Source organism: Pinus tabuliformis, chromosome 2_2, assembly GCF_031772625.1.
Source record: "Pinus tabuliformis cultivar Carrire ecotype Pingquan chromosome 2_2, CPIR1, whole genome shotgun sequence".
Lineage (NCBI taxonomy): Eukaryota > Viridiplantae > Streptophyta > Pinopsida > Pinales > Pinaceae > Pinus > Pinus tabuliformis.
Window position 1 is genome coordinate 549,767,114 of NC_142300.1, and position 144,179 is coordinate 549,911,292.

The 144,179-nt window shown below is 38.8% G+C and overlaps 2 protein-coding genes across 2 annotated transcripts; both read right to left on the reverse strand.

Moving 5' to 3' along the window:
- Nucleotides 1–23,985: 23,985 nt before the first annotated feature.
- On the reverse strand, nt 23,986–112,826 carry LOC149193816 (protein NUCLEAR FUSION DEFECTIVE 4-like). Its single transcript, XM_089404949.1, has 3 exons — nt 112,361–112,826; nt 25,227–26,167; nt 23,986–24,862 (listed from the first exon to the last, which is right to left on the reverse strand). The coding sequence occupies exons 1-3, from the start codon at nt 112,706–112,708 to the stop codon at nt 24,349–24,351; spliced, it is 1,803 nt and encodes a 600-aa protein (XP_089261075.1). The 5' UTR covers nt 112,709–112,826; the 3' UTR covers nt 23,986–24,348.
- Nucleotides 102,531–104,958, reverse strand: LOC149193817 (uncharacterized). Its single transcript, XM_089404950.1, has 2 exons — nt 102,761–104,958; nt 102,531–102,636 (listed from the first exon to the last, which is right to left on the reverse strand). Exon 1 carries the CDS (start codon nt 104,497–104,499, stop codon nt 103,006–103,008), a length of 1,494 nt encoding a protein of 497 aa, XP_089261076.1. The 5' UTR covers nt 104,500–104,958; the 3' UTR covers nt 102,531–102,636; nt 102,761–103,005.
- Nucleotides 112,827–144,179: the final 31,353 nt, after the last annotated feature.

Below are 144,179 nucleotides of genomic sequence, written 5' to 3' on the forward strand. Positions count from 1 at the left end.
AATATATGATATTTTATACACAAATACCTTTCAATGACACAATAATCGCCTCAATCAGATCTCATATAAGAAAGTTATGGTTATCACAAGTTGACCTACCTAGTTGACCACCATGATACAAGTGGATGTCATGCCAGCCTCGTTATTCACAAATGTGGGGCTAGCCACATATGGAAATTCAAGAGGAATATATACGGTCCAAAACTGTAACTCTAGTGAAGGGTTGAGGGAGTCAAACCTTAGCCCTAATTGGTTATCAAGATACATTAAATACCAGGTTGTTAGGAGGAGTAAGGGTTTCGTTATCTACTATTGTATTTTGTTCCATATTTGAGTAGAGAAACTAGGACTGGGAGGTTAAAGAGAATAATAGAGGAGGTTAATATTTTACATCATCGTTATAGGCCACAGGTCTTAGATAACTCCATAAAGAGTATCTCTTCCTTTGTACTTCAATATTTCCAAACTAGAGAAAAGAGAGAAAAATGACTTCACCTTCTAGCTAGGTTTTCTCTCATAAGGGTTTTCTAGCGTAAAACTTTGTGTCTATTGTAGATTATGTGTGTGAGTATTTCTTTTTGTTTTCTTACATTTTAGTTATTTCATTCATTTAAGCTAAAAATCAATTGTTAAAGAATATAAGATCTAAATGAAAATTAACCTTCATAGTATAGATTTCATTTATTAGATATGTTATGATGACCTATTTGAGTGGAACATCCATGGTAGTTTATTAACCAATGTAGCATTGGAAAATATTGTGTTTTGGGTCTTCAATGTGGTAAATATTCATAATTTTCATGTTATCCCTCTCTCTATATATGTTTTATATAGTATTCTATGATGCTTTAGAATGTTGGGATTCATTTGTAGGTAAGGGTTCATCTAAGAAATGTACATAGTTAGGATTAAAGGAGATACCAATGGATTACAATACTAGTATGCACAAGGGTTAAATTGAGGGTTTTTTTCCTTTACCATCCCTTTGTGGTTCTACTTTTCTTGGATTTTTAATGGGATGGAAAAGTAATTTTGAAAGGGGTCAAAGGGTGGTAAAAAATAGTGATAACCATTATATGTAATTAATGTAGCTCATTTCTTTTAACTCATATGGAATCTAATCATTTCCTATGAGTTAGCCACCATCCCATTCATGGAAAATGTGGATATCAACAATTTTTATTGAAGATGTTGCGAGTAGGTGTGTGAGATTCAAATAATTTGAACTTGATCAATAGAAATTTCACATTGGATGAGGATGGTGCTCATCCTAATTTCGTAAAAAATATCATAATTTTATGATAGAAAAGGTTGCTTGATAGGAAATTGTTACTCATATTTTCTTATTCTTTTGGGTCATTTTCATGTGCCCTTGATCTTCTTCTTTTTTCCTCAAAAAGAAAAGAATTCATATATTCTATTCCAAGAAAGAAGAGATACACATCTTGTTCATACCAAATGCATTGCATGAAACATTGATGACATTATTCTCAAGTAAGCATTCAAAAAAAGTACTCTTATACCTTCACATGGTGGGTCTCAAACATGAGTATATACATCCTCCATAATAAGCCAAAAATTATAATCAAATTATGTTACATAAAAAATTCAATGGTAGGTGATTCTCCAATGATCAATCAATCAAATTCGGATGTAATGAAAAATACTTAAAAATTACAATGCCAATTACTTGACTTCATAGGATGAACAATTAGAGTAAAATTTTTCCTTTTATCACAGTCATCCATGCTTTCTAAACATCCTAGGTAGGTGTAATTAAACCTTCTAAATTCACTTTGTCTTGATCCAATAGTTCAAGCTATCAATCCTGAGCTTTTTGAGTTGCTTCTACTTCCATTGCTAGGGTCGCCCAGCTCATCTAGGCCTACCACTAGACCAGGGAATGTATTTGGTCTCACAAATTTGAGGCTTGTGATAAAGAGAGTTCCATTGGAAAAAGGAACTCAAATGAGATAGCTACCACCACATATAGATTAGAAACCTCTTTAAAAAGTTTCAATTCCAAGAGAAAGTCCTTACTACTTAGACAATGCTCATCCTCTGCTCCATCCACTGAGTAGCATTCATATGGTATTTTATTTTATTTAGTTTTATATTTTATTGTTTATCCCACATTAACAAAAGTTAATCTAAACCTATAATATTAACGATATGTTATTTTTTTTAATTTTAATTTTAATCCCACATTCAGCAAACGTTAAAGTAATCCCACAATCTTTGCTATATAATAATTTTCATTATTTCTATTCCTCACATCACATCAAATCCTCTGGAACATTCGTTAAAAATCTTTGAGTGATTTACGAAGGAGCTACAGTGTCATCAAGAATACATTCAACGAGAGACCTTCGCATTTAAAAGGTTAGTTTTCTTTCTATTTTGACCATTTAAAGAGGAATTTGGTAAAATATGTTGTTTCATTATGTTTATGCTGAAAAAATAAACTTTTTTTTTACTATTTTACTTATTTTTCGAATATTTTGTTTTAATATAATATTTTAGGGGGTAAACCACAAAAAAATCATGTTTTAAAGATCTTTATAGGAAAAGATACAATAAAAAACCCATATTTGTAGGATTTTTTTGAGGGGGTATCATATTTTTAAGGCTTTGAAATGTGAAAACCAATTTTCAAATTTTTTTTGAATAAACATTTTTTGGTATTTCTTTCTTATTCTAGTTTTTTTTCTTTTTCGATCAAAACATTTTATTTATATTACCATGAGGAAAACAAGTACATTTAGATGTTCATTTTCTTGTCTTGCCTCATTCAAACCAAATTTATTGGCAAGGAGAGCTGGAATATGAAGCAAAATATTTGGCAATTGACATCTTACTTCTAGAGGGCTATGAAGCCATACTAGCCAAAAAATTGACAAGATAAGCAAACAACCTTTCAAAGGCATATCAAGGTGGCAGACGCAGATGGTGCATGGTTGCAAAAGCTAGCTGACCTTGTTGCTCATGCATATGGTAGTCAATGTGCTCCAGGCGAGCCTCTAGCTCTCGCAAGCATTCACTTGTTCGTCGTTGGCTTCTACGAACATTCTCCAATTGTTCCATAATTTTAGAATGAGATGAATGTATGTCATTCTAGTACGCCACCATTTAATTTCGATCCTCATATCTATGATCACGGAGGATATTCAGGTTGTCCTAGATTCCTTGTAATTTAGCAGCAATAGATTCCAAGCAAGGGACCTGAACCACACGACCAGGAGAAGGAGTAGGGTTCTGCGCTATCTCCTCTTCTTTGTCCATACTAGCTAAGAATTCCTCACTAGAGGATGAGGCATCGCCCACACGAGCTACTGCATGACTATGGTGTCCACCCCCTCTACGGGGTCTTCCTCTCTGACGCGACATACCTGCAGGCAAAGGAAGTTCCTTAGACAGAACAAGACCCCAGACCAACTGACCTGCCAAATCTCCACTACAAAACAATATCCAAAATTCCCTCCACAAGACAACACAGCGGCAAGGAGTCAATTTTACTAAGCCAACACACCAAGACCAGACTCCCTTGAACCCTCTAACTCTATAGAAATGAACCAACCCTGAGAATGGAAGCAGGCTCCAAGAATTAACACAGCATAACCCACGGAACGGCACTGAGACCCTCCGAGACTGCCGGAGTCAAACCAAACTAGATTTCAAGACCTCATGAAACATGAAGACAGACTCTCGATTCTGCCCTAGTACATGCCCAAGCTTGAACCCAATATGAACTGGGACCTCAACCATGAAGGGAGGGCATAATTCACAAAAATTCCACAGATGAAAGCCCAGATTACTCTTCACAGGAACCCGAGGCCCCTAGCTAAGAACAACAACAAACTCACACCCCCAGAACCCCAAAGGCACACTGAAATAAGTCCCAGCCTCTCAGGACAACTAAGTTGAACCGCTTAGTGCCACCCTTTCACAAGAGCAATAGCCACAACAAGACTACTAGAAAGAGTATTAAAGACAACCAACAAATACCAGCATGAGAGGAAGCACATTACCCACACTCGCAGACCCAGGTGACACCACCAACTCTGAAAGAGGTAGAAGGAGGAGAAGCGACCCAAACGAGAGCCAACCACCCACCAAAGCAAAATCTCTAGTCACGGACACTCCTGGGTCCCAAATGAAGCCCTAATAACAATACCAAACACAGGGGTTGACTTTGTTGTTAAATCCCTCACCACCCTAGCCTTTCGAATTTCACCGTAGGCCTGAACAACAAGCATAATTGTCACCACCTTACATGACGACTCTTCTCATCGCTTACCACAACCAAACATTAACATTCCTCAACCAAAGTATACTGCTTAAGATTACATTCTCCAGAAGCGTCCTTCGTCGGGTTGAGTACCCAAGACCTACCCGCATTATCAATCGCATGGGATATAGGTGGCTGGGGGTGGGGATCCCAAGGCCCCCTCAACCAAGGGTCGGTCACTTCTATCAAGGGAATTTTTTCTTATTATTTTAAAAGAACATTTTTTTTTTACTTTTATTTTTAAAAAATAGAGAATAGAATTTTAAAAAACAAAAATTAAATAATAAAAATAACAAAAAAATTTGAATTTTTTAATTGTTGCTCCCCTGGTCGTGCCATAGTCTTTCGTCCCTGGGATGGCAGAGGATGGATTATAACATGCTACTTCGCTGATTGTGCCACGCCCCTTGGCCCCTAGCTAGCGGATTTTATTTTATTTTGTTTTATTTTGTTTTCTTGTTTTTTTAATTACATTTGAATTTATATATTTAATTTTGTTATGTTTTGTTTTTTTTGTTATTTAATATTTTATTCAAATTTTAATATTTTTTTTATTTTAGATTTTATTTATTTGTTTTTAATTTTTAAATTTATATTTATAGTTTAATTGATAATTAAATCCAAAAGGATCAACTATGATAATTTCATTTATGATAACAATTACCTAGAGAAGGTTTCCTCATACAAATATTTAGGTATTAACATTCACCATCAACTCAACTGGAACCATAACATTGGGAAAATGTTTATTGGATGTTGGAAAGCTTACTATGAGCTTGAAAACAATTGTAAGTTGACAGATCTTTGGGTTTGGAGTAAAAAATGTTCCTCTTTGAGACTCTCATCACCCATGTTATTTTATATGGATTTTAGTTTTATGGCTACAATATATCTAGAGAATCATGGAAAAATATTGAGATGATCCAAAAGAAATTTATAGTTACTTACAACCTCATGATTAAAGGAAACACTCTCTACCCTATTCTCCTGATTGAAACTATCATTTCCCCAATTGAAAGCATGGCTATGTTTAGATATCCAATGTATAAGAAAAAGTTGTACAACATGGAAGCCAAGGGACTCTCCAAAATTGCTTCCAACTCTGGTCAAAACCCCCACCTCTATCTCAAGAGAGGTTGGCATAAGGATGTCCAGTCCTAGCTCGACCATTGGGGAATAAATGTGGATATCATCTTGGAGAATAAGGATAACATTAAAAACACTATTACTTCCAAATTTAAGGATAAGTTGTGGGGTGATAAGGAGTTAAGAGGGGAAAATGAAGCTAAGGTGTTATAAGGAGGTGATCAACCCCACTTTTGCTAACTAGAATTGTCTTTCTACCTTGACCAGTGCTAAGAAGAAAATGAGCATTGAAAAGATAAAAATTAATTCTCATGAGCTTCACAGTGAAACCGAGCATTGGTCTATTCTCAAAACACCTTGGGACAAAAGAATTTCCCCCCTTGCGATACTAAGAGAGTTGAAGATGAAAAGCACTTTCTCTTGGATTGTCTGACCTTTCTCCTTTTCAAAGCATTTGCCACACTACCAACCTTCTTGATGTGTTAAGTTAGCAAAACTATAGTGATCTTGAAACTCTTCTCTCCCTTTTTTTTTATCATAGAAATAAAATATTAAAAAAATCTGGTTAACCATTTTTTTCTTAAGGTCTGATAGACCATATTGGTCTTAGTGGACATTGATCACCATCATCATCATCATTTTCATTTTTTTAATTTATATTTATTTATGTCTTTTTAAATTAATTTTTTATTTTAAATTTATATATTTTTTTAAAATTAAATTGATTAGTTTAAAATTTTAATAATTTTTCAATATTTGTATTTTTAATATTTGCTATTTAATTTTTATTGGTTAGCTTTTAATTTATTTTTTTTCAATTTTTTAAATGTTCTTTTAAAACAATGTTATTAAAAAATTTATATAAACAATGTTATTAAAAAATTTATATATATATATATATATATATATATATATATATATATATATATATATATATATAGTTTTAATGTTTTTTATGTTGTATTTATTTTTCGTTTACATTTTTATAATGTTTTTTCCTTGACGTTATAATCTTTTCTTATTAACTTTACTTTTTAAAAAATTACTAACATAATTTTTTTTTTTAATTCATGGTGTAAATGTGTTTTTTTTTTTTTTAATATAACAATAGTAGAATTTCCTATGAGAATAAAATATAAATTCTTTTTTTTATTATTATTAGGAAAATGGCATCAAAGAATGTATCTGCGAATGATTTTGGATCAAGGGCAACAAATACAACATCTAAAGTTGCAGTTGGACCCTCTATGAATGCTATTGAACGAAAATAAACTGAGACACATCGTAAAAATCAAGCAAATGGCCCAGGGATGCAGGGGAGTGCCTTCCCCCCAACCCCCTGAATCCGCTATTGAAGCAGCCTTCGAGCGGGAGCGCAATCGGGAGCGACTCGGAAGCGTGATCCCGAAAAGAAAAAACAAAAAACACAAAGCAAAAAAAATCACTCCCTAGCTTTCTTTTCAAAAAACAATTTTCAAAGATGTTCCAAATGCAAATTTTTTTCAAAGAAGTAAAAAATTTTGAGTGGGTCAACCTAATATTCAAGCCTATGGTCCTAGTATTGACATGAAATTCATAGTGATGTTAAATTATTAAAGTAAAAGTGGCATTCTCCTTTATCTTTCATTTTCATCCTTTTACTTAAATTTTTAACATTACCATGAAATGACTAAGGATGTTTGAGAGTGGTTCCAACCTCATTGGATTTCATATGGAGAAAGTAGAATTTTATAACTCACTCAAAATCCAGCAGAGTTATCAGTTTTTCAAGATTTCATGATTTGGGGGATTGCAATGTTTCCAATTGTTTTTTTGTCATGTACTAGGGTATGGAACTCATATTTAATCAATAGCACCAAGCCCTCTATGTACCTTGATGTTAGTGACATTGGTTTCCAAACTCCTCTATTATGACCCTACTAAAAATGTACACATCAATAAAACAAAATGACTTGACATGCTACGTTTTTTCTATCTTATGTTAATGCTTAGAGGGTGATGTTAATGACAAAGATCCCAAGATAGGAAATAATTTTGATGATATGTAGGTATTTTTTGTAGCATGATTATTTTGGATGCTAAAGGTCATCTAGAGCTTATTTGTTGATGTATTTTTGGTTCATAGATGGATTGCATTTGGTGCTGTTTTGGTTATATGCACCCTTACATGCTATATAAATGAGAACTTGCAATTTATGGGCCCTTGGTTGATGAACATTATAACTACTAGATAACTGGTGTTATATGGTTTAATCTATGGTTTTATGTTTTTTATCGCTAATTCATAATTCTACATTCTTTTGTTGACATATATGCATCAAAATATATAAAAATATATATTCTGTAAAATTCGCTCCCAAAATTGCTCTCGGCCTGAGAGCTATTGAAAATTGTCGCTCCCCACTCCTACTTCCTACTTCTACTCCCACTCTCACTTCATGCTTCATCTCTCGCTCCCAAATAGCCATGAACTAGGCCCTCAAAATCATTGAAGAATATTTCAGAATGGAAGATGGCATCAAAAATAAATAAAATGAAAGTTTCATGGTACATTAAAGATAGAAAAAGCAACGAAGGTGTACAAATATTTCTATATTGTGGTCGGATTCAATATGGTGAAAATTATGAGGTAGTTAGAAAAGTACGAGACATATGTTTTGTGCCGAATACAAATATTGTTTATGTTCTTGTAAAACTTCCCAATACACATGACAAGGTTAGATATTATTTTACAAAGATTAATTATGACAAGACAAAAGATTCTATAGAGATTTGTCATGAAGTCATATTGGACATTATGAATAAGTTTGTAAGTTTGCTTATTTATGTTTATGTGTTATTTATTATTGTAAGTATCATTATATTTTTTATAACTTATTTATCATTGACATGTTATATTTTGTTTGATATGATTTTTATAAGAGTATTTCAATTATGTTGGTGGGAATTTATTACACACAAACAGATATTGTGAATGCAATCAGTAGTTTCCACACAAATACAACAAAAGAAGAAAGGAGAAGGAAGCGAAAAATAATAGATCCTGGAACTACAAGAATAAATACAAGGAATAAGTTAAGAGTGGATAAAATGCATCAATCATGTTACTTTTGAAGATGTGGAAGTTGAACTTGAAGAAGATGTTTCCATTGGTGAAAATGAGATTAGACCTCATGTTGAAAAGAAGGCTCTATAAGAGACAAAAAAGAAGAATGCCCACAAATGTCTCTATTCCAGTTGATGATGAGGAGATTGCTTATTTAGAAGAAAATATGTTAAATGATATGAGGAAGAAATCAAAAGTTGGTCATTTTGAAAAAATCATGGGTGTTAGTGAAAATCATAGTGATATCTCTGAAGGCAACAGAGTAATCATAACACCATGCGTTGATTTAGAGGATTGCATTATTAACACAAAACAAAATTTCATTCGAAATCAATTGATGAAGAACTTGGTTGATGGAGGCCATACATTTTAGCTTAATGTCAAACAATTTTATAATTTAAATTAAGGACAATCTAAATATCAAATTAGAAAACCACACCACCTGCATGTTCATAACTTCGAAACATTGATTATATATAATATATATGCACATGTGGTTGGTTATGTGGTTCTTGTTGATTCAATTGAAGTTCCCAACAAAGAGGCATTTGATAGATCAAGATGTTTTGACTACAAATATTATGTAATTGGGGGAAACCATTCTACAGAGGCTAGAAGACAATTGATGCAAGAATATCCTAATAACCCGCCTTTTGAAACAGTGAAATGTACCATTTATGTTGGTTTGATGATGATGCAGGAGCATTCAGCTCAGAAGAATCATTGTATTTTAGTAGACATAGGGGGGTCTTGTGTTTTAAGGAAGTTGGTTTCCTAAGTGTTGAATTAATGTAATTATTAAGGTTTTGAGTGGTTTTAATTAGAGAAGCTAGAATAGGGATTTAATTAAGTATAGTGAGGCATATTTGTAAATGTTCTCAAATGTAGGAGAACATGAGAGATTTAGGATAGTTGAAAGATTTGAGAATCAGTTGTAAATCTTAGATTAGGAGTTGGTTTCATGATTTGTGGATTAAAGAGGATCCTTAGGGATAAAGATGAGATTTTAGGATTTTGTTGAGAAGTTTATGGATCTAAACCAGGAATTGGTTATAGAATCATTTTGTATAAATGTAAGCCTAAAAGGCATAGTCAAGTTAGATAGTTAGAGGTTGTGAATTAGAGGTTTGATTGTAAGCCTTCAGGAAGGTAGGAAAACAGAGGCCACTGATACAGAAGATCAGGCCAAGGAGAGAGTTCCTGTTATCACTCCAGAAAACTCTCCTAGGTTGCAGCTCAGAGATGCCTGGTAACATATAATCTTCAGTATTGTTCTCTGAACTACTGGAATGGATGATGGTTTGGATCAAGTCAGATAACCATTTCAGCTCTATTCTCACTCAAGACATGCATGAACACCCCCAACAACACAAGGCTTTAGACCACTAATGCTTAATAGTTTGTAGATTTAATAGATAGATGGAGAATACTGACTATACCAACAGATTGCATACATGAACATATGTGAATGGCTAGGTACAGGTAGCAAATGAGCTTGCTGACTGTACTGGAAGATGCATATATAATAACACATATAAATGGCTAACTACGGCAGCAAAGAAGCTTGCAACTCTAATATATCGAAGCAGAGATAAGATGACAGTTATCTGGCCTCAGACACACAAAAAAAATGAACAAAATGTTCAAATGCAAGCATAGAATAGCAAAGAGAATGGACATTGAACATATAATGGCAAAAGAAGCTTATATTGTTGGAATGAATATGAGAAGCTTGAATGAACAGAGGAGCAATAATCTCCAAAAGTTGAACCCTTGTTACATCTAGTTTTCTACCTTTTATAGGCCCTTTACAATGCTCCTGAGCTCTCTAGAAGGCTCAGAGTCTTAACCTTGTCTAATCTGTCCCTTAACCGTTTGATTCCCTCAATAGGCAGGCATGGCTCGAAGGTTTTTCTCTTTCTAACAGAGGAATAACTGCATTCAGATATTTTGGGTGCGCTAGCAGGGAGCTCTCTCTTGACAGAGATGCCCACAATCTCTTCTGTTGATTTCGGTTGTGTCGCGTTGTGCTGCTCCATGATGTATCTGATTCAGGCTGTGTTGTGTTGTAGATGCCCATGATATTTATGTTTCGGGCTAGTTGGGCATGCTTTGTTGCACTGTAGATGCCTCTCGGCCTTGGTTTCTCTTCAAGCTGTTTAATAATGAGTGTTTTCTGTTATCAACCGAAAGCATAGCCATACTGCAAAATCCTGCCATTCCCTATCCTTCTCAAACTTCAAAAAGTCCTCAAATATGGTTTATATCCTCTCGGGTCCGCCCTTGTTGTTGTCGCAAGTCGCAAAGAAGCCTGCCCTGTGTATTTTCCTCGCATTGTGAAATATGCATAAAACACTTAAAAACTATGAACAATCGGCCTTTTCAGACTTCAAAAATTATTAATTTCCCTTCCCAAACCCTTTGGTTTCACAGATGCGATATTGCGATGCGATTTGATCGCAATCACATATCGCTATATGTAAAGGCCCTGCCCCTTGGTCTCCCCGATCTACAATCCGCCGATGTGATTTGGGTCATCGATCCGCGTGCACGATCGACGATCCTCGTTTAATCGTCGATCACCATTGCCATCACCCCATGGTTTGCGCCGATTTGCCTTCGCCATTGCGACCCGCCGATCCGATCATCGGTGATCGCTGATCGGCGGTGTCCAGTGCTGATTGCCATTGCCCACCTGCGCCGATTAGATCCACCGATGCGATCCACCGATTAGATGTGGGCCGTTGATCGGCTAGATCTAACGGCTACTGTGCAACCATTGTTTAAGCCTGTGCCTGTGGGTTTTTTCATGGTTTTAGAGTGATTCAGGCCTCCCGATAGTGTATTTCTGCTCTTCTAAGGGCTTTCCTCTTACGCGGATTTTGATCGATGGATGACTTTAAGCACTTACAAAAACTCGAAGAGTATTAATGGATCCATTGGCATGATTTTTAAGCACACTTGGAGAATTTGGGGCATTTTTGGATCCATTTTTGGGCTATTTGCCTTCAAGCTGTCTAACAGTTCCTATGTAAATACCTATTTATAAATACAAACAACTCGATTCTAAGTTTATGTGTGTGTATGGAGTAATTTAGTTATAATCTATGTGTGAACTAGAGTAAGTTCTGTGTAACATAGGTTGCAGGTGGAATTCGAGCATAACACAGAGAAGAAGAATGATATGAAGGATCGTAATGGATCGCTTGAATCCATTCAAAGGATCACAGTCGAGATTCAGGAGTGACTGTGTTAAGAGCATGCGGAGTTAAGCTCAGGAGGGAGTTGTGTTGCAGAACAACCAAAAACCAGAAACCCTGGAGAAACTCGAAACCATAGAAGAACACTGAAGCAATCGCATAAAACCGAAGAAAGTAAAGGCATGAAGGAAGGAATTAAACGTGCATAGGAGTCGTTGGATCTATGAGATCAACGAACGAGGTTGAAGGAGATGGGCAATCAAGATTAAGTCGCGCATCATAAAGTAAAAGAAATGAACGGTGGAGATTAACTTAAGTGTTAGCGGAAGAAGAATGGCGGAGGAATAGATTTGGATCATCAGATCGACGGTGATCAGCAACTACGGGGGTAGGAGAGTACGGGTTTCCTTGGTCGTGGTTGAAGCCCCGCACTCACTCTTAGTCGTCGATCTCATTTTCAAACTTTTCGGTCACAGTCAACTGCGGGGGTTAAGCCATTTTTAATCTGTGTGCTGGTTGGAGTCCCGCAAGCCATAGATTTGATGGCCTCTTATATCCAACGAATATTGGGTCATAAAGTGATCGAACTTTAAGTTCAAAATCAAACCCAAACATTTATAGATCAAGGATTTATATTCCTTATCGGCTCCGTAAGGTCGGGTAAACATCGCGCAAGTGGTCTGTCTGATATTGCTGTTAACCGTTGGATCAAGTGTGCTTTGATCAACGGTTAGGGATCGCCGATTAGTTTCGCATCGCAATATTTCATGAGTGGATGAACCTTGGACTTAAGAAAATGAGATTTGTGATGTGCGATGCTCGAATGTATCATCAACTGTTGGATTGAAGGGTGAGATCAACGGCGGAGATTGAAGCCGATAAGGCTTAGGCCTGAGTGGACCCGAGAAATTTATCAACGCGAGTTAAGTGATTTGAGTTCCAGTAGATGACTGGGTTTAAGTGGCGATACGACGTGACAGTTGTTGATCTAATGGAGTGAAATCAATAGTGGAGGATGAATGCGATAAAGGTAGAGCGTTGGGAAATGTGCGAAGATCGTGGATTGGCGGAAAGGTAAGGTTTACGTATGCTTTGTGGAATATTTCTATTATATAAGAACTATAATAGAAATAAAGCGGATAAAGGTTTTATGGGTTAAGTTCGAATATAACCAAAGTTAAAGAGTGGGGTTTAGTTAATATGCACGCAGCATAAAGATTAACTAAAGTTTATGAGGGTGTATAAAGTCCCGATGGAAAGGATTAATTAAGGGTCAAACCGTGGTTAGTCAAATATAGCGTTTCAGCATAAAACTTAATTAAGAACATTAAACCTTGGTTAAATAAGGTTTTCACCTTGGATCAGGTGATTAAGGCCTGGGACTAATGACATGTAATTTGATTTGCAAAATGTGGGTATTGTCAGCTTAGCCCAACATCATTTTGGTATCAGAGCAGAATTATGGTTGAAACATCTGGTATCAAAGCAACACAAAGAAATTTTGTGTGAAAATTTATTTGAAAAGAATTTAGAACAGAGTTATGTTTTAAGGTGTGTATCAAGGCAAGAGGAGCTCAGATTCTAATCTAACAAACAGTAGGCACAAAGAGATAATGTGTAGCAGAACTTGCAGATCAAAAGAAACAGAGGACAATCCATTCAAAGTGTAGGTGAATGGTAGAACAAGATCATGCAGAGATCTTGAAGGTGAGATGATATGTTTTTATTTTAATTTGATTTGAAGATTGGAGAGTGTGTGGTCTTTATATTGATGCACAGGTAACAGCAAAAGAAGGTGATAAGATTGCAGCAACCTAGAGCAAGGAGTGCTCAATTGGTTCCAGAGGAAAGAACCAGAGAGATGCTAAAAGACTGAGCTCAGAGGAGAGAAGCTTAGTGAGGCATATGTAGCAAGAAGGAGACTTGTTACTGCAAAGGTATTGTTGCAGCTCACAAAGGCAATTCCACAGAGGATGTGGGTAGAATTGCTAAGTAATGAAGGAAGCTGATAAGACTTTCTAAGTGAAAGAAGAGGTGGTCAAAACCTAGTATTTCATTAGTGATTGAAATACAAGAGGACAGTTGTGTTCTTAAAAGGTGCAAATGAGTTGAAGCCTAGAAGGAGCAGAGAGAAGTGCTCAAAAGAGGTTCCAGAGATAGAGAACCAAGGGCTTGCCAAAAGACCAAGTACAGAGAAAATCTTGGTGAGGGAAGTGGCAGCAGGGAGAACTTGTTGTTGCAGAGGATTTAAGGCAGCTCATAGTGAGTGAGTGAAGAACTCGTAGAGATGGAGAAGAAGATGACTACTAATAGTCATACTAGAGGTTCTGAGGAAGACCATAGCAGAAGAAGTGAAGAAGGAGGGTGCCAAGGCAAATGGCAAGAGAATGAGTCAAGAGGAGCTTGACAAGGAAATTGCAGAGATAAAAGAACAATTCGATGCATTGAGAAGGATACTTTGGAAAAACAAAGACTAGGTTGGGTCTTGAGGAAAAAGGCAGTAAAGTGGCATAAGTTACAGAGAAGGCTACAACAGAGGCAAGTAAAGTGGCTGATGGAAAAACTCAGAGAAGCTGAGTTGGAAATGGAAGTGTCCATTTGTGAACCAGAGCAGGGTGAAGTTCTGGGTGAAGAAGAAGGAATTATTGATGATTTTCTGAACTGTTGGACAAATGCAAACACACAGGAGAATGTAAAACCTTATTGTTGAATCTAATAATTTTGATATGATTACAGGTTTCGTAGAGGATGAACAATATTTTGAAGCTGTCAAAAGTATGGAAGAGTATCTTTCATAAGATAAAAACTCTGAAGTAAAGAATGATGGAGAATGTCTCTTGAATGAGAAAAGCAGTGAATTATTGCAGCAGAAAGAATTTAGTAATACATTGATGTTTGAAGCCGTGACAACACAGGAAAAATTTCTTGTGAAAGGAGATGAAATTCAGTTTGAAGAACTGATATGTGAAGCAACAGTTGAGATTGTTGAACCTTGTAATTTTCAAACTGATAATTTGTGTATAAATGCATGAATCATAAATAATGATGAAGTACTTATGAAATGTCACAGAGAAATTGAATTGCTAGAGTATTTGCTGGGAAATTCAGAGTATGACAGTGTGATTGCAGAGGAAGGATTTCACTACAGTGGACAAGAGCAGAAAGACATCATTAGAGTAGATGATGTGGAAGGGAGACTAATTGATAGTCTTGAGAGTACATTAGAGAATTATTTAAAGAGGTTGAATCAGCATACTGATGTGTTGATAGAAGAGGAGAAATCAGAGCAGCATACTGAAGTGTTGCCAAAGGACGAAGAGGCACTAAGGCCTTATGTTTTTTATATTAATAATTGTTTTGTGAGTGTAGGTTTAGTTGCAGATGCTGGAGAAAATTTGGCACAGGTGAGCAGCCAAGTAAAGACGGTAGAAGAGGATTTTGTGGAAAATTTTAAACCATGGAACAGAGGTGTTCAATCGCTGGAGAGAATGTTGGGAAGTCAGGATTCAATGCAGAAAGAGATAACCATGAAAGAGGGTAAAGATGAAAGAGAGGCAGAAAAAGTAAGGGTAAGAGTAAGAATTCGACAACTTCAAAGAGAAGAACAGGAGTTTGAAGAGTTAGTGAACAGCAGCAACAACCTGAAACAAAGAGAAAGAGGTAACAGTAAGTGGCAGAGTACGGACTAGCCCAAGGATGTGCTGGAGATGGAGATTGAAGAATTATAGCAGTTGATGATGAAATAGTCCAGGATGAGGGAAATGACAGCGGGAAGTATGATCAATCAGAACTTGAACCTGATTGACAAGGAGAGGAAGATGAAACAGAAGACAGCAGACATATAGCAGCAGCAAAGGTGTAGAGCATTCAGCTTAGAAAAATCATTATATTTTAATAGACATAGTGGGGTCTTGTGTTTTAAGGAAGTTGGTTTCCTAGGTGTTGAATTAATGTAATTATTAAGGTTTTGAGTGGTTTTAATGAGAGAAGCTGGAATAGGGATTTAATTAAGTATAGTGAAGCATATTTGTAAATTTTCTCCAATGTAGGAGAACATGAGAGATTTAGGATAGTTGAAAGATTTGAGAATCAGTTGTAAATCTTAGATTAGGAGTTGGTTTCATGATTTGTGGATTAAAGAGGATCCTTAAGGATAAAGATGAGATTTTAGGATTTTGTTAAAAAGTTTATGGATCTAAATTAGGAATTGGTTATAGAATCCTTTTGTATAAATGTAAGCCTAAAAGGCATAGTCAAGTTAGATAGTTAGAGGTTGTGAGTTAGAGGTTTGATTGTAAGCCTACGGGCAGGTAGGAAAACAAAAGCCATTGATATAGAAGATCAAGCCAAGGAGAGAGTTCCTATGTAAATACCTATTTATAAATATAAACAACTCGATTCTGAGTTTATGTGTGTGTATGGAGTAATTTAGTTATAATCTGTGTGAACTAGAGTAAGTTCTGTGTAACATACGTTGTAGGTGGAATTCGAGCATAACACAGAGAAGAAGAATGATATGAAGGATCGTAATGGATTGCTTGAATCCATTCGAAGGATCACAGTGGAGATTCAGAAGTGACTGTGTTAAGAGCATGCGGAGTTAAGCTCAAGAGGGAGTTGTGTTGCAGAACAACCAAAAACCAGAAACCCTGGAGAAACCTGAAACCACAAAAGAACACTAAAGCAATGGCATAAAACCGAAGAAAGTAAAGGCATGAAGGAAGGAAGTAAACGTGCACAGGAGTCGTTGGATCTATGAGATCAACGAACGAGGTTGAAGGAGATGGGCGATCAAGATTAAGTCGCGTAGCATAAAGTAAAAGAAATGAACGGCGGAGATTAACTTAAGTGTTAGCGGAAGAAGAATGGCGGAGGAATAGATCTGGATCGTCAGATCGACAGATCTATTAGATCGACGGTGATCAACAACTGCGGGGGTAGGAGAGTACGGGTTTCCTTGATCGTGGTTGAAGTCCTGCACTCACTCTTAGCCGTCGATCTCATTTTCAAACTTTTCGGTCACAGTCAACTGCGAGGGTTAAGCCATTTTTAATCCGCGTGCTGGTTGGAGTCCCGCAAGCCATAGAATTGATGGCCTCTTATATCCAACAGATATCGGGTCATAAAGTGATCGAACTTTAAGTTCAAAATCGGACCCGAACATTTATAGATCAAGGATTTATATTCCTTATCAGCTCCGTAAGGCCGGGTAAACATCGCGCAAGTGGTCCGTCTGATATCGCTATTAACCGTTGGATCAAGTGTGCTTTGATCAACAGTGGGGGATCGCCAATTAGTTTCGCATCGCAATATTTCATGAGTGGATGAACCTTGGCCTTAAGAAAATGTGATTTGCGATGTGCGATGCTCGAGTGTATCATCAACCGTCAGATTGAAGGGTGAGATCAACGGCGAAGATTGAAGCCGATAAGGCTTGGGCCTGAGCGGACCTGAGAAGTTTATCAATGCAAGTTAAGTGATTTGAGTTCCGGTGGATGAATGGGTTTAAGTGGCGATACGACGCGACAACCGTTGATCTGATGGAGTGAAATCAACGGTGGAGGATGAATGCGATAAAGGTAGAGCATCGGGAAATGTGCAAAGACCATGGATTGGCGGAAAGGTAAGGTTTATGTATGCTTTGTGGAGTATTTCTATTATATAAGAATTATAATAGAAATAAAGCAAATAAAGGTTTTATGGGTTAAGTTCGAATATAACCAAAGTTAAAGAGTGGGGTTTGGTTAATATGCGTGGGGCATAAAGATTAACTAAAGTTTATGAGGGTGTATAAAGTCCTGATGGAAAGGATTAATTAAGGGTCAAACCGTGGTTAGTTAAATATAACGTTTCCGCATAAAACTTAATTAAGAACATTAAACCTTGGTTAAAGAAGGTTTTCACCTTGGATCAAGTGATTAAGGCTTGGGACCAATGACATGTAATTTGATTTGCAAAATGTGGGTATTGTTGGCTTAACCCGGCATCAGATGGATACAGAAACAAAGTTATCGGTATGGGATCATAATACAGGTAATGAATATAACATGTTTATGACTTTCATCCAAAGGGTCGAATTTATTCATAGTGAATTTGAAGAAAAATGTGGTGGGAATAAGGACAATGTTATTCAAAGCCTTCAAAAGCAATGTTACATGAAAATAGGTTATCAAATTGAAACAAAAATTAATGTAAAAGTTGGCAAAGTAAGTGATGTATTCAAAGGTATGGATAACATTTTCTAGTTGGCATTTAGAACTAGGGAGATCTGGGATTTGATTGATGAGATTTTCAACATGTGGGAGAATATTGGCATAAAAAATCAAAAGGTCAAAAATTCTAAACCCTTAATAAATATTAGCAGTAAGACAAGTCCTAAAATCAAGAATCTTCCAGGTAATATGACTATCACACCTTGGAGAGCAATGAAAAAAGTGAAGGATGATAGAGTTGTCAAATAAATATTATCTCATGTAAAGTCAAGTGAATTATCATTGAACGAAATGTGCCATGAATTTCAAAAGTAAGCTTGTTGAGTTATTTTTACTTATCTTTGTATTATAGTTTTCTTTTAAATATAACGTATTGTTGTTGGTAGTATTTATTTTACATATCATTATATTAACAGTTTTTACTTTATTTATTTAGTCATAAGGTTTATACGAAAATACAAGAGGAGATGGTTAAAATGTTGAATGAAGAGAGTTGGGATGATGTTGTAAACAACTACTCATATTCAAGTTCTACAACACTAAAAGATTTTTATCTTGCATTCAAAAAGGCATGATGATTTAATACATTCATTTTATTAATATGTAAACTATTTTTATTTTATTACTTATACATATATTTGTTTATTTCATTAAAGATGTCGACGAAAGATGCAGATGGAATACCATATACTTTCAAAAGCTTTATTAAAAAATTAAGTTGGAAAGGCAGAGAAAACATCTTCAGAATGTTGAACTTTATCTTAATTTTAATCACTACATTTGGAATGGGCTCAACATTGTCCAATATCAAATAATATTAAGTGATTGTGAAGACATTGCAAATCTCATACCTAAAAGGGAATATTCTCTAGTTATTGTAGATATCCCTTATTGTTTCAATTTCTCAAACATTGGATATGATAGTAAGTCTTATAGTTATTAAGTTTTTAATAAAGTGGTTATGGAATTTCAAGAAGTAACATCATCACCACTTTGGAGATTTGTGGCATTTTATTCAAACACGCAATTTGGATTGATATTATCAAGCTTCAAGGGAAAGCAAACTCAAAGATGTAGCTTACATGGTAAGACAATGAAATTGTATGTTTAATTAATGTTAAAAAAAAAAATTTATGTACAAGTTAATTGAATTTTACTATTTGAATTGATATTATCAAGCTTCAAGGGAAAGCAAACTCAAAGATGTAGCTTACATGGTAAGACAATGAAATTGTATGTTTAATTAATGTTAAAAAAAATAATTTATGTACAAGTTAATTGAATTTTACTATTTCATGTTATGGGCAAAAGTCAAATCTTATTAGTTACAAAAACCATCCAATTATAATTGATTGTGAGTTCATACATGTTGCATCTTGCACAAAAGATGATAGTTATAAGCCTATTTTTCTAAATCTAGTAGATGGAAAAAGTCGTAGCCAAACACTGGTTCATGATGATGTTGTAAGAAAATGAACATATGAAGATAAATATGCAAAAAGAGAGATAGTTAACATTTATCAAAAACCACAAGCATTGATTAATTATCTTATAGATTTATGTTCAAATGAAAGAAATTGAGTTTTGGATTTGTTCTCGGGTTCAAGTTTTATGATATAAAATTGAATTTCGATATTTTTTTATTAAATGTTTGTGTTTATACTAAGTTAATTATTTCTTTTGTGCTTGATGATAAAGTACAACACTAGCATGTTGCCTACAAAAAACAAGAAATTGCATGGCCATTGAAAAAAACTCACTATAATGCAATTTTATTCAACAAATAACTAATGCTCTTCAAATTCTTCAAAAATCCAATAGGAGAGGAAAATGACAAAATCGAAGCACAAAATACTGTGGAAGAAGACAACAATGAAGCTCTAGAAGATTATGAGCATGGATTATATGACATTGTTGATCAAATTTAAGTTCTACTTGAAAATCAAACTCAATTTTGAGAACTATTCATTAGTTATAGTTGTAGTGTTTTGCCTTTGAGATTTTATAATAAGAATAAATATTAAATTATTGTTATTATATATTTAATATTTTTATTATCTGAGTTTCATTCTAATTTTTATGTGAATCATTATTTTTGGAAAGAAAACAATAAAAAATATTATTTTGACATAAAATTCACAGAAAATGTTATTTAAAAAAAAAAAATTGTTAAAAATTTCTCATATAAATCATTTATTTGATATGTCATTTTTAGTTTAAAAAAAAGTCCCAAAATGTGTACTTTTATATTATATCTATATTCAAAATGTGTATTTTTTTGGTCAAATATTTAAAATTATTGTTTTTTTGGTTACAGTTATTTGATGTACATTGAAATATTAATTAACAATACATAAATATATAGAAAATCATAACTTCTAAAATATTTACCTTTCTTTTACAATGCATAAAAAAAACGAATATTTCAATACAAAAAAATTGAAACACCCACACACACAAAAACCTGAAAAACACTTATAAAACAAACATCTCAAGGAAAAAGAAGAAGAAAACGACTACTTCAAAAATTGTTAAATAACCAACATTTAAAAAATAATTATCCATACTAAATACATAAGAAAAATTAAAGAGTAAAAAAAAAGCCCCTCCAAAAAAAAAACATGTTGCATCAACATTTTTTAAAATCCGCATGAAAATCACTAACATTTTAAAAAATGTCTATACTTCATATATAAGAAAATTTGAAGTGTCAAAAATATGCTCCAAAAAAGACTGATTCTGAATAAACACTTTTCAAAATCGAAATTGTTTTTGCAACCTCTAAAAAAATCAGAACTCAATACAGTTCTGTTAAGTAAGTAACTTTGTTACTTTACAACTAATTAAATAAACATACCAAAAAAACAAAAAACAAAAACAGAAAAACAAAAACAAAACAAATGTAAAAACAACATTGAAAAACATCGAACTTATTACTTACTTAATGAAAGGCATATTATACACATTAATATCATGCTTTGAAAATAAAACATCCTTTGAGAAAGAGAACAAAACATTCTTTAAGGGAGAACAACTAATATATCAAGATAAACATTACATTTTTTTGAGGAATAACCATAAATTATTCACCAAAAGGCATAGTCGTTTGCCCCATGAGAACAATCAATGATATTTACACCATCACAAGAGGTCTATGAATCAGTGTTCAATCATTATTTGATAATTTATCATATTTGTAGAGATGTTTTTGTTTATGCTTATTACACGGATAAATCTACACCCTCATTCAAGTTATAGATGGAATGGAAACAATTTCTTCTATTTACATAATTTATTCCCTTACCTAAATGAAAAAAACAAGAACAATTTCTTCTATTTACATAATTTATTCCCTTACCTACATGAAAAAAACAAACCAAAGTGCAGTTACGTATGTGTATCAGCATAATTAAACTTGGTATAAGAGAAGCCATGAAAAAAACAAACCAATGTGCAGTTACGTATGTGTATCAGCATAATTAAACCTGGTATAAGAGAAGCCTTGTAGGAGTATTCCAAATCTAATTGTTATTGATACAAAATATGATTTGAAGGATATTTTTCAGAGGAAATCAATCTATATTATGTGATTTGTCTATCAAAACCTTCAAAGCTATCAACAAGCATGCATAATTAAACCTGGTATAAGAGAAGCCTCGTAGGATTCTTCCAAATCTAATTGTTATTGATACAAAATATGATTTGAAGGATATTTTTCAGAGGAAATCTATCTATATTATGTGTTTTGTCTATCAAATCCTTCAAAGCTATCAACAAGCATGCAGTATTGCACATGAGAAAGTAGCAGTAGTCAACCTAAGAACAACGTGCAACATCATATTACTGATTTGCATACAGTGAAACATAAAACCCCTTCTCATGCCCTAAAATGATTTGACAATTCACCTTCCAAACCCTAAAGTTATCATTTGCAATTTACGATGTCCATGAAAAGCCTTTTGAAACAAAGATGTGATCACTGCATGAATTACAACCCTCGCAACTTTTCCGAGTAAATTAATGGTCACAACTTTCATACTTGAATTAAATTTAATCGCAGTTTCCACTGTCTGAAATGTCCCCTATTCCTTCTTGGAATATGTTTGATCCTTGAAACTTCATTTGCTTTATCTACTTAAGAATTGTTTATATTTTCATTGTTTTCATCGACATCATTACGAATGCTATGCCCCCCACTAAGACCAATAGTCTGCAGTTTCCACTGTCTGAAACGTCCCCTATTCCTTCTTGGAATATGTTTGATCCTTGAAACTTCATTTGCTTTATCTACTTAATAATTGTTTATATTTTCGTTGTTTTCATCGACATCATTACGAATGCTATGCCCCCCACTAAGACCAATAGTCCTAGTCACAGCTCTAATTGAATAATACTCGTCTCTCTCTCTGTTATTTCTTTCTTGGCCCCCATAACGATGTCATGTTTCTTATATATCAGGGCCATGTCTCCCTTGCAACCCCTTTCATGTAGTGTAAAGAGTAATTTTTTCTCCTCCCACCCCAAAGTTGAATAAAGAATATCATTCTCACCTAAAATATAGAAATCATCAGGGAAAAAAATATTCTTGTGGATGCTAATTATTATGAAGTTAGTATTACAAGTCAGATCAGAGATATTGAGTATCTTATAATTTTGCTTTCTATGGAATCAATAAAGTACCATCCATAATTTTCAGACCAACTTTCATGTCAAAACCTTTGATAGTATTTAATATTGTATCATTCCAAAAAAGCTTCTTAAGGCATCATACAATGGAGTATACCAAGCCTTTAGATATGCTTCATCACATCAAATATTATGGCCAAGTACCATGGGCCTGTAAACTCCTACAATAAATCCATTAATGACGAAATCAAGTTCAATCCAAATATTCTTGATCAAGTCAAAACTAACCTAACAACTCTTTCATTTTCAACTTCATCACATCAAATATTATAGCCAAGTACCATGGGCCTGTAAACTACCTACAATAAACCCATTAATGACCAAATCAAGTTCAATCCAAATACTCTTGACCAAATCAAAACTAACCTAAAACCTCTTTCATTTTCAAATATCTTGCATGGCAGATAACTTGGGATTCCATGCCAGAATTATAGTTCTTTGGCACACTCTATGAATGGATGCCTCTACCTATATTGAAAGCAGAAACTTGAATATACTAATGAGATATTTCATATATTGTTCCAAGGACTTCAGCCTATTTTTATCATACAAATGAGGATAATAGTAAAGGTTTCTTTTTAAGTTGGTAAAGCCAAGAGTTTATTGAGAGAGGTATTTATGTGGTAGAAGCAATTCCAAGAGGCAAATATGTAACTTGTTCCTTATTAGGCAACCATTTTCTAATAATGGCTTAAGAGGCCCACACCAACTGTTTTTGAATATGTTGCCTTTGGCAATCAACTCAAAATTGTATCTGCCCATTCCTTAAAACCTGGAATGCATATCTTCATGTTCAGCCTAATCTCCCTTGTAATATCACCTGTTCATAGTGTGCTCTTGGTGATCCTAAGATCATTCACACTTGTTATTCACCTTCACGGAACACTTAATTTGCCTGAGAAACAACGTTCTTTATTAGACAACCATTTTCTAATAATGGCTTAAGAGGCCCACACCAACTGTTTTTGAATATGTTGCCTTTGGCAATCAACTCAAAATTGTATCTGCCCATTCCTTAAAACCTGAAATGCATATCTTCATGTTCAGCCTAATCTCCCTTGTAATATCACCTGTTCATAGTGTGCTCTTGGTGATCCTAAGATCATTCACACTTGTTATTCACCTTCACGGAACACTTAATTTGCTTGAGAAACAACGTTCTTCTTTTTGGTTTAGGAGTCGGTAAGAACCATTGTTGAGAATACCAAAAATCATTGTAAGAAGATCTAACGTATTCATTCTGACAGAACAAACAACCTGTGAAACGAAGTTACGAACAGAACTGCCTTTACATTGTATGAAACTTTGCAGGTGAAAGTTAGCAGCTAAACTGTCAGATTATCAAGTATATGTTTTTGATAGGTCCAGAAATTGCAACCCAGTGATGTAAAGTTAAAAGGTAGAGAGTAGCTTATAAGACTCCAATATCTTCTATTGTTTTCTTTCATTTCTCTAATAAATACAAGAGGGAGCTACTGAACTGAATGCTCAGTGCTGAACTTTTGTTTTTATTTTGTGAGAAAAAAAACATCAAGAAATAGAAAAACTGTGAACTGCAAATTACATGTTGACCCTCGTTGCTGCAAGCTAATAAGGTCCTTCCAAAACTGTGTACAGTTTGATCCTTGAATATAAAGCCATCAATACCTGGCAAGAATATAGAAGCTAGTATTTGCCTTGAGTTTTATTGTACGGTAATTTGTAACCAAACTCTTAATGAGCATAACATAAAGAGCATCCACAGACGTTAACATTGGAAATTATTATAGCCTACTTTTGCTGATGTGTTGAACCTGCAGTCCCAGGGATGCGAAAAGAACCTCCTGCATACAACATTTCATATACCGGCCTTATCCTGAATGTAAGAATCATGCTCAAAAGAGTACCCACAGCACACACCCCTGCCATAATCAGAAAAGTGAGCTTGAAGCAACTGGCACCCACACAATTAACATCTGAGCTTGTCAAAAACTCCGGATGGAACACACCACTTTGTTTTTCTGCTTCTTTATCATAGATATATGCCGCAAGGAGTCCAGAAAAGAAGAAAGCCCCCAAGGGATTACCTATGGTCAGGAAATTATAAATAATTCCAAAATGCTTCAGCCCAAAGAGCTCAGAAGCGGTGGGCACCATAACAGAGAACTGAACTCCATAACAGATGCCCAACAGAGCACAACCAACATAGAGGGATCCTGTAATAGCTGATGCAAAGAAAAGATGGACTGCAATCATGATCGTCTGGGTAACTGTCATCCAAACTGTTCGAGGTGTTGCCTTCAACCTGCACATTTAGCATCATATAAAGCCTAGGGACATCACGGAGAAAGAGAGATCTCAAAATCACTACACTGCTTAACCTTCACTGTGATTTCTTCTATTGCTTTTCCAAGTTGGATCAACTAGTACACGAATCTTAATTTTGAGACATGGTGAATAATTTTAGTTGGATCCTTAAGCTGAACAAGAACATTGTCAATGCAAATCTTTGGGTATTGGTTCATTTAAACACTCATAGATGCAACCAAAAGCATTCAATCATTCTTTATCGCGTTAAAAAGTGATTAAAAAGTGAAATCAAGCGCAGTGAGCTTCCTTTGCAACAATATTTGATAAAAGAAGATAAAAAATATAGAATGTTAGCAAACCTGACAAAGTGTTCTGATACTGCACCGCCCCCAATACGCCCAATGAAGTTGGAGACACTAAACAATGAGAGCAAAATTGTGACATCACTAAAGCCTTCAGCAAGTCCAATTTGTGCCAAATTATTCAGCACCGTAACACCAGAACCTACACCACAAAAGTAGACTATAAAGAGAAGCCAAAAGTCGGCCTTCACAAGAGCTTGGCGGAGTTTGAAGTCTTCTCCTCTTCTTGGTCTTCTCTTTTTCCTGACAGCTCCCTCTCCTTCAGCTAAAAGAATCTCCAGGTCCAAGTCATTATCGTAGTCAAAAGATGGGTGTGCTACACAAAGGTTTATGCCTTCAAGTTGAGTTCCATCCTTATCTTCCATATCAGATGGAGAATTTTGACCAGAAGGATTTTCCGTAGCTAGAAGTGGCTCCTCAACATTGTCAGGTTGAGATTTTTGAACATCCCCGTGATCATGTTTGATTGCATGAAATGCCAGTTTAAGTGGAATTCCAATTGGTGCGAGGAGGAGGAGGAACATCAACCCTACAAATATCTTGGATATAAGACCACCATCTACAGACAAAATATCATCTATAATAGCAGTTGCAAGAAGATAAATTGCCAAAACAATGCTGGAAGCTTGGATAAAGATAAAGTATCCATGCTCCCCTGTATCTTCTCCCATAGATGGTGTGCAAGGCCTAACAAAATACATCACAAGAAGACAGACAGCAGGAAGTCCCACAGTCAGAAAAAACAGTAGTTTCACTGAATTCTTGTCAAGCATTCCAATGTAGATTTCTGTATATACTGCAGCACTGATTCCAACATAACCTTTGAGGATGCCTGCCAATGTGCCCCTGCTGAGAGGGAAATTCCGCATGTTTGTGACAAGAACAGCAGTATTGAACCATGTCGAACTGTTTGTAGCAACACATAGTGCAAACCACACCTGGAGCAAAAATTAACAATTCAAATATAACACTCCACATATGATACCACATTTCACAAAACAATGAAATCAAACTGTAAAGAAATGCAGAGTTTGGGAGATACATAGATGATGGCCAAATCTTCAGTCCTTTCAAATAAAATTTTAAATTAGCAATAGATCCAGAAAACATGCACAAGTGTCTATGGTTCTCACAAAAAAACAAGACTTTTTAGAAATCAAGATCATTCAAAAAATAACACTACAGTGAGGAGCTAGGGTTCAAGTAAAAGGGTTTTGATGTGTGCATGCAATTTATTGCCTTTCCTGCCTTTCTTTCTAGCTTGCGCTGGCCCATCAGCCCTTCCATAAGGTCTCCAGGTGTCATTCATGGCTACCCTGAGCTCAAAGTTGGATCAGTTGATCTTGTTAGCTTCTGGAGATGTTAGCAAAATCCTGGTGCCTGTTCACAGTAAGCACAACAGTACTGCCCAAGGTTCCCAGGAAATCCATCCCAGAAGTTTACCATACCTTGAGGAAATTCCCATAGATATTCTTGTTACTGAATATAATAATGCTTGAAATTCTTATAAAGAGCTTTTGTTGCTCAAGTATTTTGTGGGTTATGTGCAATTGGATGGGACAATTAGTGCCTAGGTTAGGGAGGTTGGGGAACCTCATGGTTGGCATTGTATTAGCACCATTGCCTAACAAAGAGCCTTTATGTCTTTGTTTCTTGAGAAAGCACATATTGTTTCCATCACAGCTCGTAGACCCAGGTATGCAAAATATGCTAATTGTGTTTTAACCCTTGATGAAGGGGATTTTCTGCTACCCAGTTATCCTGTCTTCAGCAGCTTGAGATTCTTGGACTGCTTATATATAATTTTGGCCCTTTTTGGCATGTATCTTAGCACACATTGAAGGTTTTATTAAATTATTTGACATGGGCCCTCCAGTTTTATCAACTCTAGACCCTAGAAAAGGTTTTGCCTAAGAGTCATCTTGTCCAAGTATATCAAGATTGTCCACATTCAAGTAACAGATAGAATGATGAAACAACTCACGAGATATGTCAACTGAACTAATACTCGCTCTTATTGCCAAAGTTTGGATTAATCCATCATTGTCGCCTGGTGGTCTAAGCCAGATCCCTTAATTATTCTTTGCTTCACAGGCCATTAAGGCCTAGGCTAAATCTAACCCCAAAATTCAAATACAACAATGACACTGAAAGTGAATGATTCCAAGTAGTTCATGGGAATTCCTAGAACAATAAGATCATTTCTACCCTAAAAATGCATCCCCAAGCTTACATTCACTCTAGAGTTGTCCCTGAATAAGCCCATGACCTCTGCTGCTGGGAAGGAGGCAATGCACCCCTCTTAAGAGGAGACAGGAGGTTATGCTCCCCACCACCTCTTCTAAATCCCCAAGTGGCCTCATCTTCCAAAGAAGTACAAAAGAAACCTAAGGTATGTACCTTATAATATTGAATGTATTACATTCTGATAAAATCCCCAGTGATGTCCAATCCATATAATGTCTTGGTTGTGCTAGGTGAGAATGTTGATGACAATAATATGGACTTTCTTGTTACCAATGCCTAATGAATGTAGCATTGCCAGATGTCAAGGTCTGATATACCCCTACCAAAAAGCTTAAGTCCATAGAGCAATGATTTTGCTCAAAGGTACTAATGTGTTTTGTGTACAAGAAGTAAAAGTTACCACTGTTTTGCTTAAACTAATTTGAGTGTTGTCAAGGCTCACGCCACTACTTTCTCGACGAGTCAGGTCAAGGGAGATTTGTTGAAATTTGTAGCTCGGGCAGGTACTTCTACATAGGCCTTGTGTCTATGTCTACAAAAGATGCCCACATCTTCTTAGAACACTTGTTCTAGGTTGAGCAAGTTGCAAATGTAACTTAGCTTAAGTTTAACTTAGGAAAAAGCACATATTAATATGTTGGCTTATTGAGCTAAAATAAAACTTAGGAAAAGTAAAGTAATTTACTTTCGTAAATAAGTTTTAATCTTAGCCATCAATCTCAAGTGAGGAGACATGTGAGGAGAGATCTAATCTCGGTCATCAATCACTTTGAGATTAAGGTTAGGGTTAGGGTTAGGGTTTGGATTTTGGCTCAATGTAAATGAAAATTATAAAAGCAAGGTTGAGGAGAGGAGAAGACACACTACAATGACACTAGCCTCAGGGGGAATGTGATACTCCAGTGTGTTGGGTCCAAGGAAGGTGCAAGGAGCAGCAAGGGAGACAAATCCAAATCAGTCGAAGAAGATCGAAGGACAGATCTAGGGATTGATCAGCTGGATAACTCCAAGTTTATTGTTGTATATGTAACTCCTCAATGGAGCAATTATCCCAGGATGAGAGACCAAGTAGATTATGAGTTTCATTAATGATGAACTAATTTGTTGGGCAAAAATATGTGTTTCGTTGTGATTCAAATCATGTAATTTTGCTTCCGCTAAATATTTTTTATAGGAATCTAGTTGTGTGTTTATTCAGTTATTTGTTACTTGGAATTAAATACCAGGTGTTAGGTTCATATAAAAATCTAACATGGTATTAGAGTTGAAACTCTGAATTGGCCTCGGAATCACAGGTGTTGGGTTCATACCAAATCACTGGAGCCAGGTTCAGATACGATCATACAAACCAAAAAAAAAAAAAAAAAATTGTCAAACGACCGAGACATTTTTTTTTCCAAGGAGGAAATTTGTTTTTGTGGCACGATATTTAAAATAAATAAATAAAAGGTGAAAGGGATGACGAGAATGTTGCTCTTTCAACTCATATAAGAAAGGGCAAGGGAGTTGCCAAGATGACAAAGGAAAGGGAGGATCCTCTTAGGATGGGAAGAAGGACATGAGTAAAGTCAAGTGCTTTGCATGTCAGAAGATAGGACATTATGCAAGCTAGTGTCCAAACAAAAAGGACAAAGGGAAAGCACAAGTTGCAGCATTTGCCAAGGTTGAAGATTTTGCAACAAATTTTGAGGATGAGTTCTCATTAGTGGTTGTTTGTCTTTCTGGCACTAGTGTTAGAAGTGCTCGATTGTGGATAGTGATCAATGTTACTTGGGAGCGGGAGCGAAAACGCGAGCAGGAGCGACATTTTCAGAAGCTCCCGGTTTGGGAGCGAATCCCGGAGCGTTTTTTATATAATATATATATTTTTCATATTTTTTATATTTTGATACATATATGTCAACAAAAACATGTAGAATAATGAATTAGATATAAAAAAACATTAAAAAAACATAGATTGAACCATACAACAACAATCATCTAGAAATTATAATCTTCATCAACCACGTCCACAAGTTAGTAACACAGTAACATACAACATATTGAGTCTCATGATTCATCAATCTTAAAGTTTCAAGCTTTCAAAATTCAATATATAACATTTATCATCATTGATCACCAAAGTTGTACTTGTAAGCTAAATGTAACCATTACAACAAATAATATCTAACATGAAATGAAATGTTATAAAATGAAACAACTTTCAACTTTCATGAAGCATCATATTCATAATTCATTACTAATGAGTTATAATTGCCAACTTCAAACTTAAATTGTCATATATTGTTTAAAAAAATATCATAATAAATATGAAAGAGTCAATAGTTATAAAAGCTACTAGAAACTAGAAAAGAGAAGTAAATCTATTATCTATTTCTTATGCTTGGGCCTCTTGCCACCATGAGAAATGTCTAATTTTTTAGTCTTGTTGGAAAATCAAGATCTTTGTCATTAATATCACCCTCTAAGCATTAATATCCAGAGGTATCTTTGTCATTACCTCTGTATCTGTATAGGGATCTTTGTCATTAATATCACCCTCTAAGCATTAACATAAGATAGAACAAGCATAGCATGTCAAGTCAAGATTTTGTTTGAGTGATGCGTACATTTTTAGGAGGGTCATGATAGAGGAGTTCGACAACCAATGTCACTAACATCAAGGTACATAGAGGGATTGGTGCTCTTGATTAAATACGAGTTCCATACCCTAATACATGACAAAATTCAATGGAAACATTGCAATCCCGCAATCCTGAAATCCTGAAAAACTGATAAGTCTGCTGGATTTTGAATGAAATCTAAAATTCTACTTTCTCCATATGAAATCCAATGAGGCCGAAACCACTCTCAAACATCTTGGGTCATTTCATGGTAATGTTAAAAATTTAAGTAAAAGGATGAAAATGAATATTAAGGAGAATGTCATTTTTACTTTAAGAATTTAACATTACCATGAATAGCATATCAATACTAGGGCCTAGACTTGATCATTAAGCTGCTCCACTCAAAAATTATTTGTTTCTTTCAAAAAAAATTGCATTTCAAACATTACTACAAAAAAAAAAATTGCAAAAAAGGCAAAACGCTCCCGACCCGCTCCCGCCCGGAGCACGGATTGGGAGCGGGGTCGAGGGGGGGGGCGCTCCCCCGCAACACTGATAGTGATACATGGTTTGTAGAGAGTGGAGCATCTCGCCATATGACGAGAATGAGGGATGTGTTCCTTAGTGTTTTTAAGACAGATTTAGACACGCAGGTGAGAGTTGGTATGAGAACCATACTTCCAGTGAAAGGGGTTGGAATAGTGCTATTCCAGCTGGAATTAAGAGGATCTCTGGAGGTGGCAGTGGTGTTATATGTGGCAGGGTTGAAGACGAACTTGCTCTTAGTCTCAGCTCTAGAGGGCACAGTGTATGATGTGGAGTTCCATAAGGGACAAGTATCCATACATTCAGAGCTAAGTTGCACGAAACAGGGAAATGAGTACGAGTTTCCGAAACGGGCATGGGTATGAAACACGACCTCCCCAAATTTTGGAAACGGGGAAACGCGAATATATATATATATATATATATATATATTAGAATTTAGGACATTTAAGAAATGTTATGTGCAATCATAAAGCATACATGATACATTATAATTTATTACATTTAAACATTATGATTAAATTTACATCACATTTACTCATGAATGATCACATAATGAAAATAAAAATATCGGAATATCCAAAAGCAACCTTTATTATATATCCAAATCTCAAAATCAACCTTTATTATATATATGAGGCTGCAAGTACAATAAAGACTATAAGGCTGCAAGAACTATAGAGACAAAAGACTAATCCTCATCATCATAATCCTCATCAAAAATAGAAGCAGAACAATGCTCAACAGTGAATGGTGGTGCTAAAGAAGATGATGGGCCAATCCCACTTCCAGGCTGGACCTCAATATTCAGGGCAACAAGAGAGAGATCCAAATCAGGACTTTCTGCATCCACATCCCATTCTTTAGAAGGACCACTACTGTATTCTGGACCCCTACGAGAAGCAAGGCGAAGGTTGGAGTGCACATAAACAAGATCCTCTACCTTCTGTGAGGCCAACCTATTGTGCTTCACAGAATGAATAAAACCATAAGTGCTCCAATTCCTTTATGTTGATGAAGAGCTTGCCACTTGTGAAAGAATACGAATGGCAAGGTTTTGCGAATGTACACCATTTACTCCACGACAAATCCACCACCTAACTGGATTCATGGTGCTTCTCTCCTCCAAAGCTGATATATCTGCATAATCATCTATTCTTGCAGCAAAACTGGCAAATTCTTCCTTTACCTCCCTGTGTAGATGAGAAGGAAACATTCTCATAAGGGCTTTTTTCACCCCATTAGCCACCTCTCTATCCTTATGGGGTGCCTTCCTCTTCCCATTGCTTTGAGCAATAAGCTCCTCATCATAAAATTTGGGGTTCAAGGCATGTGCTAAAGTGTGCAATGGAGTGTTGAAATTGTTCCACCTATCAACAATGATTTTCTTGACTAAACCAGCAAAATGATCATCAACAAACAAAAGTTGTGGAGACTCTTGCGAAATTATTTCCATAGTTTTCTCAACCATGGAATCCATGCCATCATATACCTCTCCTAAGAAAGGTTGGTCAGTGTCAACACTTTGAAGAAGCTCAAATGCAGGGGTTGTGATTCGTGAACTTTAGCAAGAAATCTATCTTGCTCCACCAATCCTCATCAAGGCACAATCTACGCACCATATATCCCCGCTCTGAATCTGCTTGTCTCCACTCAATCCAAAGTTGACTCACCACCATAGAAACTAATGCATGCTTAACCTCAACAAGGCGGTGCAACATCAGGAAGTTTGAGGCATATCTTGTCTCAGCAACTTTTAACAACTCCAATTTGGAGTACTCTCGAAATATGGCCTGAGATTGGTGGTGGTTGGTGATGAATTTGACAATCTCCCTTGCTTCCCTTGTGATTTTCTTTATCCATGAAACTTTGTTGTCGATCTCCTCTAAGATCAGATTTAGATTATGGACAATGCATGGTGTCCAAAAGATGTGGTCATACCTCCCCTCAATAATTAAACCTGCAGCTTTGCAAACTGGTGCATTATCCGTGATAACTTGCACCACCTTGTTAGGCCCTATTTGTTCAATAGCTTTTATAATAACATCAGCAATGAACTGTGCATCTTTTACCTCTCCTGAGCAGTCTTCCACCTTGATAAACATTGCTCCTTTGGGGGAAGTGGCAATGATATTTATCAATGGTCTGCGCCTTGTATCTGTCCATCCATCTGAGACTATGGTAACCCCAGAGCTACTCCAAGAAGAACGAATTGGTGATAAAATATCCTCCACAAGCTCCTTCTCATTTTTGAGAAGTTGAGTTCTGACTTTCTCATAGTTGGGCCCCTTGTACCCTTGAGGAGATTTGTTAATTTCCCTTATCATATCTTGCCAGTAAGGAGAGCGAACAACATTGAATGGGATACCACATGCATAAATGCACCTAGCCACTCTGGAATCAATTTCTTCTCTCGCTTGCACATTCACCAATTTAGCAATTCTGCTATCCTGAACTGAAGGGGATGCCCCTCTGGTATTTTTGGGTGCTGGTTGTTCATGTTGTTGAGTGGCACCGGCTCTCCTCTTTCTTGCTTCAACTACAATCCTTGGCTCAATGTTAGATGGAGCTTGAAGAGTAGCTTGAGTAAGCTCATCATGCCTTCTCTTAATAACATCCGCCTCATCTTGCTCTCTTTGATATGCCCTCCTTGCCAATGGGTTTGTTGTTTTTGTGCAACCCACAACCCCCTGTCCTCCTCCATGCAAAAGATGTGCCTTCACTCTTGGGTAGGAGCCCTTGTACGAATTATTGCAAAGATTACATTGCCATTCCCATGAGCCACCACCTCCACATTTTTGAAGCTTCTGAACATGCCTCCAAAGAGGATAATATTCAGCCCTTGGGTTGGCCCTAGGGCTTGAACTTGCAGCTGCACTTTGGTTGGAAGCCATTGCTGCAAAAATAAATAAATAAAACAAATCTGTAAATAAAAAACGTTTTTCATATTTTTGGCAGCATAAACCCTTGAAAAATTGAAGAAATAGTAGGAAAAAACTAAGAAAATGAATGTTGCTTACCCAAATTAATTTTTTGTAGCTAAAGCTACCCCAAAATGCCAAAAAAGACAAGAGAAATATGGTTGTAGCTGAGCCAAAAGCCAAGAATGCCATAGTCAGAAACTCTGCACTCCAAATCTGCTGCTGAAATCTCTTTCTCTTGCTGTTGAAATCTCCTTTGCTCACTGTTGAAAACGCCCTAGCTGAAACCACTGCTCTCTTCCTCTCTTCTCCTTTGCTAAAATCGCCAGTCTCCAAGAGAAACGACTTGCTCAATTGTGTGATGAGAGAATGAGGCGAAGGTCACTTTTATAACTTGAGAGAGGCATCTAGAAGCAACTAGAAGCCACTTTAGTCGCCCAATAAAAAAATAGAAAACAAAATAATAAAAAAAACATAAGAAAAAGTCAATTTGCATGAGGAAACTCCGCCGTACGGCCCGGAAACTCGTTTCTGGCCGTACTGGCCACGTTTCCTCCTCGAGAAACAGGCCAACACGGCCGGAAACACGAGTTTCCGGGCCATACAGTACGAGTTTCCTCGTTTCCGTACGAAAACGAACCCTAGACCCACGTTTCCTACAACTTAGGTTTAGAGGGAGCTACCCAGGACACAACAATCAGACTTGGTGTCAAAAAGGGTAAGTTGTACATCTTGCAAGGTCAACCTGTAAGCAGATCCAAGGGGACCTTGGATCGTGGATCAATGTTAGTGATAGAGATTGAGAAGAAATCTCTGAAGACTGAGTTCATATCGAGGACTCAGCATTCTAATCTAGAAGATGGGCAAGAGGCCTCTTCCAAATCTGTCAGGACCAGTTGGTATGAGCTAACATTGATGGATGCTCAAGAGCAGGCTCCTAAGAGCATGGTTGGAAGGAACAAGTCTTCAAATCAGATTCTGAAGCAAGTAGCAGGGAGGTCTTCTCGTTTAGAGGGAGAAGCTATAGCAATGGATGACATGATGGGATTGGAGACAAATCCAAGTGGAGGAGGTTCTTCCAGAAGTACCTCCCTCACTAAGAGGGAGTGTTGAAGTTTGTAGCTCGAGCAAGTACTTCTGCATAGGCCTTGTGTCTAGGCGTGCAGAAGTCACCCACATCTCCTTAGAACACTTGCTCTAGGTTGAGCAAGTTGCTAATGTAACTTAGCCTAAGTTTAACTTAGGAAAAAACACATATTAATATGTTGGCTTATTGAGCTAAAATAAAACTTAGGAAAAGTAAAGTAATTTACTTTAGTGAATAAGTTTTAATCTTAGCCATCAATCTCAAGTGAGGCGAGATCTAATCTTGGCCGTTAATCACTTTGAGATTAGGGTTAGGGTTAGGGTTTTGGCTCAATGTAAAGTTATAAATGCAAGGCTGAGGAGAGAAGACACACTACAATGGTTGGAGGAGGAGGAGGAGGATACTCCAATGTGTCAAGTCTAAGGAAAGTGCAAGGAGCAATTAGATAGATCTAGATCAGCCGATGAAGATCAAAGGACGGATCTAGGGCTTGATCAACTAGATAACTCTAGGTTTTTTGTTTTATACGTAATTCCTCAGTTGGGCCATTAACACAAAACAGAAGCCCAAGTAGGTTCTGAGTTTTATTAATGATGAACTGATTTGTTGGGCAGAAATCTATGTGTCTTGTGATTCATATCATGTAATTTTGCTTCCCCTAAATATTTTTGTTAGGAATCTAGCTGTGTTTATTCAATAATTTGTTACTTGGAATTAAATACCTAGTTTCGAGTTCATGCAAAATCTAACAAGATCAGGAGTGGTAACGTTTTATCAAGCCTTGATGGTCATCTATTAGACCTAGCCAATATATATGCATATAACGACATGAAGTAAAGGGTTTCCTTTTGGAGATGGACAGTTGACAATTTGCTAGAGGCCCACTAGCTTGTCTATGGTGATTTTAACATGGTGGAAACTCAAGAAGAAGAGGAAGGCTCAAATTCCTTGGCTTAAGGATGTGCTAAAAGACAACCTTGGGTTGTACAATTCTGGCAAGAGTAGGCATTGAGACTCTTCAAAGTTGTTCACTTCGTCCAATTTTGAAAAGGGTGCAAAAAGCGTTCTTAGAACTTTGGGCTGAGTTATGATGTCTAAACAAAATTCTTTCTATTTTGATTGTTTTAGAGGAAAAAATTTTCAGGTATTGGAGGATGCCACTCTCTCAAACTATCAACCTATTTATTTTGCAATCCCGTAGTGGGATGACAACTTGAGGATTCACAACCAAATCTATTTTGAATGTATCTCACATGAAGAACAAAGTTATAACAATTGTATAAAAATGCTCTCGAACCTCCTTCCCAGACCAAGGGGTGATGAAGGTTGGATCACTTGGTGGGAGGTTTCCGTTGTATGCACTATTGTGTTTTTTAGAGGATATGGGTGATAAATCGCCATTGTATGATTGAATTATCATAAGGACCACAACAATGAACTATAGCATCATTATCAACTCTTGCAATCCAATTAATATGATGAGGAAAAGGAGGCCCTACACACTTTGTCATTGATGATGATATGCTAGTATCCTCTAACATTTGCACCAGTCATACACCCCTCACCATCTGGCATTCCTCTTGGATGAAGGTGGGCTACCACTCAGCAAGTACTTTGATCATTTTGCAATCAAATGCTTTTACTTAATGTTTTGGAAATTTAATATGGATAAAGGGGTGATCTGGATGATCGAATGATCTTGACTATATACTCGTTCTCTCACCTTACCATGGGGGTTAATTTTTAGCCCAGTCTAGTGGGACCTCCCCTAAGCCCTTAGGGTTGTAGGAGGGGCACGACTTGGAAAACTTGGATTGAAATAGTTTGTCCATTATCCTTTACCATACTTAACATTTTCTATGTCACATTAACTCCTTTCATAGCATCTCCATTCCCCAAATTAACTGTCATTGGTTCATTGCAATGTGGCACTCTCTTATCCACATCCTTGAGTCGGTCTGGAAAACATTTCCATGGAGGTTGATGTAGCTAAAAGAATAAAAAAAGCATAAGATGGCCACAATGAAAGAAACGAAAAAGCTAAAATGCAAAAGATGGTTGGTACATAAGTTAGCTCTACCCTCCTCATTAGCCATCACTCGATTTCTAAGCACTTGATGCTCCATCTTATAAAAAGGAACCATTGCATGTCCCAACCCTGATGAGCAAGAAACTGACTCATTTTGAAGGGGTAAAACAAATAGCTATATCATATATAGCAAGCTTTGATCCTTGAGTGATGCACCAAAATAAAAAGTATTATCAAAAAGAAGTAAAAGGTGCACCAGAGGGGTGGAAAAAGGTCGAGAAGGGTAACTCATGCCTCCACAATGTTCATGTTTGGAAAGCATCAAGTAGACATTCTCCCATGGAGTCACCCTGATTTGACTGGTGGGGGAATGGTACATTCACCCATGGGGCCATGCTGATTTGGCTAGGGGTTAATGGCCTAGGGGCAGACTTTCTCCCATGGGGTCATGCTTATTTGACTAGGGGAGATTGATACATTTACCCATGGGGCCATGCTGATTTGGCTAGGGGTAAATGACCCACGACGCTCACATTGTGCTTCAAGATGGAGTGATCTATTTTTTATAGAGTGTGTTTGAATTGCTTATTGATTGGAGCTTTTCAACCAAAAGAGGGGTAAACAATTATAGTCTAATGTTGACTTGTCATATAGGCTCTGTTGTCGCGCAAAGTGTCTAGGCACCGCAACAACGCTCAGAGTAAGGGATGTCACTCTTATCCTTACTCCGTTTAGACTCTCTCCTAGACAAGTCAAGGGGGGTTGTCCCTAGGGTGAATGAATGAGGATGCCTGTGGAACACAGGCTCTAGGAGACTTAAGGATGAACTTGTTGCAAAATATAGAACAAGACCTGGTTAACTGAGATGGATGGATCAAACAATTAAGACAAATACAACCTCAAGATAGAAATGATTTTAGATCAGTGCCTTAATATTCAATTAACCATAAACTAAATGAAAACAAGTTATCTAGAACAATTTATAAATGAGATGAAAAGTGACGATCATGAACGATTAAATGTAAATGTTCAAAACTTTATCATGCAAGATATTCTAGCAACTAAATACCATGAAGAGCTATGAAATTTAACTACTACGCAATATATGATTCTAGAAAAATGATTTTCTTCAATAACCCAGATCTAGAATTTATCTTTTTCCTATAGTCAATCTTTAGATATGATTCTAAAACATTAATCACGCTTGACTATAGAGAAATTAATACCACAAAGATCTTCCTTTGAAATTTTACACTTAACACAAAAAAACACCAAGGAACTTTATATTAGAATTTAATTATCCCTTACGTAAAATTTTAATGTGAAAATTTTATGTGGCAAATGTTTAATTAAATTTTTTAATGTGACCAAAGATAAAAATCAAAAGACCTTAATTAAATTTAGTAGGCCACATAAAAATTTAATTTTTTAAATGTGAAAGCTTAGATCTTCTTTTGATTTATTTCATTCAATTTCAAAGTCACCAAAATTAAAAAAAAAAAAAAGTTGTTAAATGTTTTTAAATGTTTTAAGCAAAATCAAAATAAAAATAAAAGAAAGGAAATCAAAAAAATTCAAAATCAAAATAAAACTAGGTGGAAAGTCAAAAAACAAAAAATATAATTGAATTAATGTGAAACCTAAACCTAAACTAAAGTTTAAAAAAAAAAAAAAAATATATATATATATATATGGAAATAAACAAAACACAAAGCGTAACTCATAACAAAAGAAAAAAATGAAATCGAAGTTTCTGTTTGTGTGTTGTGCAGGTCGAGAGGGCAGCAGCGAGAGGAGCTCGACGGAGGAGAGAGATGAGCAGCAGAGGGGATGGCGGCGAGCGTTGGCAGCGAGGAAGGGATAGCAACGTTGAAGGGTTTGCAAGAAGGGAGACGCAGATAGAAGAGGAGAGGGAGGTTAACATTGTTGGTCGATGCAGAGGGATGGCAGCAATGGAGCTTGGGTTGCAGGTTTCGTTTGACAGCAACGGAGAGAAGAGGAGATGGATGCGAAGGAGAGCAAGGGAGAGGACGTGGTTGAGGAGGCAGTGAGCCATGGGGGGGAGCTGCGAGGGTCGAAGAGAAAAAGGGAGCCGCGGGAGAGCAGGAAGGTCGACGACAGGAGCTCGACGGAGCAGATGAGGAATAGAGGGAACGATGGCAGATGGAGGGGCGATGGAATCTGCAGATCGATGGAGGAAAGAGGGTTGCGAAGAGGGATAGATGAGGGTTTTAAGGCCGCGGTAATGAAACGAACAGCTACGCAAGGATGGCAGTGATCGAGCCACATCAATGGAGGAATAAGGGGTTTTTGAAAAATTTTCGAAATTTGCAGCAGATTGAAAACCCCAGGCAGTAAAATAATTTCAAAATTTTCCAAAGAAAGAAAAATGCAACCAAACGCTGGTAGCTCAAATCCTTAAAAAAAATTCGTAGAAATTTTTAATTAAAGTGATATTCTCCTGCTTCAAAATTGTTCTTGAAACACTTATAAAATCTCCAGATTTAAATTTTAAAACCCTTGGACTGTGAAATTTTCTGAACAAAGAAAAAAAAAATCCATGTAAATGATATTGAGGCCAAATCTTACCCTCCAGGGCCTAGATCTGACTTCAAATAAAATTTTCCTTTCAAATTGGCACCTGCAACGACCAAAACAAAACACTCAAACGATATATACAATGATGAAATTAAAAAACCCCAAAAAACAAGTTAGATAATTACAACAATTACAAACTGAAGGCTCTAAGTAGCCCGATCTATCATTATGCCACACAAAAGAACTAAAAAAGAAAAAGAAAAAAGGTGCTAACTCGAAACCCTCATGCATCAATAAAACAAAAAATCTTATGATAAGCCCGGGATTAATTTAGCTGGGCACTTCAGGAAATATGGAATGGGAGTTGACTGATCCAACTAAAAACTTCCCCTAATGTCCGATGATCTAAATCAAGATTTCTCTGCAAAACCCAATCCAGCCATTAAAAATAGAGTGAGAAAAGAATAATAAAACTTAGACAAATAGAGATACCCGCTATTACGTTCAAAATTTAAATTATTATTCAAACCCCAGCGACTGAACAAGATACCTGTACTCAAATCACTATTCAGAAGCTATCATCAATGGCTTTAGAAAAAATTATGCATGAAACAAAACATCTTACAGTATTCTCATGAAGAGTAACACCAGTGAAAATTAACCCCAAAGTCTTTCTTTATTATCCAAAAAATATAAAAAAAATATAAAAAAAATATAAAAAAATAAAAAAAAGAAGAAGAAGAAGATTACATCAGAGCTTCTTGTTAAGCACACGACTATAAGATCGAATGGATCAACTGACAAATGACCTCTTATTTAAAGATAAATCCTCCAACGGCTAGTTCGAGTGATCCTCGTCAAAGTAATCTTGACCGTTGATGAAGATCAAAAAAAAATTAATCTCATTGTCGAAATATTTAATTTTTGAGGAAATTTGAAATTTTCATTTAAATGCACTTTAATTAACTCAAAAATTAATTTCCCCAAAAATTTGACTTTGACTTAACCCCAGGGATCAAAGGTTTAAAATTTATCAAAATAATTAATTTACCTTAGTCCCTGGACCTCTTAAAATTTAATTTTTTAGGACCGACGAATTTTGCCTTTGGAGAATTTAAATTTACCTAGGACCTAGAATTAATTAAATTTCTGGCTTAGGATTTTAATTAATTTTGGGCCAGAAAATTTAATTAATTAACCTATGAGAGGATAAATTATTTTTCCAACCCTCAAGACACTTTACATCATGATTTTCATATTTTTTACATCATAAGGGGGAAAACCCATTTGTAATAGACCCTCACAGATTACTCATTTCTGCGACACAAGTATAATCCAGCAGACCAAGTAATTTGTAATAAAATAATCTAACCAAATAATTAGGATTATTCTCAAATTACTTTAACATAGACTCGATCTAGAACACTAGTACTTGCATAAGATCCTAGCGACAAAATCCATTCCAGCTTTGGGGTAAGATTGGAGAGAAAAACTTTGTCGTTTATTCGAAAATGAACCCGGGGGACGAAAAACCTCCTAGAATGGAGATCGTCACTAGAAAGGTAGGTTTACCCAGGTCGTTACATACATGACACGGGTCTACTGAGATTATTCACATTATACACATGCAAAATGGGTTTACATAACATCTTGGAAGTCAGGCTAATGATGATAGTTGGACGGCATGGACACATCGATCAGGCGCTATCCCTTTGTGAAAAAAGGGGTTGTACTGCTATGGGTCGCTGACACGTAGTGATCAACTGGCTCCTTTAGTGAAGGGGTTTCTTCTGATGAGAAGCCACCTTGATGGGTCTTTACTCCACATTAGAGCTCTATAATAAATAGACAGCATGTGAGAGGCAAAACATCATCATAGCAACCTCATTGATTTTTTTCTAGTGGAAGAGAAATTTGTCCAAGGAGAAATTTGTTGTTGGAGATCATCTTCATCATTTCTATCTCTTGTTCCGACGGCACGTGTGAGAAGGAAGAATTGTATGACCAGCCAAGTTTGATCAGTTGTACAGCCAAGTTTGACCAGTTGCACAGTCGAGTTTGACTAGGCCGCATTGACTATTTGACTAAGTTGTTTGACCAAGCGTTGATCAATCTGTTTGACTTTTGTTTGGAGGCTACACATGTGATTTGACCACAGGGTCAAATTTGATTGCAAACTGTAGCTTGACTAATGTTGACTTTTGACTGTTTTGATTGGTTTGACTAGCATTGACTTACAACTATTTGTTGGAAAATTAGGAGACTTATGTATTATAGATGATTTTCCTTAACTTGATAATTACTTGTGATATGTGTTGGCCTTTTATTACTTTATTAGATCTTTGTTCATCAAGCAATTACCAAAACAATGAAGATCACAACAAGACAAAGTACACAAGATATAGGCTCCAAGCCAAGGCAAAACCCCTCCAAGGGGAAAACCCAGAAAAATGCTTCTCTTCTTCTTTAGAATCTGCTTACAAAGAGACTTCCAAGACCCAACAACCAAAGCCAACAATCCTACCAAACACCAAGTCAACCCCCAGCAAGATCTCCTTCAAGGCTATTTCCAGAACTTCGATACTGCAACTTCGCTACTGCAATTTCAGCCCCTGTAACTGCTTCACAAAATTTTGTCCCTACAATTTCGGCCTCCTGCAACTGTAGCTTCACAAAAACCCTAGCTTGGCACGTGAGAGAGAGAGAGAGAGAGATATTTAGCCCAAGAAACTTCGCTTCTTCCTTCTTTCCTTCGTCCTTCTAGTTTTTCTTCTCCTTCGCTAATGCAAATCGAACTTGACTTGAGTGAGTGTCCAAATGAAATCGAGCTCCCTTGTATTTATAGCCTCCTTGAGGGGTCAAATAGCCCTCCTTTAGGCCGACTTGATCTTGCTCTTGGGCCGACTTGGTCTTGGGATCCAAAATGGCTTTTCCTTCAATAAATTTCTCTCTTTATTACAAAGAGTCCAAATGGGACTACAACACATGACCACTAATATTCTTTATCCTAGAAAGACAAAAAAAACCTAAAAGCACGAAGAACATGCTTTTAACTCAAACTTGACTATGAAACCCATACTCTAAGAATATACAATGTCATGATTACACTGAGGTCATTATGAAGACCGAACCTAGTTACAATTTTCAATGCTCCCTCTTAACTAGGGAGATATTCATAATCCCATTACATAGTATAAGGAATCTCAATCTTGAAGCATTCTCAAAAGAAGAGTCGGATTGATAAGCCATCTTTTGTCAAGCATATTTATCATAACCAGCACAATCTTGAAGGCTTTAACTAGAAAAGCTCATCCTTACTTGAGAGCATTACGCTGGGAGGCTTTACATGAGCTGCCACACTACCTCTAAGGCACATACCCCATTTGGATGTTCACCGGGTATGTCCTTTTAGGACTATTCTTATCTTGGATTACCAAACCGGAATCCTCAAAGAATATCGGTCCTCTTCGACTACTCTTATCTTGGATGCCCTACCTCATCCTCAAAGAGTATTGGTCAACAACTTCTTTTCCTGGATTCTACAATCCATAAGAAGTCTCAATCTAAGATGCTTATCCAATCCTCCAGACTCCATTCTTTCTTTATGGCCTTCACTAAGACTTACGGCTATTAGTCCTAGTCTAGTGCATGACCCATAAAGACAAGAACTATCCAACATCACTCCCTCTCAATTAGGGAAGAGATGTCCACCAAACCAAGCTTACCTCTCAGGTACTCAAGCTTCTTGTTTGGTAATGCTTTAGTTAGTATGTCTGCTACCTATTCATCTATAGGTAGATAGTGCAGCTCCACGACCCCATCTCGTACCAAGCTTCTGAAATAATGGTACTTATTATTTATATGCTTTGTCCTAACATGAAACATTGGGTCTTCCATCAATCTTATGCAACTTTCATTATCACAATGTATCCATGTAGGGCTAAGCGGTCCTTCAAACAAGTCTGATAATAACTTCCTAAGCCAAACAGCTTCCCGACAAACTTCGCTTGCAACAACATATTTAGCTTCGGCACTACTCGAAGCAACAATGTCCTTCTTTCTGCTCATCCATGAGACCCTGGAAGATCCTAGGCTGAAGCATCCACTTGTTGTGCTTCTTTCGTCTATCTCACTGCCACCCCAATCTGAATTGGTATATCCCATGAGTTGGATTTCTTTACCAACATACCAGAGGTAGTGATGTATGGTTCCATGCAGCTATCGTAGGATATGCTTGGCTATAATCCAATGATCATGTTTTGGCTCCATCTGAAACTGACTGAGGACATTCACTGGCTTCTGCCATACTTCTAGTCCCAAGTAATAATGCATAATCCCAAGATCTTTCATATCAAACTCGGCTGCTAACTGCTTCTTATATTCCAGAATCCGATGCTCTAAAACTGTGACTAGTAGATCATCCACATACAAAAGTACGATGACTAAGTTCATCCTAGACCACCTTGATATATAGGTTAGGATTTACAGTACTCTTGGTATAACTAAGTCCCAATAGGTACACATCCATTCTTGCATACCAAGCTCTAGGAGCTTGCTTTAAGCCATATAGAGCTTTCTTCAACCTTCAGACATGAGACTCCCTCTGATTTATTTCAAATCCTTAACGCTGCTCAATGTAAACCTCCTCATCAACAGTCCCATTCAGAAAAGTTGTATTGACATCCATTTGATGGATGTTCCATCCCATAGTAGCATCTAACAAAACAAGTGATCTTATTGTCGTATATCTAGTTGTGAGAGCAAAGGTTTCCTCATAATCAACCGCTTCTTTCTGTGAGAAGCCTCTTGCTACAAACTTGCTTTGTATTTATCAATGCCCCCATCTGCAGCATGCTTTATCTTGTGAATCCATTTTGAAGTGACTTTAGACTTGCCACTTAGTCTAGGGACAATTTCCCAGACATCATTCTTCATTATGGACTGGTATTCTTCCTGCGTTGCAACCCTCCACTCTTGATGTTTCGCTGCATCTTCATAGGAGGAAGGTTTTGCTTCAATGAGCTTTGTCATATATGCAGCGTACCCAAAATACCTCTTTGGACTTTTTATTTCCCTAAAGGTCCCTAATGTCGTATGTCCTATGTCTTGAAGAGTAGTTCTCAACCATGCTGGCCTCTTTTGATTTTCAAGAATAATCATTTGTTGTATTGGCTCACTTGGACCTTCAACATTTTCTTGAGTCGATATCTAACCTTAATCATCATTCTCCCTTGAGATATCCTCAAAGATAGATATCTCTTCTTCACCAGAGTCAACTGGGACATCCTTCGATTTCTTGTAAGCTATCCTTTCATCAAAGATGACATCCCTGTTTACTTCAATTTGACGATCCCCCTTAATATAGATTCTATACGCCTTTGATGAAGCACTATACCCAACAAAGATGCCCTTTAGACTAGCATGATCCAACTTATTTCCTTTGTCCTTAGGTATGTGACTATACACAAGACACCCAAATATTCGAAAGGTGATCCACACTTGGCTTCTTTCCCGTAAATGCTTCTTCTGGAGTCATGTTGTTGAGGATCCTGTGAGGGCATCGATTCTACAAGCACACAGTTGTCATACATGCTTCTCTCCATAGGAATAGAGGGATATCTTGATCATGTAGCATGGCCCTGACACATTCTTCAATAGTTCTATTCTTCCTTTCATCCACACCATTTTGTTCAAGATTATAGGGAACAATAACCTCCCTCTTGATCCTTACTTCCCTGCAAAAAGCTATCAGTTCTTTGGAGTATTCTCCACCATTGTCTGACCTTAGAGTCTTGATCTTTCTCTCAGTTAGATTCTCCACTTCATTCTTGAACTCTTGAAACTTTTCGAATACCTCGTCCTTGTTCTTGAGAAGGTATAACCAAGTCTTCCTTGAGAAATCATCAATGAAGGTTACATAATATTGATGCCCACCAAGAGACTTGACTGCCATAGGTCCACATACATCTGAATGTATGAGATCTAAAACTTCCTTAGATCTGGTATCACTTCTTGCAAATGGCTTATTTACGTTCTTGCCTAGAGCACATCCCTTATAGTCCCTTCATGTTCTTCCTTCAATTCGGGGATGCCATTGACCATTTGACTTAGAGATGGCAAAATCTTATAATGAAGGTGTCCATACCTTCTATGCCATAGTTCGGCAGGACTTACATCCAAGTGGACTAGGGCATGAGATAGAGGTGTATATAGTCTATATAATGTCCCCTCATGAATCCCAATCACCCTAGCATCATCAATACTAGATCCCTTACCCCAAACCAAAACCTTGCCATCAATAAAAGCAACTTTATCACCCTTATCCTCTAGACAAGAAATAGAAAGTAAGTTTTTCTTCAAACCTAGAACATATAAGATATTGTTGAGGTGAATGCTTCCACCAGACTCAAGCTCCAACGAAGTAGATCCAATCGTAAGTTTTTCTTCAAACCTAGAACATATAAGATATTGTTGAGGTGAATGCTTCCACCAGACTCAAGCTCCAACGAAGTAGATCCAATCCCTTTCACTAGATAGCTCTTCTTGTCTCCAAGTTCGATTGAATGAGATGAATTTCCTTTAGATAGAGTTTGAAGTTGACTGCATTCTCCCGTCATATGTCTGGAGGCACCACTGTCAATAACCCATACATTCTCGTCCTTGAAAGTGTCAGATAAAGCGGAGAACAAACTTCCATCTACTACTTCCTTTGCGAGCTTGGAGATGATCTTCAATAGACAATTCTTGATAGATGTAGCGAGATTTCCAAGAACCTTGAAACCCTTCCTTATAATCCTTGCCATAGTGCCAACAAAGATGTGATCTTCAGTCTCCTTGCACCTTAGCTTTGATACGATGTTGGAAAATCAAGAGACTTATGTACTATAGATGATTTTCCTTAACCCGATAATTACTTGTAATGTGTTGGCCTTTTATCACTTTATTAGATCTTTGTTCATCAAGCAATTACGAAAACAATGAAGATCACAACAAGACAAAGTACACAAGATATAGGCTCCAAGGAAAAAGTGTGAAATTCTCCAAGAGAAATAGATCCAAGTGTGATGATGATGATCTCTCTCAATGGGAGAGATCTAAATATATATGATCCTCTACCCTATTCAAATTAGCCTAAGATGCCCCTAAAAATTTTTAATATGAAAAATAACATATCTTTGGTGACAAACCCACCAAATAGCCCATAAAGTGAAAGAATAAGCCATCCAAAGTGAAGTCGAAATGATGAAATAATGGTGTAGGAGGGTCAATGGAGGACCTCGTTGAGTCCTCAAGGCGCCATAATGAAAGTGAGGACTCCATGAATGATAGTCAAGGGGGTGGCCCCTTAATCTCTAAGTAAAACATCATGTGGTGCTCCAAAGTGGCTATGGGGCACAAGCAGTGGTCTCATGGGTCTCTTGATGTAAAATAAGCCTGTAGACTACTCCAAATGAAGGCACAAAAGATGGTGTTTTCCCTCCCATGTCTCAAGGATGAGACAATCCTCCTATAGGCCTCAAATCAGTTGCCAACCCTATATATACTGTAAAGTCGGTTAGGGGCAATGTTGGTCCAAGTGCATCATCTCGTAAATAATGTGGGGCAAAGAAAAAGTTGTTGAAGGTGTTGAGGTTGCCCACCGCATGAGACAATGCTTTGTCACATGATGGAAACCCATGGCTCTCAAAGCTTCCCCTACAAGTGTCAATCTGATCCTCTAATGGGCTAGGGCCTCAATTAAGTTTCCCAGCCCATGATGTAACCACCTGTCAATTACGCGTAAGATCCAATGCGTCTCCTCACGATTAGGTTTAATGATTCATTAGTGCATCTAGGTGAACCAAGCTTGATTCATTAGTCATGATCATGTATGAAAGATCCTTTTGGGCATGTAACATATTGTAAAGAAAATTTATTTGAGTCAAAAGAAAGTCAAAAGACCCTCCAAGACCTCGTCATGGTGCAAAGATCAAGTCAACCTACATGAAGGGACAAGTCGGCCTAAAGATAGCAATTCGTACCCCTCAAAAGCCTATAAATAAGAAGGAACTCGACCTCATTTGGACACACTCTCAAGCAAGTTCAATCTCCTAAGATAGAAGCTGGAAAAGGGACGAAAAAGAAGAAGAGCAAGATTGAAGTTTTGGGCCTCTCCCTCTCTCTCTTGTGTTAGGGTTTCTACAGTTTCTGGGCAAGACGAAATTCTGAAGTTGCTTCTAGGTCGAAGCTATGAAGCATCAAGGTCGAAGTTGTGAAGCTGCTTCTAGGTCGAAGCTATGAAGTTGCAAGGTCGAAGCTATGAAGCTGCAAGGTCGAAGTTGTGAAGTTGCTTCTAGGTCGAAGTTGTGAAGTTGCAAGGTCGAAGCTGTGAAGCTGCATCAAGGTCGAAGTTGTGAATCTACTAGGTCGAAGTTGCAGAAATTGTTGTTGGAGGTCGAAGTTGCTGAAGAAGTTGTTGGAAGGTCGAAGTTTGTTGTTGGAAGTTGTGGAAATCAAGAAGGAAGGTTGACTTGGTCTTGGAGGAGTCTTGGTCAAGGGTCATAGGTCTTGGAATTCGTCAATTGAAGTTCTATAAGAAGAGAAGAGAGAGTTCTTGCGGGTTTTCCTCTCAAAATGAGAGGTTTTTGGCCCTAGTTGATAGCCTATATCTTGTGTCCTCTTGTCTCATTGTTCTTTATTGTTTGGTAGTTGTTTGATGACAAGAACACAATAATAACCAAGTTGAAGAAGAATTTAATCAAGATAAGTATAAAGATATCACAAGCAGTTATCAAAGATAAGAGAAATCACCTTAGTCTAGATGCCCTTACATTTCTCAACAAAAAGAGCAGTTGAGTTCGAGCGTCATGAACCATTCACAGTTTCTCTTCAAAATGGGAGCAAAGGTGAACATCAAGCCATATCAAGGTGAGATCAATGCTTTGAAATTAAATCATTGGTTGTAGCAGTTATAGGTTTATTTTAGTGTTCACCACATAAATGAGAAACAAAAACTTTAATTTGCTCGTTTGAAATTGGAAGGTCATGCCCTAACCTAGCGGGAGAGCCACAAGGAAACCTTTTCAATAGAGGGGGATCCTCCAGTAACTAAATGGGAGGATTTTAAAAGTCTCATAAAGTCTCTCAATTCTATCCTATCAGGTATGTAGAAAAACAGTGGATCCAGTGGCGTTACTTCAAGCAGAGATAGGGGCAGAGTGTACAAGAGTACACCACAGAATTCAGAAAGATGGCAATAATGTTGGGTATCTCTCCCATGAACCCAAAAGTACTCAAGAATCTAGGGGGGTCTAGACAACCATTTGCAAAAGCAAGTGACGTTGTTCAAACCTAGAATGGTGGATGAGGCTTGTGTACAGGCACGGTACTTGGATGGATCAGAGGAAAGGGCAGTCAAGTGGTTTAAAGTAGAAAGTTCAAAGAACACCACGAAGCTTCCAAGGAGGGGAAGAAGAAGTGGAAAGGGGGTAAGGACAATAAGATAGAAGCCACAACACACCAACACAAGGATCCTAGCAACCACTGCAACCACTACAACATTGATCGTCACAGAAAGGAAAAGTGTTAGAAATTGCATCCAGACTCCAGAGCTCAACCAAAAAAACTATAAGGACACGAAGAAGCAAAATCTCAGCCATAGATTCGAGCAATTAGGTGGAAAGTAGCTCAAACGTGAATGAGAAGATTGTCTCCACATTAGTGCAAAAGGAGGTGAACCTGAATAGCCTTCAAGGGCGAGAAGAGAAGGAGATGACCAAACTCTTTCATATAAAGATACAAGTCAAGTAGACAAAAATTGATCATGGGCGAATCTCATTGCAACAGAGCTAGTCAACACACATAGATTAGAGGTTCAAGATCATCCTAGCCATATCCATTGGGATGGGTAAATAAGAATGCAGAAATTAAGGTAACAAAACAGTGTAAAATATAATTTGCTATCAGTACTAATTTTATTGATGAAGTCGAATTGGATGTAGTTCCACTTAATGTATGTGGAGTTGTTTTTGGGCCCTATATGTATATGTGGGACACAATCTTCATGCAAAGAGCCAACCAGTACCGCCTCATCAAGGACAAAAAATCTTTTATCAACAAAGTGCACAAGGGAAAGTCTAAAATTTCGCTAATAAGTGCCAACCAAGCCAAATGTTAGATACCTAATCCTCAAGGATTGGGCGAAAATTTGTAAATATGTAAATAGAGAAATTTGAATAGTTAGAGACCTTGGAATCTGAATCCCAAGGGTCATTCATCTTCATGTATATAATGATGCTCGCATTAATGCAAATAACAATCGGAGAGTTAGCATACCCTGGCCTGACATGGTATCAGAGCATAGATCCCACATTCCTAGTTTAGAAACTACATGCTCTCGAGCTGACAGAATTTGTCATGCTCAGACCAGTCTTCTCTACCTGAGTGTCTTACTCCTCTTCCTATCACTCTCTAGCTAACTGATTATATCACGCATAACTCCTGCATCGATTACTCTATGCTCATGCATTACTTTGGGTTCTCCATTGTTTCGTTTTCCAAGCTTCCAACACGGAACCCGAACCGCAAACCATCAAATTCTAGCCCCATTGCATGAAGTAGCATAGCCTGAACCTCAAATTGATCTTGTGGATGCATATGAACGATGGCAGTTCGCATCCTTTACTCGGTTTCATGCCCAACCGCTCTCCCCGGTGGTGAGTCATAGCAACATTTCTTCAATCCAACCGATTCTTCACAGCGCCCAACTTCAAAATTGTTCCTCGTATCTGTTTCGGAGTTACATTGCCACAAGCCTTGCTTTCTGTAATAGGTACAATTTCGCCTACATAAAATTTCTCTCACCAAGAGAGAGCCCCACAATCGTGGTTGGTTTGCAATCTCAATGTGTTCGTGGAATTAGAACCTGGTTCCACCAAATTGCCAAGCTACGAATTGCCTCGCTACAAATTGCCCTGATACAACTTCGTGTGATCCAAGCTACGAATTGCACTGCGACGACTTAGTGTGAGCCAAGCTACGAATTGCCTCGCGGCCCTTTAAGTTGGACTCCAACTTCACCAAGTCAATAATTATTTTAAATGCAAGCCTTCAAAATTGTGAGGCTTCCATTTTTTAGGGGAGCTTTAATTCATTTATTTTTGTTTGAATGTCATTCATTATCAAGGGATATGTTATAATTTTGAAGGGTGGGTTGTAATAAAAATAAAAATAAAAAAGGTTTGGATAAAGTTGTAGAATGGGACCTTGCCAAGATATATTAGATTTTGACACCAAAGGTTATTGTTGCAGATATTTCGATTACTCCGGCCTCAGCTTAGGATTTTGTTTTAAAATGCATTCCCTTATCTCCATCGTTGGTGTAGTACTCACTGGCAAGGAGAAATACCACAAATGGTCTAGAAATATTAGGAACACCATCATCTTTAATGACTTGTGGAAAGGCATTTGGAAGGAGAGGGTGACAATGCACCTATCAAGCCCACATCAGATAAAGAGCTAGCCACTAGGAGAATAAAGAAAACAAAGCTTATGCCTTGATTGTTGCTTTTGTAAGTGAAAAGGTGAGTCATCATATTATTCCAATTACAAATGCTTATGATGCATTGAAGAAGTTGAAATATTTATATGACTCACACTCAAAATTGGAAGTAGTTCAGTTGATGATTAAGCTCTTCAACCTAGAGTTGAAGAACAATGACCCCTTGGCCCTAGCCTCAGAGATTAGAGCCATCATGCATGATGTAGAAGCCACTGAATTTAAAATGGACATACCTCATGATGTAGAAGCCACTAAAGTTAAAATGGACATGCCTCTCATAGCCTTTATCAAAACCCTCTATCCTAAATATTCTCACTATCTTGAATCCTTACAAGTTAATGCCCAACTCAAGGGCATTACTTTTGACACTCGTGTGGAGAAGTTTGTAGGACGAAAGAAGGATTTTGGAAAGAGGAAGTTAGCTTCTCAATCCCCTGAAGCAGCAATGTGCCTTGCATAGAAAGAGAAGAATCAGCCAGGAGATTCTCCTAAAAGAAGAGGAAGAGGAAGTACTTCTCAATCCCCTGAAGCAGCGGTGTGCCTTGCAAAGAAAGAGAAGAATCAGCTAGGGGATTCTCCTAAAAGAAGAGGACATAGAAGAAATAATCATAGAGGCAAGGGGCGTAAGCACCATCAAGGAAAAAGATCTTATTTCCACTGCATTCGTTGTGATAGAGATGGACATGATGCATCCAAATGCAGAATCCCTTGGGAAAGAATCAAGCAAGAACACAAAGAAGATAAAGGTAAAACACCAAATCCAACGAAAGGTAAAGCACTTGAATCTGCTCATTACATTGTTTCCCATTGCAATATTGGAGTAACTGAGGATCTGTTCAATACATCATTTGCTTCTTGGAAAGATGAATGACTGCTTGATACAAGTGCAACTTGCCATATGACCTTTCAAAAGGACTTCTTTGAAGACTTTAGTGACAATGTAGATGGAGCAGTATACTTTGCAGACAAGTCAAGTCTCAAGCCATCTGGACTTGGCACCATCAAGCTCAAACTGCCTGGACAACCTAACTTTCTTCTACATGATGTACTCTACCTTCTAGAACTACGAAGAAACTTGGTATCCTTTGTTCACATTCGCTAGCAAGGACACTCCATCCTTATGTTTGATGGCAAAGTAGAAATAAGGAAATCATCAAACAACGCAGTTGTCATGACTGGAATAGAGGACGAAAGATTGTTTAAGCTGCAAGGAACATATGCTCATGCTCATTGTACAGTTCTCAGTACAATGAAGGTACATTGCCATCCAGTCTTCTATGGCATGCAAGATTTGGACATCTTAATTATGACAATCTTTGTTTGTTGAAAAGAAATGGTGTTTCTGGTTTTCCAACTATTCCAAAGAAACTAAAGCAATGTGATGCTTGTAACCCAAGAAAACATACCAAACAGCGATTTCATGAATCTACTTCCAGAGCACATAGAAAGCTTGCACTAATTCATTTTGATTTGTGTGGCCCTATGCTTGTTCCTTCTACAAATGGAAATAAATATATGATGACTTTTATTGATGATTACACCAAAATGTGTTGGGTATACTTGTTGAAAAGTAAATTAGAATCTTTTGAAACTTTAAAAAACTTCATGCATGGATTGAAAATGATGCATAATCACATATTGGCTTTCTTTGTATTGATAATGGAAAATAATATACTTCTAATGAATTTGAAAACTATCTTTGCCAACATGGGATTCAACATCAAACAACTATGCCATACAATCCTCAACAAAATGGTGTAGCTAAAAGAATGAACAAGACTATCTTAAATATGGTTCGCTCAATGATGTTTTTCAAAAATGTAAAGTTGATGTTTTGGGATGATGCAGTTCTATATGCAGTATATAACAAAAACAAATGTCCATCTCATGCTCTCAAGAACAAGACTCCTTATAAAATGTGGTATGGCTACATTCCTTTAATAAGGCATCTCAAGATTTTTGGTTCCACCTACTATGCCTTGATTCCTCAGGAACAAAGAAGTAAGCTTGATGCAAGGAGTTGAAAATGCATTTCTTGGGGTATTAGCATATCGCCTCTATGACGAGGTAAATAAGAAGTTTATATTGACTGCAGATGTGATTTTTCTTGAATCTTCCAAGACTGACATAGATTTAGTCATGCAAAAACTGATCATGAATTTGATAATGAAATTCCACATCTTAAAGGGGGGATCCCAATCTTGGATCAATCTATGGAATCTCCTTCTGAAGCACTATCGTCCCCTCATGAAGTTCCAACCACTTCTTCAAATCAAGAAGACCCTTTGAGTGATGGGATTGAGAGGGCTAGAAGATTAAATCTTGATGTGGTCCCATCTCAATCAACAAAGCAACCTGGACCATCTAAAAAAAGGTCCTCCAAAATGGCTCATTAAAACACTCAAAAGTGTTTATCCTGACGAAGTTGGAAGAACTAGAAGTTCCACCAAACAAAATGGAGGTGATGTAGATGATTCTAATTCAGTTGATGATATGGATGTTTCTTATGATTGTGAATTAATTTTTCTACTAATTTTGAACCAACTTCCTTTAAAGAAGTTGTTTCTCATGATGAATGGAAAGAAGCAATGCAAAAGGAGTATGATGCTCTCATAAAGAATGGAACATGGAAGTTGGTGGACCCTCCATTTGGAACCAAACCAATTGGCTGCAAGTGGGTCTTCAAGAACAAGTATAAATCAGATGGCTCACTTGACAAGCACAAAGCAAGGCTCGTGGCAAAAGGATTTGCACAGAAAGAAGGTGTCGATTATGAAGAGACCTTTGCCCCCACAACAAAATGGGCCACCATTTGGACTCTCTTTGCCTTGGCAACTCAAAATGGATGGAAAGTCCATCAAATGGATGTAAAGACTACTTTCTTGAATGGAGACTTGAAAGAAAATGTCTTTATGTCTCAACCAAAAGGTTTTGTTGTGAAGTGACAAGAACAGAAAGTATGTAAACTCATAAAACCCTTGTAAGGCCTAAAACAAGCACCGCGAGCCTGGTATGAAAAATTGATTGAGCATCTTTTGAAATTAAATTTCAAACACTTTAATCTTGATGATGCAACTTTATTTGTCAAGAAAGTTGGCAAAATTGTTGTCTATTTTGTGGTATATGTAGATGATCTGTTGATAATAGGGAACAATGAAAACTATATTGCATCCATAAAGAAAGTGTTGAAGAATCTAGGGCAAGATAACATTAATGATTCTTCTAACTATGATAATTGCTTGTGATATCTTTTTACTTATTAGGATTAACTTCTTATTATTATTATTATCATTATCGTGTGTTCTTCAATCATCAAATAGCTACCAAAACAAGAAGATCAACAAGATACAAGTACACAGGATGTAGGCTCCAAGCCAGGGCAAAACCTCTCCTCTTGAGAGGAAAACCCTTCAATCTCTTCTTATAGATTCTTTATTGATGAATACCAAGACCTTTGACCAACACTGAAGCCCTTCCAAGACCAAGATCAGCTTCTCAATAATGTGCTTGCTTTACTGCTTTCCAAACCCAACAAAATCTCTTCCAGCAACACTTCTTCAACCTCCAGCCACAGATTTTCGGCCCTAACTGCAGATCTGCAACTTCAGCCCCCCGGCAACAACTGCTACTTCGCACATGTGTACAAGAACTACTTCTTTGCCTCCAGCTACCTCGCTTGACCAAATTTGACTTGTGGATCTAGAAGGGAACTTTGTCGGCCCTTCTTTCAGCCCTTTTTCATCATATCCATTAGACGAATTTTCATTTTAAAATGTTAACATTGAATTTCCATGTCATAATGTGTAAGCCAATCAAAATCCTTTAAAATTTAAAAGAGATATAGGTGTGACTAGGCACTGGAATTTTTTTTAATAATATAACTTTCCTACTTTAAGTGTGAAAAGTGCCCAAGTGACCCAAAACTATATTAAATATTAAAAATGAAATTAATATCTTAATCTATAAAAGTTAGAATATCGAGAATATTTTTAATGAATGGTAAATCATGGCGTGTTAAATAAATAAATTTAAATATAAAATCCTAAATCTTAAATTTAATTTAAATTTTAAATTTACTTTTTTAATTTAAATTTTAAATTTACTTTTTTAATTTAAATTTTATTAAATCTTGTATTGATAAAATTAATTTAAATATAAAATATAAATATATCATTATTTTGATAAGAATGCATTTATTTGAGTAACTTAAATTTAAATTTTAAATTTTCCTTTTAAATTTAAATTTTATTAAATCTTGTGTTAATAGATTAATTTCAATATAAAATATATGTACATAGTTATTTTTTATAAAAGTGACATTTATTTGGGTAATTTAAATTTAAATTTAAGTTTCCTTTAAATTTTGAATTTGCTTTTTTAATTTAAATAATTTAAATTTTATTAAATCTTGTGCTAATATATTAATTTAAATATAAAATATATATACAGTTATTTTGATAAATGTGACATTTATCTGGGTAATTTTGCTAAAAGAATAATAAAAATGATATATTAAAAAATTGTCCACATGGCATTATTTTATTAGTTTCTTAATTTTTTCTTAGGTGGTTATTTTTGGGTTGAAAATTCCTCTAATGAAACCCTCACAAGGAAACCTTAGCTTGACTGCAGAAACCCCAGCGAAAAGCTGCAAAATTTCAGCCTCCTTCAGACGTGTGGAGAGAAAGAAAGGGAGAGAGACCCAAAACACTTCTTCTTCTTCTTCTGCCTTCTTCGCTATCCTTTTCTGCTTCTTCCTTCGCTTGAGAGAGAGAGGATTGATTGTGTCCAAATGAGGTTGAATTGCCTCCTATATATAGGCTTCCCAGGGTACGAGTTCTAGCTTCTAGGCTAACTTGACAAGCTGGCAGGCTGACTTGGTCTTGGAGGGCTCAGTAAAATACAAAAATAATTCTTTTTACAATTTACAAGATGCCCGATGGGGTCTTCATATTATGACAATGTCCCTATTTGACTTCTTGACCTAGGACAATCCTAGAAGCACTTTCAATTAGTGCTTGACCTATAAAACAAATTTCTTGGGCAAGAAACCCAAGCTCAATAATAATAATAATCATTTTTCTTCCTTTTACAAAATACAAGAATCAAAAGTACATTTCATATTTATGAAAACCGAACCTAGTTATACTTTCTTCAACACTCCCTCTTAACTAGGGAGGTATTCATAATGGTACATGGCTATTCTCAATACTGAAGAGATCTCATAAGAAGAGTCGGACTAGTAATCCATCTGTATAGCATCAATATAGCCAACATTGTCACATAGCAAGGCCTCGACTAACAACTCTATCTCTCAATAGATCAGAGCACAATGTTAGCGAGACCAATGATTATAGACACCTTCATCATTGACTATTCTTATCTTGGGTCCCTAGCCCTCAAAGAATATCGGTCCTCTTGCCTACTCTTATCTTGGATGCCCTACCACATCCTCAAAGAGTATCGAATGCCAGATGATTACTCAATCCTCCATTCTTTCTTCCAAAATGAAGATAAGAATGATGTGTCTATCTCTCCCTCTCAACTAGGGAAGATATGTCAACCAATCCAAGCTTGTTTCTAAAAACACAAGCTTCTTATTGGGAAGAGATTTCGTCAAAATATCCGCAGTTTGATCATCGGTGGGGATACACTCCAGCTTCAGCACACCATCTTGTACCAGCTTTCGAATGTAGTGGTACTTGTTGTTTATGTGTTTTGTTTTTCCATTAAAAATCGAGTCCTCAGATAATCTTATACAACTGGTATTATCACAATGTGTTAAGGTAAGGTCCAACAGTCCTGCAAACAGATCAAATAACATCTTTCTTAACCAAACTGCTTCCCTGCTTACTTCATAGGTTCCAATGTACTCGGCCTCAGCACTACTCAAAGCCACTGTCTCTTGCTTTCTCCTTGTTAGGTTCCTATAATAATAGGAATCATAATTTTGAATTGACTATGTCAAGTATTGTAATATTGTACATACCTTTGCTTTTTGCAAATGTTTTCCATATTAAAAAATGAAAAGAGGGTATGTCCTAAAAGAATAATCAAAGGACCAAAAGAAAGAAAATAAAAAAAGATAAAAAATATGGACCCCACAAAAAGACACAAAAATACATTTTGAAAGTGTTGCACATTCAAATGCCACTACTCTTAGTTTACTTTTTGCAAATAAGATTGTGTACGGCTTGTCAAAGTGCCACAATCCATGATAATCAAACAGTTTAATCTTGATTCATTCATGCTTTAAATTTCATGCTGATAGATAGAGAATAAAGATCTAGCCAAACTGTTTAATCTTGGTAGATCAGTAGTTAGGTAGAGAATAATAATGAGCTCATCAGTTTAATCTGAGCCATTGGAAGTGATACGTTAGAAATAGATAGTTTGCTTAAAAAAGAAAAATAAAGGGTCAGCAAGCTCAAATGCACCCAGTAAACAAAGAAAAAATGTTAGGGTAAATGATGGGTAGGCAAAAGCAGTTTTCACAAGACATGTAGAGCATCAATTGGCTCAATTCATATTACTAACTTCCTTCCAAACTCATTTTCCCTTTTAAAAATATCCCTTCCCTTCATTTTAACCTTTTCCCCTTACTTCACTTATTTTCCCTTACTAAAACCCTTTCCCCTAGTTACCCACTAATTATCCCCGGTCCCCACTTCTATTTAAATACCCATCGCATAGCTTATCCTCGGGCCCCGCCTATCAAATCCCCGACTCACCTCTCCTATTCGTCCATCCGTCGAATCTTCATTCCTCAGATCCAATGGCCAATAGAACCTATCGCACCACCAATTGCCCAACCTTTAACACCATTGATGGGTTGCGAAATGAGTAGTTTCACAACCCCACTCCCTTGCTACGTGGCAGCTCCAGATTGTATCGCATCCTCCAATCCAAAACCGCTAACCCGCTTTTCACAATGCGATAACCGCCAGTCCATCATCCGAACTGTATGATGAAACCACCCTACCATTTGAATTTAACCCCGCGCCCATATGTTTAACCACTATTGGTTAAAAGCAATAAACCTACCCTTTACAGTCTTTTCACCATTATTCTGTTGAAGTTTGCGAAAAAGAGCCTCTGCCGACCTATTCTTAAGCCAAAAAAGCTCTATCGACCTGTTTTCAAGAGATTTCACACCAGAATTCAAGCCTTTCGCCACCAAGAGACAGTGCCGACTCAGCCTAAAGCTTTATAAAGACCATTGAAGCCTATTTCACTGCCAGAAAGCCTCAGTTGCTTCCAGAACCCCTTCTACATACTAAAAGCTTCATTTTCCAGGTATTCCTAAGTGTCGAGGCCTGTACTTAAGCAAGAAAGTAATAACTGCTAATTGAACAAATTAAATGGCCTCCAAGAGTATTATAAATGTCAATCCCCTGCAACCACCTGTAATCGATGTTGAACATAACCCCCTTGCTAACAAAGACTTCAAAATCAGTGATACAGTCACTGATTTCAACCTCCTTGAGCTCCACTGCTGGAGCCATGATAAATTCATAGACCAGGCTGATGATATCCTCCTCTAGGATTCAAACCTACCCAAGTATATCTTCCCACAAACCTTCCAATTTCCAGAAATCATCAGGCTCTGTCAAGTCAATTATCTGCCCAGTGAAAGAGCCCTAGTAACCCCTAGCAAAGAGATTTTGTTCACAATTACTGCAGAATCAATAAACCAGATGTTGCAAATTCAACCTAAGCCTGATGAAGCCCCTTTGTCAATTGAAACCCTTACTGAGCTTTACCTAAAGCTAGACTTTCCTAAGAGGTCTCAAATCTTCCAAACCTTCCTCCCTGAAACAACTCAAATTCCTAAAAAGAACCCACCATACTCTGCTGCCATGTTCCCAGAACAAACCAGGCAAATTGTGACCATGTTATCTTGTATATTAGGATACTTTACTGATGAACATGTAGATGAATCCATCCTGGGTTTCCTCTCTATCTTTAGCCCAGACCAGCCTCCAGCTATAACCTTCAACTTTGCCCAATTCCTAGCAGACACAATGCATGATCAGCTAGTCAAGCTGCCAGAAGAAGGAGCTTTCAAATACTCCTCAGTTTTGTTCCATATGTTTTTGTATTTCCAATCAGAAAGGTTTGCAGTCAGCCTCCAAAAACTGGACACAGAGGGTAATCCCCAATCTGTTGTCTTTTGGACACCCTTGATCAGAAAGGATCCTACACAATCCAGCTACAAAGACTTCATTGACTCATTTGTTTATCCAATTGTCAATATGCTAAGCAGTAGCATTCAGCCTAGAATTAGTGAAGAGATTAAGAAGGTGTTACAGTTGTCCGATCAAAGTAAAACAGGAGACTGGTATTTATACCAAAATCATATAGAGATCAGAGTGTATGGAAGCCAGCTAGTTCCATACAAGCTTCCCAAATACCTCCCAATGAGGCTATTTGCCTTGGAATACATCAGACAAATCTTGAATTCTGATGAAATCCATTTCCTTTCAGCCAAAAAGAAGACCCAGTTCAAGATTAAAAACCAAATAGGGCCTTTTATATGTAACAATAGAAATGTTGGAAAGGAAGCAGATAGATGCTTACAAGAGTTCAAGTTCAGCAGCAGTTTCAAATGGAATTATGATCCTTTAGGTGTCATAAGTAAATTAAGAGTCAAATTCAAATTGACCCCCTTCATCCATGAGTCAAAACCAGAAATTGAAAAGTATTCCAACCAGTCAGAGTGGTTGGAAAACACTCTTCAGGAGATGGATAAGCAGGTTGATACTAGTTCCATCCTGCATACTCCAAACCCACAGGACAGAAGTTCAAAAAGGGCTAGAGAAGAAGGATCCTACTCAGCTGAAACCACCTCTAATACTAAATTTAAGCTTGTGAGCAGAAAGAAAACCAAGCTAAATCCAATAATAGAGCATGAAAAGACAGTTGAAGCAGAAACAGAGATTATCATCAGGGGTGATGCACCCTCAACACATGTAGAAGAAACACCTTTGCCCTCATCTTCTAGTGCACAGATCATTCAAAATCAGAATAATGCAGAAGTTTCATCATCTAGCAAAACAGTGGACAAAGAGAAAGATATCATGGAGAAATACAAAGAAATTAAAATCAGAAATGAGGCATTAAAAGCTGCAATATGTACACAATACTGGAAGCAAACTCCCAGTGATCAGAGTAGGTTACTTTCAGCTTTTGACCTAAAAACTAGGAAGATGCAGATGACCTTCTTACAGCCAGAGGTAAAGGCCCCAAAAACTTCAGAAGATTACAAGAAAACAACCTTTGAAATTCATGCTCAGGATGTGCACCCAATTGACCAGATTGAATTTCATAAACAGGCAGGAGAAATGATATATTCAACCATGACACAAAAAGCTCTAAGTGTCCAGAAATTGAAGAATTCTCTGGAAAATGTACAGTCACAGTTAAAGCTGGAAAGGGCCTCATCACAAGCAAAGGACAATAGGATTAAGTCACTAGAAGAGTTGGTAATTGAAATTGGCTATAATCCAACTGATATCAAGGCAGCAGAAGAACTCATCAAAAAGAAAAATGTAGACATAGCTACACTCAAGAAACAGCTAAAGCTACCAACCACTGAACATCCACAAACCAAGGAGGTGTTGGAGACACTTAATCAAAAGGATGAGATGATGAACTTAATCATCCAGTTGACAACCCAACTAAGAGAAATGGATAAATTGGTACAAGAGAAACAGACTAGCAGAGAAGCAGTTCCCATTACTGCTATTCCCATAGGAGCTACAGCAGCAACAGCATCAACATCAGTTCCAGTAGCTACATCATCTATAGCAGCAAAAGCATCAGCAAAATCAACAGCCCATCCCACTGATGAGGCCAACAAATTGATTCAAGCCATGGAAGATATGTCCATTCAAACAACACATATTAATAAGCTTAAGGAGCAAGTGAAGAGCTTAGAAGATGAAAAGAAATTAGCAGAAGTAAGAAACAAAAAGCTAATAGATTGAAGGACAGGATCCACCAGCTAGAAAAAGAATTGTCACTAAAGGAGCCTTTGGCCCAAGCAAAGCAACATTTATGGGCCAATATCATTGACTCAGTCAATGATATTTGGCCATCTATATAGGTAATATTTGAACAAAATGATTTAGTGAAGGAAGCCAGTGAGGCAATTCAAAAGGTAAAAGTAGATCTTGGGGAGAAACCAGAGGAAGCCTCTAAAATAATCAAATTTCTAAATTCTAAAAACAAGTATGAATTAGAGGAGCTTGGGATAGCTGATAGAACAGAGACCATTCTAGAAGTGAAGAAAGTTATTTCCAAGAGAAATCTGATGATACAGCTTGAGGAGAAATGTCAAAACATGAAACTTGCAGTAAACAGGTTTTTTGACAAATTTGAAGTATTGAGACAAAAGGGTCTACCTAATCCTTTGGTAATCAATGATAAACTCATGAAACATGAAGATTATGATAAGAAGATGAGAGAAGTAGCCAGAGAAACTTCCAACAGTTCATCAATGAAAGGTGTGCCCACAGGAAAAGTGCTCTATCAGACTTTTGAGAATCTCTTTTACCTCCAGCATGAGGTAAAACATCTCTTTATAAACAAGCCTACTTTTGCAAAGTACACAGAAGCTGATGAAATCTACAGAAGAATGGTAAAAATCAAATTACCAGATGAAGAGGCTTGGGAGAAACTGAATGATTTACTTTGAAAGGTAAAAGTAAAACAGGTAAAAGAGCAGTCAAGGTTGAAACAGAGCAGTCAAAAATTAAAAGTAAAGCAGTGACAGAGTTTAAAGAGTATCAGATGACAAGGCAGAGTAAAGATGTAGCCAACTTGAAAGACACTAAACAGAAAAAGAGACAGCCAGCATAAAGCAAACAACAAAAGAGATAAAGCAACAAAATATCAGTGAAAGCAAACAACAAAGCCAAATAAGCAGGGACAGCTTGCATTAGTTAGATAGTTGTCTCTATCTTCTTGCATGAAGATATTTCATTTTCCTTGAATAATTCCTAAATCAGTTTTAGGATATTTTGTAGTAGTTTTTGTATAAATACTTCATAATTTGAAGTATTGAGGGGGATATCTGAAGAAGATATTTCATTTTCCTTGAATAATTCCTAAATCAGTTTTAGGATATTTTGTAGTAGTTTTTGTATAAATACTTCATAATTCGAAGTATTGAGGGGGGATATCTGAATATTTCTACAGTTGAACTCATCTACAACCTGAGGGTTTATTGTACTTTTTCGAATGACAGACAAGACAAATAATAGAAGCATTTCTTTACAAGATTCATGTGTTGAGCCACTTTAGTGAAGTATATTTCAATTGTTCATGTTCTTTTCTAAAGTATTCCATAAATATGAATGTTTTTCTTCTAAATTTGAATGGTATAACAGGAATGTTAGTGCAGACTCTGTTTAAGTACACTCTGTTTTGAACTATTATTAATGTCTATGTTTTCCTCTGATATCTGGTTTGAAGGATCCTTAATTTCCCTCTAATCACGATTGACCTCCTTCATCTTCCTTCATTATCCTGTTTAAGGAATCCTTAATTGCTCCTTGATCCCGATTGAAAATCATTTCACCATTTTAGCCCTAAAGATCTAATTTTGCTCATTTACCTTGCCCAGTAACACTGCTTTTATAATTGGTTTCTGTTCTATTTGACTCCATAGCCCAATGGAAAATAGACAAGCACCCATCCATCTAAATCAGTAATTCCACCAACAAACCAAAATCAAACCAAACAAATCAAACCAAATAAATCAAACATAACTAGCCTAAAATCCATTAAAATAAACAAAGTTAAATCATATAGAGAGAGCCCTCTCTGAGTTTAGGAAGGCTAGATCTTAAGCTCCAAAGTAGGTTTGTAGTTACCTCTAATATTTCTTTTTAACACATTGAACAACCCTTGGAAATTTTGGAGTGATAACACTCCTCATCCAAGGGACCATGGAGGATAGGCTAAAACATCCTCCTGTAGTGCTTCTTCCATCTTTCTCGCTGCCTCCCCAATCGGAGTCAGTAAATCCTTCTAGATGAACATCTTTTCCTTTTTCGTACTTCAAGCAGTAGTGGACGATTCCCTGCAGATATCTTAGTATATGATTGGCAGCTATCCAATGACCATGTCTAGGCTCTATTTGAAACTGACTGAGAACATTCACTGCAAAACATATGTTTGGTCGAGTATTCACCAGATACATTAGGGAGCCAATCAGTTGTCTGTACTTAGTAGGATCCACTGGACTGGATTCAGAATTCCCTAACGTTTTCAAGTTTGTGATCATCAGAGTTGTCATGGGTTTGCATTCCATCATATCAAACCTTTTCAATAGCTCGATCACATACTTTCCTTGTCCCAGGTAGATTTCATTTGGTTCCTGCCAAACTTCCAGTCCCAGATAATAATGCATAAGTCCTAGATCCTTCATATCGAATTCAACTGCCAGCAATTTCTTACATTCTTGAATTCTTTCTTCAACACCAGTTATTAGAAGATCATCTACATATAGAAGAATGATGACAGGTTCATCATTCTCTACTTTGATGTAGAGATTGGGATCTATCGTGCTTTTCCTGAAACCCAACCTTTGCAAGTATGCATCCATTCTAGCATACCATGCCCTAGGAGCTTGCTTGAGGCCATAAAGTGCCTTCTTAAATCTTCCAAACATGAGTTCCTCTATTCTTTACTTCGAATCCCAATGGTTGTTCTATGTAGACTTCTTCATCTATGGTACCATTCAAGAATGTTGTTTTGACATCCATTTGATGTACCTTCCATCCCATTGATGTTGCTAGAGATATCAGAGATCGAATCGTGGTATACCTTGTTGTGGGAGAAAAGGTCTCTTCATAGTCAATTCCTTCTTCCTAAGAGAAGCCTCGAGCCACGAATCTAGCCTTGAATTTATCTATGCTTCCATCTACAGCGTGCTTGATCTTATACAGTCACTTAGAGGTTACCACTAATTTGTTTTATGGTCTTGGGACAATTTCCCAGAGTCCATTCTTCATAATAGATTGGCATTCCTCATTCATTGCATTCTTCCATTCTTGGTGTTTGGTTGCTTCTTTGAAAGTGGAAGGTTCATCTTCAATGGGCTTCGACATGTATGTTGCATATCCTGAGTATCTTTTCGGTTTCTTGCTCTCCCTGAATCTTCCTCTTGCGGTGTGACCTTCTGCTTCTTGAAGTGTAGAAGTTAACCAATTAGGTCTCTTTCTTCTTTCAGGGAGAGAGATCGGTTCACTGTGACCTTCTTCTTCATGATGAGAGACTTCTTCTTCCTTGGTAACGTCTTCCTCAAACATAGGAAGATCCTCCTCATCAGAATCGGATGGGAGATCTTTGGATTTCTTGAAGGCACTGCTCTCATCAAAAATTACATCTCTGCTTACTTCTATTTGATGTCCTTCCTTTATGTAGATCCTGTACGCCTTGGAAGAGTTGTTATATCCAACGAATATTCCTTTCTTGCTTGCGGGATCTAGCTTCTTTCTTTTGTCCTTGGGAATGTGAATATATACAGGACACCCAAATATTTGGAGATGATCAATATTTGGTTTCTTCCCAATGAAGACTTCTTCTGGAGTTATATTGCCAAGTGACCTGTGAGGACTTCTATTTTGGATGTATACTGCAGTCTTCATTGCTTCTCCCCACAAAAACTTCAGTAGATCTTGATCATGGAGCATAGCCTTGACACTTTCTTCTATAGCTCTATTCTTTCTTTCAGCTACTCCATTTTGCTCGGGATTGTATGGAACTATTAGCTCCCTCTTAATCCCTGCCTCCTTACAGAGAGCAATGAGTTCTTTGGAAGTATACTCGCGTTATCTGACCTTAGAATCTTTATCTTTCTTTCTCTAAGATTTTCTACCTCTGCCTTGAATTCTTGAAATTTTATGAATACTTCTTCCTTGGATTTAAGTAGATAAACCCAAGTTTTCCTTGAATGATCATCGATGAAAGTAACATAATATAGATGACCTCCAAGTGATTTATACATGGGACCACATACATCAGAGTGGATGAGATCTAGAATCTCTTGAGCTCTAGATGTACTATGTGCAAATGGTTTCTTTGCATTCTTTCCCAGGGCACAACCTTTGCAGACTCCTTCATGGTCTTCTTTGAGATTTGGTATTCCATTTACAATGGAGTTTAGAGTTGGCAAGATCTTGTAATGAAGATGGCCCAATCTTCTATGCCAAAGTTCACACGAACTTATCTCAATGTGGACAAGTGCTTGACTTAGAGGAGATGAGAGTTTGTAGAGTCTTCCTTCTCGAACTCCAATGGTTTTAGCTTTTTCAATGCTTGAATCTTTAGCCCAAACCACTACTTTACCATCTATAAAAGCAACTCTATCTCCTTTTTCTTCTAATGATGAAATAGAAATAAGATTTTTGCACAAACCTAGAACATATAGAATGTTGTTGAGATGAATGTTACCTCCTCCTTCCAGCTCAATTGATGTAGATCCAATGCCTTTTACCAGATAGCTCTTGTTGTCACCAAGCTCCACAGAGTATGAAGACTTCCCTTTGGATAGGGTTTTGAGTTGCTTGTGATATCCAGTCATGTGTCTTGAAGCTCCACTATCTATCACCCATATACTTTCATCTTGAAATGTTCCGGTGAGGGCTAAGAACAATCCTTCATTCTTTAAAGATTTGAGATCTTTGGAAGAGAGGAGACTATTCCATATTGCCTTGAAACTTTGCTTGATGAGACTTGCTAATGATGAACACTTCTTTTCAAGCCTTTTCATAATAGAGTTGACCTTCTTCATGCCCTGTACGAACCATAGCTCTGATACCATGTTGAAGAATCTAGGGCAAGATAACATTAATGATTCTTCTAACTATGATAATTGCTTGTGATGTCTTTTACTTATTAGGATTAACTTCTTATTATTATTATCATGTGTTCTTCAATCATCAAACAACTACCAAAACAAGAAAATCAACAAGATACAAGTACACAGGATGTAGGCTCCAAGCCAGGGCAAAACCTCTCCTCTTGAGAGGAAAAGCCTAAGAAGATTCTTTATTGATGAATACCAAGACCAAACACTGAAGCCCTTCCAAGACCAAGATCAGCTTCTCAATAATGTGTTTGCTTTACTGCTTCTCAAACCCAGCGAAATCTCTTTCGGCAACACTTCTTCGACCTCCAGCCACAAATTTTCGGCCCTAGCTGCAAATCTGCAACTTCGGCCCCCCGACAGCAGCTGCTACTTCGAATGTGTGGACAAGAACTGCTTCTTCTTTTCCTCCAGCTGCCTCGCTTGACCTAATTTGACTTCTGGATCTAGAAGGGGATTTTGTTGGCCCTTCTTTCAGCGCTTTTTCATCAGATTAAACACTCACAAGGAAACCCTAGCTTGACTGCAGAAACCCCAGCGAAACGCTACAGAATTTCAACCTCCTTCGCACGTGTGGAGAGAAAGAAAGGGAGAGAGACCCAAAACACTTCTTCTTCTTCTGCCTTCTTCGCTATCATTTTCTGCTTCTTCCTTCGCTTGAGAGAGAGCGGATTGATTGTGTCCAAATGAGGTCGAACTGCCTCCTATATATAGGCTTCCCAGGTTACGAGTTCCAGCTTCTAGGCCAACTTGACAAGCTGGTAGGCCGACTTGGTCTTGGAGGGCTCAATAAAATACAAAAATAATTCTTTTTACAATTTAGTATTTACTTGACCTAGGACACTCCTAGAAGCACTTTCAATTAGTTCTTGACCTATAAAACAAATTTCTTAGGCAAGAAACCCAAGCCCAATAATAATAATAATCATTTTTCTTCCTTTTACAAAATACAAGAATCAAAAGTACATTTCATATTTATGAAGACCGAACCTAGTTATTATTTCTTCAATAGAAAGGATTTGAGATGATAGATTTGGGACACCATTACTACTTGGGCATTAAAGTGACCCAACATCCAAGGTATATATTCCTCTCTCAAAAGAAATACATTGAAGAATTGTTGAACAAGTTTGGCATGGCTAAATGCAATCCTTTGTCCACTCCAATAGAACAAAATGTGAAGTTCACATCCAAAAAAGGAAATGAATTTGAGGATGCAACCAAGTATAGACAGCTTGTGGTAAGTCTTATCTAACTCACCACTACCAGACTAGATATGTCATTTGTTGTTGGGATCCTTTCCAGGTTGATGCAAAATCCTTGTGAAGGACATTGGTCTGCTGCAAAAAGAGTTCTAAAATACTTTAAAGGAACTCAAGACTTTGGACTCAAATATTCACAGGGGGATGACTTCAGCTTGATTGGATATTTTGATTCAAACTTTGACGGAGATAAGGAAAATGGAATATCTATTTCAGGCTATGTTATGAGTCATGGATCAGGAGTTGTCTCTTAGAGGTCATGCAGACAATGACTTCTAGCAGATTCCACAACAAAGGCAGAATATGTTACAGCTGCAGAAGCAACCAAGGAGATTGTGTGGCTCAGTAAAATTTTTGAAGACTTGTGGGAGAAACAAGTGAACTCTACTCCTCTTCTGACCAACAATACTTCTGCAATTAAATTGGTCAAGGATTCCAAATTCCATGAGTGAACCAAACATATCAACACAAAGTATCATTTGATTCGACATCATTTAAAGGCCAAGATTATTCATCAATGACATTGTTCCACAAATGACCAAATTGTAGACATCTTCACCAAAGCACTAGGAAGAGAAAAGTTTGAAAGATTCAAAATGATGCTTGGACTCGCAAACATCCCTTCAAATTAAGGGGGGGAATGTTAGACATTTAATCCTCGGGGATTGCGTAAAAATTTGTAAATATGTAAACAGAGAAATTTGAATAGTTAGAGACCTTAGAATCTAAATCCCAAGGGTCACTCATCTTCATGTATATAATGATACTCACATTAACGCAAATGCCAATCTGGGAGTTACCATACCCTGGCTTGACACCAAGAAACTGATCAATTCTAGCAAGATGTATGTTTTAATGTTTTTAAGAGAAAACCAGTCTATATAAGAGTAAGTGAGAGCAAAAGCATCACTGGAGGTATTTATTAAGGAATAAAGACAGCAAATGGAAGAGTTGCTATAGGCATATAGGGGAGTGTTCTATGAGCTTAAAGGGCTACCACCCAGAGGGAAGTGGAACACGAGATCCAACTGTTGTCATACACTCCATCGCCAAACATCGGGTTGCATAGGAAATTTGTTCTGGAAGCAAACGAGGTAAAGAAATAGTTGCAACCACTGCTAGAGCAGGGTGTCATTCAACCAAGTACCTCACCATGTGGGTCACCCATCATAATTGTATCAAAAGAAGATGAGACTTGGTGTGCATTGATTACAAAGCATTAAACAAAATTACGCTCAAGAACAAGTACCCCCTGGTTGTATAGGCAATTTGTTCTAGAAGCAAACGAGGTAAAGAAATAGTTGCAACAACTGCTAGAGCAAGTTGTCATTCAACCAAGTACCTCACCCTGTGAGTCACCCATCAAAATTGTACCAAAAGAAGATGGGACTTGGTGTGCATTGATTACAAAGCATTAAACAAAATTACGCTCAAGAACAAGTACCCCTGCCTAGGATTGATGACCTGTTGGACCAGTAGCAGCAAGCAAAATAATTTACCAAGTTGGATTTCAAATCAAGGTATCACCGGGTTCAAGTTAAAGAAGAAAATACCTGGAAGACTGCCTTCAAAACTAGACAAGGTTTGTATGAGTGGTTAGTCGTGCCATCTTTTCTATGCAATGCACCAGTGACATTCATGAAATTAATCAATAATATAGTGCACCCATATATAAATTCATTTGTTATTGTTTATTTAGATGATATATGGGTATATAGTGCTACCTGGGAGGAGTACATTTCACATTTAATGCAGGTGTTAGAGATATTGAAAAAGCACCATTTGTTGGCAAATCTCAAGAAGTGTGAAATTTCACAACAGTTTTTGGTGTACTTAATCTATGTGATTGGTAGAGGGGAACTTAAAATAGATCCTTAGAAGATATAGGCCATCATGAAGCAACTGATGCCTATGAATGTTTCAGAGGTTAGGAGTTTTGTTGTGGCAACACAATGCATAAGAATTCATAGCTTCATTTTCAGCAGTAATTGCACCACTCCACGCCATAACAACAAGTGGCAAGAGTTTCCAATGAAAGAAGGGTTAGCAGAAAGCCTTTGAAAAGATGAAAAGTTAAATAAATCAAGCACCAGTTCTCGGGTTACCAAACTTGCAACAGCCCTTCAAAGTGGAAACAGATGGGAGTGGATATACCATGGGAGCAGTCTTGATGCAGGGAAGAAGGCTTGTATGTTACCATTTTGAAGCATTTCATGAAGTGGTTCTCAACTACCCTACCTATGGCAAGGAGCTCTATGCCTTGATGCAAACTTTCAAAAAGTGGAAATATTATCTAATGGAAAAGGAGACAGTCATCCACACCAATCACCAGCCACTACAGTACCTTTAGGCCCATAGTAAGTTACAACAAACCAGGCATTACAAGTGGATGGAGTTTTTACAACAATTCCATTTAGTGATCAAGTATTAGAAGGGCATCACAAACAAGTTGTCCAACATGCTTTAAAGGCCACCTACATCAAAAATCACAGCTTTGGAATCTTTGATGCACATGGAGCCTTTCACCCATGATGCATATAGAGAGGCATAAACAAATAATGACTTCAAGGATGTATATCAACAACTACAAGACTAGAGTCATGTGGATAATGGTGATAGCACTGTTGACTATCATCTCCAAAATGGATTACTCTGCAGGCTAGACAAGTTATGTGTTCCTAAAGGTGAGCGAACACAATTCATTAGATAGGCTCACACCTCCAAGGTTGCAAGCCATTTTGGTGTTGAGAAGACAATTGACAATTTGCAGAGGCATGTGTATTAACCCAAGATGCAAGAAGATTTAGCTAGGTTCATGACAGGATGTATACTTTGTTGTACCAGCAATCCCAATAATAGAAAACGAGACCTATTCCATCCCTTACCTGTACCCACTCGTCCTTGGGAAAGCATTTCCATGGACTTTGAAGGAGGTTCATGGTAGTTGACAGGTCTAGCAAGATGAGCATTTTCATGCCCAGGAACAAGAAGAAGCACACTTGTTCTTTGAGCAGGTTTGGGTGCATTTTCGGATAGTAAGGAGAAGCGTTTCAGACAAGGGCACCCTATTTCGCAATGTATTTTGGACTACGTTGTGGGAGAATATGGACAAAAAATTGAAGAGGTCTACAACATTCCATCCACAAATAGATGGGTAAACAAAAGAAGTCAACGAGACTTTGGTATAGCTTCTGGGGGGTTATAATCAAAAGCCTCCAAAGACCTGGGATGAAAATCTAGTTTACATACAACACTCCTACAATAGAGTAGTCCACATTTCAGCTAATAAGTCACAATTTGAGACATGTTTGGTATATTTCCACCTTCATCTTAGGATGTAATCTATGGACAACAAGGAGGAGTGAGGGAGGATCTCACAAGGGACGCCTTAAGCATAGAAATAATCGTTGAGAAGATTAGGCAAATCCAATTGCAAGTACAAGAGACACCAAAGAAGTCACAGGAAAAGTACAAGCCCATGCATGATCAAAATAGAACAGAGAAGTCATTTAGAGTGGGAGATAGATTATGGCTATAGTTGAATAAGGCGAGGCTACATAGTCCACATAAGAAAATCAAGGCTTTATAATATGGTCCTTTTGAGATACTAAAAAAGGTCCAAGATAATGCCTACTGACTTTGTCTACCCCCATACATGCGCATTTATTTGGTGGTGAATGTGGAAAATCTAAAACTCTATGAGCCTTCCATGTTGGATCGAAAATAAAAGCAGGTCCTAACTTGCATAAAGGATTTAGCACCAAATGCTCAAGCAGTGTTGACAAGGGATACAATTTTATAGAAGAGGTTCAGAACTACAAGACAGGGGCAACATGATCTTTGGCAGATTGGATTGAAAGGACAACTTCTAGGCAAGCCTAAATGGTACTCTAAGGAAAAGGTAGAGGAAAATTTTCCTCACCTTATCCAATAAAAGATTTTGGGAGCCAAAAGCCTCCCAATATGGGGAGGTATGATCCAGATTCAATCACTACATAATATTTCATCCATCTCCATGCTTTCAAAGTGGAAAAATTGAAGGAATCAACTTACAAGGGCAATGTTATCAATGGAACCTAGTTTGAAGAATTGTGGTTTGAAACCTTCTAGGACCAGTTTGAGGACTTGAACAACATTTTTTGGGGGTAAAACTTTCCCGCTTATGCGTCAAGACCCATTACACTCTTCTACATTGAAGACCTTTCCAACGGTGCAAGAACCATGTCAATCAGAGTTCGGATGCAAAAGTTATGTCTCCTGGAAGTTGACTTAAAGTGTTCAACCACCATAATTTGAAAGGATAGATCGTCATCCCCCATTGCTCATGGAAATGGGGCTAATCACATAGGGACTATAAAGAAGACTCTAGAAGGGTCAAGTTGTAACTCATGTTGAAGGTTGGATGGGCCAAACTTAATCCCTAGTTGGCCATCGTGTTGTGTTATAAGTTATAATGAAGCCACTAGGAGGAAAAGAGGTTCCATTCTATTTGTTTGCATCTTGTTCCAAACTTCCATAGTAGAGCAGAATAGCTGAGAGAGAGAGAGCATAACAAGGGGGGTTTGTGTTCTATAACAACCCACATGCCATGGGTCTCAGGAAACTCCATAGAGAGTGCCTTCTACTTTGTATTTGCATCATTTCCATTCTAGACAAAATAAAGCAAAGCAACCTCACCTTGAAGTTGGGGTTTCTCCCGTAAGGTTTCCCCAGGGCATATCTTGGTGTAAATTGTCATTTGTGAGTGATTGTATTTACCTATTCTCTATTCTACACATATTATTTACTGCATGCATAAACAACAAAAACAATAATAACAAATATGGAATTTAAAAGGAATTAACCCTTCATAGTTTAGATTTTAGTTTATTTTCATAGATATATTGTGACATTGTTCAGTGGAATATCCACAGCAGTTTACAAATCATGCTCGAATGAAGAAAGCATTGCTAAATGGTGTTATGATGTATAGACATACCTTTCAATGTTGCTAATTCTGCATTTATCAACTTATGTTAGATGTTGTAGCTTCATGTGGTCTAAGGCTCAAAAGTCATAGTTTCATGACATCTAGGGGCCACTTTTACAAAATGAGGTTGAAAACATAGTTGATTATTTCATAGGGCTCAAGAAGTCACGAAGTAAAAAAAGGTACACAATCATGTTTGATGGATGGATTAATGAAAGATCCGAAACCATTCTTAATTTATTAATTGATTGCCCACAAGGAACTATGTTTCTTAAATATGTGGATGCATATGATCAGGTAAAGGATGCACAATTATTATTTCATCTTTTGGATGAAGCGGTTGAGAAGGCAAGGGTGGAAAATGTTGTACAAGTCATTGTCGCCGCTCAAACTAGCAGGGGTCTTAAAAGGGGATCGTTGAAGGGCTATCACTAGGTCAAGGGTAGCAACGGAGCAATAGCTCACTGTCACCTTAGCTAAGGCTCCCTACTCTTTACGGACTTTCACCGATGGGAGGAGACCCGTTATAATAAGAATCACAAAATTGAATGGATCAATGATGGCATGAGAGGTGATCCTAAAAGCCTATTCACAAGAGAGGCTCAGATATAGGGCTTTCTTGCATTGAAAGCAAGATGAAAGGCTCTCTAGGAAGGGCTTAAAAGAATTATAGGGATAGGATTTGAGTATATGACTTGTCAAGAAGATTCTTAGCTCCTAAAATCCTTGTAAGAAACTTCTCTTCCAAGTGGCTTATCAAGATTAATTTCAATGAAGAAACATCTCTAAGAACATTCATTCATAATACATGGCCCATACTTGAAGCATCACTATCTAGAAACCAAATTTCCTCAACTTCGCATAAATGGATGCAGTAAATTAGCCCTAGTGTAGCGAAATCCCAGCAACAATGTATGTGACAAAAATAGAAAAGAAAATAGCATTAAATTGCACTTATATGTATTAAGAGTATATCCAACCATCAAGAATTTGCCAATCAAGAAGCTCCATGACAAGAGAAAATAATCCAAATATCAAAATTCATTCCATGCTCCAAAATTCATCCTCCAAGAAGGATAGCGAAATCAAGGAAGATACAAGTCCAATCCAAGTGATGATACTAAAATGAATTCACATCACTTGTATTTATACACTTCTAATGAGTTCGATTTAGCTAATTAGGCCTAAATTAGCCCCTAGAATAAAATAATGTGCAAAATAACTAACTTTTGGTAAAAAGCCCACCAAACTAGCTCATAAACAAAAAAATAAGCCTCTGAAGAGGTCAAATGATCAATAATACATGTCGTTGGGCCTTCTAAGAAGCCTGATGAAGTCCATAAGTGTCATAATGATGAATAGTTCTCCCAAAAGTAGTGGACAAATGGTTGGCACCTTGTTCTCCAAATAATAAACCTGTGGTGCTCCTAATGGGTGTGGGGGCACACAAGTAATCTCATGGGTCTCCAAATAGATCGAAGATGCCTGTAGACCATTTGCAAGGGCTCGGATGATGGTGTAAGTGATGCCACATCAGCATACAAGTCCCAAGTCATCATCCAAGTGCATGGTACAACTGTGGGGTCAGCTAGGCATGGTGAACCAGATGCATCTTCCTCGTCCAATAGGTGAATCTCGAGCAATCTCTGAACATCTCTGGGGATCCATGGAATGTTGTCTACTGCTGTGGAGGCCCATGGCTCTCTACACACACCCTACATGTGCCAATGTAGCCCTCTGGAGAGTTAGGACCCCGTATAGGGAGACCAAACCCAAAATGGAGACCATCTGCAATCTTGCATAAGATCCAATGCGTCCCCTAGCCTTCCAGTACAACCAGTTATTTAAAGGAATCAAGTTAAAGAGCTTACAAACCATGGACAACATGTGGGCACTTCATAATGGCATGCCCTTCCATAGTGGGCTTTGGCATGTGCTAATGTCTCCAAGCTCCAAAGGGGGTTAACCAAGTATCCTATTAGGTGGTTTCTACCTTTAAAGGGGATAGTATGTCCAAGGTACATCCTTCAAATGGTGGTGGCATGTGATAAAGAGATGAATGGAATAGGGAATGAGAGGGGCAATCCTAGGCCACATGTCGGGGTACAAGGGTAGTTAATAAAGGGAATCCCACACTTGGGTATATAATGAATAGGAGGGAGCAATCGTGGTGCACGAGATACCCCGGCCTTGATTTTTCGACCCTTCTTTATATTTATTTTGTCTTTTATGATTTTTTAGAGTAATTGCTCCGGGCTCAAAGGATAAGAGCATGATGTGTAAGGTACAGCAGTGGATACCCCTTTTAAGGTAGGGTGGTTCATTGCCCACCAAGGGTTAGGACAATCATGGGTTCCAGAATGATAAAGGAGGTTCATCTAGGGCCTATAGGAACCAGGGTGATGGCCATGGGTATGGGGTAGAGCTCATGCATTTGGCTTTTGCCCACGTGCTAAATGTGTTTGTCCCGGCCATATTTTGCATTTTGTGGTACATTTTCCTGTTGAATGTGGCCAATTATGCTTTTACTTTTATTTTCAGCTGCATCAACCTTTGGGGCATCGTTTCAAGCCCGACCCAAGGTGTGGGCAAGGGGAAGGGGAGGCCAACCCTATGTGGACCCAGGTGGGAAGAATAATGAATGGGGCTATAATGAATGGAAGGGGAGTAATGTATGTGGATGAGGGAGCAAGACCACGCAACCAAAATCGGGGTTTCCCATGTAGTACCACCCTAAAACCCAAAGGTCAGTAAAAGAGATCCCACAGGACTAAGATCCAAGGGTAACATCCAAAAGAGGTCTAGGGGATAGAAGCACAGACCTAGCCCACTCTTTCCGCCGAATCCCCCCATTAATCCATGCCCAAAAGTGTCCATGATAAGCAAACTACAATACTCAATTACCAAATGACAAGGCATACCTTTAGGTTCGGGAGGCCCACCTTCAAACATACGATCATGACAGATGGGTGAGGGACCACATGGCTGGCTCAAGTGGCAGAGAAATGGCACAATGAGCTAGTTGGTGGCTACAAGGGGTTGTTGGTTGTTGCCTAACGACCATCTTGGAGAAAATTTTCTCCTGGGATATTACCCACAAAATGGTGGGTAACATCTGGCTCCAACTAGGATGTGATCTCTTGGAAAGTGGGCGAAGCTACTCAAACGGGAGGCCACGAGAACACCAGCAATCTCTTGGTGACCGTAGACTTGTTACCTACACATATCAAAGACTAAACCCACGACGCAACATGTTTGTACGGTGTCTTATGATCACCCATGCTTAATGTTAGGCCATAAAATCAACAAATAATAAGATGTGCAAAAATTAATCTAAATGTAGCTACTCTACTATGAACAATATCATATGACATTAGTTCTAATGCAAAAATCAGCATGCAATGCATCCTAGTTTAACATGCATATGGTGCAAAACTAATACTAAGTGTAATCAAAAAGTCAGTGCACCAACATATCATCAAAACAATATAAATATGTCGACCTATATGATTACTCATGTAGCAAATGCCAAAGCGAATGTGGATAGAATCACATGGATGATAAGGCCGGTGGGAGGTAGGAAAATAGAATGTGTTAATTTTAGGATAACAATGGTATGTTCTATGCTTAGAGAAATTTTACTTCAATTTTCTTTATTAGCCCAATATCATATCCAATATAGCAATCATATCAACATGATAGTAAAATGCAGATAGAAGATAAACAATAACAGTAGAAAATAAGCCAACACAAGAGGACACAAGATATGGCACCAGTCAAGGACAAACCCCAATGTGGGGAAACCCTTGATCAATTCTTCTTATAATTCTTCAAAAGTTCAGCAGAGAAAGAGAGTACAATTTACAATATTCACTTGCCCAAACTGATCAATCAAAACAACAAGAACAAAAAGCCCTAACCAGAAAGTCAACGCTAGTCAATAGGGCTGAAATTGACCTCCAAAACAGCTCGGTCAACCTTGGTCAACTCGACCTCCAACAACAAGATAATGCATCCCAAAACAGTCTGAAAATAACCAGTCAAATTTGGTCAACAAAAGTCAACGTAGCAACTTGAATTAGGGCAGTCAACGCAAGGGTCAAACTGCCTCAGTTTTTGTGCCCAAAACAACGGCCTGCCCAAACAGAAGTCTCCCTCACAAAACCGAAGTCAAACAGGGTCAACGCTGGTCAAAGTCAACCTCCTGAAATTTCGGCCTCCTGAAATTTCGGTCAAATTTGGTCAACGTAGCAACTAGAAAAGACAGTCTTCCTTTTGCACATGTGGAGAGAGAGAGGCCCAGAAATTCGTACCCAATCAAGATGAGAGAGAGAAAGATGAATGAGATGAGATGCAAAAATGAGGAGGCTAATTTGATGGCTAGCCGACCTTGACAATTTGTCCATAATCAAAATAAATTCATAACTTCATTTGTACATGTCAGAATGGGATGATCTTTAGATCAATCCTACACCTCTCGGAAAGAGGAATCCAAGAAAAATATCAGTTGCCTCATAAGAGCTGTCCAAAGTGATGTTTGGCCCTAGTTGCCAAATTTAACACTCCCTCTCAACTAGGGAGAACATCACCTGCCAAACTGTCTGACAATCTGTACCATCCTTGTCACTGCACTGCTCTGCTCTATTGAACCATGAAGAAAGAAGAAATGATCGAGAATGTATCATACCATTCTCCACTGACCTAAAGTCAGTCTCCAACAACAGAGAGTGTGTCATACCACTCTTAACTGACCCGTAGTCAATTTCCATTGATCCCAGATCAATATCAACATCCTAGCATAGGGAGTACAGTAGTACACGATGCGTCCATCAGTAGTACTATGGTCCCTATCCTCATTTCCCTACTCATTGGCCATATGAGAGGTACTTCCCATGAGTCTCGGACTGCATGGGTAGGATGTGTCGACAGGAGAAGGTGAACCATTCATCCTACTCATATGCCATAGGGGAGGGTGAACCACTCAGCCTATGCATATGCCACCATGGGGTATCACAGGTGAAGGTGAACCATTCACCCTGTACACAACGCACCACTAAGGGAGGGTGAGCCACCCTATGGCCGCTCATGGCTCCAAGTAGTACCCCAAGCCCCCCGGAGCTCCCAGAGTTCACTATCCATCTCATACAGGACCCTCATAAGAGGGTCTCTCCACGACTCCAAGTCGTTCACAGAAGGTTAAGAATTTGACCTTCCCAAGGGGTTTCGTAAGAATATCGACGACCTGCTCATCGGTCCCAATATGATGGAGCCTTATTGCTCCCCGTTGTACCAAATCCCGAATAAAGTGGTACCTGATATCAATATGCGTCGTGCGATCATGAAACACGGGATTCTCAGAAAGACAAATCCCACTCTAGTTGTCACAGAAGATCACGGTGGTATCCAGCACATGTCCAAACAACTCACTAAAGAGCTTCCTCAACCAAATAGCTTCACAGGACGCCAAACTAACAGCGATGTATTCAGCCTCAATGGTGCTTAAAGCAACCGACTTCTGCTTCCTGCTCATCCATGATATTGAAGCAAAACCTAGAGAGAAGCAACATCCTGATGTGCTTTTGCGATCCACCACACTGCCAACCCAGTCTGCATCAGAGTAACCATGGAGCCTCACATTCCCGGCAATGTATCTCAATCCATAAGTGATTGTGCCCCAGAGATATCTCAAGATATTCTTGGCAGCAATCCAATGTATATGATGAGGCTCGACCATAAACTGACTCAATGTGTTCACTGCAAAACATATGTCCGGACGAGACTTCACCAAGAACATCAGGGCCCCTATCAGTTGACGATACTCAGAAGGATTTCCCAAATCGGGCCCGACAGCACTTCCGCATAACTTCTTGAAGTTAAGTTCCATCGAAGTAGTCACAGAGTTGCAATCCACCATCCCAAATCTTTCAAGTAGCTTCACAACATCTTTTCCTTAAGAAAGGAAAATCTCCCCTGGCTTTCACCAGACGTCCAACCCTAGGAAGTAATGCATCAGTCTTAGGTCCTTCATATCAAATTTGGAAGCCAACTCTCTCTTACTGTTTACATTGATGAATAAGAGGGTTTGCACCTATCAGAAACAGATCGTACACATAGAGTACCAAGATGAGAGGTCTATCATTCTCAACCTTAAAGTAAAGGTTCGGATTAGCTTCACTTCTTGTAAATCCCAGCTTCATCAGATAACTATCGATCCTCTCATACCAAGCCCGGGGTGCTTGCTTCAACCCATAGAGGGCTTTCTTCAACCTGCATACATGTGTTTGACGATCTTGAACTTCAAACCCCTTAGGTTGTTCCACATAGACTTCCTCCTTAAGTGAACCATGCAAGAAGGCAATCTCGACATCCATCTAGTGTAGATTCCATCCTTGCGAGGTAGCAAGGGCTATAATTGAACGGATGGTGGTATAGCGAGCAACAGGTGCAAATATCTCATCATAATCTACACCTTCCTTTTGAGAGAAGCCTCGAACAACAAATCTGGCCTTGAACTTCTCAGCACTTTCATCAGCACCATGCTTGATCTTGTATAGCCATTTAGAGGTGACAAAAAATTTGCTCTAGGAACCACATCCCAGACATCATTCTTCATAATTGACTCGTACTTTTCGTTCATAGCATCCTTCCATACTTGTTGCTTCACAACTTCTTTGAATGAGCAAGGTTCAGACTGAATAATGGTGCTCATAGCAGTTAAATACCCTTGGTACCTATTAGGCTTCTTGCTTTCACGAAATGTCCCCCTCGGTGTAAGATGTCTCTCGGCATCTTCAAGAGTTTCCCTCAGCCATGAGGGTCTCCTTTTGGAGGAGGAGGGCTCATGAGGAGGAGGATCAATGGGATCCATCGGTTCTTCAACATCGGGCATCGGCTCATCCTACGAATCTCCCTGATTTCCTGCATCTGCTTCTTTGTCCTTCCTTGGAATAAGAAGGTTGCTAATCTTCCTTAGGGCAGCATCCTCATCGAAGGTGACATCATGACTCAACTCTACTTCTCTTTGACCAGACACATAGATTCTATATGCCTTAGAAGTTTCATTGTAGCCCACAAAAGTTCCTTTCTTCCCAGATGCCTCCAATTTACTTCTCTTTTCTTTTGGCACATGAAAGTATACGAGACTACCAAAAATTCTAAATGAAAAACATCAAGTTTCTTACCGGTGAAAACTTCTTCGGGAGTTTTGGAGTCCAATGCTTGATGAGTGCATCGATTTTGAACATACGCAACAGTGTTGGCAGCTTCTCCCCATAGGAACTTTGGAAGTCCTTAATCATGAAGCATGGCATGAGTGCCTTCTATAATGGAACGATTCTTCCTTTAGCAACACCATTTTGCTCAGGAGTATATGCAGTAGTAGTCTCCCTCTTAATGTCATCTTCCCTGCAATAGTCATTGAATTCATTTGACTCATACTTGGTTCCATTATCAGTCCTCAATATCTTGATCTTCTTCCCTGTTTGATTTTCCACCAAGGCTTTGAAGGCACGAAACCATGAGAATATTTCGTCCTTCTTCTTCAAGAAATATATCCAAGTTTTGCGAGAGAAGTCATCCACAAAGACAACATAATATAAATATCCTCCTAATGATGTCACAAGCAACATACCAGATAGATCAGAATGAACCAATTGCAAAATGTCTGTGGTCTTGCTATCACTTGAGGGGAATGGTCCCCTTGTATGTTTTCCCTCAGCACATCCCTGACATACACCTTCATGCTCTATTTTGAATTTGGGCATACTTGTAACCATCTTCCTTGCATCAGGTAGAGCCTTATAGTGAAGATGAGCAAACCTCTGGTGCCATAGTTCGAATTGAAGAGATGTGTCGCAAGACATGGCTCCTAGTGGACTTCCTCCAACTTGATATAAACTGTCAACCCTGAATCCAAGAGTAAATGCTTCTTTGAAATTTCTTTTCCACACACGTACCTTTCCATCGATGAATGCCACCTTGAATCCTTTATCTTCCATCGCCGAGATAGACACTAGATTCTTCTTTAGATCAGGTACATATAGTACGTCTTGAAGATGAACGGTGTTACCTTGATTCAATGGTGGCATTCCCAACTCCCTTCACGGGATAGGTGGCATTCTCTCCAAAGATAATTTCCAAATTTGTATCCTTCTCTATCAGATTTGAAAGAGCTTCCTTGTACCCGATGAAGTGCCTTGAGGCACCACTATCAATCAACCAATTTCCCAAAGTATCCGGAGGAGAGGCAGTAGAGAGGGCAGATCTAAGATAAAATTCATTTTGCTTAGAATTTACAACATTATACTCATCATACCTAGAGTTTCTTGTTCTTTTAGAAGCTCGATCATTTCCAAGTTGAGTAGCGGAAGCATTCCTTTTCATTTTGTTGTTGAACTTGCCATTCCTTTAATTGTTGTTGTTGCCCCTGGAATGATTGTGATCGTCATCATGAGATGTGTCCCTTCTATTTGGACAATCCCTGGCATAGTGACCAAACTTGTTGCAAATGAAGCATCTTCCCTTCCTTCCATTTTTGAATCCCGGACTTCCTTGACTTTGCTTCTTTGAACCTGCATTGTTCTTCCTCTTGGCATGAGCAGAGAATGCGGTAGGATTATTCCTATTTGAGGGCATCTCCAATTCCATCATCTTTGTTTCTTCTTGAGAACATCTAGTCAGCAATTCTTCAAAACCTGGAATTCTGTCATTATTGAGAATAGTAGTGTTGAACACATGCCATTCGGGAGGAAGACCTCCAAGGGCAATGAGAGTGAGCTCCCTGTCAACAATAGCTTCACCAATCGAAAGAAGATCATTTTTTATCTCGGTAATCCTCATGAAGTAGGATTGAATATCCTCACCTTTTCCCTTCTTTATATCCTTCAGCTTGTTCTTGAGGAAAAGAATTTGATTTGCATTGCTAGATTTGAACATGCCAACCAACCTGTCATATATCTCCTTTGATGTATTCAAATCGAAGATGTAAGCAACTAAGTGCTTATGAATAGAATCCCTGATGATCTTCTTGGCTTTGACTTCACCCTTCTTGTACTTTGTCTTAGCAGCAGCCGATGCATTTGAAGGAGGTTCCGGAATCTTTCCCTGCACATAATCCATGACATCTTCCATGCATGATAATTAGACTTATCATGGAGCTTATCATCAGACTTGAAGTAGGATGTGGAGGCCATTGAGACTTGTTCTTGATCAGTGATTTCTCCTCTTAGTGATTGCTCTTCACTCTTGCTTGGGCTTTGTCTTCACCTCAGCTCCGATACCATGTTAATTTTAGGATAACAATGGTATGTTCTATGCTTAGAGCAATTTTACTTCAATTTTCTTTATTAGCCCAATATCATATCCAGTATAGCAATCACATCAACATGATAGTAAAATGCAGATAGAACATAAACAATAACAGTAGAAGACAAGCCAACACAAGAGGACACAAGATATGGCACCAGCCAGGGACAAACCCCAATGTGGGGAAACCCTTGATCAATTCTTCAAAAGTTCAGCAAAGAAAGAGAGTACGATTTACAATATTCACTTGCCCAAACTGATCAGTCAAAACAACAGAAATAGAAAGCCCTAACGAGAAAGTCAATGCTGGTTAACAGGGCTGAAATTGACCTACAAAACAGCTCGGTCAACCTTGGTCAACTTAGCCTCCAACAGCAAGATAATGCAGCCCAAAACAGTCCGAAAATAACCAGTCAAATCTGGTCAACAAAAGTCAACGCAACAACCTGAATTAGGGCAATCAACACAGGGGTCAAACTGCCTCGATTTTTGTGCCCAAAACAGCGGCATGCCCAAACAGAAGTCTCCCTCACAAAACCGAAGTCAAACAGGGTCAACGCTAGTCAAAATTAGCGTCCTGAAATTTCAGTCAAATCTGTTTAACACAGCAGCTAGAAAAGCCAGTCTTCCTTTTGCATGTGTGGAGAGAGAGAGGCCCAGAAATCCATACCCAATCAAGTTGAGAGAGAGGCCCAGAAATCCATACCCAATCAAGTTGAGAGAGAGAAAGATGAATGAGATAAGATGCCAAAATGAGGAGGCACCTTGTATTTATATGCAACGTTGAAGGCTGGAGGAGGCTAATTTGATGATTCTCCGACATTGACAATTTGTCCATAATTAAAATAAATTCATAACTTCATTTGTACATGTCAGAATGGGATGATCTTTAGATCAATCCTACACCTCTCGGAAAGAGGAATCCAAGAAAAATATCAGCTGCCTCATAAGAGCTGTCCAAAGTGATGTTTGGCCCTAGTTGCCAAATTTAACAGAATACCAACACACAAATAATCATGTGAGAAGAGGTAAGAAAAGGATGTAATCTAGTCCATGAGATCCTCTCTTCTAACCAAAATATAGAGATGTCAATGATTAGGCTCATAAACTTTTGATGGATGGCAACCTCAAGCATATTATTATGGTCCTTATTATTTATGTCATATTTCATGGCCTCTACAGGGTTATGATTAGTAGGGAAGGGAGACTGATGAGATGGAGAGGCACAAGTAGGCTGCCCATGATGATCACACTAGAAAGGGGGAATTATAGATTGATCATGATCCTAAGGGGGTGCCCAAGGAGATAATGAATATTCAATGAGGGGCTCTTCCTTGATACTATACTCAGAAAGGGGAAAGGGATCAAGGTCACTTGAGATCATATGAGAACAGGTGCGGGAATCACTTTCAAAATGATGAACAAGAGAGGGAGGCAAAGAGGGGGGTGGAGTTTTGTATCCAACAGGTTTTTCTTCCCCAAAATCATAAGGCTCAGGGGATTTGAATATAGCATCATACTTAGGAGAGGTGGGAGCCTTACCGATTTCCTTAGTATCAAAGATTGGGCCTCTCCTAACAGGAAAATTGATCACTTCCAACTGCCCCTCTTTATGCAAGGGAAAATAAAATTTCTCCTTCCCAAGGGCATCAATGGATATGTCATCATAAATAATACCTGAGAGAAAGGGAGGACCAATTTCAGCCTCATCCTCCTTGTCAGTGTTGTAAATGGGAGCACAATCAAATTGAGGACCAACAATTTCCCATTTCTCCTTTTCAATATGGAAGTAATCTCCAATGTCATCTTCTAAGGGGCAAATGGGATCACCTTCCTCAAGGTTCTCAAAAGGAGAGTCATCAAGAGTAATATCCTCGAGAAAGGTAAGGTTGGTCTCAACTTCATCCTTCCCAACACGTGTTCTCAAAATCATCCTTTTCGTCATGTGGACCCGAGGAGGACTCGTCTTCCTGCTCATTACTTAGATTCTCAATGTCTTGATGATAGTCAATGAAGGCTTTCTCTTGGATGCTTAATGTGGGGCATACTTCAAAATGTCTAAGAAAGCCATCAACGAACTCCTCAATAAAAGAGAATTTCTTAGGTTCATGATCATGCAGCCATGAGTTATGACCACCGAGAGATCCCATGAACAACAACATAAGGACATCTTGGTGAACAACCTCCTCTCTTGAAGCATGTGCATTAAATCTTCCTACGTGGTTAATTACGGAGAGTGGATCACCACCAAACACTGGAACCCCACATAACATGCTTCTCGTGACATGATTAGGTTGCCCAAGGATGCTAGCAACGTCCAAAGCAGGAAATTTATCAAAGAAAGACAACCTATTTGAGATATACATGAAAAGTATGTAGGAGTCGGCAAGGTGAATTTAAAGATGCCTAGAAAAATGCTTGCTTCACCCTACAAGCAACAACCTTAAAGTTCAATGAAGAACTAGGGCTTCGTTCTTCCAATGGAGTCGCCAATAATGTTATGGCAATATGTCATATGGGGAACAAAACACACATTTCGTGTCCTCGGCAACGGCACCAGAAATGTTACCACTCAAACTAGCAGGAGTCCTAAAAGGGGATCCTTGAAGGGCTATCACTAGGTCAAGGGTAGCAATGGAGCAACAACTCATTGTCACCTCAGCTAAGGCTCCCTACTCTTTACGTTTTTTCACTGATGGGAGGAGACCCGTTATAATAAGGATCACAAAATTGAATGGATCAATGATAGGATGAGAGGCGATCCTAAAAGCCTATTCACAAGAGAGGCTCAGATATATGGCTTGCTTGCATTGAAAAGTAAAATGAAAGGCTCTCTAGGAAGGGCTTAAGGGAATTCTAGGGCTAGGGTTTGAGTATATGACTTGTCAAGAAGATTCTTAGCTCCTAAAATCCTTGTAAGAAACTTGGCTTCCAAGTGGTCTTTGTGAAATTGGCTTCAATAAGTTGTGGGACCACACGGGACCAAGCGGACCCGAGGTTAGGTCAAGGGAATGGGGTTGAGCAACCAATGATGTGCTTGACCTAATCAGGGAGGAGAAGGGGATCAAGGAAGGAATTTTCAATGAAAGGTAATGCAATGATCCCAGTGAGGTTTCTAGCCAAGGGAAACCTAGGGCAAGGAACAGTCCCCGAGCTAGGGCTTGCAATATCTTGAGATCCCACTATCAGATTTGCTTGAAATTTGGAGGGCCTCTAGAGCAAACTCCAGCACAGTTGTGGACCAAAAATCGAAGTATTTGGATGGCTAGATTGTGAGATAAGTGATTCCCTAGGTGACCTAATGGGCTAGGCCTAGAAAAGAAGAGGGAGGAGAAGAAATAAGGTTTAAGGTGATCACCTTATGGTGGACCAATGCCTAATCCTTTGGGGAGATTTGGAGTCAAGAGTAATTATGACTATGGACATTGAATTTTCTATGTCAAGGAGGCCTCAAAGACAACTTCGCATAGCATTAGGGCAGTAGCAAAAGCAACTTCATGAACTTTATACTTCATTTTACAAAATTGATGGCTAATCAAGATGAATTTCAATGAAGAAGCGTCTCTAAGAACATTCATTCATAATACAAGGCCCATACATGAAGCATCACTATCTAGAAACCAAATTTCCACAACTTCACATAAATGGATGCAGTAAATTAGCCCTACTATAGCGAAATCCCAGCAACAATATATGTGACAAAAATACAAAAGAAAATAGCATTAAATTGCACTTACATGTATTAAAAGTATATCCAACCACCAAGAATTTTCCAATCAAGAAGCTCCAATACAAGAGAAAATAATCCAAACATCAAAATTCATTCCATGCTCCAAAATTCGTCCTCCAAGAAGGATAGCGAAGTTCTCAAGGGAGATACAAGTCCAATCCAAGTGATGATGCTAAAATGAATTCACATCACTTGTATTTATACACTTCTAATGAGTTCGATTTAGCTAATTAGGCCTACATTAGCCCCTAGAATAAAATAATGTGCAAAATAACTAACTTTTGGTGACAAGCCCACCAAACTAGCTCATAAACAAAAGAATAAGCCTCTCAAGAGGTCGAATGATCAATAATACATGTCGTTGGGCCTTCTAAGAAGCTTGATGAAGTCCATAAGTGCCATAATGATGAATAGGACTCCCAAAAGTAGTGGACAAGGGGTTGGCCCCTTATTCTCCAAATAATAAACCTGTGGTGCTCCCAATGGGTGTGGGGGCACACAAGTAACCTCATGGGTCTCCAAATAGATCGAAGATGCCTGTAGACCATCTGCAAGGGCTCAAATGATGGTGTAAGTGATGCCACATCAGCGTACAGGTCTTGGGTCATCTGCCAAGTGCATGGTACAACTATGGGGTAAGCTAGGCATGGTGAACCAGGTGCATCTTCCTCGTCCAATAAGTGAATCTCGGGCAATCTCTGAACATCGCTGGGGATCCATGGAATGTTGTCTACTGCTGTGGAGGCCCATGGCTCTTTACACACCCCCTACATGTGCCAATGTAGCCCTCTAGAAAGTTAGGACCCCATATAGGGAGACCAAACCCAAAATGGAGACCATCTGCAATCTTGCATAAGATCCAATGCATCCCCTAGCCTTCCAGTACAACCAGTTATTTAAAGGAATCGAGTTAAAGAGCTTACAAACCATGGACAACAGGTGGGCACTTCATAATGGCATGCCCTTCCATAGTGGGCTTTGGCATGTGCTAATGTCTCCAAGCTCCAAAGGGGGTTAACCAAGTATCCTATTAGGTGGTTTCTACCTTTAGAGGGGATAGTATGTCCAAGGTACATCCTTCAAATGGTGGTGGCATGTGATAAAGAGATGAATGGAATAGGGAATGAGAGGGGAAATCTTGGGCCACATGTCGGGGTACAAAGGTAGCTAATAAAGGGAATCCCACACTTGGGTATATAATGTATAGGAGGGAGCAATCGTGGTGCACGAGATACCCCGGCCTTGATTTTTCCACCCTTCTTTATATGCCTTTTGTCTTTTATGATTTTTCTTTGATTAACTGCTCAGGGCTCAAAGGATAAGAGCATGATGTGTAAGGTATAGCAGTGGATACCCCTTTTAAGGTAGGGCGGTTCATTGCCCACCAGGGGTTGGGACAATCATGGGTTCCAGAATGATAAAGGAGGCTCATCTAGGGCCTATAGGAACCAGGGTGATGGCCATGGGTATGGGGTAGAGCTCATGCATTTGGCTTTTGCCCATGTGCTAAATGTGTTTGTCCCGGCCATCTTTTGCATTTTGTGGTACATTTTCCTATTGAATGTGGCCAATTATGCTTTTACTTTTCTTTTCAGCTGCATCAACCTCCAGGGCATCGTTTCAAGCCCGACCCAAGGTGTGGGCAAGGGGAAGGGGAGGCCAACCCTATGTGGACCCAATGGGGAAATGTGGACCCAGGTGGGAAGAATAATGAATGGAAGGGGAGTAATGTATGTGGATGATGAAGCGGGACCACACAACCAAAATCGGGGTTTCCCACGTAAGTAATACCACCCTAAAACCCAAAAGTCAATAAAAGAGATCCCACGGGACTAAGATCCTAGGGTAACATCCAAAAGAGGTCTAGGGGGCAGAAGCACGAACCCAGCGCACTCTTGTGAAAATTTCTAAACAGAAATTCTATTACTGCAACAACTGATTTATTCGCCTACTTATTATTCCCAATAAGTTATTTATGAAATCCCTTCAATAAATATTAAAATAAATTCTACTACAGATATCACATCATTATACAGAAACAAATATATGCACAAGAATCAATCACATCAACACAGTTATTTTTGGACAATTGTCCCCGAAAAAACCCAATGTGGGAAAACCGGTGCAATAGAGGAGGGTTTTATTAATCTTCAGCAACAATCGCTTTTACAAAAAAATTTACATAGACACTGGGAGAAAACACCTGAGACTTTTCTCCGAGACTTTCTGACACCCTAGAGAGCTTCCTTTCTCTACTGTGTCAACCCTACGTCATTCTGCATGGCTCTGCGCAGCTCTGGTCCCTCTTTGCGTCATCCCTGTGTCTCTCTAATCTGCATCTCCCTCTGTGTTGTCTCTCAGAGTCCCTGCGTCACTTCTTCTGAGCTCCCTGACTGCTGCTAATCCCCCTTTTCCTCCACCCTGCAACTCTCCCTTTGAAAACGATCTCCTCTTTAAGAATCGATTTTCCTTGAGATATTGAGTATCTGCTGGTGTGTCTCCAACTGACCCTCAAGCCTCCTCTTATACTTTTCCTGTTGAGTCTTCAACGGCCGAGATTAAGTCCCTAATCAACGGCTAAGATTAGATTTGGCTTGATCCTCGTCATTTAGAACCTTCTCACCCAGTTTTATATTAATACCCATTAATATTTTAATTTTCCTAAGTTTAGACTTAGGAACTCCATTAAAAATATTAATTATTTTAATATCTCTCCAACCGGATGGAATTTCCCAAAACGATTTCTGGGTTTTGGAGATCTTATGTGCCTTAGCCTCTCCACCAATTTTCATGGCTAGAGCACATCTGATGCTACCACAAATCAACACTCCCTCTTAGCGAGGAATGTGCTCTAGTAATGCTCCATCACTGAAACATCACACTGATCCTTCCGCACCGGTACCTGTGCTGATGCTTGGCCTGATGCCTCACACCATCTGCACTGTTGCTTTCTGTACTGCTGCCCATGACACTGCCACTGCTACATCTGTACTGCAGCTCCCTCTCCATATGTTGCCCATGCTGCCCATAGCACTGCTAACTATTGCACTGCAACACCTGACACTTATCCATTTCTGCTACTGAAATGGATTCTTTACCATCCCCATCTTCTCCCTGAAATAAATGAACTTTGTTCTTCCTAGGGCCTTGGTGAGGATGTCTGCCACCTATTCTCCTGTAGGAGTGTAGCTCAACTGTACTGCTCCTCGTTGGACACAGTCTCTGACAAAGTGACACTTGATATCAATGTGCTTCGACCGATCATGAAATATTGGATTCTCAGAGAGCTTGATGCAACTTTGATTATCACACATGATCCTGGTCGCATCCATCCTTCTACTGAATAGGTTCACAAGCAATTTTCTAAGCCATATGGCTTCGCACGAAGTTGTGCTAGCGGCCATATATTCTGCTTCAGCTGAGCTCAGAGCTACGGATTTTTGTTTCCTACTGCACCAGGAAGTCATCCCCAATCCAATGTTGAAACAGTACCCAATGGTACTTTTCCGATCTACTGAACTTCTAGCCCAATCTGCGTCAATGAACCCACTCAGCCTGATGTCATTGCCTCTAGTGTACAATAGTCCATGCTCGATTGTTCCTTGTATATACCTGAGAACATGTTTGGTTGCTACCCAATGCGCCCTCTTAGGTTCCACCATAAACTAACGAGGGTGTTGACAGCGTAACAAATGTCTGGACTAGTATTGACCAGATACATCAAGGATCTTATGAGCTGCCTGTACAAGGTGGGATCAACATCTTTATCTTCTAATGCATCAATTTTCTTCTAATTGATGATCATTGGAGTAGCCATAGGCCTACAATCCTGCATCCTGAATCTCTTCAGGATTTATGTAGCATATCTCCCTTGTCCAAGGAAGATCTCACCCTTCTACTGCCAAATTTCCAACCCTAGGAAATACAGCATTTGTCCCAAATCCTTCATGTCGAATTCTGTGGCTAGATTCTTCTTGCAGTCCTTGATGACCCTGGATGATCCTATCAGGAAGAGATCATCCACATATAATACTAGGACTAGAGGCTTATTCTCTACAACCAAATAGTAGAGATTGGGATCTGCATCACTCTTGACGAACCCCATCTTTTGCAAGTAGCTATCAATTCCACCATACCATGCTCTCGGTCCCTGTTTAAGCCCATACAAGGCTTTCTTTAACCTGCATAAATGAGATTTCTTCTCATGTGTCTCAAAGCCTTCTGGTTGTTCAATGTATACTTCCTCTTCTATTACCCCGTTCAAGAATGTCGTCTTGACATCCATCTGATGAATCTCCCACCCCAACTGTGCTGCAAGAGATATCATCGTTCTAATAGATGTATACCTAGCTACTGGGGCGAAGGTCTCTTCGTACTCTATTCCTTCCTTTTGAGCATACCCCTTTTCCACAAACCTGGCTTTGTATTTCTCCACACTTCTGTCTGCAGCATATTTGATCTTGTAGATCCATCTTGAACCTACCACTGATCTGTCCTGAGGCCTAGGCACCACTTCTCAGACATCATTCACCATTATAGAGTTGTATTCCTCCACCATCGCATCCACCCATACTTGATGCTGAACAGCCTCTTGAAAACTGGAGGGTTCCCCAACCTGAGCTACTAAGGCCTGGTATCTGTCTGGTTGTCTTCGCTCCCTTTTACTGTTCCTGGGTGCACCAATGAATTCTTCTGCATCCCGTAGAATCTGTCGGAGTTCCCGGCTCGTTCTTCCTCTGGTAGTAGGCGCATCTGTCAGCTCTTCCTCTTCCTGTGATTCCTCCTGTTCTGAAGGAGAATTTCTAGTACTAGCTTCCGCTGGTTGAAGTGGTTTGACCAACGACTCATCTTTTGATTGCTCCTCAGAAGGCATTTCTCGAGATTTTCTGAAAGCTCTATCCTCCATGAACTTTACATCTCGTCGAACTACTACCTTCCTGCTCCCTAGAAGATAGACTCTATATGCCTTAGCATTCTCGCTATATCCCACAAGATATCCTTTCTCTGCAGTTTGATCTAACTTCTTCCTCTTCTCCTCGAGTTTACGACGATATGTTAAACTCCCAAATATCCTAAAATGACTAACTTCACGTGTCTTCCTGATGAAAACCTTCTCTAGAATAATCTTGCCCAATGCCCTATGAAGAGTTCTATTCTAGACATAGACTATCGTGCTGCATGCTTCTGCCCACAGGAATTTTGGCATATCCTAATCATACATCATTGCCCTAGCTGCTTCCACAATAGTCCTGTTCTTCCTTTCTACTACTCCATTCTGCTCTGGATTGTAGGGAGTTGTCCACTCTCTTTTGATGCCCTCCCTAGCGCAAAAATCGGTGAAGTCCTTGTCAACATACTCTCCACCATTGTTTGAGCGCAACACTTTTATCTTCTTTCCTATCAGATTCTCCACTAGAGCCTTGAACTCTTTGAATCGACCAAAAACCTCATCTTTGGTTTTCAGAAAGTAGATCCAAGTCTTCCTGGAATGGTCATCAATGAAGGTGATGAAGTATTCGGCACCACTAAGAGCTTTTGTGGACATCGGTCCGCAGATGTCTGAGTGTATCAATCCTAGTACACTCTTGGCCCTATTGTTACTTCTTGGAAACGTTGCTTTGGCATACTTGCCCAGAGCACACCCTCTGCATACATCATCTCGTTCAGTACTAAGATCTGGAACTCCTGTTACAGTTTTTCTGAGAATTCTCAGAGCCCCATGGTGCAAATGTCCCATCCTTTTGTGCCATAGTTCATTCAAATCCTTGTCTCCATTACTGCCTATCAGTGCCATTGGTGATTCTAATTGCAACCTATACAACCTGTTACTTCTGATTCTGATCTGAACCTTCTTTTTCCAACTCAGGTGTTTGACGTATACTTTCTCCTTAATGAAGAAAATGTCATAGCCCTTGTTTTGAAGTTGAGATACGGAAAGTAAGTTCATCCCTAGTCCTGGCACATGCAGCACATTGGTAGCTCGAAACCGCTCTCCTGTTTCTGTTTGAAAAACTATAGTACCTTTCCCTACTGGAGTACACTTTGCCTTATTCCCCATGGTGATCTGAAAATTCATTCTTTCTTCCTGATAATCTGAAAAACATTCTCGGATTCCTGTCATATGCCAGGAAGCTCCACTATCTATATACCAAACCTCTGAGGAGGCAAAGCTTGCTACACAAGCAACTTCTTCTTCCAATCTGGAAGCCAACATAGAATAATCATAATTTCTGTCTCTTGTGCATTCTTCTGAAAATCTGCACGAGTCTCCTTGAGTGGATGCTTTTGCATCATGCTCTTGACCCATAATTGATTTTCCCTTCCTGTCGCCGAATCTTTGCTCTGATACCATGTGAAAATTTCTAAACAGAAATTCTATTACTACAGCAACTGATTTATTTCACCTACTTATTATTCCCAATAAGTTATTTATGAGATCCCTTCAGTAAATATTAAAATAAATTCTACTGCAGATATCACATCATCATACAGAAACAAATATATGCACAAGAATCAATCACATCAACACGGTTATTTTTGGACAATTGTCCCCGGAAAAACCCAATGCGAGAAAAATTGGTGCAGCAAAGGAGGGTTTTATTAATCTTCATCAACAATCGCTTTTACAGAAAAATTTACATAGACACTCGGAGAAAACACCTGAGACTTTTCTCCGAGACTTCCTGACACCCTAGAGAGCTTCCCTTCTATACTGCGTCAGCCCTGCGTCATTCTGCGCAGCTCTGGTCCCTCTTTGCGTCATCCCTGTGTCTCTCTAATCTGCACTGTCTCTCAGAGTCCCTGCGTCACTTCTTTTGAGCTCCCTGACTGCTACTAATCCCCCCTCTTCCTTCACCCTACAACTCTCCCTCTGAAATCGATCTCCTTCTCTTTGAGAATCGATTTTCCTTGAGATACTGAGTATCTGCTGGTGTGTCTCCAACTGACCCTCAAGCCTCCTCTTATACTTTTCCTATTGAGTCTTCAACGGCCGAGATTAAGTCCCTAATCAACAGCTAAGATTAGATTTGGCTTGATCCTCATCATTTAGAACCTTCTCACCCAGTTTTATATTAATACCCATTAATATTTTAATTTTCCTAAGTTTGGACTTAGGAACTCCATCAAAAATATTAATTATTTTAATATCTCTCCAACCGGATGGAATTTCCCAAAACAATTTCTGGGTTCTGGAAATCTTATGTGCCTTAGCCTCTTCACCAATTTTCATGGCTAGAGCACCTCTGATGCTACCACAAATCAACAACTCTTTCCGCCAGATCCCCCCATTAATCCATGCCCAAAAGTGTCCATGATAAGAAAACTACAATACTCAATTACCAAATGACAAGGTTTACATTTAGGTTCCAGAGGCCCACCTTGAAGGACCCCATGGCTGGCTCAAGTGGCGGAGAAACGACACAACGAGCTAGTTGGTGGCTGCAAGGATTGTTGGCTGCCCGCTGAGGACCATCTTGGAGAAAATTCTCCTAGGGATATCACCCACAAAATGGTGGGTAACAGTCATCTTGGACAAAGCCTCCAACTATATTGCAACGAGAAGGATATTGGAACAAAAACACCCCACCATTTGGTAGATTCCATGTGCAGCCCATTGTTTGGACCTCATGCTTGAGGATATTGGCAAAATTGTGTGGATGAAGAAGTGTGTGAACAAGCAAATGAGTAACTAAATACATCTACAACCACACATGGGTTTTGAACCTTCTGAGGAAAAACGATGGGGGCAAAGAGTTTGTTCAATCAGCTATTATATGATTTACAACAAACTTTCTTACAATACAATGCATGTTTTATCAAAAAGCCAACCTGCAGAAGATATTTTCTTGTGATGAGTGGAATGCATCTCAATGGAGCAAAAATGTTGAAGTGAAAGAGATAGTTGCCAAAAATTCTCAAAAATCATTTTGGAAAATGGAAAAAGAGGTAAGTACAATTCAATGAGGCCCTTGTGAAAATGTTGTGAATGATGGATGGCGATAAATTCAGCATGGGCTTATGTATGAGGCCACGAATTAGGCGAAAGAGGCAATAAAGATAGCATATGATGATAAAAGACAAAATTATTTTTCTCTATGGAAAATCATTGATGATAGATGGAATAAACAACTCCATAAACATTTACATGTTGCTGGCTATTACTTAAACCTAAGGTAAAGTAATCTCAAAGATTTTTTGTTTCGTTGTTTATTACAAAAAAATTAAATTTAGCCAAATTTTCAACTCAATTAATGAAGGCTTTTTGTCTTTTGAACTTTGAAGGTATTGTTACCCACCTTTGTTGGGTAAGACCTTGAGGTCCTTAAGCCAGGGCCTTTCTACTCTTGGTGGGTATAAAAACAACAAAACAGTCTCATAAGAACATATGGATATATGCTTCAAGGCTTTGATTTAATAGTACTGTATGACGTCATTATGGATCTATTGAAGTTGTGATCAAGTGCATTGGTCAATGCAGTACCAACTCTGTCAAGAAAAAGGAATGAGAGGAAACAGCATATGACAAATGACGTTGAAGGAGGTTGCTTGTGGCTGATGCAGTGGAATTAGGATGCATATCAGAACCACTTACTGTTCGAATGGCCCCCTGTCTTATTCCGCTAGGCTAGAATGGAATAATTGAAGAAAATAATGGTTCAAAACCTTTGAGAGTTAATGTACATAGTTACAGACTGCATTAGTATAATATGGTTTGAGCTCAAGTGAGGACTCTAGAGTTCAATCATAGTGGAATAATTACCACCAGTGCCCTCTTCTAGCGATGAACCAGGAAGAAAGATTCAGAAAATGCAGATCCAAATTGGTGCACCACTTATACAACTTCCACACAACAGATAAATTCATCTCATATAGCATCTGAGGAGGTTTTAACTGGGCCTGATACAGATCCTCCACATTCCTCTTTAAATCTTCAAATTGGCCATTTTGGTAAAACAGAAAAATGTTCATGCGAAGTGATTGTTCATTGTACCAATGCCTTATTTACTGTTTCTCAGGATGTTTCAAACTGAGGTAGCATTCTCATGTAAACAGTGTGTACAAAGTTCCCTGTGTTAAAATTGGCAACTAGGGCCAAACTCCACATGGGTCATCTTATTTACAATTATGACAGCTGATATTTTTCTTGGATTCCTCCCTCCGAGAGGTGTAGGATTGATCTAAAGATCATCCAATTCTGACATGTACAAATGAAGTTATGAATTTATTTTGATTATGGACAAATTGTCAAGGTCGGCCAACAAACTTATGTAGGCTCGGAAGCCCAACAGTCACGTCTATTCATCCTCAACATTTGCTATAAATACATGATGCCTTAGCCTCATTTGGACACGCTCATCTTCACACTTCTCTCTCTCTCTCCTCATTGGTTAGGTATGGATTTCTGGGCCTCTCTCTCTCCACACGTCCAAAATTTCAGGAGAGCGAAATTTTAGGAGACCTAATTTTTGGATAGTTTGACCAAGCGTTAACCAGCTTGCGTTGACCTCCTTTGACTGCATTTTTGTGAGGGCTATCTCTGTTTGGGCAGGGCACATTTCTGCGCACAAAAATAGAGGCTAAATGTTGACTGTTGACCAGCGTTGGCTGCAGTTAAGGCTGACCGCAAGTGGGCTGTTTGACCAGACTTTGACTGGGCTGAATTTGATTGTTTTGAGGGTTGTTTTATCTTGTTGTTTGGAGGCTGAAGTTGACTGAAGTTGACCGATTTGCTAAGGGTCAAATCTACCCTATTGACCAACGTTGACTTTTCTGGTTAGGGCTCTTTTGTTGTTGTTATAAATTATCAGATTTGTAAATTGTACTATCTCTCTCCACTGAATTATTGAAGACTAAAAGAAGATTTGATCAAGGGTTTCCCCACATTGGGGTTTGTCCCTGGCTGGTGCCACATCTTGTGTCCTCTTGTCTTGGCTTGTCTTCTACTATTTATGTTTATGTTCTATCTGCATTTTACTATCATGTTGATGTGATTGCTAAACTGGATATTGATATTGGGCTAATTAAGAAATTGAAGTAAAATTGCTCTAAAGCATAGAACATACCATTGTTGCCTAAAATTAACATGGTATCAGAGCTGAGGTGAAGACAAAGCCCAAGCAAGAGTGAAAGAGCAATCACCAAAGACAGTTGGACAAGGACAAAAGGTTCAATGGGTTCCTCATCCTACTTCTCGACTGAAGACAAGCTCCATGATAAATCTGACTATCATGGATGGAAGATGTCTCTTGATTTGACCTTGGAAGAAAAAGAAGTGATGGACTATGTGCAAGGTAAAATCCCTGAACCTCCTTCAAATGCACCGGCTGCTGCGAAGACCAAGTACAATAGGGCTGAAGTCAAAGCAAAGAAGATTATCAGGGATTCCATTAACAAGCATCTGGTGGCCTATATCTCCGAATTGAAGACCTCCAAGGAGATCTACGACAGGTTAGTCGATATGTTCAAGGTTAGTAATGCTAATCAAATTCTATTTCTCAAGAATAAGTTGAAGGATATTAAGAAGGGCAAGGACGAGGATATTCAATCCTATTTCTTGAGGATTACTGAGATCAAGAATGATCTACTCTCGATTGGAGAAGTCATTCCTGACAAGGAACTTACTCTCACCACCCTTGTAGGACTCCCACCTGAGTGGTATGTATTTAGAACCATCGTTCTCAACAATGATCGAATTCTAGGGTTTGCAGAATTGATGTCGAGATGCATTCAAGAAGAAACAAGAATGGTGGAGCAAGAAATGCCTTCTAATAGAAGCAACCCCACTACATTCTCTGCTCATGCTAAAAGGAGAAATAGTGCAAGGTCTAAAGGTCATTTCCATGGAAAGCCTGGATCTAAGGGAGGAAGGAAGGGCAGGTGCTTTGTTTGCAATAAGTTTGGCCACTATGCAAGGGAGTGTCCAAATAGAAGGGACACATCGCATGATGATGATCACAATCATTCCAGGGGCAACTTCAACAACAACGATCAAAGGAATGGCAGGTCCAATGGCAAAGGAAAAAGGAATGCGGGACATCAAGGAAATGGTTGACCCTCCAAGGAATCAAGGTAAAACTATTCATTTGCAAAAAGTATTATATGTCCCTGATCTCAAGAAGAACCTAGTGTCCATTTCAGCCATGGAGAACAAAGGATTCAAGGTGGCATTCATCAATGGAAAGGTACGTGTTTGGAAAAGAAATTTTAAAGATGCTTTTACTCTTGGGTTCAGGGTTGACACTTTGTATCAAGTTGGAGGAAGTCCATTGGGAGCCATGTCTTGCGACACATCTCTACAATCTGAACTATGGCACCAAAGGTTTGCCCATCTTCATTATAAGGCCCTTCCCGATGTGAGACAGATGGTGACAAGTATGCCCGAGTTCAAAGTAGAGCATGAAGGTGTATGTCCAGGATGTGCCGAAGGAAAACTTACAAGGGGGCCATTCCCCTCAAGTAATAGCAAAACCACAGATATATTGCAATTGATCCACTCCGACATATCTGGTATGATGCCCGTAAACTCTTTGGGAGGATACTTATATTATCTCGCCTCTACGGATGATTATTCTCACAAGACCTGGATATACTTGAAGAAGAAGGATGAAGTGTTCACCTGGTTCTGACATTTCAAAGCCTTAATCGAAAACCAATTCAAGAAGAAATCAAGATATTGAAGACTGATAATGCGACCGAGTACGAATCCAATGAATTCCAAGATTATTGCAGAGAAGCTGGCATTAAGAGGGAGGCTACAACACCATACACCCCCAAGAAAAATGGTGTGGCTGAAAAGAAGAATCGCTCTATTGTAGAAGTTGTTTGTGCCATGCTTCATGATCAAGGCCTTCCGAAGTTTCTATGCGCTGAAGCAGCAAATACCGTCGTGTATGTTCAAAATCGATGCCCTCATCAAGCATTGGACTCCAAGACTCTCGAATAAATGTTCACTGGTAAGAAACCCGATGTCTCTCATTTTAGAATTTTTGGAAGTCCTGTATATTTTCATGTGTCAAAAGAAAAAAGAAGCAAATTGGGTGCATCTGGGAAGAAAGGAATCTTTGTGGGCTATAGTGAAAATTCCAAGGGATGTAGAATTTATGTGGCTGGTCAAAAGGAAGTTGAGATAAGTCATGATGTCACCTTCGACAAATATATGGCCCTCAGGAAGATCAACAACCTTCCTATCCTAAGGAAGGACAAAGAAGCTGACACCGGAAATCAGGGTGAAAAAGAGGATAAAACGATGCCTGATGTTGATGAACTTATGGATCCTATTGATCCTCCTCCTCATGAGCCCTCCTCCTCCAAAAGGAGACCCTCATGGCTTAGGGAGACTCTCAAAGATGCCAAGAGACACATTGCACCAAGGGGGACTTTTCGTGAAAGCAAGAAGCCGAACAGGTATGAAGGACATTTGACCGCCATGAGCACTATCATTCAAAATGAGACTTCATCATTCGAAGAAGCCGTGAAGCATCAAGTATAGAAGGATGCTATGAATGAAGAAAACAAGTCAATTATGAAGAATGATGTCTGAGATGTGGTCCCTAGACCCCAAGACAAATCGGTTGTCACCTCCAAGTGGCTCTTCAAAATCAAGCATGGAGTTGATGGTAGTGCAGAAAAGTTCAAGGCTCGCTTTGTTGCTCGAGGCTTCTCTCAAAAGGAAGGTGTAGATTACGATGAGATATTTGCACCTGTTGCCTCGCAAGGATGGAACCTACATCAAATGAATGTCAAGACCTCTTTCTTGCATGGTTCAATCAAAGAGGAAGTCTATGTGGAACAACCGAAGGGATTTGAGGTTCATGACCAGGAATCTCACGTATGCAGGTTGAAGAAAGCTCTCGATGGATTGAAGCAAGCACCCCAGGCTTGGTATGAGAGGATCGATAGCTATCTGATGAAGTTAGGATTGACTAGAAGTGAAGTCAATCCAAACCTTTACTTTAAGGCTGAAAATGATAAACCTCTCATTCTGGTACTTTATGTGGATGACCTCTTTCTGACAGGTGTGGACCCTCTCATTCACAAATGTAAGAGGGAGTTGGCTTCTAAATTTGAGATGAAAGACCTAGGACCGATGCACTATTTCCTAGGGTTGGAGGTTTGGCAAAAGCCAGGTGAAATTTTCCTCTCTCAAGGAAAATATGTTGTGAAGATATTGGAAAGATTTGGGATGGTGGACTGCAAGCCTGTGACTACTCCGATGGAACTTAACTTTAAGAAGTTATGTGGTAGGGATGCTGGAGCTGAATTAGGAAATGCTTCCGAGTATCGTCAACTCATAGGAGCACTGATGTTCTTGGTGAACTCCCATCTGAACATATGTTTTGCAGTTAACACATTGAGCCAATATATGGTTGAGCATCATCATATACATTGGATTGGGGCCAACAATCTTCTGAGATATCTTTGGGGCACAATCACTCATGGACTGAGATACACTGTCAGAGATGTGAGGTTGCATGGTTATTCTAATGTTGATTGGGTTGGTAGTGTGGTGTATCGCAAGAGCACTTCTAGATGTTGTTTTTCCTTGGGTTCTGCTTTGATATCCTAGATGAGCAGGAAGCAGAAATCGGTTGCCTTGAGCACCGCCAAGGCCGAATACATAGCTGCTAGTATGGCCTCCTGTGAAGCTGTCTGGTTGAGGAAGCTCTTCAGTGAGCTGTTTGGACATATGTTGAATACCACCGTGATCCTCTAGGACAACCAGAGTGGGATCCGATTATCAGAGAATCCCATGTTTAATGATTGCTCCAAGCATATAGATATCAAGTAACACTTTATCCAAGATATAAACAACGAGGAGCAATAAGGCTCCATCACATTGGGACTGATGAGCAGGTCACTGATATTTTGACAAAGCCCCTGGGGAAGGTCAAGTTCTTGGCCTTCCGAGAATGACTTGGAGTCGTGGAGAGACCCTCTTATGAGGGTCCTGTATGAGATGGGCATTGAGCTCTGGAAGCTCCGGGGGGCTTGGGGTACTTCTTGGAGCGATGAGCTACCATAGCGTGAGTGGTTCAGCCTTCTCCTACTGGTTTGCTGTGTATAGGGTAAGTGGTTCAACCTTCCCCTGCGATACCCCTTGGCGAAATGTAGGCAAGATGAGTGGTTCATCCTTCTCCTGCTAAGACATCCTACCCATGCAGTTTGGGACTCATGGGAAGTACCTCTCATCTGGCCAATGAGTAGGGAAATGAGGATAGGGACCATAGTACTACCGATGGACGCATTGTGTACTACCGTACTCCCTATGCTAGGATGACCAATATTGATCTGGGATCAATTGGAACTGACTTTGGGTCAGTAAGAGTGGTATGAGACACTCTCTTTTGATTGGAACTGACTTCGGGTCAGTAGAGAATGGTATGATACATTCTCGATCACTTCTTCTTCTTCATAGTTCAGCAAAGCAGAGCAGTGCATTGATGGCAGAGATAGTACAGATTGGCAGATGGATTAGCAGATGGAGTTCTCCCTAGTTGAGAGGGAGTGTTAAAATTGGAAACTAGGGCCAAACTCCACATGGGTCATCTTATTTATGACAGTTGATATTTTTCTTGGATTCCTCTCTCCGAGAGGTGTAGGATTGATCTAAAGATCATCCGATTCTGACATGTACAAATGAAGTTATGAATTTATTTTGATTATGGACAAATTGTCAAGGTCAGCCAGCAAACTTATGTAGGCTTAAAAGCCCAACAGTCACGTCTATTCATCATCAACGTTTGCTATAAATACATGATGCCTTAGTCTCATTTGGACACACTCATATTCACACTTCTCTCTCTCTCCTCATTGATTGGGTACGAATTTCTGGACCTCTCTCTCTCCACACGTCTGAAATTTCAAGAGAGCAAAATTTTAAGAGGCCAAAATTTCAGGAGAGCAAAATTTCAGGAGGCCGAAATTTCAGGAGAGAGCAAAATTTCAAAAGGTCGAAATTTCAGGAGAACGAATTTCTGGACAGTTTGACCAAGTGTTGACTAGCATGCGTTGACCTCCTTTGACTATGTTTTTGTGAGGGTTATCTCTATTTGGGTAGGCCGCATTTCTGGACACAAAATCGAGGCTAAACGTTGACTGTTGACTGCAACTAGGGTTGACCGCAGGTGGTCTATTTGACCAAAGTTTGACTGGGCTGAATTTGACTGTGTTGAGGGTTGTTTTATCTTGTTGTTTGGAGGCTGAAGTTGACCGATTTGCTAAGGGTCAAATCTGCCCTATTGACCAGCGTTGACTTTTCTAGTTAGGGCTCTTTTGCTGCCGTTATAAATTATCAGATTTGTAAATTGTACTATCTCTCTCTGTTGAACTATTGAAGACTAAAAGAAGATTTGATCAAGGGTTTCCCCACATTGGGGTTTGTCCCTGGTTGGTGCCACATCTTGTCTCCTCTTGTCTTGGCTTGTCTTCTACTATTTATGTTTATGTTCTATCTGCATTTTACTATCATGTTCATGTGATTGCTAAACTGGATATTGATATTGGCTAATTAAGAAATTGAAGTAAAATTGCTCTAAAGCATAAACATACCATTGTTGCCTAAAATTAACACCCTGCAATACCTCTGACCTGTACTACAATTTCAGAGCACTTGTATTTCATTAAGGGTTACAGGTCGCTATATCTGTGTGTGTGTGTGTGTTTACTTGGTTTCAGCTGACCTATGGATCAGTGTTAGGTGACGCCAACCTACATAATTCATGCTGATTTAAAATATAAATTTGGCCTGAGCCAACTCATATGTGAGTTTAAACTAGTGTGATTTGTTTTAAAATAAAACGAGTTAGGTTAATAAGTCGACCTGAATTAGAGAAGAACTCAGACTGTCGAGCTAGCCTCAATGTTTGGGGTGTTTTGTTGATTTCATGGGCACACTAATTGGCATGCTATGAAGAACTGGTTAGGTTTTTGAAGACTAAGTGCCACCTTTGAAGATCATGTCCACGAGAAGGAAGAGTTTAGGGTTTCTCCTTGCACAAATTGTGGACTTGTTTCATCTTTGAGGGTTTTGGAGGCTAGGCACCTATTTTGAAACACTGGTTTGTCCACCTTGGGGGGGTGTACTTGTATTGATTTCGATACATGGGTTTCACACTTAACTTGCAGAATTCTTTTGAGGAAACAGCGCCGCCGCCCCCACTTCCTTTGAGTGTTCACTCACATTTTGAAGGCTACATGCACCTTTGCTTACTTGGAAGGGCATTTGGAGTTTGCTTGATTGAGTGGTGGATATGGATAGCATTGGAAGTGCCTTGGAAGGCAGGAGAGATCCATCAATTTGAAGTTTTGAGGCTGAACATGCACTTTTGGAAGCCCTTTTCCATGGTGAAGAGAACTTGGAAAACACATCAAATCATGAAATGAAAGCTTGGAAGCCCATATATCCATTTGGAAGGAGTTATGGGCTATTTTGAAGGTTGGTAAATGTCTACACGCTTTGGAGAACCATTGAAGGGCCTTTGAAAGCTAGATGTTATGCCAAAACACCCCTCGTGCCCCTCATTTGGAGAAGTGGGTCAAATTTATGAGCTTATGCCCCTCAATTTTCATACATGTGGCATTAATGCCCCTAGATTGTATTATTTTAGATTATTTGATTTTTTCAAAGGGGCCTTTCTCCCCTCCATATGCTATATTAGGAATTTTAGCCTAGGAAATTATTATTTTAATATAAAGGAAGTTGAGCACCTCTTCTATAAATAGAGGTGCAATTCCTCTCATTTTCTCATGCTTCAAGCTGGAGGAGAAATCCCTTTCGAGGTCTAAAATTTATTCAATTTTTCTCTCTTATAATTTGGCTATGGATGGATGAGTTGAGCGACTTTTCTTGGAGGGAATTGTTAGAACTTAGAACCAATGTTGCACAAAGCGCGATCGGGATTTAATCGGCGCCGGGAAAAAAGCGGAAAAAATCGACAAAAGCGGGAAAAAAGCGGAAAAAAAGCGGGAAAAAAACGTTTGGCACAAAAATATTCATTTTTTTTCATTTTTTTTCAATTTTTTTAATATCTAAACCATCTACAACATAAAATAAATACATTGACACATAAATATGATAAAAAAACTAATATATAAGATGTTTAATATCATTTCTAGCGCTAAAATCACACATAACATTGAATCATGTCCTGAATAGTAAGTCCTGAGTCCCAAGTCCAACTCAACCTCAAAATATCAACAAAAAATATGATAATGTATCTCATCATGTCATAATGTCATATACAATAAAATGAAAGTCTAATCCTATTGATTTCCTCTGCCCCTCTTGCGAGAAAATGGCACAGCTTTCTCTTTCCCTCTAGATGTAGAAGCTGGTGCCTGTGCTGGTGGAAATGGCAGTGGAGTCTGACGTGCTCTAGAAGCTGAAGAACTAGTAGTAGCAGCTACAGGAGGCTGAGGTGGACGGAGACCACGTCCTCTACTGGTGGTAGTGGTAGCCCGGGTAGCCCGGGTAGGCGGTGTCACCTCCTCCTCCTGCTCCTCCAACTCCTCCTCCTCCTGCTCCTGCTCCTGCTCCTCCTCCTCCTCCTCCTCCCCCTCATCCTGCACTAACCAATCCTCAGTGGGATCCATGAGAGGCCTCTCGGTCTCAACCCTCCATTCAGCAGTGGTGTCAATCCCATCCAATGAGATGGCTTCCGTATCAGGTGTCTTCTGATTCTCTAGTTGTCTCACCCACAATCGAAGATTGTAGTAGACATAGACCATGTCATTAAGTCTATGGGACTCCAACCTGTACAAAGTTCATGAAATAATAATTAATAATTAATATTATAAAAAAAAATATTGTTTAAAACTTTAATGAATTCAAAAATTTATTTGGAAATTTGCAATATTTTAAATGTTTAAGTGTTAACCTATTGCGCTTCTTGTTGTGTATTTTTTCAAATACACTCCAATTGCGCTCACATCCCGAGGAGCTGCATGTTTGGCTGAGGATGCGTACGGCAAGATTTTGCAAAAGGGGTACTCTGCCACCATACATCTTCCACCATGCGTCTACAACAAAATTACAAATAAAATTTTAAATAAACATAAGAAAAAAATGGAATTTGAAGAAACAATGAAATTTGAAACAAAGTTACAAAGTACATACTACAAACTAAAAAATACCTGGCATTTTAATCGTCCTATCAATGACAGCCATCTCAAAGCCAAATGTGCCACCTGACAACTTATATTGCTCAATTTGTCTAGAGATCTCCATACGTTCTTCTGGAGATCTCACCATCTTCTGGACACAGGTTAATAATCCTTCCACGACCTCAACATCAAAATTAAACCCACATGCATAAGAAAATGCAGGGTTCAGAAAAAGCCCAGCAGCATGAATGGGACGATGGAGTGTGTTGTTCCATCGCTCATCAATGACTTCCCATAGAAGGAGTTGTCTCTGAAACCCATCATCTCCCTTATCATCATAGTAGGACCGAATGGCTTCTTTGGCCCTGTCCATGGCTTCATACAAATAGCCCATTGCGGGCTTCTCACCATCAACCAACCGAAGAACCTTTACCAAAGGTTCTGTAACAGCGCACACCTCCTGCACTCCCGCCCAGAAGTCTTCCTGGTATGAAACTAGTTTGCAGACGGCCTCTCCTTCTGGTTTGCGGCTCATTGACGAAGCACGCCACTCCTCTGAAAGAAACATTCTCTTCAAATCCCACATAGAATTCAAGAGGGATTGAAGAGATATGAAACTCGTCGCAAACCGTGTAATGGCGGGGCGCACCAACTCTTTGTTGTTGGTGCATTTTCTCATCAAGCTAAGCACAGATGTGTGATTGTAAATAAATTTTGTGATGCTTTTTGATGAGTCAACAACCTCTTTGACAAAGGGAATTTTCCCTATGTCCTCTAACATCAAATCAATACAATGGGCAGCACAAGGTGTCCAAAATGAAGCAGGATGCCTGTCCATAAGCATTCTACCAGCAGCAACATAATTTGCAGCATTGTCCGTTATGACTTGGACAACATTTTCTGCACCCACCTCCAAAATAAACACATCCAGCAAATCACATAAAGTTCTTGCATCTTTGATTTGATGAGTTGCATCAACAGATTTGATAAACATAGTCCCCTTGGGACAACTAACCAAGAAGTTTATAAGGGTTCTCCCCTTTTGGTCAGTCCAACCATCTGACATAACAGTGCATCCTGTTTGTGCCCATGATGCCCTAAAATCCTCCAATCTTTGGGTGCAGTCACGCTTTTCATCTTGAAGAAGCCGGCCTCTGAAATCATGAAGAGAAGGGATTTTGTACCCCGGGCCAACACTGGCAATAGCATCAACAGTAGGTTGGAAAAATGGATTACTCCTTATAATGCTGAAAGGAATATCACTCCAGAGGAGAAATTTTGTCATCAACTTGTCAGCTTGTTCTTTTTCAGTTCTTTTTAGCATTGAACCAATAGTTGGTTGTGAACCAGGTGTGGTTCGAGGAACAAAATATGATGATGCAGCTACCGGATTGACTGACGCTGCAGTAGAACCAGTGCCACTTGGCCCACTTCCTTCAACTGACCTTTTTAGTTGCCTTTTGAGTTCTTCTTTGGCCTCTCTAGTGTGCTCTAATTCTCCCAATGCTCTCATGGCTTTTTGGATAATTTCAGCATTTGTATTTAGACAGGGCCCCACATCATGTCCAGGGATTTGTGCAAGGTGGAACTTCAACCTGTACACCCCCCGAATATTTCCTTTCCACACAACTTGCAATACAAGTTTTGTCTATCATTCGGAGTTTTAGGGTCACCATATTCCCAGAAAGGATCCAATTTCCTTGGCATGTTTGTTTTTGAATTTTGAATTTGCAAACCTATGGAAAAATAAGGATTAGGAAATAGGAATTTAGGATTACATAATACAAATTACAATTTAGCATTTGCAAAATTACAAGTTAATTATTTCCAAAATCCCAATTTCTAAACCCAAGTTACCCAACCAAATGCCAATGGCAAATGCCAAAAAACAATGAAAATTCAAAAAAAATAAACAATGTTTAAAAAAAATGAGAAAATAAAAATAAAAAATTGGTTCTCATAGTCATAACAAATTACCCATCCCAAATCAATGAAAATTTTCAAAAAATTCTTTAAAAACAATGAAAACCAAAGTTTTTATAGAAGCAAAACCAAAAAAAATTAATCTACATACCTCTTTTATGGACAAATTGGTGATCTTGGCTTGGATTCCTCCTAAAATCGCTTGGATTCGCTCCCAAATCCGACGGAAACCCTTCAGCTCCTCTCCCTCACCTCTTCTCCTCCTCCTCCGCACGGCGACAGCACAATGAATTAAAAAAAAAATCGAATTTGCCATATAAAACCCCGCTGCCCGCGCCTCCCACGATTTTTTTCGTAAAAATCGCGATTTTTTCGAAAAAATCGCGATATTTTCAAAAAACCGCGATTTTTTCGATAAAAATCGGTATAAAAAAAAAGTGGATTTGATCGGGCAGAGGAAAAAATCGCGATTTTAACAACACTGCTTAGAACACACACACAAAAATGCAAGAGGATAGATAAAGTGTGTGATCACTGATGCTTTATTCATTCATATGATACACATTAATACAATTTCTTATGACCCTTGGTTTCATCTTACAAGAGGTACTTTTGGACTCCTCATGACTCTTCACATTCACTTATGGCTTTTTGCCTCTTCACATTCACTTGTGGCTTTTTGCCTTCCTCACAAGTGAATAATCCAAATTTTCATAATCCCTAAAGATTATGTTTCCAACATCCCCCCTCTTAATCCGAAGGGGTGTATATAAGTCCAAGAAGAGAGTTGAAGGTGGCTAACAGCCAACGGTTGGATGTGCCCTCTAAATATGGTGGTTTAAGGAAAACCACAAACCAAATGGGTAGCAGAAGCCGAATTTTTCTACTAGTAGCGATTGAAGGTTGACCACGAACTCTAGAACTTGGCTCAAAGCAGTTCTTAGAACAATTCCAAATCTGGTTAGAAGTTGATGTCTTTTGCGAAATGGAGGTCCTCCTTGATGATGGTTTAAAAATAACCACAAAATGTTGAAATAGTGGTTTGAATATGACCACAAACTATTGAAATGGTGGTTTGAAGATGACCATAAATTGTTGTCTAGCAAAAGCAGTAAGCTTTCTACTTAGTGGTGGTTTAAGGAGAACCACAAACCAAATGATGTTCATGAAACACGAGTTTGTCTCTAGCTATAGCTCTGACTCTAGCTTTGGTTGACTCTAGCTCTAGGATCTAGGTGTTGGTTCTAGTTTTGGTTGTGGCACAAGCTCACTTGATATGACTTTGAAACTAGTAGTTGACTTATCAATCCCCCCCTTGTCAAATACAAGGTGAGAAGATGAAAACCTCTCCATTGCAATATGTGTCAATACTCGAGAATGAATTCTATAGTATGACTGATATATCTTATTGGCTATTGAAGACCATTGCCAAAAGTGATTCATCCAAGGTGAATCTTTGCTCTTGCAGGGTTTTGTGCTGGAACATCGATCCAAATGATGAGTATGTTTTCAACAATGCCTACAACGATGAAGATCAAAACATTGATTTTTCATGTGGCCAACTCGATGACAATTTTGGCATTTGAGATTCCGATGGGGAAGTGGCAAAGGTGAAGATGAGCTTTCTTCAAGGAAACTAGCACTCTAAACCGGATTGGTTTGGAGTAGTCTGGAATGTGAAAGTTCACTTCCCTTTCGTATCCAAGACCAGTTCTATACTTGTTGTTGATAATTTCTTCCCGTGGTCTAATGATGGGTTTGGGAAGTGCTAGTGAAACTTCTTCATCCTCGTTTGAATCTACTCAAGTGTCATCATGTGCTAGTTGCTAATAAGAGTCTTTCCCAAACTCAAAAAGAGATGTATTCTAAACAAGAACTAGTTCAAAATGTTATCTTTTGTTGTAATTCATCTTGTTGGAGTTGTGACTCAAGCTAGCGAAACTTAATTTTGTCTTGTGAATCTTGTAAATAGATTCGAACATCCATGAGAATAGCTTTGTCAATTTTGACCATATCATCAACAGCAGATAGTAGTAGAGTATTTAGCAACTCTAATACTTCATCAATTCAAGTCATTGGACATCAAACGGTTTATTGCAACTCCACCCTTCAACAATTCTAACTTAGAAAATGGTAAATATTAAGGAAAAATACCTACCAAATTGCACTCTTGGAGCATCAAGAAGAAGACAAGAATCCAAGTATCAAAAAGGCAATTGGTTTTGCTAAGCATGAAAAATCTTCCAAATGCAAGTAAAGTGAAGACTTGGTCTCAATGGTAGAAAATGATACCTACAAACTTGCCTGGATCCCTCAAATACTCTTTAAGTTTCTTGGCCAGTGGAAAAGAATAATCAAGTTCAATAGCAATAGTTAGAGCATGGTAGCATACATACCACAACATATGTATAATCCATCAAATCAAAGCCAACTTCCAATTAAGACTAAACCTCCAAGTTGTGAATCTTCTTTGGTCTGCAAATATGGGTTGTGTCATTCAGGCATGGCCATAGGTGCAATGATTGTAGGAGCGATGTACCATGAATACTCTGAACGAAGCCTGGGGAGCCTAATACATGGTGCTCAATGGATGCCTACAACAGTTGGGCATTAAGTAACCAACTACATACCCAATTGAGTTCCAAGGTGGCCATGAAGTAATCCAGACTCTATATTGTTGTTTTAAGTGGATCAAAGACCCCAATTAATAATTTACATAGGATGGTAGACAATTCGGTTCACCAACAAATTTAGGAACATACCATGGTGCAGACGATCATGTCAACGCTATTATCTTGAATTCGAAAACTTTGTTGGACACGTAGTGCCCATTGAAATATGCGGTCACTCTAAGTATTATGTCACTCCATTTCACCACAACAGTTGTCCCTTCCTCTTTTGTTGTTGCCACTTAAGGAGATGAAGATGGTGTCCTAGCCTCCACCATTGAACATTGTAATGTTTTTTGTTGTTTCCACGACATATACACAAAATTAATAATATAATATCTACTACGACCTACTACCAACAAAATGCTTGTCATTGTTGCTTGTCCAACCCAAGATTCAACCTTGAGATGTTATACCTAGACCTATCCAACAACATGAGCACTCTAATTTGTACACTAGCTAGTGAGTGGCTACAAGACCTAGACCTGAATCTTAAGTGCCATGATGTAGTTTGTCGCGTCTTCCATGGAAACGGGCATGTCCAACTGGAGTCGTGTAATGAGACAAAGGAATTTCCAATGGTTTATATCACTAGTTTGTGTTATCTCCCACTAAGGTCACCAATGAATACGAAGGGTCATTTCTCTCCTCCAAGACAGATGTAACACAAGTGAGTTGCATAGAGAGTACATTTTGCTCTATGGATGCAGAGAGAACCTAGAGCTTATGTGCTCATCCACTATGGACACCCCAACTAAACTCGAAGGTTGCAAAGAAGACTCTATCACCATCAAGTCTATTGTGTTTTAACCCAAGGAACAACCAAGGGTCACCATTAATAGATGTCGATTGTTTTGATCTAAGCCAGCAAAATACCACTTGGACTCTACGACTTTTCAGAAATACATATTTTTCTTGGCAAGAATGTGCAATTTTCATTATAGTAGCTTGGAATTTGGTTACATAGATCCAATTTCGTGGACAAAAATCCTAAATTTGTGGAGAGAAATATTGGAACTTCATCCATTGCGAGCAATTTAAACACACAAATTGAAGATGGGCAAAACGCGCATGCAAAGAAAGGGCACAATAATGGTGAGAGAACCCAGGTCAATGGCCACAAAACCAATGGATCAAACAATCAAGAAGGATGGGAATACACCTACTCTGATACCTCTATTAAACTCACGAGTGGAGAACTCATTAATGATAAACATGAGATGTTTTATTCATTCATATGATACACATAAATACAATTTCTTATGACCCTTGTTTCATCTTCCCAGAGGTCTTTTGGAATCCTCATGACACTTCACATTCACTTATGGCTTTTTTCCTTCCTCATAAGTGAATAATCCAAATTTTCATAATCCCTAAGGATTAGGTTTCCAACAAATTGTTATGTGATGATGTCTTTTTTCATGGGTGATTATGGTGGATCTTGGATAATGCATGGTGGAATAAATTAGTTTATTTGCTTCATCTTGGTATATTGTTTTATTGGATGAATGTTCATGTGCTAAGTTGGTTTATTTGATATTTCTTCATTGTCCTTGTTAAAATAAACTTTTCTTCCAAGTATTTGAGGAATTGAGATAGTTTTCTCTTTCTGTTCATCATCTTAAAAATTTGAGAGTCGTGATCTCAAACCTTAGGGTAAGTTAGTTTATTTTCCCTAGCTTGTTTAAATCTTGTTATCACTTCAAGAATACCCTAGAATTGTTTGATTTCTTGACCCCATATGCCCAAAAAAAAATCTATTAGCAAACTAATGCACTAATCTTCTATCCTCCATCACCCATTTTTATTTATAATTCTTAAAACCATTTTGTTGGGGTTTCCTCTGCATGATCATCCGATAATCCCTTGATTGTGTGTTTGAGAATTTGTTTAAGCCTCTATTGGTTGATCTAAACCTTTAGATTGAACCGTAGGACCTCTGAACTCAAATCATGGAACTACCAACCTCTAGCAATCCTATACCAAGGATAACCCCCTTAAGTTGGAGGAGAGTTGGCCATAAGCAAGAAGAGAGTTGGTTAGGTGACAACGACCCCCTCTGAGTTGCAGTAGGTCTCACACTTGAACTTCTAGACTTTATCTCAAGAAGTGTGAGATTTTGCTATAACAAGTACCATTATACAAATGATTTTGAAACAAATGGATACATAAAATAAGGAATCAAGGATTATACAAATGCATTGAGTGCACGGTCCTTAATCCTAAAATACAAGATGAGATACACAATAAACTCCTACATTTCAATAAGAGTATTGATACCTTTGACATGTCTATGGCTATACAAAATAGATCAAAAAATCCACCAAATAAGAAATTTCAAAAATTTCAAATTATATTAATTCATTGCAAAAGTTGAGTCAAAGTTTCAAAGTCATTTGTTGAAGCTTATTTGCCTTCAATTCTTAATGCAACCAATTGGTGGGGTACAATTTCATAACCAAGGCATTGATTTGCAAAAGTTTGCAATTTGGATATTGAGCCAATCATGTAGTGCTTCTAGGTGTGAATGCAATTGGAGTGTTTTATATACAACAAGAAGTGAAGCCATTTGGAACAGAAACGGTTGAATGATATGGTTTATATCCAATGAAAACTTAGGTTGAGGCACGACCAATTGTTGAACAAGACCCCTGAATCAAACAACATATTCTTGGATGATTTTGATCCCTCACCAAAGTGGACAATGGAGAGTCTGGAGACTTAAACACCAACAATTGACAATAAAAACCTTTTTTTTGGATGGACTTGAACCCACTTCCATAACCGGAGAATTTTAAACATCAAGGGGGTACCTTCAAAGCTAGGGGAATCAAGCTGGAATTCTATTTCAGAGTCTAGTCATGTTGAGGATCTAGAGGATGAGGATGAGGATGATTCTATCATATGATTGGATTGTAGAGTCTACACTATAGTTGTTCATTAGTACTATGCATATTTTCTAATTCTAGATGCCATTTAGAGCCTTTTTGTTGATGCATTTTGGTTCAGAGATGGATTGGTGCTATTTCGGTTATATGCACCCTTAATTGCTATATAAATGAGAAACTTTGCATATTTGTGTATAATGGTTTGAATTCATATGAATGCACGTGAATTTATTTTTTCAAGATTTGAATACACATACTTTTTGGTCAATCCATTTTGTGATACAGTTTTTTTCAAGCCTCAGTCCAGTTCAGTTTTTTGGGGTTGACTGGTTCAAAGACCAGTCTGGTTCCCTCATTTGAAAAAATATGTGATTCATTCATTCTCTAGAAAGTGAATTTGGTGCCTGAGGGCATCTTTCAAGTTTGTGCTATTCTCTTCTTGGGCTGCTTCTTTTTCTTTTCCTATTGCACAATTAGGGTTTGCTGTTTGGTTCCATTCGATCCTCTTTCTATCTCTTGTGAAACTTAACAGTTCTTTCATTTTCAGTTCAACTTTCTTCATTCCTAGACCTGTTCAGCACTGTCTTGAAATGGCTATGCTATTTACATCTTCATGGAGCATACCACTAAAGGGACCAGAACACGAAATTTTCAATTTCTGAAAATTCAAAAAAAAAAAAAAAAAAAAATGTTTCTTACCAGCATGTCTAGCAGGTGGGAAACATTCCCTAGTTTTCTTCAACTTCTGAGTTTTCTGATCATTTTCCTACTTCAAGTTATTTATATGAACTTGCTTTTGCGGAATTATTTTCCCGGGGTGATTAGTTCCAGTCTTCCCCAAAGTTGAACACGCTTAGTTCATGTAATACAACGTGAGCTTTGCATTTCCCCTTCTGTAATAGATGCAGGAATGAACTTTGCATGTGATTTCGTGAAGGCTAGTGCTATATAGATGTTTTAGTCTATGTCATAAGCCTGGTCTGGACAAAAATAGGTTTCTCACAAAACCTAATGAATGGTATAAATTCCGTAAGACTGAATTACTGCGAAATGGCGGTAACCTTAAAGTAAATTCAATTCATTAATGTAGCTTAAAGGGTACAATTACTTCTCTTGACGGAGGTGTTTTTGCAGGTTATCATCTCATTTAGTGATCAGTAGTTTGATTTCATGCATGATTGTTGTGCTACAGTTTTTATTTTTCATGCAAGATTGTTGTGCTACAGTTTTTTGACGGTTTGAGGACCACTGTCTCGATCCCCATATGAATTCAAAAAAGCTGCGGTTTTGCTTATGCACATTTCAATAAATATGCAGTATTCTTCTCTCAACAAAATGTAGCCCCTATATACACACCTTCAAGGTCCACCAGGCTGTGCTCTACTGGTATGTGAGGGTGCTAACAGGGCCTTATCCCTATGGGGATGGAGATGTGGTCTACTGGTATGTGGGCGTGCTTACCACGGTGATGACCCAGGTTCAAATCCCGGTGTAAGCAAGGCTGTTGTCTAGTGGTGTGGGGAAGCCTACCATCACTATGACCAGATGGGCCAGATTTATGTGGAGATTGTAGTAGGCTATTCCTGTTGTACACAAACGAAACTGAGTTTCATAGTGCCTCCATGTGAACAAAGGGCGTTTAACTAGTGTGTGTATCTATACAAGGAAAGTACCTATAGCTAGTTTGTAACAAGCCCAACAGTTTGAAATACTGGAAGACAATATCCTCGGCAAATTTAATCTGAAAGCCGAAGGGCTAAAGGCCCTTTTCACTTCAGAGCAAAAGCTACTCTGATTCATTCTCCATGATGTAGTCTCAATTGTAAACTCCATGGATAAAAATAACAAACCCACAAATAAAAATGACAGGCCCACAAGAGAGTGAGAACATTACCACCCAATACGGCAAAGAACTGATGGTCTGGCTGACAACAAGCCAGAGTACGCCATACCCAACAAAACTAGCAGTAGCTCCGATCAAAAGTAAAGCCCAAGGTGGGATTTTATTGCAGAGCAGGCCAGCAAGAAGGCCCACGTTCTCTCCGATATCATTAGCCACTCCCAAGTTGCTCAGTTGTACCTGATTGTAACCAAGAGTTTGCTTCAACCTGGACGAATACAGAGGAAAGTTGTATGCATTTCCAGCCAACACCTGTATACACACAGCAGCTACAAGGCCTACCCACGGGGCTATTGTACCCAATTTTGCTGCACCGACAATCCTGCTACCAAGCCCTGCCATTATAGAAAAGCATACGAGATCAGATACAGGAAATCCTGTTCACAAACGCTTTATAACCAGATACCCTCCCTGCACTTGTGAGAATTAGTATAGAGAAGCAACCGAAATGGGAAAGGATTCTTGCCTTTTAATTAGGAAGGCATATTCGTATGCAAGCATGATCTAAAATTGAATACAGAATTTCTTGCGCAGAATGGCTTTTGGGATTTTAACTTTTTGTCATTAAGCTACTGTCACTGTCATGATTGCGTCTCGCCGTCCATCACCAATACCATAAAGTACAATATTTAGACTTTTCCCTAACATATTACCATGAGATTGAGATTGCATCAAAGGATACGTATAGGATAATAAGCAGTCGATTTATTTAATTGTATTACACCATGTGATTTGCAGATTCTGTTTAATTGCATTACACCATGTGGTTTGCAGGTTCTCATGCAGGGGAGTCGGTGATGTACTGATTTCACAGGTTTTTCATGGTGCTTCCTTTCTTTAAAGACAAACATCTTTATCATTTCTCAAGAGCTTGGGCCCATAAGTAGCGTATGCCAAACATTTCTATAGGCACAAATTAATGATATTACCGTCATATCCTTGTCACAGCTGCCCTTCCTTTGCTCAGGAGTGCTTGCGGCGGGTTTGTCGACCGTAAGATAAGCGCAGAGGCAGCGAGCATATCCTTGTATTAGGGAGTTATAAATGTCGGCCCATAACCTGATGTGGCAGATTTTATTTTTGAAACTTCGTTAAATTTTGGCTTCTTGCGTTAAGACGTTCGAATATGGTCGCTTTGACGTGTTGGAAAACTTTGATACTTTAAGATCTGAAAAGAAATCTTGTCACATCAAAGTTATGTACCAATATCTCTATGGCATGTATGTTATGCTATATTCAAATACTTTAATGTTTGGGAAATGGTCCCTTTGAGGTTTTGGAAAACTTTGATATTTTATAGGATAAGGTGGGAAAAGAAATATTGTTGTGTGGAGAAATCTGGTTGGGTTGTAAGTATATTTTACAATTCGGTATAAAGGCCATGTGTGATTAAATATATATAAATTAATATATATATATATATATATATATCTCATAAATAAATAAAATAAACTTAATATCACACATATATATTTAACTTTAATAAAATTAAGAATAAAAAAAATCTAATAAGAATCTTAATTTTTTATAATGTTTAAAAATATTTGCGTAATTTATGTGATTAATCATATTAATTTATACACAATGAGATATAGATAAAAGGAAAATGTTTATTGATGATGATGGTGGTGGTGGTGGTTAACGTCTACTGAGACCAAACTTTGGTCTATCGGACCTAAAGAAACAAATTATTTAGTTTGATTTAAGATTTTATTTCTATGCTCAAAAAGCTTGGAGAGAAGCCTCCCGAGCTCACTATAATTTTGACATTGTAAAAGGCTAGGAAGGTCAGTGTTGTGACAAAGATTATGAAACTGAGATCTAATGTGGTTGTACGCGAGGCACTCTAAGAGGAAGTGGTTTTCATCCTCGATGTTCCTATTCTCATAGAGATGGCAGATCCTTTCCATCCATGGTGTTTTAGGAACTGCCCAACGACCTGTTTCACTATGGAGCTCATGAGAGTTTGTTCTAATCTTCGCTATATTAATTTTCTTCTTTGAGCTAGTTAAAACAAAGAGATACTTTTGATCTTCTAGGGTGGGGTTGATGACCTTCTTATAATAACTTAATTTTCTTTTAGCTGCTAAATCTTTCTCACACCACATTTTTTCTTTGAACTTAGAAGTAACAATATTTTTAATGTTATTAATGTTTTGCAATGCATCATTCTCATTGATCTCCCAATGGTTTAACCAGGCCCTCGTGTCTTTATACCACCCCCGCTTGAGCCTTAGGTGGTTTTGGCTGGAATTTAAAGCTAGCTTAGGAAGTCTATGATCTCCTATGTTATTGAGTTTGTGCTTGTACAACAGAAGCCTAGTCATAGCTAGGCTCTCGATAGGGGAAAGACCTACTTCTATAAGGAGAATAGGATAGGGTGTATTACTTTTAATTTTCAGGTTATACGTTATAAAATGCTTCTGGATTTGCTCAATCTTTCTCCAGGATTCTCTAGAGATGCTGCAACCCCAGACCTCACATCCATATAAGATAACAGGAGTGACTAAAGTTTCAAAGAGGAACTTCTTTTTATCCCACATTACAAGGTTTGCCATTTTACAATTATTTTCAAGACCAAAATAAGCTTTCCACCCCCCATTAATCCTTTTCTCAATGCTATAGTTCCAGTTGAGCTTGTGATGAATATCAATTCCTAGGTACTTGTAAGAATACACTTCCTCCAAGTTATTATTGTCATACATAAAATTAGCGTAAGTGTCTTTCTTGGAATTGATAATCATAACTTTTGTTTTGTCAGTGTTAACAGTCATACCCATGGTAGAGCAGAAATCCTTAAGAACCCTAAGTTGCTTATCAAGATCAGATGGGCACCTTGTGAGAAGAACAATATTGTCAGCATAGAGAAGAAGGATGATGACTATCCCAGCTAAGATCGTGCCAGCACATCCTGCTTCCTCTAAATAACCTTCAAGCTTGTGGTGTTGCATTTAGTTTCGGAGATTTTATTGTGGTCTTGCACTTAATTGAGCAGATTGTTTTCCATGAGCATCAATGTTTATTATTGTGGTGTTACAATTAGTTTAGTAGAATATTTTTCCATCCGCATCCATAATATGTAATGGCACAAGAAATTGATTCCATGAACATCCACAATGTATAATGACACAAAAAATTGATTCCATCAATGTCCACAATGTGTAATGGCATAAGAAACTAAATGTATTGAAGTAGTGTTAAAATACTATTAAAGTCTCTTTTATGACTAAGGTCACTCTGGAGGTACTGCAGTGGATGTTTGACAAAATCAATATATATCATAAGCTAGTGGATGATGAAAAGAATACAATCATGAACTTTGTAAACATCACCAAATTTATCAAAGAGGAATTACAACTAAAGGCAAGCAATATAGTGGTTGTCAAGATGGACATCGAGGAAAGCAAGTGGCCCATTTATTTTGGAGTGTACAACTTAAGAAAAGGTTTGCACCTTAAGGGATTTTATCCCTCTCGGTGTATGATAGATCTGAAGTTAGATGGATCTAAGTTGGTTACTTCAATGTTATTACAATATCTCTATGGCATGTATGGTTAGTGTTTAGGTTTTTTTTTATATTCAAATATTTTTATGTTTGGTGATTTCTTTTATAGGGAATTAATTATTATCAAGTGGAGAGCTTTATTATTTGTATTATAATTTTGTTAATTTAGATTTTTAAGGTAATATAATGTTTAATTTTTGAAATAATATAACGTTTTTCTTTGGTGATTTCTTTTTAGTAGAATCAATAATTATTAAAAGTATAAAAATATGTTATTGCACCAAGAGGCGCTTTATAGCCCAGCATGAGAGTGATGTTTTAATGGTGTAAATGTTTGTAAATATTTAACATAAATATATAAAATATATATATATATATATATATATATATATATATATATATATCCTCGATCGAGGTGTGAGCCAGCTGTATTGGGATTGCGGATATGATTAATGTGATGGATCGCAAGAGTGGAGGGTGGCGGTACTCCATCCCTCGCACATTTGATCTGACTAGAAAGGTGACAACGTGCATGTATCATATTAATGGTGAAGGGGAAGGTGGCAGGGCCTCTTGTGTTCTGGAGTTTTCTTAAGACATCCCCCCATTGTTATTCCACAGAGTTCAATATTTGTGAGAGGTTAAGGTATTAGGTGGGTTGGGAGATCGTTGTATGCAAGTGACGAAGCTCTAAGCGACTCGCCACCCTCGAGCAGAAGGCTTCCTCCCCTCGCTGTCTTCCTTTGCGGGTATGTATCTTTTGCAGGTTTCTCTGTTACACTTCCCCTTATTCGCTCAGTTTCTTTACTTTTTCATTGGCGAAGTGTTTTCATAATGATGTTTGGAGCTAGTTGGAAGCTATCTCGTGAACGTTGGAAGGAAACAGAGGGTTTCTGTGAAGGATCGTTTGCTTCTTGCTTTATTGTTTCTATTTATTTTGGCATCTTTCTTTCACGCATGGGGTTCTATTCGAGTGTTTTGGTTTAGTATTTAATTGTTCTTTCATGTTGGGTTGTCTGTGTTAACTACCTTGACAATATATTGGTTCTGATGATTCATAAGTTTTGGGTTATCCTGGATAAGGTTCTCCCTTGTCTGTCTTATTATCTTATTTTCTCTCGACCTAGGGAGACTTGGGTGGTAGTCTTAAACCTCCTAAGCCAGACCAATCGCACTTTCCCTGATAATTGGTAGGTAGTCAGCTATAGTACTCACCGTAATTTGTATGTATGCCATGATATCCTTACAGGTCTATCTGTTTCGAGAGAGTCCTGGGATCCTAAGTTAGTCACCTGCCTACGACCGAAAATATAACGCCTTGTCCCAAGGTTAGCCATTCTCGTGGTCCTCTGTTTTTCAATCCTATGGCTCGTCCTTCCTTTGTCAAAATCTCTCCAACTAGTAGGGGTCGTGGATGCGGCAAGAAGCAAGGGTCGAGTCGTGGTGACAGCTAGCCCCAACCTCACCTAGTGAGAAGTCGAGGCCGCAAAACCACCTCTCATCTCATCCTTGACGCAACCCACGCATTCCAAAGTGGTACTCTATCACAGGTATGCTTGCTAATTTCGGGTTAGAAAGCTAAGTTGAACCATTAGGCAGTCGATACAGATGTGGATTTGGGTGATTGGCAGGGTTTGGTGCCCGACCCGGGCCACTCTAGAGGCAAGTCCTCCCAACATAAACAAGCAGTCTGTCTCTATTGGTTAATGAAGAACACTATAGCCAAAGCTCTGGCTAATCCTCCAGTTGGTTCTTCCAAGGAAAATTATGATTTGCTGATGTCCACAAGGAATTTCAATTGATCCAGTTTCAACTCCAACAGCATAATGGACGCCTAAGTTGCATTGAGCGGCATACTCTTTGCATCCCACAATCAGAAGTTCTTGGATCAAGCACGAAGGAGCTAGCCCCAGTGGATTCCTCTAATGATTAGTAGCATGGTTGGCTTAATTTTAGATTTCTTTTTGTCATATGAAGTATCTACATATTATAGTTTATGGTTTTAGTTATTTAGTATATAGAAGGCTACATGATATTCAAACATACATAGCTTTGCTTGACAGTCTTAAACTTTTCTATTTTTGGATGGCATATAATGCAGTTAGGTGGCCAACAGACCTGGTTTCCCTCTGGGCAGGTTGAGGCCACCTAACGATTTGAATTTTGTTTGTAACCTGCGCTTTTTTGAAGCAAATGAATGAAAGAGGTCTTGCCAAGCTTACAAAATATATATGTGTAGGTGTGTGTGTGTGTGTGTGTGTGTGTGTGTATATATATATATATATATAATGTCAGCCCTGACAAAATATAATAATGTATAAATATAAAAACCAATAGCACAAATGACACAAATCAATCTAACATTTTCAATTCTGGGTTAAAAAGGAGTTCAAAGCAAAATTTTGAAATGCATGGACTTTCAATTGGGGGTAAATATTTGGAACAAAATTCTGAAATGTGTGGAATTTTAATTTTACAAATCTTGAGTAGCAACCAAAAATCTAATCAAGTTCAAAAATTATTTTTCTTTCAAACAATGAATCTCTTTACTACAAGTTTACTCTGCATATTTTCCAACCTTTTGATCTCAAACCTAAACATTTTCTTGGAGAATACATTTGACAATCGCAAACTTTTCTTTGAATCTTGCTAATAGAATTTTCAAATTCATTGAAAAGAAATTGTTGCATTATTAAAGCTAAATAAAAATAATAACCTATAAGAGCAATAACTCACTTAACTTTTGCATAACCATGAGTAGCAATCAACCTACAGAGGCTATGAGGGTTGAAGGGACGGATCTTAATAAATGCAGATACAAGATATTGGCTTTACAGGGTTATCATGCCAACTTCCAAGAATTTGAAAGACCCATGTTCTACATGTTGATTTGTGTAGCTTGGGAGGTACTCCAAGCCACAAGGTTCAAGGTTTGGAGGGAAAAGCACCACAAGGGTAGCTCGTGGGCTTGGAACCCCAAGTGTGGGGTTTTTTCACCCATCGAGATTTGGGACAAAATGATTATGGATTTACGACATGTGATGGATGAGGATAATAGTACTTGGAAAGACAATTCCAACGCAACAAAAATCGTCTAAATCTGAGTTGTCATTAGAGAGATATTGATTTTTGAAGTTGACAAATTAATTATTGGTTGTCAAGGAGGGCGACTTGATGTAAAAGAGAGCCAATGGATGTGTCACTTCAAATGAGACATTGAGCCTTCATATGTGTATAAATATGAAGTGATATGGAATCATTTAGGCATCCAAGAGAGAAATACATCCTCTGAAATTTCGGTGGAGAAAAGAAGGTCTAGCCGCAGCAAGAAGAGAGTCAAAGGGACAACGTGAGGAGTTCTAGAAGGCAGCGTGATATTCTTTGTTTGTTGTAGGTGATAGCGTGGTGAGAAAGGGTTGTTTTGAGGCGTGAATTGGATTGTTCTTGGGTGCTTTTGCAGGGCAGAGAAGGCCACAGAATTGGAGGGCAAAACAGAGTTGTTTGGAGGCTGTTTGGTGGAGTTTTAGAGGGGGCCAAAGTCTATAGCAGCTGTTGTGCTAGGTCGCAGGCCATAGCCAGTAGCAAGGCTACTTCTTATTGTTGTGTTTGGGGTTAAACAAGGCAAAAGGAGCAGCGTAGGTGTGGAGGGTTATTCCCTTGGTAAACCACAATCTTTTGGAGGATTGGTTGTTGAGTTGTATGAAGGAATAGGATTGTAGGTGATTCCCTAACTAGAGAGCAGCAGTGCAATAGTGCAGCGTGGAGACAATAGCAATTTTGTGAGGTGTATTGGGTCAAGGTATTTGACCATGTTTGGATCATGTTTTGAGCAGCTTGTTGAAGCTAAGTGTATGACCTTCTGAGGTGGCGAAGCATCATACTAGGAGCAGATTCAGCAGTGACGAGATTGGGTGTCATAGATCTAATTGGAGGGCAGCAAGTTGGCTACCCAAAGTAGCCCTAGAGCAGCAGAGAAGAAGGACTTTGTTGGTGCGAGATTGGGTGAATTTTTGGTGCCGAAGTGCAGCACTTTGATGGACGGAAGTTGTTGCTAGCCTGGAAGATTGGAGCTCGGGAATTAGGCCTACTCAAAGAGCAATTTGATGAGCTCTATGTTCATTGTAGCATACATGACTTGCAGTAGTGATAGGAGGCAGCCTCCTTGGAGTCTCTATGTGTATATGCCTTGATAGACTAAGGCACTGCTAGTGAGCAGTGTGCAAGCGATGGACAGGCAGGACGAGATACGACATAGAAGTTGCAACGAAGTCTGTCATTGTATCTTGTATACCATAGACTGTTGTATTATTCATATTTGGTTTAATATAACGAAGATTGGGATTGTACATATTGTACAATTTTGTTTAAAACTGTGTATATTGTGCTTATGTGATTTACTGCTTTATATTTCCGTTGTGCAAAGTAGTTTATGGTTTATATTCTTGGTTTGGTAGCGTCAGTGATTTTAAGACTCTAACCTAGACCCAAGGTTGTGGAAATTCAACATGGAATCGGAGCATGTCTGAGCTACTTTGGAAGTAAGTAAATCAAAGTTGTGCGCAACAAAGTACAGCGTGAGAGGGAGTTGGTCACATTGTGAGTGAAGGGTTCACTACAATTTTGAAGTTGCAGAAAGGTATCCAATATGAGGACAAGTTGGAGGGGTTGTCCAACTATAGTCCATGGAAGGAAAGGATCAAGTTGATCTTGCATATCAACAAGATTTGGGACTTTGCTGAGAAAGAGATCAAGAAGCCAACCAACCCTAAGGAGGTGGAAATATCAGAAGATTTGGATGCAAGGGCGAGACAGATCATCCTAGATGGTGTGAGGGATGCCCTAATACCTCATTTGTCTGGGAAGAACACCGCACATGAAATGTGGGTGTCTCTTCAGAATTTGTTCCAGAATAAGAACGAGAACCGGGTATTACTATTGGAGGATAAGTTGAAGTCCACCGAGATGTTAAAGGGTGAAAGTGTGACCTCGTATCTGACAATATTGTCTCAAGTCAAGGATGAGCTTCCTGCCATCGGTGTGACTGTCTCAGATGGAGATATGGTATCGGACTGTCTCAGATGGAGATATGGTAAGGATTGCCTTGAAAGGGTTCACTGAGGAATGGAAGCCCTTCATCAAAGGGATCGTTGCTAGGGAGAAGCTGCCAGACTGGGATAGGCTGTGGGATGACTTCATTTAGGAAGAGTTGCAAGATGAGGATCTTCAGCCAAATCAAAAAGCTTCAGATGATGACATGGCACTTGCATCATGAATGAAGGGTAAGAAAAAGAAGGACTTGAGTAAATTCAAGTGTTTCAACTATGGCGATATGGGTCATTTTTCGTCGAGATGTCCAATGAAGAAGAAGGGAAATGATGAGAAGAAGAAAGGAAAGCAGGTCATCGGTGTTGCCACTTCAGCAGAGATGGACGATCTCTCCAGGAGATTGGAAGAGGAGGACTTTGCTATGATTTCTCATTTCTCGAAAAGTAATATCATAGAGGATGGATGGTACGTGGACAGTGGTGCAAAGAAGCATATGATAGGGTCATAGGAGTTTTTTAAGACTCTAATTAAATGGGACTCGAATTTGCACATGGTGTTGGACGACATGAGTCAGTTGGAGATCCAAGGATCGAGTGTTATGCCATTCAAGATGGAGACAGGACGTATGATGCGGGTCCAGGATGTACTGTTTCTACCAAGACTTAGATATAGCATGATTTTCGTCTCGATGATCGAGAGGAAAGGGTTTGAGGTCTTGTTCCAGGATGGGAAGGCAAGACTCAGGCTCAGAGGCTCTAAGTCTGATGGGATTATACTCAGAGTTAGAGAGCATGGTCTCTACAGGTTGACGGCCAAGCTTGTGGATCATGGAAAGAAGCAAGTGGAGCAGGTACAGGTTCCAAAGAAGCAAGAGCAGGTGCAGATGCAGGCTTCAAAGGAGAAGGTACAGGTTCCTGAGAAGAAGGTACACTTTCCCGAGAAGGTCCAGGTTCTAGAGACTTAGAGGGATTCTAGTTCGAGAGGGAGCTTGCAGATTCAGAGGGAGACTCTGCAACCCAAGAAGAGCGTGTGGTCAGTGGTGAGCAAGGGTGCTCCTACAACTGCCAAGAAGGAATCATGGAAAGAGTGGAATATGTTACAAGATAAGAAGAAGAAGCAGGTTGCTTCCAGTAGTGACAACGACACTTCTGAGAAGGGCGTAGTTCACCGTATAAGGATTGCTCCGATTGTGACAGCTAAGAGTTGGGCAAGCGTTGTGAGTAGTGATGATGATGACAAGATACTTCCTAGTCTTGGAAGTACCTCCCTCGCTAAGAGGGAGTGTTTATTTGTGTAGCTTTAGAGGTACTCCGAGCCCCAGGGTTCAGGGTTTGGAGGGCAAAGCACCACAAGGGCAACTTGTGGGCTTAGAACCCAAGTGTGGGGTTTTGGCACCCATCAATATTTGGGAAAAATGATGATGTATTTATGACATGTGATGGATGAGGATAATAGTACTTGGAGAGACGATTCCAACACAATGAAAATTGTCTGAATCCGAGTTGTCGTTAGAGAAATATTGATTTTTGAAGTTGACAAATTGATTATTGGTTGTCAAGTAGGCCGACTTGATATAAAAGAGAGCCAATGGATGCGTCACTTCAAATGAGATGTCGAGCCTTCATATGTGTATAAATATGAAGTGATATGGAGTCATTTAGGCATCCAAGAGAGCAATACACCCTCTGAAATTTCGGTGGAGAAAAGAAGGTCTAGCCGCAGCAAGAAGAGAGTCATAGGGATAGTGTGAGGAGGTCTATAAGCCATTGTGATATTCTTTGTTTGCTATAGGTGACATCATGGTGAGAAAGGGTTGTTTTGAGGCGTGAATTGGGATGTTCTTGGGTGATTTTACAAGGCAGAGAAGGCCGCAGATTTGGAGGGCAAAACGAAGCTCTTTGGTGGAGTTTTGGAGGGGGCAAAATCTACAACAACTACTGTGCTAGGCCGCATGCCATATCCAGCAGCAAGGCTACTTCTTATTGTTGTGTTTGGGGTTGGATAAGGAAAAAGGAGCAACGTAGGTGTGGATGGTTATTCCCCTGGTAAACCACAGTCTTTTGGAGGGTTGGTTACTGAGTTGTGTGGAGGAATAGGGCTGCAGGTGATGCCCTAACTAGAGAGCAGCAGTGCAACATGGAGACAAAAGCAATTTTATGAGGTGTATTGGGTCAATGTATTTGACCATGTTTGGATCATGTTTTGAGCAGCCTATTAAAGCCAAGTGTAAGACCTTCGGAGGTGGCGAAGCATCATACTAAGAGCAGATTCAGTAGTGACGAGATTGGGTGTCATAGAGCTAGTTGGAGGGCAGCAAGTTGGCTACCCCAAGTAGCCATAGAGCAACAAACAAGAAGGATTTTGTTGGTGCGCGATTGGCTAAATTTTTGGTGCCGAAGTGCAGCACTTTAATGGACGGAAGTTGCTGCTAGCCTAGTAGATTGGAGCTCGAGAATTAGGCCTACTCAAAGAGCAGTTTGATGAACCCGTGTTCATTGTAGCAGACGTGATTTGCAACAATTATAGGAGGCATCCCTCTTGGAGTCTCGATGTGTAGATGCCTTGATGAACTAAGGCACTACTAGTGAGTAGTACAGAAGTGAAGGACAGATAGGACGAGATAGGACATAAAAGCTGCACCGAACTTTGTCATAGTATATTGTATACCATATGATATTGTATTATTCAGATTTGGTTCAATATAACGAAAATTGGGATTGTACATATTGTACAATTTTGTTTAAAATTGTGTATATTGTGCATATGTGATTTACTGCTTTATATTTCCGCTATGCAAAGTAGTTTATGGTTGAGATTTTTGGTTTGGTAGCATCAGTGATTTTAAGACTCTAACCTAGACCCAAGGTCGTGGAAATTCAACACTACAAACACATACAACATGCCTTCGTAGTCTGTCTCATTTTTTTAATGCCCTAAATTATAATTAAATCAGACGATTCCAAAAAAGTATACCCAAACTTTGTAATTTACTCAGACATTCAATTTAACCATAATTTAACAATTTAAATGCAGAAAATACATGGATAATCGTTTAAAGGTGTTTCTGGTCTGTCGTTTCTCTCACTCTTGCTACCAAACCGATGGTTTCCTCCCAACCTATCTGGGATCCACTTATCTTGTTCTCAGATCCAAAAAACTTCATATTTAAGGTCTTCTAGCCCCTCTGCCAAAAACTCCAAGAACAATTACTCAAACTATAAAGTTTATCTCCACAGATTCACTTTGACCACTACTTCTTTGTATATGCTCCTTTGTCTTCGCCTCCCAAAAAGACCAAGAAAATCCTCATTTTTCTCCCCCATTCTTCGCCATTTTCAATCTCCTTATAACATCAATTCTTCTACTGCTTTCCCTTTCACCATCTCAGTGTCTCAATTTATAAAATGGTTTTCTAGTTCTCTATCAGTCACAAGTGGAACGAATCCCAGCTTCCACAATGCTCTTTCATTTTTTAGAGGTGGTCACATTTATAAGGTTATGAGTATGGCTAAATGTTTATTTCATTTAAATGACAAAAGGTTTTAAGAAATTCAACTTTATTTATATTAAATTTTATTAAAACTCCATACTTTATATTAAATTTTATTACTAGTTATTGCTTTATATTACATTTATACTTTATTAAGGTTTATTAATTTATTTCAAATCTTCCAAATTTATAAAATTAATTATTGGAGTTGTTTGGTTTTTAATTATTCAAAACTTTATGTTATATGTCCTTTTGAATATAGTTTCTTTTAAAATATATATATATATATATATATATATATATATATCAATTGCTTTTTATTTCGCATTATCCATGGTAGGTATTAGTTATATATTATGATGATGGTATACATATCAAATACTTCAACACAATCATTATATTTTGATGAATTAGGTATTTATTCAGTGTTTCAAGAAGTAATTCATCACCCTATACTTTTACACATTTTTTTAATTAGTTAGAATGTATACTAGTACAATGTCTACAATGCATGGAAATGTAGCTATCATATGCATGCTAGTATTTCTATGCTCCCCTGAGATTCAATATGGGTCATTACATACACCCCTGATTCAGAAAACTTCGTCCCAAAGTTAGGGTTTATAAAATATATCAGTAATTATTTTAACGATTAGTATAATCATGTAAGGATTGTATTTCATGATTGGATTCTCTTTTAATGTGAGGACACTTTAAAATTTGTATTTTGAACATTTAAATGTTTACAACTTTAGTAGTCATGCCCTATTGCAGTCAGACTCCCAAGCTATTATAGAATCATCCCATCCTTTCTCATCTCTTCCGCTCTCATCATATTCGTCCTCTACTGGAATATGTCATGGAATCAATTATACTTAACTAACCATTTATAAATCTAAGATGGCAACGTCAACTATATCGACCTAATTTCCTAGTAGGAATCTAGTAGTCATCATCACACGTCCACGGAAGCATGACTCACAAAGTCCTCCCATGACTCCAGGTTTTGAAGCATAAACGGTGGGAAACACCTCCACCCCTCCTAGTAGGAATAGGGTTAACACCCTATCATGGAATCTCATTGAGTCTCAATTGTTCTTGGAGTTTTGTCATCACATGGTCAGTTTGGTAACAATACTATCTGCAATGTAAACACTTGTCCACACATTATAACATATGTATCAATATATTCAAAAACCAATTGTATTCATATAATAATTTATGTCCATTCCTAATATGTTCCCATCTTTGAGTTCATATAACATATTTGGCTCTATCTAGCCCATATATATGTAAGTTAGTTCCACATTAAGTAGTCAAGTGTAGTCATTCTTTTATTTCCATCTCATCATTGATATCTAAAATTAGAAATTAAAAACATCACATCCATAACATAATGCATATTAGTATCCATGTACTAGCAATGATATATAACATACTTCATATTGGCATCCATGTACTAGCAACAGTTAAGCATAATAATTTGAAATATCATTCTCATGTGTAAACTTTCATAGTTATAGAATAGTTCAAAATGATACTCTCAAGTATCTAGCAAAAATAAATAAATATATACAAAATAGGGTTTTAAGTGCTTCAAAGTTTAAACAAGTTGGGGTATTGCTGACATATGGTATTCATGTTTTCCCATATAGCCGATCTAAGACTATATGTGTCCCATTGGACCTTAACTTGGTCTACCAGGGAATTCCTGACTTGTCAAACCCTACATTCCAGTATACATAATGGTTTGACCAAAATGGTTCCCACTTCTGATACCTGCAATTCCTTCCAATAAAGGTTATGAGATTTGTTATCTATGTAATGTCTTAGTACAAATATATGAAAAACATTATGAATTTTCTGCAAGTGGGGTGGTAGTGCAAGATGATATGCGATAGGTCCAATTTTTTCCAGAAATTAAATGACCTAACAAATAGGGACGATAACTTTGCTCCTTTTACAAACCAGATGGTTCTTTTGTTTGGTCTGATGCGGATGAAAACCTGATCCCCTACTTCATAATTCCTATCTGTCATGTGAGCATCAACATAATTTTTTTGTCTATCTTGTGCCTCCTTCAACTATTGCCTAATTTGTTTTGCCTGTTCTTCCATCTCTTAAATTAATTCTAGCCCCACTATCACACAGTCCTCTAACTTGTCCCAACTTAACGGTGTTCTGCAAGGTCTTCCATTTAATGCTTCAAATAGATGCATTCCAATTGAACTATATTAACTATTGTTATATGCAAATTCAACTAAGGGAAAATAATTCTCCCAATGTGTTTGTTGATCCATAATGTACATCCTTAACGTATCTTCTACTACTTGGTTCACCTTTTTTGTTTGTCCGTCAGTTTCAAGATGATAAGTTATACTTAAATTTAATTGAGTTCCTAAGGTTGATTGCATACAAGTCCAGAAACTTGAAGTGAATCATGAATCTCTATCTCATATGATCTTCTTAAGAACTCCATGAAATCTGATAACTTCATTTATAAATACTCAAGCTACATCAACAACTTCATAAGTGTCTTTTACGGGAATAAAGTGGGTGACTTTTGTTAATTTATCCACTACTACCAAAATGGCATTGTGCCTTTGTGGAGTACGAGGAAGCCCGATGATAAAGTCCATAGAAATCATCTCCCATTTATTTATAGGAATGTCGTGATGTTGTAGGAGACCTACTGGTGACAATGGTCATCTTTCACTTGCTGACATTGAAGACATTTTTCAATGAATTGAACAATATTGTGCTTCATTTCTGCCCAAAAGAAGAGTTTCCTTGTGTTAGCATACATTTTCTTTACACTAGGATGCACACAATATTGTGCTCAATGGGCTTCCTTAAGAATGATTTTTTGGATATCCCCACTATCAGGGATGTACATCCTTCCATGGAATCGTAACAGTTTATCATCCTCTAGTTCATATTCCTCAATCTTAGGTTATTTTGGATCTTTACTATCAACCCGAATCTCACTTTTAAATACCAAATGTTTCCCTAGAGTTGTTATAGCACTTGCTTTCTCAAGTCTATATTGATAAGTATGAGGGAAAATTTCCTTGGTCTTCTCCTTAGGGCATCTGCCACTACATTCTCCTTTACTTTAATTTAAGAAATCCCAAATTCATACTCGCTTAAGAGTTCACTTCATCGTCTTTGCCTAACATTCAAGTCCCTTTGGATAAAAAAATATTGTAAACTTTGGTGGCCGCTTTTGAGCACGAATCTTTTCCCTACAAGATAACGTCTCTATATCTTCAATGATAGTACTACAACAACGAACTTTAAATCATGTGTGGCGTAGAGTTCTTCGTGGGGATTTAACTTCATTGAGGAATATGTTATTACTCCTTTGTCTTGCATCAATATTGCACCTAATCCTTGCTTTGATGCATCGGTACATATAGTAAAGTCTTTGTCCATGTCCGGTAATGTTACACAACATTTTGTCACTGTCCATGTACTCCCCGTTCCATGATCCTGGAGGACCTCTATAGTGAACCCTACATGCTTCCCCTTCATGAAGAAACTCCCATTGTTTCCCTCTTCATGAGCAGAACAATTCCCCTTTGCATCATTTCCCACAAATATTTTGTTTTTCCTAGTTTACAAGACCGGCGCTAATGACCCTTGTTCTCCTCACACCAATATGCAGGGATTATAATTGTCCCTAGCACTGACCGAAGTGACTGAGCCTTGTTCCAGTCGTGCCGACCCTCTCCTAGAAAGTTTTTTAAATAAGGAGCCGAAGCTTCCAGTTCTAGAAGCTTCATAACGAAATTCTGGTAAATGGTTGGGTCAGATGGAGTCGAGGATGTCAGTTTGGGCTCCTTTCCCCTATAAGGATGGAACTACCTCAAGAGATAAGACCTTCTACCATAAGAAGAGGAACCATCTCCCATCCATTCATGCTATATAAACCTCCTTTTTTCCCAAGCACAAGCTAGTGTTAATGTTGGTGTGCTAGTGCTAATTAAGTTTGGAGTAATCAACAAGTTATTCATAGTTGTAGCTCTCTAGTTGTGTGTGAGGGAGAAGTGTGAATTTGGTTTAGTGTGAAGACTAAAGGGAAGAGCCTTAAAACTATAATTTTTTAGGCCACCATGGAATGCTAACGGAAGTGTGTGGGAACCTGGTTTTGTTGGAGGAGAACAACAACATCAAGACAATGGTTGTAATCTCTTCTTGATTTAATATATATGCAAATATCGATTGATTTCCTACATAATGTGTCATCTCACATGTTTATGGCTTAATGCTTCTTGACTTGTTAAGTAGGTTGAATTACAATTTGTCTATTATCACGATTTTTGTTTGTTATTGTTTACTTGTTTCAGGTGTTCGAAGAAGGAAACGGGAGATAGCTGGAGTGAGCAAGCAAGGCCATCACCAAATGGGATAAGTGTACTAAGAGGTAGGCCCTCTTAATTGGTTCTAACCTAAGGAAATCTTCCATAGAATGTCTTGTTTGTGGCTAGACCCGCTATCGGGCTAGAGGAATTGTTTGTGTCCGCACTTAGAATTTTACTTCACCACAAATTGGCGACTCCACTGGGGAACCAATCCTTCTGTTTGTTTGCTTGGAATTTCATGGTTTTGTGTGAACTTTTCTAGTTTTGCCATTTCCCTTTAGTTCTATCTATTATAGATCTGACCTGCAAATATATGACAATACAAATATACCCAAGAATAATAAGATCTGAATAGATAGAAATGCTTCTTTATTGATATCAAACCCTTAAGGTAGGGCAACACCATACATTCACTCCTTAAGGAAGGAAAACACTCCACAAGCCATATGCCTGTTCATACAATATTCCTTGACATCTCTCAATGGGGAGTCTCTAGCCTCTATATAGGCCTCATACATACAATGCCATGGGTCATTACCATGGATCCCTCAGTACCATATATCTAATACCATGGGCTTATTACCTTATTGCGAACTACTTGTGGTCCCTTGCATGATACGAGTTAACCACTTTATTTATTACTATGGCCCATCCCATTATTATATTATTCCCTTGGGTACCTCCCTCTGTACCCCATACTAACTCCCCTAGGTATACTACATTCCACCCCCCTTAAACATGTTTCGTCCTTGAAACATAAGAAGAACACAAATAATAAGATCTACTCAAAAGAGTAGTCCACTCGTACCATGCACGTGCATCTAGCCATCCCAGAGAAAGGTGAACCCTCGATCTAGCTGGTGCTTCGCTCGCTTGAGATGGAAGTTGACCCTGACGACTCTTCTATGTTGATGTGTAGTAGGTGGATCGTCACCCCTCTCCATCTGTCATGCGGGGGTTGTTGTCCTTGTGGCTAATTCGTTGCCATCTTGTTGGTTGTTTTCTTGCGGGATGATGTGGGTGGTGATATGCTGAAGTTTTAACCAACGTGTATCTTTCTTTAATTCACCACCTAATGGAGCCTGATTGGTATCTCATATATGTCGTGGTGCCTGCTATTGTTTCTTATCTTCCAATATTACTTCAACCACTGAGTCATCATCTAATGTATTGGTACCTGTAACATTTTCTGCTTCAACCTGCTTGGACACTACCTGTTTTTTTGTTACCTGTTTTGATGTTTGTGTTTGGTTGTCGACCATCAAGGGCTCATCATCTGATGTGTCAGTCCCTGGAACATCTTCTGCTTCAACCTCCTTGGACTCTACCTGTTTATTGATGGAAATATCCTGTAATGTAATTTTCTTCTTTTTATACCAGAGCTTCAGGAATTTCTTCTACACATTAATATTGATAGTACCCACCGATTCCATCCAAGGGTATCCCAAAACAACATCCACATTAGCCATATCTGAAGCATAAAAATCAGAATGCAATACATACTTGTCCATATAAATCTTCAAATCTTTATAAACTTGCACCTCCTCATTATTAACTTGTGTGTGCTCCATTTGTTTTGCTGGAACTTGCAATTTTTTTGCCAAATTGACATTTATAAGATTTTTCTTGCAACTAGGATTTATAGACACAATGATCTTCTCCTTCTGAATATATCCATGAACCTGTAATAAGCAGATACCAGTAGAAAATAACCCCACATGTTTCTCATTATCTTGTTTTCTAGCATGAGACCATCTATCTAAAAGGAATTTTTCAAATTCTTCATTGGGCAGGTTGGAACACTTCTTTTTGTTAAGTAATTCCCACCATGTGGCCGCCTCATCTGTAAAATTAGCCACTACCCAAAATCTCCAATGTTTTGCCCATAATGACCTTTTTTTTTTTAATGTATTCTTCAATAGTAGGACCATTATCTTTTCCTGTAAAATATAGAACCGCTATGAAGAGGGTTTGGGAAAAAAAATTAACTCACTTGGCGAAAATTTGAAATTGTCACAATTTAGTCAATATTGCTCAGAATCCCTATTATGACCTGTTTTTGGAAATGGAACAACCATTCTGGATCTTCCCATGTGATAGAAATCCCGATCTAGGCATTGGAATTTCATATTCGCACTGCAATTGTTCCGCCGTCACAAAAATTTCTGAAAAAAAGCGTTGATTTTAAATCAGCGATATCTCCCTCATTCGGACTCCAATTCGACTGGTTTTTTTTTTTTTTTTGAAATTGGATATTTTTCGCAAAGAAACCAGATCTGCAATTAGATTCTGCAAGTGTTGCCCCAGAACATACAGATCTGATCTGCAAACTCGTCGCCCCGAAAAATGTCTACAACACAACTGATTTTTAAATCAACGACATCTTCCTCATCCGGACTCTGATTCGGCCGATTTTTTTTCTTTTCAAATTGGGCATGTTTTCGCTAGAAACCCAGATCTACAATTAGATTCTGCAGATTTTGTACTAGAACGTACAGATCTGATCCACGAACTCGCCGCCCCAAAAAATGTTTGCAACACAGTTGATTTTTAAATCAACAATATCTCCCTCATCCGGACTCCGATTCGGCCGATTTTTTTGTTTCAAATTGGGTATTTTTTTGCAAGGAACCTAGATCTGCAATTATATTCTATAAATTTTTCACCAGAATGTACAGATCTGATCTACAAACTCGTCGCCCCAAAAAGTTCCTGCAAAAATAAAAAAAATTCTCCGCTTTGCCCAAAAAAGTGCTCTGATACCACTTGTTATAGATCTGACCTGCAAATATATGACAATACAAATATACCCAAGAATAACAAGATCTGAATAGATAGAAATGCTTCTTTATTGATTTCAAACCCTTAAGGTAGGGCAACACCATACATTTACTGCTTAAGGAAGGAGAACACTCCATAAGCCATATGCATGTTCATACAATATTCCTTGACATCTCTCAATGGGAGTCTCTAGCCTCTATATAGGCCTCATACATACAATACCATGGGTCATTACCATGGTTCCCTCAATACCATCTATCTAATACCATGGGCTTATTACATTATTGCTAACTACTTATGGTCCCTTACATGATACGGGTTAACCACTTTATTTATTACTATGGCCCATCCCATTATTATATTATTCCCTTAGGTACCTCGCTCTGTACCCCATACTAACCCCCCTAGTTATACTACACTATCTGCTTTGCTTTGCTTACTACTCAGTTTGAAATTCATAGTAGCAAGTCTAGTCCCAACTTTTGAAATTTTTTTATTTTTTTCTTTGCATCCTCGCTCAGCGCGCTTATTTCACTGACAGTCGCGCCGATTAGTGCGATATGTTGAGAAACAGTCATGCCGACCCCCTTTTGGCGCTTGTTGTCAGTTAGGCAGTTCCGCTGATGCCTATAAGTGAAGATTAGGGTTCACCCCAGATCTTGGCCAGTGTGTCTTGCTCTCTTGATTTATGCCTTGTAAGCTGTTTAAACCGTCTTCTCCCTGACTAGAAAGTTGCTTTTCATTTGGTTTATTTGCTTGTTGATTTGCCATCTTTTCACTTGATTTCTTGGGTCATTGGATGGTTTGTGGCCCTAGGGCATCTAGGTTGTCATCCATTTAGCTGATTGTGAACTCAGTGAGTCAAGTTGTTGGTGCATTTACTCCTTGCATTTCGTTTATGGCCCTTCTACGGCTTTGACCTCCATGACACAAGTTTGAAAAGTTTAAGTTTTCTTGTCTAAACGTATCTTTTCTGGCATAGATAACATTTCTTGTCTTGTTTTTGGTAAAGTCGTTGCGTCATTAGTTTGAAAGAGATTCTCTTTTCGTGTTTTTCATTTGCTTAAGAATTGATTGTCTCGAAACTTTTCATGAAGTGTTTTATGAGAAATTCATTTTGTCATTTCATGAAAAGTATAAAATTCTAGTTTGTTGCATCAATATTTTACGGTAGTTAGCATCATTGAAGACTAGGATTGCATTTGCATTTGAAAAGAAAATGAATTCTCTTTACTTCTAAAAGGACTATTGGAGTGTACTTGTTAGGAATTAGAATGTATTTTTCATTAGTTTATTTTCTCGAAAAGTGAAGTAGTGAAAAATCATTTTGCTTTTGATTGCTTGGTTGTTTGCATTTGATTGTGTTTCCTACCCTCTCTAGTGTAGACAATTCATTGAATTGAAAGTGTCTTGTCTCATTTAGCTACATTTAGGGCTTTCGAGTCACATTGCTAAGGCATGAAAACCAAGACATAATCCAAGATAAACTTTAAAATGAACTCAATTAACCTAAGGCATATTGGAAACCTAACGATCACATCTAGAAGGTCTAGGATAGAGATGTGTTCCGACATCTTTAAACCTAGCAGTTGTCGTTAGATTCGGCATTAGACAGCGCTAGTACGGACTTGTGCTTCCCGTACCGTCGAGTATATAATGGGAGACCTCTCTAGGCTGCAATCATTTATCCATAGCAAGCCGAGTCTACCACCTTGCAAACGTGATACACCGAACACAACATTCGGGGAGATTGCCTACTCGTACTTCTCGGTTCGCCGGGAGGTATTATGCAGTTCATGGTTGCCTGGTAATCCTTTTTACCTAGATCATCCGGAGTAGTCATTGGATCTTTTTGACTCATTAAACTTAAAAGATCATTCGAGCGCTTGTCCTTTCGAGCTCATTTCCAATCAAAAGTGATAGAGTCATCTTTGCTTCTTTCTTGACTCTTAAAACATGAAAGAGCACCAGTTTATTTATGCGTCTTAAAAAATTGTTGCCCACGATCTTATAACATCTTGTTAGTCTTTTCTAGACCAAATCGTGAGTTTTCCCTAAAGTACATTTTAAATCCTTGAAATTTATCTCTCTTTTCCTGTTAACTAAGACAAGGTCATCGTGGCTGAACCATCTGGTTCACCTAGTTCCTCTTCCTCTCCTCTGTCTGAAAGATTGTTTGAGGAGCCTTTTCCTGAATTACCAGAGTCACTCGAAGACCAAGGTGTTGAACTCGGAATCGTTCTGAGCATTCAACCTTTGTCATCTCGTCCTCCACCTACTTCAGATACTAGGTCACCTGTTGATATTGGCCCGGAATCTCCAGACAATCCCGTCCAGACTCCTGAGAGTTCGCCGACTACTGACGGTCAGCTTGGACTGGTTATATATCCTCTGAATCCTTTGTTCGACCCTGTTGTGATATCACCGCAGTGTTCGTACGAACTCCTTTGGAATTATCCCCTCGTACATCTTCGGTTGTTCGTCATTGTTTGTTCCCAGGTATGGAACTCGAAGGCAACGACCCAGTTACCTCTCTGAATCAATCAGAAGTTTCTACTCCACACACTGTCGAAGAGGAAGAACATCAATTTCCTCCTGAAGGTTTCCCCTATACGGGGAGCATTCCCATCAGTGTGTATCGAGATTTGCCACCTAATTATGTGACTTTAGCACAATTGGTCTTAGGTACACCTAGTGCCTCATCACTTTATCACAACCCTGTTTGGGCGTCTGGCGCCATGCCTACTATAGGTCCGTTCATTCCGAACCCGACCTCCTAATAGGCAGTCACCTCAGTACCGGTGCAACCCACCATTCTAAACCCTCTTGTCTCGTCCGTCCTAGTCACCTGTCCCGTTCAGCCGACGGTCTCGAAGAATGTTACTGTTAGTTCTTTAATCCCTCCAGTAAGTGGACAAGTTGTGCCACCACTTGGAGGCCAGAACCTGAGTGTTTTTATGATGTTCGACACCACCAATGTGAGCGTCTCATAAGCTCACATGGTTGGGATGAACCAACCTTCTTCTGGTGTTATCCAAAACCCTGCTGGTCCTGCTAGATCAAGCAATGTCCAGTACCAACAGGTCCAAAATCCCGTTGGTCTGTCTGGGTCAAGCAATTTCCAGTATCAGCAGCCTTATGAGGCTCAGGTTCAGTACCAAGCTCCTTATGTTCCATATGGTTCTCAAGGAATGGTCAATCTACCTTATGTCCTTCAGTCTGGGTAGTATGTTCAGCCTGGCCCATCCACTTTTCAGGGTGGCTATGGCCAGATATAGTTCGGAAATTTCCTGGGAACTGTTCAAGTACCCTTGCAGCAGCAAGGACAACCTCTACAACAACAAGGGCAACCTTTGTTACAGCAAGGGTCATCCATGCAACAATAGGGGCAGATGATACCGCAACAAGGACAACTGCAACAACCGCAGGGGCAACCCTTGCAACAGTTGCAGCAAACCATGCAGCAACAGATGCAGTATGCTCCGCAAACCTCCCAGCCTATGTCTTCACAAGGCCAACCTCTGCAGCCGCAGGGACAACTTTTGCAACCGTAGGGACAACCTTTGTAGCCGCAAGGTCAATCCTTGCAGCAACAGAGCCAACCCAGGTAGCAGCAACCCTTATATACATATCAACAGGGTCAACCCTTGCAAGGACAAGGCCAGGGTCAAGTCCTGTAGCAGCAGGCCCAAAATCCTAATGTCCTGGGGCAACAGGTACAAAATCCTTTTGTCCAAGGGCAACAAGTCCAAAATCCCTATGTCCAAGGACAGCAAGTGCAGAATCCTTATGTCCAAGGACAGCAGGTCCAAAATCCTCTTGTTCAAGGGCAACAGGTTCAAAACCCATATGTTCAGGGACAACAGGTGCAATATCCATATGTCCAAGGTCAACAGGCTCAACAACCTCTTAACCCGTATGTTGCTTATCAACAACCTATGGCTGGACAGTTCCAAGGTGTTCAAGGTCAAAATCCTCCCTACGACCAAGGTAACCTACAGTGGGGGCAAAATCAAATGCCATATGGCCAAAACCCTCCACTATGGGGACAAAACCCTTACCAGTAGGGATGGGCTCCTCTGGTTGGACCTGCTTATCAACCTCCAATGCCTTTTAATACTCAATTTTTGTTCTTGGCCACACTAGAGTTTCCAGATGTGTCTCGACTCATGAATGATCCAATTCTTCATTTGCCATACTGGCCTCCGGTTTCGTCCAAGATCTTGAGTGATTGTCCCAAGTTCGATGGGAAAGCAAAAGAAGATCCTCAAGCCCATGTGATGACATATCACCTCTGGTGCTCTTCAAATTCCTACGTTGATGATTCTATTCGTCTCTGTCTTTTCCAACGAACCCTTACAGGTGCTGCAACCAAGTGGTACATCGAGCTCCCTCGAAGTACTTACCATGACTTCAACTCTTTAGCCATGGCTTTCCTCACGCATTTCCAGTTTCCGGTTCGCTATGAAACTGGCACCTATTTGCTCACATCGCTTAAGCAAGATACTGCGATACACATCTCCGATCACATCCATGAATGGAGACGTAGACGTCGCCTGATCAAATTTGAGATTGTTGATCAGTTGCTCACCAAATGGTTTACCAAGTCATTCGTCACTCCAATTGCTCGTGATATAGCTATGGGTGGATGCATTACCGAAGAACAAGCCATTGCTCGTGCCCAGTACTTAGATCTCATTTATTCTCAGTCTGGCACTTTGTATGAGTTATTACCCAATGCTCTGCAGCCATCATCCGATCCCACGACATCAAAGTCACAGGCTACACCTCCTGTTGATGGAGTAATTGGTTCAGTGTCCCAGACCCCTGCCAAATCTTTTTATAAACAGAATTCGGTATCGAACACTGCTTCCAATAGTTCCTCCCATAATCCACCTGGCCCTGGTAAAACCTTAGAGGTCCATGTTGTCCAGTCTACCACAGTAGACAAATCCTCGAAAGGTAAGAAGAAAGGCAAAGGCAAGGGTAAAGCCAATGCCCCAAAACATGGTCCTCCTAAGTTATATGCTGGTGATTCTTCACAACGGAAGCCTAAGTATCCATGCCTCATTTGCGAGGAGGATCACTATACTAAGGATTGTCCTCGACAATCCGAAGTTAGTCATTTTTCTCAAAGGGACCCCAACTGTCTTGAAAGAGCCGTTTCTGTCTCAGCAGACTCAAATGGTAGACCAACCTCAATCATCTACTTCCTCGGGATCTCAAGTGTTCATGATGAGTATGCCTATTAATGTGGCTACTAGATCAAAAGATTATCAAACTCCTGCTCCGACAGCCGAGAAAGAGAAAGAGGCCACCCCTTCTTCTTCTGCCCTGAGTTCTGGCCCTCTTCATATCGAGCGCCCTAACCCTGATTCCGCCATTCGACCACCTTCTCGAGGTGTGCTAAGGAAGTCCTCATACAATCCCAACGCTCGAGCCACTCAACACTATAATATTGTTGAGGATTTGGCTCAGGTGCCATCAACTATGTTTGCTCTCGAGGTACTCCAAAGCTGTCCGTCTTAGCGGAAATCCTTGCTGTTGGCTATTGGGGGTATTGATCCTACCGATTCCAATTTGATATGTTTTGATCTAGAGAACCACATTCCGTGACTGCCTCATCATATTTCCTTTCTCATTCAGGTAATCATCAATGAGAAAACCATTCATAGGACCGTCATCGATGAAGGTGCTTCTACCTACATCATGTCAGTCGCTTGCTGGAAGGCAATTGGTTCTCCTACTTTGAACCAATCCCCTAACACTTTGGAAGCTTTCGACGGGTGCGATTCGTGACCCTTCGGTGTCTTACCCAACCTTGCCATTACTTTGGAGGGCAAGATAGTACATGTCGAGGTAGAGATTGTTGACGCTAATCTCAATTATAATCTTCTACTCAGACAGAGTTGGACCCATGCCATGCATGTTGTAGCCTCCTCCCTATTCTATGTGAGTGTGGGGGTAGGTATTTTAAAAGATTCTGCCTTGATGGGAATTTTTCTGCTCCCACCTCCTCATGTTGCCTCTGTCAACATGATCTTAGTCAAATCTGATCCTTGGGTCATACCTTCACCAGATCTTGTTGATACCTGGGGCGAGGTTATGCCACTTAGTCATGCCAAAATCAATTCTGTATCCTCTGATTTTCCTGTTTTGAGGACTTCTCTTGATACGTATTCTCAATCCCCATGGCTTGGTGCTTCGGAATCTCCTGATCCCTTAGTCGAGACTTTTCTTGCTGACGAGAGTATCATGGAAGTAATGTCTCTGGAGGAACCACCTTGGAACGATACTCATCATCGTTCCTCGTTCCTGCCTAGCCCGACGATCATGTCTACTTGTCTTGAGAAGTTCTCTTCTCCGTTGCTTATTGACGTGTCAGTTTATCCTTACATGGTCAAGATCTTCCAACTGAGTGCACCTTTATCCCTTCAGGATTCAAGTTTTTTCTTCCCCCACCCCCTCCCCCCCCCCCCGAGTTTTTACCGCTTGCTCATTCTTGCAATGGGGTTGTCATCTGACTCATAACCCTCCCTCGCCCAGGGGGCATGGGGGCAACGCTTTATATGAGTTCTACTCTATTATTTGGCCAAGTTGACGTTCACTTGTCATGACAACAATAAAACTCTGGTTATCCTCTTGTTTGATTGCTTACCCAAGTTCGGCACTGGATTATCTCAAAAAGTACTATGCTTAGGTTATCTTTCTTGGTTACTTGTGTACATTACTGTGTCATTCATTTTTGTACAGTGTGGTTTGGTGTGTTAGTTTTCAAACAACTTTCTTGTTTACTATGTTTTTCCTGCTTTGCAAATGTCTGTGACTCCTCACATCGGTTTTTCTGATGGTGCTTGCCATAGTACCCGGAATCTATCCTCCGCGGCATGGGCCATTTATGACCCTCATGGTGAGTTGATTGATCTTCAAGGTATTTGTTTAGGTCGCACAACTAATAACATTGTTGAATACAACGCAGTCATCAAATTGTTGTTAGAAGCCATCGCTCTTGACATTCAGGAATTGGTTGTCAACTTGGATTCACAACTTGTTGTCCTTCAACTCAACGAACAATATTCCGTTAGAAACCCTCAGATATTGAGAATGTATCTACGTATTCGTCTACTAGAAATAAATTTTGATTACATTACATATCATCATATTCCTAGATGCATGAATACATTGACAGATGCATTAGCTAATTATGTGTTGGATAGACATTTACGAAACATGTGAAAAGCCAAAACAAATCATTTGTACCATAGTAAGAAAGAAAGTGCATCACACACACACACACACACACACACACACATATATATGGTGACAATGTTTGATACATCAAAACCCCAAAAAAAATATTTGTGTTCAAATAACATTGGTGGCTCACAGGCCTCATATATCCGTGGCACGCAGGCCTAAAAAATGTAAATGTTGGACCTAGGAACTAATCAACATGGTGATCGTGGTAACATGAAACTGCTCGTGCAACACAAGTCAACAATCAGTGGATCCGGTCCGATACTCCCACCATATGCCTCTGGTACTGGCGTGGGATGTCTCCCACCCGAGCATACTCTGGGATACCACAAGTCAACCCCTCAAGGTTCCTCACAATCTCCTCCTCGTTGTCACTCCCCTCCTGATAAGGAGCGACATCAAACTGGTGAGCGACGCGCTTGGCTATTGGGGACATCCCGGCAGGATGCTCTGGTCCAACATCTGCATTGATAAAACAAAATGTTATAAACACATATATATAAAAAACAATTAAAAAATAAAAAATAAAAAATTGATTTTTTACCTTCATCATCGAAATCCTCCCCATCTGGCAGCGGCATGTCCGGATCTCCGCGGAAGTTGGTACTGTTGTATGGCCAATCCTCCACTACGATCAGCTGTCGTTGTAGCCATGAAAAGAAGGCGGGCCTGTAGGACATATGCTGGCCCCTAGTGATCCTAGGCATCAAACGACTCCAACGGACCATCCGTGGGTCTCGTGGCATTGGCAGATCTACCTCAGTCAGCTGGTACTGGAACAGTGGAACCCGTTCCAAGAAGAAGGTCACTAGTACAGATCCGAAGAAAAATTGCTTCAAATTCCCCGCCTTAGCTTTTTTCAGCTGGCGTTTCATGTTGATATTCATGGCTTTCGCCCAATTGAAGATCGTCGGTGTTGTATAGTTAATAGCATATAAAAATTTCAACTTGTTAGTCTCGTGCTCTGCTTGGGACCCAACCACTTTGTTGATAGTCAATAGTAGCACTCTCAGTGTCAGATCTCGCACAGTGGCAATCTCAATCTTTCCGCTCTTGGATTTGAGGGCTTCTGGGCAATGTTCGGCAAGTAGCATGGATATGCTTGCCCCAATCAGTCGTGACCCATATAGGTTGACTGGTTCCCCTCTCTGGGACAGTCCTGTGATGAAATAGATGTCTGAAGTTTCTAACTCCAGCTCCTAGTCACCAATGATGAATATTTCCCGATTTATGTCCCAGAGACTAATCAGGTATTGAAGTAGCTCAAGTTGAGCCCGCATCCCTGGTGTGAGAAAGAACTTGAGGAGCCCACAGTTCCTCAAGGTGTCCAAGTAGTTTGGATCATTCATTGCCTGGGTGTCCACATCTTCGTGCTCACGTTCTTTCCAGTCTACCATTTTCGACGATTCTTTCTTGAAAAAAACCATGTATTCAAGTCAATAATCATTTTTGGCAAGTCAAATCTGAATTCAAACAGTGGATTTGAGAGGAAATGGCTTTTTTCCTTGTTCACAATGCCAACGTGCCTGTTTTAAAAATAGTTGCATCGACGGTGCAGTTGGGTGTTTTAACAACCCTCGGCCAGTGCAATTTCGTGCCCGAAAATTGCGCCGACCGAGGCAATTTTGTTTTGCCAAAACCTCCCTCTGAAATCCCAAAAATGGATAAAAACATGAGTAAATAGTATGGAAATGAAGCTTAGGGACTTGGCTCTTACCTACAACTGGCAGCTTGGCAAATGACCTCCTAGATCTCCCGCAATCTGCTCCGGAAAAATTAGGGCAAAAGAGGGTGAAAAGTTTTTCACAACAAGGTAAATGGTAAATGATAAAAAAATTCTTTTCTCTCCTTTTATTCAGTTTTTCATAAAAATTTAGGGTTTTAAAGTATTTTTTACCTATTTTTGCCTCAAGAATTGGATAATGCACTTTACCTTTTTGCGCAGCAACAGGTGATGGATGTTCGACGATGGTGCCGAGTCACGTTTTTGTTCTTTTCTCAACTCGTAAAACTCAAATGAAAAGATTGCCGAGTATTTTTCCCTTTTGACTTGTAAAAGAGAATAAAATGCGGGGTCCGCTTTCAAGCTCTTTTTCGACCCTTTAAACATGAAAAGGTTGACGAGTCCTTGTCATTTCGAACTCGTTAACGGATGTGAAACGTTGTGTGCCCAATATACGTTTACCCCTTTTTCAAGCTGGGATGCACTATTCACGAAAAAGGTACTCCTTGACTGAAATGGTCAAGCGGTTCTCTTAAGTATCGTTTTCTACCTTTTCGGACTTGAGAGACACAAACGTACAAAAAGGGACCATGTGGAGTTTTCTTTTCCATTTTTTTTCAAACTCTCTAAACATGAAAAAGATACTTAGTTGCATCTTTGTCAGGCTCGTTAAAATATTAAACGACATCGGATTCGTCACCATAACGAACATGAGCTTCTTCTTTCTAGGGCTCGTGAAACTTACTGTTATGAAACCAGCTCAAGAAAAGATAGAAAAGATAGATCAACGCCTTAGAATTCAGCCTCTTCGAGGGGGCAACCTCCTTTACATTACATAAATGAACAATTCTTGGATGATACAAACGAAAAGACCTCCTTTCTATATAGAGGAGTCTAAGGGGTCATAACATAATCAGAGCCGACATAACAATAATAATGTAAGGGCACAATAATAACAATAATGGGCTTCTATGGGGCACAATAGTAACAATATGGGCACTACATGGGTACATCAATATAATAAGTGGGTTATACTAATACAATAAGGGGTTACACTAGTAGTATAGGGGCCTAACATGCCCCTCTCCTTCAAAAAGCGTTGTCCTCAACGCTTGAGTAGTTCTTGATGCTTCTGTATAAAATTCTTGTCCTCCCATGTGGAATCTTCAGCGGGTAAGTTCTTCCACTTGATGAGATACTCTGAAATTGATCGATTTCGTAGCTGTCGGGTTCTTGTTTCTGTGACTGCTCCAGGTTCCAATATGATTTTTCCTTCCTCTTCAATTTCTGGAAATATTGTTTGAATTGGGATCTTTTGCAACTTTTGAATAAGTGGCCATACTTCTTCGTCCTTCTTCCATTCATCCCTTGCTTCGTTTATCCAATCTGGTTGGATAATAGAAATGGCACACAACAATGCTTCCACATCCTCATCCTTTCTTGAGAGTGCATCTGCCACCACATTTTGCTTCCCTTTTTTGTAGATGATTTCAAAGTCATAACCCAACATCTTTGTGACCCACTTTTTTTGCTCTTCAGAGGATAATCTTTGTTCTAAAAAGTATTTAAGGCTATCATGATCCGTTTTTACCTTGAAGTGTCTTCCCATTAGGTAGGGTCGCCATTTCTTAAGTGCATGGAGTATTGCCAACATTTCCTTCTCATAAATAGCTTTGCTTAAAAACTTTCCCTTGATTGGACGACTTTCAAAAGCAATGGGTCTTTCATCTTGCATTAGAACAGCACCAATTCCATTTCCTGAAACATCACATTCCACAATAAAGGTTTTTGTGAAGTCTGGTGTAGCTAAGACCGGTGCTTGGCACATTGCCTCTTTAAGATGTTCAAAGGCCTTTGTTGCTTCCGGAGTCCATGAAAATGAATCTTTCTTCAATAATGTTGTTAGAGGTGCTGCTATTCTCCCTTAATTCTTAACAAACTTGCGATAATACCCTGTCAACCCAAGAAATCCTCGCAGATGCTTTATGGATGTGGGGATTTTCCATTCCTTAATGGCTTTAATTTTTCTAGGGTCTACCTTAACTCCTTCATGAGATACAATATGACCCAAATATTCCACCTCCTGGACTCCAAAGAAACATTTGGATCTTTTTGCATATAATTGTTTCTCCTCCAATAGTTGTAGCACCAAAAAATACTAACACAAATTTTCTAAGGAATGGTTTGAAAATTGAATTCATCAAACCTTGAAATGTTGAAGGTGAATTGGTAAGGCCAAAAGGCATGACCAAAAATTCATAATGACCCTCATGAGTTCTAAATGCTGTTTTCGGAATGTCTTCAATCTTCATTCTGATTTGATGATATCCCGAACGAAGATCCAACTTGGTGAAGTAAATTGATCCATGCAATTCATCCAGTAATTCATGAATGACAGGAATGGGGAACTTATCTTTAATAGTGAGCTTGTTGAGCTCCCTATAATCTGGACACATGCCCCATGATCCATCCTTCTTGTGCACCAATACTACTGGAGCTGAGAAAGAACTTTGACTCGGTTGAATTATACCAGCCTCTAGCATTTCTGCAACCATACGTTCAATTTCACTTTTTTGGACATAGGGATATCTGTACGGCCTGATGTTTGGAGGAACACTTCCTGGAATCAGATGAATAGCATGATCATGATCACGCATAGGTGGGAGACCTTTGGGAGTCTCAAATACCTTGGAATGATTGTCCAGGACTTATTGGAGATCTGGAGAAATAGATGATTCCAATGTGGAAACATCTAGTGAACATAATTGTGCAATTACACCTCTTTGCTCCCTTTTTAGAAGCTTTGTCATGCCATTAGAGCTGATTATCTTTCCTGGTTTCCCTGCAATACCCCTTAATTCAACTTCCTTTCCTTCCGTAGAAAATTTGATGAAAAGTTCTTGAAAATTAAAAGCTATTGTACCCAAGGATTGTAGCCATTGGACTCCTAGTACAACATCAACACCTCCCATTGGAATGGAAAGCATTGGGCTAGTCAATACATATTCTCCCATGGATAGCTTGATATTATGGCACTTTCCAGAGCAATTTATTGTTCCTCCATTTGCAATCATCACTTGACACTCTGGTGCTGGATATAGGAAGCAATTCAATTCTTTTGCTACCCTACAATGAATAAAATTGTGGGTGCTTCCTGAATCAATCAACACTATGACATTTTTCTTCTTGATTTGTCCTTCTATCTTGATGGTTTGAGGAGCGGTAATTCCCGCCAATGCATTACAAGATATGGTCGGATTTTTTTGTTCTTCATCTAGGCTTTGTTCCTGGAGTATATCCTCTTCTTTTGACCTTTCTTGCTCCTTTTCTTCCAATTGTTGTGGTGTCAACCTTGTAGGTTATGGAAGACTAGGGGCAACAACACTTCCGTCTTTATAGTTGTGAGTGATATGCTTCCTAGTTGCCATAATTTTGCTTTCCATTTTTCTTGCTAACCTGAATGCCTTTTCTAATGAATCAGGTTCCCATATTGTTACCTCTCCTGGAAATTTTTTTGAGGGCTTCTGGGCAATGTTCGGTGAGTAGCATGGATATGCTTGCCCCAATCAGTCGTGACCCATATAGGTTGATTGGTTCCCCTCTCTGGGACAGTGCTGTGATGAAATAGATGTCTGAAGTTTCTAACT

Bases quoted from the DNA above. Each gene is read 5' to 3' on its own strand.
- LOC149193817 (XM_089404950.1), bottom strand. From the start codon at position 104,499: ATGAGAGCATTGGGAGAATTAGAGCACACTAGAGAGGCCAAAGAAGAA.
- LOC149193816 (XM_089404949.1), bottom strand. From the start codon at position 112,708: ATGGCAGGGCTTGGTAGCAGGATTGTCGGTGCAGCAAAATTGGGTACA. The intron at 26,168-112,360 runs GTAATGTTCTCA...TTTTTGCTCCAG, and splicing joins GTTCTTTGCCGTATTGGGTG to GTGTGGTTTGCACTATGTGT. The intron at 24,863-25,226 runs GTTTGCTAACAT...CTAAATGTGCAG, and splicing joins GTATCAGAACACTTTGTCAG to GTTGAAGGCAACACCTCGAA.